This window comes from Haemaphysalis longicornis, unplaced genomic scaffold (assembly GCF_048455015.1).
Source record: "Haemaphysalis longicornis isolate Haplotype H1 unplaced genomic scaffold, Haemaphysalis longicornis Haplotype H1 scaffold_2, whole genome shotgun sequence".
In the NCBI taxonomy this organism is placed as follows: Eukaryota; Metazoa; Arthropoda; class Arachnida; order Ixodida; family Ixodidae; genus Haemaphysalis; species Haemaphysalis longicornis.
Window position 1 is genome coordinate 275,262,970 of NW_027526295.1, and position 144,179 is coordinate 275,407,148.

At 46.7% G+C, this 144,179-nt stretch overlaps 1 non-coding gene across 1 annotated transcript; it reads right to left on the reverse strand.

Moving 5' to 3' along the window:
* Window positions 1-74,199: 74,199 nt before the first annotated feature.
* Window positions 74,200-74,272, reverse strand: Trnat-ggu (transfer RNA threonine (anticodon GGU)). The gene has a single exon. It is a non-coding gene; the product is annotated as a tRNA-Thr (tRNA).
* Between the last annotated feature and the right edge of the window lie 69,907 nt (window positions 74,273-144,179).

Here is a 144,179-nt window from a genome sequence, read left to right on the forward strand (position 1 = left end):
GAAACGGCCATAATCAATAGCCTCCAAAACCATGGATGTTTGCGGCTGTGACAGCACCCCGAGGCAAAGAATACCGCGTAGGAGGTGAAAGCACCCAGAAATAAGCCCACCGGCCGGACAAAGGGTGTCGCTAACGCACAGACACACGCGCAAACGCCCTTCTTTGGGGCCGAGAAATGTTCTCGGCGCTGCGTCCTGTCCTCCCTCACCCTTTTGCCTCATCCACCCTCTTACGTTTCTCCGCTTTATTATTTTGTCGCCCTGCTCGTATTGTGTGCGTGTGTGCGCACGTGAGTAAACAAGGGATTCAAAAACGGCGATTCACCAGGAAAGACCGAAGAAAAATGAATTCCACGGCAGGTCGTAAACCTTCTAATACCAAACACCAGAACGCTCGTCGTAGGATGGGCCCCTGTTGAAGTCACTGGCCTTTTCAGGCCTTTAGATGCCGCAGATATTCTTATTTCGTTACATTGTAATGTCACTCTCATGTGCGCGAAGTAAACGTTGTCCTATACGGGATTTAAGCCCCTGGCTTTTAATCAGCTTTGAAGTGGCCTGCAACACGCCCTGAGGCATTGGTGGGAATAGCATGCCAATCCTTCCCCTTGCCTCCATCGCGGAATAACGAAAGGTCTCACTCCCATCCCCTGTATCGCTTTCTAAGTGACGGTTCTTTATTGGGCGGGCACCTTCCAGGCGAACGTCCCATTGAGCGGGTGTCTCACCAACCCAGCCATGCACACCCAACGCGTCACGCGGTTTCTGATCTACGGCCGGCAGCAGCACCCATTTCCACACTGTTCGTTTACCGCGTGGTTTTGAGCATGCCTAGGCGCACTGCTGCTTGAGTACGCAGTATGGTCACCGGAGCTCAGAGGACGAATATTTAGCTCATAGGCTGTTTAAACTGTTAGTGAGCTTCGACCATTATTCCTCTACGGATATTTGCTGCTATGCCGGTGTGTAACAGTTTGTGTGCCTAGGGACGTACGCTAAACTAAATAGGCCTGGGATAAGCGTTGGCCAACACACTTGTGCGGACATGTGCTGGGCGTCGCGGTCAATGGGAGGTCTAGGAACTATCTCACTGCTACAAATGAGGGAGATCGTCTTTTTCGTTCCATGGAACATATCATCATCGCATTAAGAATAGCAGTTGATTTTATTATTTCTGCCTTGTGAGATTCTTCTGGGTGGTTGCATGGCTGGCTTTTCTTGTGGCCAGAACGTTAGGGCCAAGTCATGAAAGCCAAAGAAGCAAGAAGACCCAGTATCCACAAAGAGTGAGTCTAGAAAGCACGCGTCTCGCCTAATCTTGCCTAAAAGTCCAGGCTCTAGGTATTTTTAAGCGGCCCGGTGCCTTAAAAGGCAGTTTAGGAGGAATCGCGAAACTGCGGGACCAGCTGTCTCGGATGCGACGATGGTGGGCTTCTCGGCAAAGTGTTGAGCTGTTCTTGCCCCGCAACATGACGTTGCAAGTTGCTCGCAGCCCTCGAGGAGCCTCGTGCCTCTTGATGCGCCGAACAGCTGTGCTGCGGTGACCCTTGCGGGAACGAGGCTATTTGAAAATTTACGAGGCTCGCGGCTCCTTAGCGAGCGGGCTTCTGTGGCTGAGAGGGGACGAACATGTCGCCTTTATGGCCCAGACAGCGACCTACGCACCATTATGGGACTTTCACCTTTATCAGAGGGGGGACCTCTACTTGCTGGCGCCCAGAAAGCAAGCCGCTGACAAAAATATAAGCAGAAATAAGGGCCATTAGAGGCTTTCGAGGCAGGTTGGGAGACTGTGGCCTGAAATAAGAGTGGATTCCGGCTGTGTATTTTTGGTTTTTCTTACGAAGAACCCCGAAGCGCTCATCTTCCAGAGTGAAGCAGCACCGAGGTGCCTGCTTTGAACGGCTGCGGAAAAACATCGCATTTTATGCAACCTTTCCTTAAGGATGTCAAACGGGCGCGGACTGGCATTCTTTTTTATTTACAACCAGGAAGACTTATGTTCGTTCGGGGTGCTGTAGACATAAAACGGGGCAATTTGTCTACAGTGTTGTCGGGCATTAGTGTAATTTCTCCGGTAGTACGGATTGATAGCGTCATGCTAGAGAATGTCGCGCCGCCTTTTCCCCAGCGTTTTCACAATGGTGTACTTATCAGCGTCTTGGGAAGTTTTCTTCTCTCTCTTTTTTAAGACCTCATTTTAAGACCTCAGCAAGAACGACAGCATTTACTGGTGATAAAACGCTATTCGAACAGAGTCCGTGGCTTGAAAAATTGAAGGAGTTCTATGAAGTTGACGGTTGTTCTGTCTTAGAGACAGCCGCTGCTGCCGGGCGTAGTCACCTAGGTCCATCTGTTGGAGTTGGCGAAGCTATTAATTATCACTGTACAGAAAGGGAATTACGTTCGTCAACACAATTTTGTTACACAACCTGAATCACGTTGGTAGCGGAGACCTCTTCATACCACCGATCAAAAAAACCTTTCCACTATCACCGTGCGTCCAGAAGCAACCATGCGCTAATGGCGCGTGGCTAAGTCTGGAGGCGGTTCTGCGTTACCCATTTTTGAACACTGTAGGTACAGTGCTGGGTGCCCTCCAGAGGTCGCGTACGAGTACCGCCAGCCATCACATACCCATCACTCTCTCACTCGGCTTTAAGAGCGCCAACCTTTAGGCGGCAACTTGACAAAAAACCATCTCGTTTCACCGAACTGTAGAGCTCCCGTTATGTTACTTATTGAAAAAAAAGAATACTTCAATGGTTAAGTGATACTAATGAATTTTCAGGGAGCAGTCATCTCAACCAAGAACATGAAACGTTGCTACGATGATCTAATTTGGCGGGTGGAAAGAAGTGTAATTCGAATTCTTCCATACAGGCATATTCTCTGGTGAAGCAAGCCCGAGCTGAGAACATTGTTGTAAAAATAGGCCGATACCAATGGTATAGGCCTATGGTATGGGCCCAAAAAGGCCCATACCAACCACCACTGCCCTATGGAGCCGGACACAAACACTGCCACAATGGCGGAGAATGGAAAATCAGACAAGCACTATCGAAGTCACGACAATATCTGTCAATCCCTCTTTTGGTGATGATGTTTGAATGTTAATGGCGCAAGGCCAGCTAGGGCAAAGAGCGCCAAGAATGTCTTTTGATGAATAGGTGACAACTAAAATTGGTTAGAGGGAACACCAATAAAATCAATTAAAGACTATGAGCACTGCTGGTGTACAGTGCCAGGATGAAGACCTAGAGTGGTTAAAAGATAAATAAGGTGGCTGGTGTATAGGACCAGGGGTAAAACTATGGGTGGTATGAGATGAGCTGTAAGAAGTGAACTTCTGACAGAAACTTAAAGGTGCGCTGAACAGAAAACATGGCATCGTCTCCTAAAAGGTATGACGGATGTAATGGAATGTGTTGCCTGTAGAGTTCTCTGAAGTGTTTGCGTCGTGTAATGTCGATAGCCTAGGATTGAATGAGGATTGTAACACGGACAGGCCCTCCTCACACCTGCTACAGAGGGGTCTTGAAGATCCAGTGAGCAGGTGCGAGTGTGTCCCATGTGTATGGCCTATCCGTAACCTAGCTAGGGTAACTTCAATGTGTCTGTTGTGTGAGTCGCTAGTGCATGATCCCAAGTGTGGTTTTATTATGTGTAGCTTGTTGTCCGTCTGTTCGTTCCAGTGTACTTGACAAGGTTGACAGAGTTGCTGTCTAATGTGTGGCTTGAGGTCTGTGTAAGATAGTGTTGTTATGTTTACTGTGTTTCGGAGTGCAGCACTGGCGGCCATTTATTCCGCCAGTTCATTTGCGCCGATGCCAGAGTGGCCTGGCACGCAACACACAGTCACCTCAAGGTTTGAAGAATAAGCTAGCATAATTATTTTAAGACAAGATTAATGACATGGTTTTTCGATTACTCTCCGGATGACAATGTATGGACGACGCTCAGCGAATCTGTATAGAGGATGGATTTAGGAATATGATGTTCAACTATGTGACTTACAACCAGAAAAAATGCCATATGCTTTTGCTGTGGAAATACTTGTCTTTACATTCATGGTGCTAGCTGCTTGAAAATTTGGTCCAGGCGCAGAACAAGACACTGCAGTGAACGTTTTAGAAGCATCACTGAAAAACTCTGCATCCCTGTATTCATGTATCCTGCAGATACATGAAATGCTGCGAAATTCCAGTTCTCGGTGTCTTGTTCTCATTGTATTGTAAGAAAGACAAGCCACATGATACAGGACGAAGATGTCATGGTGCTACAAGAACAGTGTGAGATGATTTGAATGTATCTAAGAAGGAGACATCATGAATAGTCACCTCGTCTTTCACTCTCTGCGAGAAGGGAACAGAAGTTGATGGGCGGGTTAAAAAGAGTTTAGTTGTGGATGTATCATTAAAAACCAGTTTAGAGGGATAGTTATCCATTGATGAGATTTTGGAGGCGTATAGAAGGTCAACATAAATTCGCTGGTACGCTAAGCACAATTTGTCGCACTCTGTATAAAGACTGTTGGCAGGACTAGCACGGAAGGCGCCACAAGAGAGGCGAAGCCACAAGTGAAGCACTGGGTCAAGCATTTTAAGTGCTGTTTTCGTGGCTGACGTATACACAACACTTCCGTAGTCCAACCGTGACCCTACCAACGCTGCATAAAAGCGGAGCAGCAGTTGTTTGCACCGTATGATTGGTGAGATAGGACTTTAAGAATATTCATTGTTTTTAGGCATTTTCGTTTGAGTCGTTTGATGTGAACGATGAATTTCAGTTTTCCGGCAAACACCACACCCAAAAACTTATGTTCTTTTTTTTACTGGAATTGAATCACCATTGAGTTTTATGTCAGGGTCGGGCAGGATGCCACGCTTTTTTGAGAATGCAACATAGGTGCTTTTCGCAGGATTAAGTCTGAAACCGTTTTCGTCTGCCCAGCGAGAAAGTTTGTTTACCCCAAGCTGGAACTGACGTTCACATATGGACGTGTTACATGATTTGAATAATAATTGAACGTCATCTATATAAACCAGGCAAGAAATAAAGGTGGCAGTGCCTTTCGGAGAGAGATCATTTTAACGATAAACAATGTGCAGCTCAAAACGCCACCTTGAGGCACGCCAATCTCCTGCACGTGAACATTTGATAGTGACGACCAAACTCTGACACGGAATGTTCGTGTAGACATGTAACTAGAAAGAGTGTTCAGTATGTTACCTGAAATACCAAAGGATTTTAAGTCTCTAAGAATGCCGTAGCACCATGCCATATCCCATGCCTTTTCAATATCAAAAATACCATTATGCAGTATTGCTTATGTATGTATGCAACATTAATGTAGGTCTCTAAAGAAACTAGTTGATTATCCTTGGATCACCCCACCCGCAAGCCTGCCTGGCAGCTCTCGAGGAGACCATTGTACTCTAGAAAGTACACGAGTCTCCTATTGATCATCTTCTCGAGCAGCTTGCACAGGCAGCTTGTTAGGGTGATGGGACGATAACTAGCAGGAAAAGATGAATCCTTTCCCTCCTTCAGAATAGCCACTACGATGGCCTCCCCCCAAGGTCCTTGAAGATGCCCCGAAAGCGATATTTTGTTGTAGAGGCGCAAAAGTGTTTTGAGTGTGTTTGCGTGTAAGTGTAGTATGATAGTGTACGTAATGTTCTCTGCCCCTGGAGCTGGAGGCTTCAAAGTACTGAGAGCCAGCTGCAGCTCATGAAGTGTAAAGGGGTAGTTATAGGAAGTGTTTGAAATATTATTATCCCACATGGACTTCTTTTCACTAGATGTTTTGTATTTCATGAAAGTGTTTGTGTAGTGTGCAGAGCTGGACCCGTGTTGGAAGTATTGTGTAAATGTGTTGGCCTGATCTTTGAGTATGTCCCCTGTTGTGCTCACCAGGGGTAGGCTGTGTGTCTGTTGTCCCTTGAGTTTACGTTTACGTGTCCATACTTTGCGTGTGTCTGTGTATGAGTTTATGGATGTGAGGAAGGCATGTCAACTCTTCCTTTTTGCCTCACAGCGCACTCGCTTCCCGAGTTGTTTTGCCCGTTTGAAGGAAACAAGATTATTGGATGTGGGGTACCGGCGAAGGGCACCCCATGCCTTGTTCTGGGCCTCTCGTGCTCGCCTGCAGTCCTCATTCCACCAGGACCTCATTGGGTTGCACGGGGCACCGGAGGCCTGTGGAATGGACTTTTCGGCGGCGTCGAGGATGTGCGCCTTGAACAGTTGGGTCACCTGTTCTACGTGAAGGTGTTTCATGGATGTGTAGTGTAGTTTAGATGTTTCTGTGAATGTACTCCAGTTCGCTCTTCCCTCACTGAACCTTTTATGAGAAGGGGAACTTTGTGTGCCTTTGCCAATGTATGTAAATTTGGTTGGAAAGTGGTCACTACTATATAAGTTTTTGTCCACATTCCACCCAAGAAATTGGAAAAGAACTGCACAGCCAAGATGCAATTCAAGATGCGAATAACAGTTTGGTCCTATGTTATAATATGTAGCTTGGTTTTTGTTAAAAAGCATGATCCCGATGATGTTAGGGATTTTTCAATTAGGCGACCTCGGGCATCTTTGCGGGAAGAGCCCCAGAGTGAATTATGGGCATTGAGGTCACCTAAGGCTATGTACGGTTCAGGTAGTTGATCTATCAGAGCCTCAAAATTAATGTTTCATAGTTGGTAATCAGGAGGGATTTAGAGGGAGCATACCGTTATAACCTATTATAAATTATCGTTCGAATCTGGAGAGCTTCCAGCATGATGTTTAGGTGGATGGTGTAACACGCTAAGGATTTTCGGGCCACTGTGGCCACACCTCCTGAAGAATAAGTGCCACTGTGCCTGTCTTTTCGAAATACTATGTAGCTATTCAAGAAGTTAGTATGTTTACTATTTAGGTGTGTTTCCTGAAGACACAAGAGACTTGGCTGATGTGAATCAAGTATCTCGTACACATCATCTAGATTGTTAATGAGGCCGCTACAGTTCCAGTAAATGATGTTTTCTCCTCCCATTATTTACATTTAAGAATGACTGCAGTGTGTGTGTGTGTGTGTGTGTGTGTGTGTGTGTGTGTGTGTGTGTGTGTGTGTGTGTGTGTGTGTGTGTGTGTGTGTGTGTGTGTGTGTGTGTGTGTGTGTGTGTGTGTGTGTGTGTGTGTGTGTGTGTGTGTGTGTGTGTGTGTGTGTGTGTGTGTGTGTGTGTGTGTGTGTGTGTGTGTGTGTGTGTGTGTGTGTGTGTGTGTGTGTGTGTGTGTGTGTGTGTGTGTGTGTGTGTGTGTGTGTGTGTGTGTGTGTGTGTGTGTGTGTGTGTGTGTGTGTGTGTGTGTGTGTGTGTGTGTGTGTGTGTGTGTGTGTGTGTGTGTGTGTGTGTGTGTGTGTGTGTGTGTGTGTGTGTGTGTGTGTGTGTGTGTGTGTGTGTGTGTGTGTGTGTGTGTGTGTGTGTGTGTGTGTGTGTGTGTGTGTGTGTGTGTGTGTGTGTGTGTGTGTGTGTGTGTGTGTGTGTGTGTGTGTGTGTGTGTGTGTGTGTGTGTGTGTGTGTGTGTGTGTGTGTGTGTGTGTGTGTGTGTGTGTGTGTGTGTGTGTGTGTGTGTGTGTGTGTGTGTGTGTGTGTGTGTGTGTGTGTGTGTGTGTGTGTGTGTGTGTGTGTGTGTGTGTGTGTGTGTGTGTGTGTGTGTGTGTGTGTGTGTGTGTGTGTGTGTGTGTGTGTGTGTGTGTGTGTGTGTGTGTGTGTGTGTGTGTGTGTGTGTGTGTGTGTGTGTGTGTGTGTGTGTGTGTGTGTGTGTGTGTGTGTGTGTGTGTGTGTGTGTGTGTGTGTGTGTGTGTGTGTGTGTGTGTGTGTGTGTGTGTGTGTGTGTGTGTGTGTGTGTGTGTGTGTGTGTGTGTGTGTGTGTGTGTGTGTGTGTGTGTGTGTGTGTGTGTGTGTGTGTGTGTGTGTGTGTGTGTGTGTGTGTGTGTGTGTGTGTGTGTGTGTGTGTGTGTGTGTGTGTGTGTGTGTGTGTGTGTGTGTGTGTGTGTGTGTGTGTGTGTGTGTGTGTGTGTGTGTGTGTGTGTGTGTGTGTGTGTGTGTGTGTGTGTGTGTGTGTGTGTGTGTTGTCTTTCGGGGCTTGTATTCTCGGAAGGGTCTTTTTGGGCCTTTCTGTTGGCTTGGAAATCGGAGGCCGCTCCTTGCGCTGCGTTGCAGGCAGGAACAGCCCGACATCCATCTCCTCGCAGATGTCAGAGGGGTGGGACCGGGCCCCCTGTACTTGGCCCCCCTTCGGGGGCCCTTAGTTTGACCAGCCACCACCGAAAGCGTGGGGGTACCAGAGGTTGCACGGGCGGTGCGGTGGCGGTGGGAGCCGATGCGGGGCTACCGGTGCCCATTCCCTCGGCAACCTCCAACGCACTGGAGGACGGACAGGCAGGGGCAGGAGCGGCACCGGTCCCGACGGGGGTGGTTGGCACAACAACCGCTGCTGCCTCAGCAACTGGTGTGGTGACGGGTTTGGCTGCCTGAGGCAACCCAGCGGGGAGCGGGGGAGGGACCAGGTGAGACTCGCTGAACTAGGTCCCTGTGGAAACCAGACGCCGCTCCGCCCCCCGACGAGCTTCGTCGGCGTACCTCCCCAGGAGGAAATAGGCAAACCTCTTCCGCGAAGGTGATGTTCTCAGTGACCTTCATATTGATTATCTTTTTTCTGGTTGAAGTTTTTCGCATTTCCGGGAGTATGCCGCATGCGGCCCCCGGCAGTTCACACAAGAGAGGGTGTTGGATGGACAATTGTTGCTAGGATGATGCTCTCCCGCGCATTTTGCACAGGTTGTTCGGCCACGGCAAGAGTTTGTACCGTGCCTGAACCGCTGGCACTTAAAACAGCGCCTTGGGTTCGGGATGTAGGGACGGATGGAGCATCGAATAATGCCGTCATTTATATGTTGCGAAATTGGTGAGTGGTTAAAGGTCAAGATTATGTGCTTGATGGGAATCTCCTTGTCGTCTCTGCGGATGGTGATGCGCCTCACGGCTGTGGCGCCCTGATCCTTCAAGCCCGCAAGGAGATCCGCATCCGTTTCGATATCACCTCAGGCTCAGAGCGAATTCGCTCGGGTTACCCTGATAGCGAGAGAGGTCCCGGAGCTCCCTGCCTGGTAAACAGACAGGGAGCTCGTCCGCCGGAGCTTAACCTGGGCTCCGACGGCCACCGTTTGAGGTGTGTACCCTTCACCTTAAAACTCATTACCACGATCGGCTACAGTGTGAGCACGGGGGCTCGGAGTCTGCGGTGTCGCCAATACCGTCAGCAAGATTACTCAAGGTGCCCCGGGCAGGGTACCCCTCTTTTGAATCGGTTTCATGAGAAACTCGGACAAAGTCGAGCGGGCACAAATACAGTATTATTTATTTATTTATTTATTTATTTATTTATTTATTTATTTATTTATTTATTTTACCCTCAGGGCATGCAAGTATTGTAGAGGGGAGGAGCTCACATAAAAGAGCAAAAATGATGTCAGAAGCACGCGACAAGTGTTTAACCATTGTACACACAAAAAATACAGTAAAAAATAAAGCAAATGCACTAAACACAGCCATAAACGCAATCAACCTTGGAGCAAAAGAAAAGCAAATGGTAAACGCACATCATTCGCCGTAAAGGAACACAGAAACGGCCGATCGACCCAAGCATATAATACACTAATAAAGAAACAATACACAACGAAAAAAGCACTCCTTACTAGGAAGTAGAAGACAAAAAAAGAAGAAGAAAACTTACAACAAATTTGAATTTGACAATGCTTCGCGGAATTGGTCAGGATTAGTAACGCGAGCTATTGAAGCAGGCAGGTGGTTCCACTCACGGCACGTTTTCGGTAAAAAAGAATGGGAGTAGGTGACAGTGTTTTGGTGCGGGATATAAACTTTGTGACGATGGTAAAGACCTTCAGATATGATGATTATGATGATAGTTGGGTTTTATTGGCGCAAGGCCGACTATGGGCAAAGAGCGCCAAAGAAGAAGTTACTGAATTGTGATGAGACCGTACATACTAAAACATGTGACTAAAAGTAAAAGTGATGCAAAACAAAAGACAATGGAGATGGCTGGTGTATAGGGCCAGGATGATTACAAGTGATATGACAAGAGCTGCAGAAAGTTCACCTCAGCTAAAAACTTAAAAACACGCTGACTAGAAAACATTGGTTCGTCGGCTAAAAAATATGATGGGTGCAAAGGAATGTGTCGTCTGTATGATTCAGGGAAATGTTTGTGTCGTGTTGTGTGAAGTGCCTTCCATGTGATTAGTATGTGGACCACGGATAGGACCTCCCCGCACCTGCTGCACAGAGGTCTTGGAGATGCAGTGAGAAGGTGCGAGTGCGAGCGGACCCGAATGGCTGCTGCTGCTACACTCTTGAATACAGTAGACATAACCTCATTACCCTACACAGACGTGAAACCACACATCAGACAACTACTTCGCGAAACATGGCAAACACACCGGAGTGAACAAACAGACAACAAGTTACAAGTAATAAAACCACACTTGGGACCATACACCACCGACACACGCAATAGATACACTGTAGTCGCCTTGGCCAGATTACGGATAGGGCACACTCATGCAACGCACCTTCAGATATGAAACGTGCGGGTTGTATCCAGCGTGATTTGAGTACATGGTTACTTGATACACTTTCTGAAATATGCACAAACGGGAGAGTTTTCTACGTGTAGCGAGAGGAGTTAGGTTCTATTTCATAGAAGTTACAGTGGCCGTACGGTGATATTGAGAAAGTATGAATCTCGCAGAACGGTTTTGTACAGCTTCAAGTTGGTTAGTGAGATTAGTATATCCAGGTTCTCAGGTTGACGAAGCATCATCATCATCATTATCTTCAGTTCTACGTGCGGTGGTGCACAGCGGTGGTGCACAGGATGAAACACAATATTCGATGCAAACACAAACAACTAAATATGTAGCCTGAAAAAAGGAAAAATAAATAGAAGGAGAACGAACGAAAAATACGATCAGTGCACTTCAGTTAAAGCAAGCTTAAACAAATGCAAATTGTTGTAAAAATATCAAGGTGACTTGCCTTTTCATTGTACAGTCTAAGCAAACCTTTGCATAGGAGAACAAGTAGAACTGGTGGAAATAAAAGAAATTCACGAAAATACTTACAGGGAACTCTAATCTCAATTGATGACGTAAGGTCTTCACAATCAATGATGCTGTGTAAAGGCTTAAACGAAAAAAGCAAATCCGCGTCAAGCCTCTTTTTAGACAATGTGGCCAATTGCAATTTCTCCAACATGTTTTCATACTGATAGTAAACTCGGCGTTCGAAATGCCTGTCGTATACAATTCTAATAAAACGTCTTTGTACATTTTCAAGCTTAGCGCTACTTGTTATGCCCTACCTGTTGCAAACAACAGATACAAAATGAAGTTTTGGGATCACCATAGTTAAGAATAATCGAACAAAACACAAAGGATTAGAAAAAGATCTCGTAATTCGCGACACAATTCCCAAGAGGCTGTAGGCCTTGTTCACAAGAGATTCAACATGCGAACGAAAATACAGTTCTGAATCTACAACAATGCCGAGATCACGAGTTTATTTAACCCGTTTGTTTCTTTAACCCGCTTCTTTAAGCATACTCAAGTATGGGGTGCACGTATGTAACATATAACTGTTTTTTGAGAGAAGAAGGTGCTAAGGAAAAATTTCGCTTTAAGTATCCAAGCATGCGGTTAGCCTTAGATGTTATCAAATCAATATGTCGGCACCAGGGAAGATTGTTAGTTATTTGCACACCAAGGTATTTATACTCCACTACGGACTCTAATGGGGTACTGTTAAGAAAATAACCAGGACAAATTAATTGATTACGGGATATCCTCATCACTTTACATTTAGTTATGTTAAGCTCCATATGCCAGAGTTTGTACCAAGTAAAAATATTATTAAGATAAGATTGTAGGCATTGAACGTCAGAACAACTAGTAATGTTACGATAAAGTACACAATCATCAGCAAAGAGGCAAAGAGAAGAAGAAATATGACTAGGTAAGTCGTTAATGTATATTATACAAAGTAAGGGTCCTAGAACAGAGCCCTGAGGTACGCCTGAGCGCACAGGTACCTCAGGGGAGTTAGTTTGGTTGGCAGACACAAACTTAGTTCGGTTAGAAAGAAATACTTCTATCTATTGTAAGACTTGGGGATCAATTTTCAAATTACGTAATTTCAGTAGGAGAAGTTGATGATTAACTTTATCGAACGCTTTGGAAAAATCTAGTACGACACAGTCAGTTACAAAACAGGAGTCAAGAAATGCATGCAAGTCATTGGTAAACGTAATAAGTTGAGTCTCACAAGAGAAGTTTTTTTCTGAAACCATGTTGGGAATTATGAAAAAACTGATTAGACTCGAGAAAGGTAACCAAATGAGTGAATATTATGTGTTCGAGGATTTTACAAGGGATTGAAATAATGGATATGGGACAGTAGTTTGAGGGGTTATGCGCGTCACCTGACTTGTAGAGTGGAACCACCCTGCCGGTCTTCCATTTCCTGGGCAAGTAACTCTCGTCAATAGATTTGGTGTAAATGAAGTACAATATAATTGAGCTGTACTCCTTAGCATTCTGAAGAATGAAGGAAGGAAGGAAGGATGTAGAAGAAAGGCAGGAAAGTTAACCTAGAGTTAATGTCATCAGGACCACAGGATGACGAGCTTTTTAGTTTAGATATTATGGCTGCAATACCGGCAGGATCAAGAGCTAGTGGGTCCATAGGGAAAAAATTAGATTCTTGCATGTGGGGGAAATCACTGATAAAGGGGTCGGAAAAAGAATTAGCGAAGCTATTGTCAAGTACAGAGGCACAGAAATGGTTCGGAATTGGTTCTCCCTACATGTCTACCAGACAAATGTTACAGTCCTGCTTCGGCTTCACAGTGCTCCAAAAACGCTTAGGGTTAGTTTTCAATAAGGAGGGTAAGGTACAGTAGAAAAAAAATACGTTTATCCGTTTTTAAAGCTTTCGCGTAGAATGCTGCAGCTAGCTTATAGGTAGCCCAACGCACCGGACTTGACGATTTTTTAGCAGCACGAAACAGCCTGGCTTTCTTATTAGATAACCTTTTAAGATAACGCGTATACCAGGGAGCATTAGTATTGCTGTACAAATTCCTCAAAGGTATGTATTTATTGATTAATTCTAAAACCTTACATCTGTAAGAGGACAATAAGTCTTCACTGCGTTATTCCATGCCGGTTGGCAGCAAAATATCCATAAAGGCGCAAAGTTCAGCGTTTATAGCCTCGAAGTTAGCTCTGTTATAATCTCTGATTAGTTTTAGCCACTTAGGTTTTCGATTGGAAGGAAAAGAAAAAGTAAAGTGAAGCACGGCGTGATCACTTAACCCCAGCAAGTGCGTAATGGGGGATGTTATGTCATCGGATGACGTCAGAATTAAGTCAAGCAAAGATGTTGTAGGCGTGACACGTGTTGGTTGACAGACTAGCTGTGATAAACTAAATTCGGCACAGACATTAACAAAACACGAAGCCTCGGCAGACGCAGGATAGGCAAAGGGACACACATGCGCCCATTTGATTGTTGAAAAATTAAAGTCACCGACAAGGAAAAGTGGCACACCCGGAGAACGCACGGCAATCTGGTTCAAGCAATCGTGAATATTCTTAAAATCCACCAGCACTAGAGGGGGACCGATAACAAACGCCAAATATGAATTTTTTGAAATTGTAAGTTATGCAACACCAAAGAATCTCCAGATTAGAATAAAGCATGATTAGAAGACTCCAAATGGTCCCTAACAGCAATAAAACACCACCACCGATTTTACAACCACGGTCACGTCTATACACCACGTACTTTTTGTTGCACTGAAGGAGCTCATTGGACGCTATTTTACTTGACAGCCATGTCTCGGTAAGTGCAACAATAGCCTCGGAGGCATTTATTAAAGCACTAAGGCTTTCCTTTTTAATGTACAGGCTGCGAATGTTTGTGTAGAGGACGGACGCTTCATTCTCATGTTGAGGACCACCACCCCTCGCGCACTCCTAGCTGCCGCTTGGCTGTCCATACACGCGCGCTGAACGCGTCGACCTTGGGCATGATACAGCAGGTGTTGAGGCAAAAGATGTCACCTTAAGTCCATGCACGCAGTCAGCGCTAGCGTTGTACACGTAGTTCTTACCGCCAACAGAGAGCCTATTGTGGCGCAGTTTATAAGAGGTTGCGTACGGCTGCGTACTTGGTAGCGCGCCCGTAGCCAAGCGTTAGTTAACCCAACGGCCAAGTGCCAGCAGGATAGTCGGCTCAGAAATTTGGGGATACAGTTAGAAACAGAGGCTGGAAGAAAGTGAGGGCAAAATGGGTTGAAAGCTGTGGAGGGCTGACGACAGGCTTTCCACAAAGAGGAAAAAAGAGTCGACGGCCCCACAGGAGCTTCGACGCCAACAATTTGGGACGTCTTGTTGAGCAGGACAATTAATTGCTGCCAGACACGGCTGTAACGGCACGCTCGGCGTAGGTTGCGCATGCCGATGGCGTCGCAATGTGCAACGGTAGTTGCAGCGGTCGCAGAACCGTTAATTTGTGTCTGGAATGCCGGGGCCACGACAGCCGCAACTTGGGGAAGCTGTGAGGTTGGCAGTTATTTCCTGTCAGCGGAGGCGCTCCCTCGCTATACACCGCTTCCCGCACTCACGTTACCGCCGCTTTCCTTCCTGATGCGAGCAGGGCGCTGCTTGAAGGCCGCTCACGGGATCGTCGTGGCAGTCTATGCAACAGCAGTCTCGTGCGTGACGGGTCTCTCCACATGATGTTTGACTAGAAGAGCTGCTCGCGTATCTAGTCGTTTGGGATCTACGTATCTATGGATACGTAGATCCCATAGTAATAGGATCAGGTGAGTCCCCTTTATTGCTCAACTCGAAGGTTTCCTTACATTAAGTTCATCCCACAACCAATTTTGAGGTGTAGCGTTGTCCACCGGTACCCATTGGAAAAAGTACTCCTTGTACCTCTACCTCAAGCTGGGCGTTCCTATTGACGTCATAGCACCTAAAAAACGTTACCCGAAATCTTTCGAGCAAATCAGCAGTTGCTGTTGCCATAGCAGTAAAGTTATGCCTGCCCACAGAGTTATCAACCCTTACACATTAAACTTTTTACACCAATTTTTGGCCAGAAAGGGTGTATCATAAGTGTAAAAACAGTGTTGGAAGGCCATTACACCATTTTTATTGAATCTTACCACCCTTCTTTGTAGCTCCACACCCTTTGTGTGAAAAAAAGGGTATTGAACAACTTCAGCAACCTTGATGTTTGGTAGGGTGTTGGATCGGTGTGGAAAAGGAGTTAAGCTGTTGATTAATTAAGTTCATGCATCCGTACATGATTGCACTGCGAAGTACAAGACATTCGCTTATACCCTTCTCTCCACCTCGTAAGAAATTTTCAAAAGCAAAAAAAAAAATGCTCGTCTGCAATGATCGCTCGTTCTCATTTGCGGTGCGCATCAGGCCCCAGTTTACCTTTGGCACGTGACACGTTACTTCAACTTTTAAAACTAAAAAGAAAATAGACCATTTCAACGAGGGCGCCGCCATCTTGCGTGCGCAGCGCCCTCTCGTAGCTGGCCGATTCGCTGGCTTGGGCGTTTGCTCCGCGGTGCATGGGTGCCTGCGGGAGCTTAGTGAATGTTTCGTTGTAGCGCGTTGTGCGTTCATTTCCGTAATATACTTTAATAGGAAATTTGTTGCATAGGACCAGTTTAAACGATCTGGTTTATATTTGCGGCTTTTTGGGCCGCGGGGGAGCTGAAAGTTGCCTCGAGGTAGCGTGGTCCGCGGTGGGTAAACGACGCCGTGTCGAATATATGTCTGCAATACTTCGTCACATTTTTTTTGTTTGCGTGTGTGTGTCCGGGATCGCGTATAGCGGGTATTTTGATCGCTTTACTGCAAAAACTGATGTTTGATAAGACGATCTAACCGTGATACGCTCGGCGCCCATGGGCAACAAGCAGAAGCGCGTGCCAGTGTAACAGACTTCAGGCTACATATCTCTGCAAGGGTTAATACAGGTATTTTTGGGTGAACTTCGTAAGTATTCGCCACGTTACACAGTTTGTATTAAATATTATCGATATATAAACACCTCACCCTCAGCCACCGTGCACGGCCGCCAACTATAAACAAAACTTCCTCTTTCTAGAATTTCGAGCTGCTCTGCAGCACAATTTAGCCGTGTAACTAATGCACACCATAAATAAAATAAACGACAGAGCTCCTGGAGAGCGTCCTATAAGGACATATTAAGCGTCCGCCGCTGGGCAACCAGACAAGCGTTCGCTTTTGCGTTGCTTAGTTTGATGTAGCCGACAGAGGCATCACATTTGGGTAACAGGCTGGAGTGAGTGAGTGAACAACTTTATTTTGCCCGAATCGGGGATGGGGGAAGAAGGGAGGTAGAATCCGCTTCAGTAGCCCACTTTCTCCTTCCCCTCAGATTTTCTGGGGAAAGGGACAACCTAGGGAGGTGTCACTGTGAAAATCGCCATCAAGGCCAGCCCACGCAAAACTTGGAGCTGGGTTTACCGCAATGTACTCGCAGCAACGGTGGAGATGTTACTAATACCATCTGCGGCCGAGGCAAGTTTTAGAGACATATTTTAGCTCGGAAAGAAGGAATAAGTATTTTCTGCAACTACTCCAAAGTAGGTGTACAGAAAGAGCTCAGCAGAACAAAATTGCCTAAAATCTTGCGTTTTAAAGCACACAAGCAACTCAAAAGATCCTAGTCTGGCTCATTTATTAACATTTCAATAAAATAATGCGTAAAGTAGGGGTAAACCCGCACGCGCAATGCCTACAGAGCGTAGTCAAGGCAAAGAAGCAGCCGCGCCAGGCCCGCCGTGATCGGCGCGCACAGTCCAGAGAGGGGAACGGCGGCCCGCGCACCGGGACCGCTGCGTGCGAGAGTACGTTTCCCCCTCGCCCGATGGAACGGTCTATATATTCACACTAAACTTTTTCACACACTTGTTGCCTAAAAAAGGCGCAGTATAAGTGGAATAAGGGTTTCGGGAAGTCGTCACGCCCTTTGTCTTTGGTTCCAATAGCCTAAATTGAAGCTTTACGCTCTTTTTGTGTGGTGAACGGGGTGTTAACTGACTGCAACACCCTTGATTTTCTGTACAGTGTTGAAAGCGAGTGAAATAGGTGTTCAGTGGCAAAAAAAAAAGAACTGTGGAGCTTGGGGTCGACCTCGAACTAGATTCTTCCGGTGTTGCTAGGTTTTGCTAGGCTTTGCTATGTTTTGTTAGGTTTTGTGAAGTTCTCGCAAGGCTAGGGTAAGCGCTGAGGGTTGAGGACATGGTAAGCCGGATTTTACAAGGCTCTCCCAGTGTACCCCGCACACTGACAGCAGATTCAAAGGGGAAACAAGGTAGGTCGACCTTAAGCTCCGCTGTTGATCCAGCCTTGCACCAGTAGTGCAAGCTGCGCTTTTTTTGCGTTTTTGTATCACAAAAGGACTAGTACCTTTAAAACGGTATAGTAAGAGGTGCGCATAAGCATGCGGCATTTGTGGTCACACTCGAAAGTTGGCTTGACTGTTATACTACAAAATGTGTGGTGGTGCACCCTTTACAGGTGCTGCGGTTCCTTTTCTTGGCATGTTAAGTTAATGCCAGTGAACCTAACTCAGCCTTAAATAGCTCCGCTGGTAATAAATTATGCCAATGCATATTGTTTTAAACGTCGTGACGTACAAAACACCTCCCCGCTTGTAGAAAATGTTCCGTCCACCCGTGTAAACGGGTATAGAATACCTTCAAATTTGAAGGTCTCTTACTCCTTTTTTCGTAGTTGGTGGTCTTTCACAGCCTCTTTTTCAGTTTCGAACACCCTCTCTTGTAGCTTTACACCCTTGCGGGAAAAAGTGTGTTGAAATAATGCACACCCTTCTTGGTGGGTGTTGAAATGGTGTAGAATATTTGTTTGGTATTTACTAAATTTCAATGACTTATTGAACATATTAACCACCTTATGACTAAGGTTTTTTTTTTTTTTTTGCAAATCCGCATGCTGACTTGTATATGCTCACATTAAAATGCGTAATTTCAAAATTGGAGCTAAAATATCTCATTTTTGCAACAAGCCTACCGATTCTGCCACAGAAGTTTCCTCCGGTGGTTATAAAAGCAAGAGCAGATGTATTTCTACGTAAGTATGTACTTGCTCTCCCCATGCATCGCATTGGTTTTCTTGCTCAATTCATTTGTGGTCCATGTGTGACTTGTACGTGTTGAATGCGTCCGTATGTCGTGCTGCGCGCTCAGCCCATCCACTTTGTTACGCGTACCTACACTGCCCACACCCTTTTTAGGCGATTAGGCAAGTTGACATCATTTTTTATAAAGCGTTCCCAAGATCAGCCTTTATTCATCCTTTCACCCTTTTTTCGCGAAAACACCTTTGAAGGGTGCGCCATGGGAGAAGATTTTTACACCCTTTTTGGCCAAAACTGGTGTGGAAAAGCTTTGTGTGTACGGTGGTGTAATGGACAACGTTTTATAAGCAGCAGAAACATGCTGTTGCCGCGCGCGTACCTACAGCCATTGGGCACGATCCAGGCCATAAATCTGCAGAAATTCAGAGAAATGTCTCTTAATCCATAGCATTCTCATGTCTCATGTCTTGAATGTGAGTTCTTTTCAGCCAATTTTTTTGGGTTTTTTTAAATCCTGCCCGATCAATTATCCCCACTTACGCGATTATAATAATTACTGGGGCAATCCAGTGAAATCCGCGTTATTGTGAAAATGCAGGGCGTCATACAATTCGCCATTTTCCGTCATTTTTATTATTTTCATATTGTCTAGTTTTTCAAAATTTTGTTCTCCAGTTATCTTTATTTGCGCTGTTATAATGATTACAGGTGGAACTTTCATGACATCTGCATTATGGAAATGCAGGGCGTTACACTGCTGGCCACTTCTCGCTATTTTTTTTTTGTTCTTAATTTTTGCTTCTTAAAAATTGTGTTCGACCGACAATCACTATTTGCGCCATTATAACGATTACAGGTGGAAGTCCCGCGAAATCTGAATTCGTGTGGAAATGCAGAGTGTTACACGGGTCGCCATTTTTCGCATTTTATCTATTTCTCATATTTTTTTAGTTTTTCCAAATTTTGTTCCGGTATTTATCTCCATTTATGCTATTATAGAGATTACAGGTGGTAATTTCGCGAAATCTGCATTACTGTGGAAACGCAGGCCGTTACAGTTCTTTGTTGGGGGGCGGGGGGGGGTGGACTCGGCAAATAATGCTACACATTAACATAAATCAGGGAATTCTCAAGAGCGCCAGAACTAGATGAATAGACCACAAGAAATCTGCGCGCGTACTTTAAATCCTGCGTTTGTTTGCTTTGGAGACTACCAAAGTGTTGCATACCCGTAGAATAGCCCATACTTACAATGTTAGGTTAGGTTAGGCTAGGTACGTTATGTTATGTTATGTTAGGTTAGGTTAGGCCATGTTAGGTTAAGGTTGAGGTTAGGTTAGCTTAGGTTAGGTTAGGTTAGAAAAACTCTTCATTAACAGGACTGCATGCGACTTTGACAAGATATTTCATGGTGCAGGCAAACCATCTGTGATTTTTTGTCCTGTAAAGACTGTGCACCACATCCAGAAGCCCTCAACACTAAGGCTGCGGCGTAGGATAAGTAATGTGGTGGGATGCCGTCGGTGCAAATTATGCGACAACATGAAGACAGTTTTGCACGACCTAATTACTTAACTGATGAATAAATAAGAACTTTCTCCTTTTTTTCAACAATAACTTCCTTTGTTTCCTTTTTTTCTGTTTTTTTCTTCGTGTTCTTTGCTCTTTCAGGGCAAATTTTATCGCTATGTTTCCCCTTCCATGCAAGATACGAAAACGAAACTCCCCGTTGAGATGTCTGTCTATTGTTCTTCCCCCCCCCCCCCCGCTTTCTCTTTCTAACGTTAATTCAGAAATGTGTTTTTGTTTCGACTTGAAATCAACGAGCGCATATAAGAAAGATTCTTTAACGTTGGTCTTTGGCAGCGATAACTTTCCCACGAAGCAAAAATTTTAAGTGAAATAAAATTAATCAAACATTCCGCGAAGGCTCCTTCGCTTTTCTCGATTTCAAAATATAATTCGAGCAGCCGCAAGAAGATAGGCTATTTTTTGTGGCTGTAATGGTTGGTTGTACGTACATAAATAAAAAATAACAATTTCACTAGGCGCTGTCAAGAAGGGCAGTTAAAAAATAGGCCCTTCAGTGTGTCATCTTGGTGAAAAAAATAATAAAGAGCATGGAGGTGCTTTCAGTTTCTTCCGACCTGATTTATGGTCGGGGCACTACGGAGGCCGAGTGCTTAAAGAAGAAGAATGAGGAGTCTGTTTGCCAGAAGGAGCCGTTGTTTGACTCGTTCAGATTTCCCTTGTGTTTACTCCGTAAGGTTTATTATGGGTAGCTCCTTGTTGGTGGTATACGAGTGTCACGCGTCTCACGCGGCAGAGAAATAAGGCTCGGTTTGAAGCATTGGATTTCCACGCAATATATTTACAAAACAAAACAACTCAAACGAACGGAATCATAGCGACTGAACACACATATATCACACTAAACAGAAAAATCCGGCATGACGTCACACTCCAAAAATCTAGCCTAAACGTCACTATAACACATGAACTGTCTACGCCGAAGTCAAACAAGTCCTACCCTGTAGCACGTCGAAGCCGCTGCGATGCCGATGGCGTGGCCCGGAGGGTAGGCTTCCGCGTTGCTGAACGTCGCAGCACGTCGCGATGGCCCGTGCTGGTCGTCGGTGGTACGGATTACCGTGGTGCGATGCCCCGGCTTCACTGAGCAGCGCGGCTCAGCAAGAGGCCAGCAGTGCGAAGCTGCTGGTAACAAGTGGTCCCGAGCTGCCCGCTGCCAGACGGTGCGATGCCGCTGGTGCGTTGTGGGGCACGGCTCGACGGGTCGCCGGCGGTGCGATGCCGCCGGTCAGCAGGAGGCCAGCGGAGCGAAGCCGCTGGTAATCGGTGGTTCCGAGCTGCCCGCTGCCAAACGGTGCGATGCCGCTGGTGCGTTGTGTGGCACGGCCCGAACTTGCCACCGTTCCTCCAAGACCTCGTTCCACTGTGTCCACTCTAACTTCGTCGTCCTCTTCTTCACCTCGCATTCTATCGTGTCAGGCTCCCATTTGCTGGTCAGATCACCTCCTCTTCCTCCTAATCACTCCGTGTATGTTCTTCATTGGCCCCTTCCAAATCCTTCTCGCATTTCGTACTCTGATTCTTCTTTCTCTTTGTCTTTTCTTCCATAATCTTCTTCTCGGGCCAATCCCCCTTCCGGTATGGGTTCTTACCACATGACAACGAGCCCAAGGGACAGAAAAATGTAGTGGTTGTTCAGCTACCCCCGGTACGCAATGGAAGTGCAGCACTCCAACCTGTGACGTTCCTTGAATGAATGCATGTGGCTACAGACAAGTGAAATTGTAGTGTCGCCCAGAAAGCTCCTATTCCCTTATAATGACTTCGCACAAGCTCTGAAGACTCAAGGCGCGAGGAACAATTTGGCCAAGGTGACCAGAATACAAGGTTGGCTGTTTCGCATCGGGTTTGGTTCAGAAGCACAGTAGTATAAAGAGAAACAGAACAAGATTAAGCAAACCCAAGCTTATTACAAGACCCAATGCGCAACAAGTTGCATAGCTAATCTCGTTCGAATAGATAAGTAAAACCTAATACTCCGAACGCACGTAGTGAGTGTGTAAACACATACACGGACTGGAATCACCTACCGTCTGTTTTAAAGCTTGTTAACAACATCAACAAGGGCAAAAAAAAGGTGCTAGATTAATTACTACACTTGAATGTAGTTCTTGTGACTCCATTTACCCCACCATGTTTATATTTCCTTCAATATGTTTTGTTTCCTTTTAACAATCCAACTGTCGGTGTTAGTTGTCCGCGCTGGAGGCAATGCCTGTGCATATGAGTGTTAAGCTTTTTTATAAATACCCGAAATGAGTAGATAATTAGCTACACAACCACAGAGATTGACATGAGGGCGCGCTCTCTTCGCGGGTTTTTATGACCATGAAAACAAATACCACTTACCGCTGCGCAACTATCGTCCAGACTACGAACAAGATTTAGTAGGCGGACTTATTCGACCTCCCCGATCCAGTAATGTCTCGCTTCTGTTTCGGTGACTTAAAATTTGATTGTGTGCGCACAATAGAGTTCTGACTTTTCTACTTTTTTTATTTTCTTTTGGTCCGGGTTGAGCCGGTCTTAGATGTGGCCAAGCCTGCGCCGCTGAGGGCGACCGCCGTTTTTTCGACTCAGGCGGAAATCGTCGCACGATGGTAATTACCTACGGTGTTACCGTCCGTGCTTTTCCTTTGCACGCCTTTGGGCTCCCGCATGGCGACAGCATTTCCACAGACGGGACAGAACCGCGAACCTTTCTTTCCCAGGAGGGTTCGGTGAGAGGTCTGCTTTTTAGTGTTCTCAATGCTTGCTGCGCTGTCGTACATTAACAGTGGTGCTGTTGTACAGGCTGTAAGTTCGCCATTGCAGAAAGAAATAACAAGAAAAGGCGGAGCGCTCGTGAGCGCATACCTCGCGGCGACCGCCGGGCGTTCTCGGCAGGTGCAGTGTCTTTAGCAAAAAAAAAAAGAAATCTGGCAAAAACCTCTAGAAGAGAGAAAACGGCGAGCGTTCGTGAGCGCGTGCCTCGAGGCAATCGCGGAGTTCCAGGCTGACGCAGTGGCTTTAGCAAATAAAATAAATAAAGCTCCAGCGATATTGTCAAGCGCTACCGCGTATGTGATGCTGGCATCAACGTTTTTAGATTAGGTCGCTGGCATCAAGAACACGACGATATGGATGCATATGACGATGATTGTTACTAGCACAGTGGAAAGCAACGACAGAACATGTAAATAAACAATTTCAAAGTTGTACAAATGCGCGGTGATGTGTCCTTCAGTGCTCACGTATAAAGAAATACTGCAGCTTCGCTGTGGGTGAAGCCTTGCACGACTTCCCCAGTTTAGCTGGTGGAATTCTACAATGCTGAGGATGACTTTGTATCCGCCACCCGCCGCGAAGAAGACTACGATCTCTCCGAAGCATGTGACGACGATTACTAGCCCCGCAAATATGGAAATAAACAGTGATACTGAAACTGAGCTGTGTGTCCGGCAATGCTCACCTACAACAGCTCCGCCAGTCAAGTCTCGCGCGTGAGTGAAGGCTCCCCTGAATTTTTAGGGCAAAGCCCCGCAGGGCTTGAGGCTGTTGGCGTCTCCTGTCATCGTCGTAATCGCCGTCCTAATCATCGTCTCATGTAGTCACGGTACTAAAGCACCCGAAAACACATTTACGCGTCGCGCTAGAACGTACGTGTACTAAAAAACACCAGGACACTCGTTTACGCCTCGCGCTGTAGCAATTCGCAACGAGTACTAAAAAGAACACCGGGACACTCGTTTACGCCTCGAGCTAGAGAGCTTCGTGCCTCAAAGACAAGAGACTTTTAGAGCAAAGCTATATACATCTACCCCCAAGTGTTTCATCTTCATTGACAAAAACGCCAAGGCGCCAAGATTACAATTATACGCTGCATGCTTCGTCTTTCCCAGGTTTCACATTAGTGGAGATGGCCCGGGATTTTTGTTCTTTGCGGCGGAATATTTTTTATGTTGCTTGTTTGCTTCCGGGGAAACATTCAGCCAATCTCAGCTTCAGGACCTGTCATCACCCTCTGACATCACCTTGACATTACTATTTTATGACCTTGACGGGACGTCAGTAAGGGTCGGATACTTGTCTTCTTTTGGGGGCTATGCACCGCCGGCTCGGACGAATAGCTTCTGCTAATAACACCGACCACTGGGTCGACTTTCATTAGGTTACGTACTTCGTGCCTTCGGCTCGACCGAACAGTTTGTAACTAGTAGTCCATTTTATATATATTCTGTAAATGTATCCTTGTGGCATAACTTCTGAAATAACCCCTTTTTAAGTTCTGTCTCACGTTCGGAGTTAAGCCTCTGTCTCTTTGCTGCGGGTGACCGTCAACCATCGAATCCTTGCCTCCTCGACTGCGGCTTCTGGCGACACAACAGATCATCGGCCGCAGCATCCGATCCATGGTGGAGCCTACGACCTGCGGTTCGAGCGGATAAACCTGGGGAAGAGGATAAAGAAACTCTAATGGGCAGTAATATTAGGTCGGTGTTAAGAAGTTGGAATAACGTTACTCCGCAGGCCCGACTCGTGTGATTACCGTAAATTAAGAGCGGGAGCAGTTCTTCTGTGGAATGTTTGTTGGCCGACGATATTCACATGTATACCGGCGTCAACACAGGCCAGCACAAACAAAAAAGAACAGTAAGTTGCCACAGATAAATCTTGGAATTCCCCAGGGCTTCGTGTTTGAAACAAATAGATTCGCATTATTTATCAACGACCTAGCGCACTTCGTAGAAGAAGAGCAAGCTAACATTTATGCAAAAGGCGCAGTGGTTCTACTGGAAGGATTGGAGACTCACAAATTAGAAGATAACGCCTACAGATATTGTACGAACGACTCACAATGATATACCAACAACCTAAACAAGCAAAACAAATTATGGTGCGTTTTCGTCGTCGATTACCGAACACTAAAAGACAGAAAAAACTAAGAACTAAAATAGCAAATTTTTTGAATTTGTAAGCCGTTTTGCGTCACCCTGCATGGGTCACTGCACCAAAAGGAAGAGTAAGAACGTCTGAAGCGCTTAAAAATCAAGGCAAGTAATAAAAGCTCTAAAAATGCAGCATCTATAAAACACGGTTGTGACAAAACAGACCGCCTATAGCATTCACACAATTTTGAACACGAACGTAAAACTGGCGTTTTATGCTCATAAATAAACGCACAAAAGTGAAAAATAGAGGTAGTAAAACCAAGTGATTGCGATAGTGAGTGCAGAACTTGAACTGCTGTGTTGAGGTCGTGACGAGCGCCTGTATACGTGTTATGCGGAAATTTTACGACGGTGGAATGAAATACCCTTGCAGTCACCGTAGCATTCATTTGTCCGTGTGACATGGGGTCTTCCCTACTTTGAGTGCACGCGTGGCATCTTTCACGGCGCTGTAGTTTTCCCGTGCATGCAGGGTTGTGCAGTTGGTGGAGGAAAATCACGCAGTCACCGGTCGGGCCGAACCGGTAGAAAAGCGGATGATGGCGGGCGGGAGAAAGGAAGCAGGACGAGACGGACCATCAGTGTGGCAGCTGTGGACCCATAGCTGGATACCGGAAGCACGCCGGCCAGAGGCGGGAATTTAGTCTGGCCACATCCGGTCGTTGCGCCTCGCTATAGGGCCGTCAGCCGGCAAAGTTCCCAAAAGCGGTTTTACTGCTCGTCCTGTATTTTTTTCAACGTCGTCCCAGATATGACCTGTTATATTTTTCCGCCATTTACGCGTCATTTCTTGGCCCCAATTTCAGGCGCCATTAGGTGACGCCGCCTGAAGTTAAACTCATGCAGCCATAAAAAAAATCTTGACGGTTTGATGCGCGTGAATTAGAGAGACTGTTAGCGCAGATAACCCGATCGAAACTACGGAAGTGTACTCCCCCATTTCTAATAAAGCAAGTCTGCACCTAAATGACCCTAGCATGAGCGAACATTTCAAAAAACTGATCTGAGCTGAAACCGCCCGCAAGCATGGAATTCCACACAATACAATTGTGTTTCTTCTACAGAAAATTTCAACGTATTACTTTCTGTGAGATTTCTGCATATGTTTAAGGATTTTTGCTATCGCTGGCACGGATCAGTCGCCTTACCATTTTTGGCGTAGCCTGTAGCTCATGTCACTTCCGTGTCCTTTGAATGACATAGGGCAGCGGCGTAGTCGCAGCTTCAGCACGAGCAAACTACGTGTTTGCTGCTTCTTTCACAAAGAATCATCAATTACACGTCAACTGGAGGCCAGGCGACGTACGTTCGGCACTGCGGGCTCATTTTACAGTCACAGACGACACAGAAAGAGAACATGTGCGTTAGATTTAATATAACCGTCGTGCATATCTCAAGGCAAAGAACTAAATTTAAGTGTAAAAATATGTGATACAATGAAAGGGACGACATATTTGTCCGTTCAGTTAAATGTTAGCACTTTGAATTTACAAAACAGTTCTTTGTGTTTACTTCTGTTCATGAAATTTTGAAATACAAAAGTTTTTTGGTCGCTTGAAGTTGCTTCCCTCGAGTCCGGCAAAGTGGCATAACTTTTTCCGCGGAATCTTCAACAGTCTCTTTGGGACCCCTGCCATTGTGTACGGAGGACTGTGATGCAGTAGAACCGTGGAAAAATACTAGCAATAAATGAACACGGATGCCATAAAAAAAAGGGGCGCGCATAAAAATAGTTTGTTGTTTTATTCAGGCTTCGGCTCTTTTATTGTTCAAGTAAGTGATAACGAAGTTATATTGGGGTAATTAATGTGAACCCCTCGAGCCTACAAGATTTCGTTTCTTAATATCTGAACAAAATGCCTGTGCGTGGTGTCGACACAGCATATTTGTGTTCATTGTTTTAATACGATAGCATACACCTCCACCGTGTTTCAATGTTGCTTCTTTGCAACACGGAATGCACGTATGCCGGCAGTCTTGCTTTTGTGTGTCAATTTCGACAACTCTGCCATTTTTATACGGTCCCGTGCACTGCAGACTATCATTTTTCGACGCTTGTCAGTTAGGTCCTTATTTTTCTGTGACAGCTCGGATTCATGTAACTTGGACTGTCTTTCTCCTATTGTAGTGGTGACTGAATGACCGCATTTCAGTGCCCGGATCATTCTTTTCATTGAAGAACACAGAGAATTTGTACTCAAATAACAATTTGAATTCTTCCACTTTTCTTCCCATGGAGGGCACGTTAGGCGCCTTCCGCTTTACCATCGTTACTCTTTCCCTTCCTAAATTCAGGCGGATAGTACCTCTGACCATCCTGTGATCCATTTAACCCTACCAATTACTTGCACATCGTACACCATTCTTGGTGTGCCAGTTAAAATGAAGTCGAATTTGTTTTTGTTTCACCATTTGCGCTTTCCCAATACCATTTCCTGTTCCTTTTTTATTTCAGGATAACGTTTTCTTTATTTGAAGGTCATTCCTTCCCACAAAGACAGCCAACATTTCCCTAGGGCTACTTCTAGAGCCTAGACCAAATTCACCTACCACGTGCTGCCCTAGCTGTTGTGCCAATTTTTGGATTGAAATCACCCATAATGATAGGGTACGGAGTTTTTACTTTATTTGTTGCCAATTGAATGTCTTCGTAAAATACGTCCACAACCTCATCATCGTAAGTGGATGTAGGCGCATAAGCCTGCACCACATGCACCTCGCGCTTTTTGTTCAGCCTAACAACGAGACAAGCTACACGCTCATTAATGCTGCAAAATTCTACCACATTCCCGCTATGGCCCTATGAACCAAGACGTCTACGCCTAAGTGATGTGGTTCAAAATGCCACCGATAACAGAAATTATCTTCACTAGGAAGCACCATAATCCCTCCCCAACCCATCTTACCTGGCTCAACCCTATTATGTCCCATCCAATATCAGATACCTAATTCATGTAAGAGAGCAGATAAACTAGCTTCGCTCGGAAGAGTTCGAGCATTAAATGTAGCAATAACCAAATCCCATTGGTGGTCTACCCGGACCCAGAGATCCGTAGCACCTTCTGCAATATTGCTTGCCTTTCCGCCGCCGTTTCGGGCAATGCGCCTTCTGGGCACTGAAAGCCGATAGTGTTTGCTATTCAGTTAAGAGTTTTTGGCAAATGTACTCAACCCCAGAGTGGCCACATCTTGTCCGGGGGGGGGGGGGGGGGGGGGACGCGTGGAATGCTGTTTTGTGTCCCAGGGAACCTCACCCAGTATAGTTGCACCTATCTATTGCAGCCTCCCGTGGTATCAGCCGAAGTTACGATTGGACCACGGAGAACTTTCTAGCTGGTAATGTAATGGAGAGCGATGGCTCAGCATCAAAAGCTGAGAATTTGTGACACGTTCCATTAATGCACATGTACTGAGACATCTGCAAAGCCTTGCTTTGTTGGACCTTAAGGAGGCTGGGCTGACTGGAGGTATGTCCCTCCACCAAGCACACTTCCAGGCGTAGGGCGTCACCCGTACATGCAGCGCACTAGCGGCGGAGCATGGTAGGTCTATGCACTTGACCTGACAAGCTCTTACCTCGCACTGAACGTGAGGAGGAGAGGCGCATTCGCTGAGACGCGTCCAATCGCACAAGAGGCACGGCATGGTGGGCCCCTATGTGCTTTTCGTACCGTTAAGCGTTTGTCCCTGATATACCTATGCGAAAGTGTGCATCATGTATAAAGTACGTACGAGAAATGCCGTATGATGCCGAATGTATTCGATGCTATCGAACCATCCCCATTCTCTACTGTATGTCCGCGATTCCAGAAGCGCTATAGTACGGCATGCCTCACAGCTCAGGTGTGGCTTCGGGGCGTAGAATGCCAATTTGAAATTGCGATTTTTTGTTTGTTTCCTGGTTATCACAGCAAACACGAGAACTAGACGGCTCGCCGCATGGCGAGCTGCTCCCACCTGTACCCTCTCCGCTCCGAAAACCCTCAATCCAGTATTCCAATGCTAAACAACTCGCTGAACTTCCGTAAGGGTGAATACCGTAAAACTTCACCATCATATTAGCCCCGCTCAGGCAAGACGCACAAAAAAAAAACAATTCTGGCCCTGCATGCAGTTCGTCGGTCGCTCTGGCCTTGCGGAAACATGGAGCCTTTGCGGTCGATGCATGGGCCGGAAACGTATTCGTGCATACATCTTTGGCAGATAGAGCCTTACATTCGCCCAATCCTCGTTTTCATAACACAATTAGAGGGACCTCCTAATCGGGGTTCTGATCCCCTCTCACTCTCGCTCTCTCTCTCTCTCTCTCTCTGCCTTTTTCTCTGTTCAGAAGTCATCCACGTATCTAGCAAGGTTAGCTTCGCCATCTTCAGATCTCTTCATTTGTTCACTTGCATCTGGGCTCCGAAGCCGTTGTTATGTGAATTCAGAAGAAACAAGACATTCAAGCCAGACGGCCCGTACGCCCTTTTCGCAACACAGCACATAGAAGACAAGCGTACAGGATAATGTGACCTAATTTTTGTAATGGGGCCACGACGGATAAATAGTGCTATGCTTCGAATTTCTACTACACCCGGATGGATCCCGAAAGGACATAATTTAAAAGTTTGCTAAAGCGTTTGCAAAGCGGCTAATCTGTGTTTTTAAAAAAGTACGGTAAAAACAAGCGCTTTAAAGATAGGTGAACTGGAGAAGGGATGGATTTAAGGAGCATAAATGTATAAATGTTTTTAATATTCAGTCATGGAGAGTACAAAATAACGTTTCATCGTTGAGAAAGAAGATTTCGGCACCAGTTCGCTGCCCTGATTTTTTGATGATGGAAAGTAACTGCAGGAATAAATTAATTTAATGCAACTTCAACACTTCTATTGATGCGACTAATCTTTGTTCGCTCAAATTTTTCTGTTTGGTTTCTAGGTGAACTCTGCCCCAATTTAGGAAATAATAAAAAAAACAGGGCAGACACATAATAAAGTTTTCATTTTATTGTCTTGCACTACGTGACCTGCTTATTCGCCTTGGCTCTGCCTCTCTCTAAACATCTTCAATGGAGGTGCAAGTCCAGAGAACAAACTGATGGTGAAAACTGAAAACACCCACCAAAAGTAAAAGTGGGCAGCAATAAAGGAGAGCAAAGTCTGCCACCCCCACATTCAATATCAGTGAAGGTAGCGTATATCGCGGAACTTTCCATGCCTCCTTTGTCGGACATTTCTGGAGCGGAAACAGGAGGCCATTGTCAGCTTCTTTGTAAGGGCCGCCGAGAAAGTTTCGCTGCTACGACGTGAGATGCCTTTTGTCTTAGGCGATGCTTTTCTCAGACAGAACCTCGGGCCCAAAATGTTTAGGAATATGCCTTTTGCGTACTGTGCAGGTTCTTCCGCACATGCTTGAAAGCGACCTTCCATGGTTTACGTTTAACGTATCAAATATGCTTTCCCCTTTTATATCCACTTATAATTGATAGTTCGGTAAGGAATCAAGGTTGTGCATTCAGTGACATATCTCTGAAATATGTATTAGGAAAACAAACAGCTACATTACATGTCACCAAACATGTAATGAAGGAGGGAGGAGATTTTAATTTTGGAGGGAGAAGATATTGTAGGAAAAAAGCTTGGTGTACTCTTTTCGCAATTCTTGAAGACCCAAAAAGTGCCCATGGACTCGAAAAACGCCATCATTATACAGCTCCAAAAAAGGGGGGAAAGCGCAGCGCAATTGAGCGTCTGCGGTGTCGTGGAGGGTGTTCATCCACTGCGTGCGCCTCGGCTAGTGATTGTTACGATTCCAAGCCGTGCTGGTAGGCTTATATGACGTTTTTTACACCGAAAACGTGGCAAATGAGCGGTAACTGAGATATCGAGAATGCCCATCCAAGGATATCGTCGGATGCCAAGCATGTTGTTTCACAGAACCGAAACCGAAACTTGTTTGAATTTTATTTTTGGGCATGGTCTAATCACGTAGCACCTTGTAATGACGTCACTGCTGTTGCTGCGGTCACCACAAACCGCGCATGGTGGTATTTAATACTTTGGGTTTTATAAAATAAATACCGCTTTATCGCCCGGACAAACGACGAGAAGGGTGTTTATTTAGGCCATTCTACGCGTGCAAGCAAAAACAGGAGTGACAAATTCCCTTCAGTGTTCGCTTAAGCGACTAGCAAATGTGGGGTTATCTTTCACACAATGGTAGTAATATCCAGATAATGTGAAAAATGCCCTCTTTTCAGGCGCAGTGGTTGGGCGGTGATAGTTCGTGACAGCGGCTACTTTGATTTCTGACGGTCTGCGTCAGCCGTTCCCTACCACATGCCATTGATACGTCACTCCGGCGCAACATATACGTGACACTTCGACGGGTTGGCTGTAAGCCCTGCTTTTTTAAGCCTGCTCAACACGACTTGTAAGGGCTCTACATGCTCCTCCCATGTGTTAGAAAAGGTGGCGATATCGTCGAGGTAAGGCAGCGCGTACTCGGATAGGCCGACAAGCATGTGATCCATTAGCTTCGAGAAACAATACGGCGCGTTTTTGAGTCCAAAGCTCAACATGACGGGACGGAATGTTCCGAACGGGGAAACGAACGCAGCGTATCAACTGGCACACTCAGAAAGGGGTACTTGCCAGAACCTCGCAAGAGGTCTAGCGTGGAAATGTAATTCACTTTTGATGCGGTCTCCATCCTCTTTTTGAGGTTCGGAAGCAAATACGTCTCTTCTCGGGTTATCGCGTTGCACCACTGGCAATCGACGCACCGCCTGGGATCATTTCCGGGTACTTGGACTAGTATTAAAGGCGAGGTGCAATCACTCTCACTCGGAACAATGACTCCAATGTAGCACGTGCGCCTAATCTCATTCGGCATAATGTGTTCCTGTACGGTAGAACGTCGGTACGGCTTGCTACGAATCGGCTCTTCAAGCGTTAACTGAATGGCATGCTCAATTATCGTAGTTTCTTAGGGCTGATCAGAAAACACATCTTCAAACTCATAAAAAATCCTTTCGAAGTCCTTCTTTCGCACTTCGCTTAGAAGGGGCTCTACCTTATTTGCTCCCGCAGGAGATCCGAAGTGCCTTCCTTCATGTCGGCACAGGAGGAGGACGTGGAGCTCCTTAGGGGGATGTACTATCTCCCCTCCTCTTTAACATTGCTCTCATAGGACTCCCTGCACTACTTAATTCTATTCAGGGTATAAATCATTGTCTCTACGCGGACGACATTACCATGTGGTCCACCGCGGGTTCAGTGGGAGCAATGGAGGAGCGACTACAGGCAGCAGCGGACGCAGTGAATGGCTACGCAAGGTCATGTGGGCTGAGCTGCGCCCCTCAAAAAATGCTCGTGTCTCCAACCAAACAGAAAGCTTCAGGGACACCCACCATCGCCATACACATAGATGGGCACATTATCACCCCTGCTCAAAGCATCAAGATACTGGGCGTCACCTTTCAGGCGGACAAGAAAAATATCATAACAATCAACAAGATCAAGACCATGACGAAGCAGGTCTGATACGCGAATCTGATACTCTCCGACTCGTACAGGCGTTCGTCATCTCGCGGATCACTTAGGCAATACCCTATGCTCTGCTCTCAACAACGGAACTGAAGAACCGGACACCATTATACGAAAAACCTACAAGCAGGCTCTGAGCCTACCAGTCAGCACCCCGACAGACAAACTGCTTCGTCTCGGACTCAACAATACAGCTGATGAACTCATCGAGGCACATCTATCCCACCAGAGGGCAAGACTAGGCACTACAGAAACTGGCAGATCCATCCTTTCGAGACTTGGACTATCAATTCTGCTTCAACACCCAACACCCCAAGTCACAGACATCCCGCATGATATCCGGCGCCACATTACAGTACCTGTGCTACCGCGAAACATGCACCCAGTGCATCACGCCGACCGCAGAGAAGCAAGAGCCCGTGCTATCTCAAAGTGGTATGGAAGCCATCCTGCCGTAGCGTACACGGACACCGCCCTCTATCCCGGAAGGCAGGCCGCAGTAGCAACAGTTATTATAGGCCAAGAGCACCGCACCAGCGTATCACTGGACCGAGCCAACCCTCTACTCGCCGAGGAAGCGGCCATTGCCTTGGCGCTTACCCAAACTCAAGTTGAGACAGTAATTACCGACAATCAACAGGCTTGTCGCAACTTTTCCTGCGGGAGAATACACAAAACTGCACTTAAAATACTTCAACAGAAGACCCGCCAAGATAATCTGGGCGCCTGCGCACATTGGGCTCTCAGGGAACGAGATTGCTCATCTCACAGCTCGAGAATTGACCGGCAGAGCACCTGAAGAAGAAGATCTGCGTCCGCTTCCTCTAGTCTCTTTTCATGAGATTGCCGGGCACTATCGGCTACAAATGCAAACGTATGCCCCACCGCAAAAACAACTACCCAGGGGCCACGATAGAATACTTCGTGCCCTGCAAACTTATACTTACCCCCACCCCAGCAGAAACCACTACATAGCCCCTACCCTGTATTTCCGTTTGTGCCGCTTCTGCGGGGAACTTGCAACACTGGGCTGTACACAAAGCCGACTTGACCCTCCCAATCCCTTCCACACTTATGAGCTTTGGGAGAGCGCCTTGGCCAGCTCTTCCCTCGACGTCCAGCGCAAGTTGGTGGAGAGGGCAGAAGACGCGGCCCGTGCCAATGGACTCCTGGAATGAGGAGGCCACCCTAAAGACTCTTTACTAAGAAACAATAAATATGATTAGTCTCTCTCTCTCTCTCTCAGGATATCTGCGCCTTCCTCGTCCTCAGTATTTAAAGCTGTGTCCTTTTTCTTCGCGTCCACTTTCATGCCCTCTAGCAAAGCTTTGATGGAGCCATCTTCTTGCCGTTCTTGAATGAACGTCGCTCTATGCACCTTAATAATTCAGGATAGCTGTCGGAGACAGCGGACAAAGCAGAGTACGCCTCGCGCGGCGGCGCCGGTTCGGTTTCTCGGCCGATGGGGATGACGCAACTCGCTGCAACCACTGGCGGCTCGACTAAGCTATCGCGAGTTTTCGGTCGGCTCGCAGCTCGGCCTACTTTGCTCGTCCACCTTTCGCGTCTCGCTTGCTCGTGTAGTGTGAAGTTTCTCCGAGTGCTACCGCGCTTGCGATCTCGTGAATTCCATGCACGCCAAGCTTGTAAAGAACAATTTTCCTTGTTCTTTCAGCAGCTTCTCCGAGCTATTTAAGAAGAGAAATGCTGTGCGAGCGCTGAAGAGACAGCTCCCTCGGTGTGAAGCTTACCAAAAGTTCATTCAATGACTACCCTAGCGATCGGCAACTAAACACTCTGCTCCTCCACAACCTGCCTTATACACATGCATTCTGCTGTACAGTCGTTCTGAGAAACTGGTTATGGGTGGACTACGTCCATAGTTGCTGCTAAGGCTTAGAGTGATCCGCACGTCTCGTCGTTCATGCTTATTTTCTGAATGTAGGGTGCCAGCAACCGCATGTTCTTTTCGGTATCTCGAATCGTAGCAAAAGCAACCTTCTGTTTACAATTTGCCACGATGAGCCCTTTCTTTTTGCAGTTATAGCAAATTAGCGGCTTCCGTGGCTCCAATTCACGAGCGTGCTGCTCGGTATCACTCTGATTTTCACCACTCATCTATCCCTTCCACCACAATTTCTTTCGTAGGAGGTGAGTCTTTTGGAAACCTGCGAAGCGATGGCTGTTCCCCTTCGTCCTACATAAAATACAACTTTTATGCCTTATTATGCTAATTTCGCCGGGTGTAGTACTTCTCAGCTAACTCTGCTGCTTTGCTGAGCTTTACTTCTTGGAACCTATCCTGCAGCCACAGCCTGACTATATTCTTGACGCAGTGGTAGAATTGCTACAATACGGCGCACTCTACCACATTGTCTTGGTCGTCAGAAACTTCACCCTTAAGCCCCTCAAATAAGTCAGCTTTCAAACGGAAGGCGGAGTCTATGTGCGACTCATTTCTTTTTTCCGTACGAGCAACCTTTGCCGGAAAGCCTCGGGTGACAACCTATACCTTCTCAAAAAAGCGCGTCTTTGACATCTTCATAGGTCTCAAACGCCTCCTTCGACAGGCACGTTATCCTTTCAGATGCATCCCCAGGAAGCACAGCTAACAGATTTTTTGTCCAAAGTAAGCGCTAGATGTCATTTCGTTCACAAACGTGCTGAAACTTGACGGGATACTTCGCCATGTCCTCGCCAATAACGGACGGTGGCAGTGTGTTCAGAATTCTTGGACCGTTCTCCTGAACCCTACGCTAGATGTCGGCGAGTGCTGCCGGAGCTCTGTCCTCTTCAGCTCGAGCCGCACCTGCCTTTCGGCTTCCTCTTCTACTTCCCGCCTTTCGGCTTCCTCCCTCCGCTCTTGCCTTTCCGCTTCTTTGTGGTCACGGAGATATCTTTAAAGACGACAGCCCTTCTTGAGCTACTTAAACGCAGAAATTTTGGTCTGTCGGTATGTCTGTCTATCTGTCTGTCACTCGATCCACGTGGCCAAAGTGAAACGTAGTCTGCGCAATATTCTTATATACTCAGCCAAATCTAAACGTCTAAGTCAGGTTTATATGTACATACTTGCCAACAATGTTGAATACGAACAAGGCATTACGCCAATATAAGACAGAAAATAATGTACAAGAGAAATTAACAGTGTTCCTTTATAGAAAAATTCATAGATTCTGGATTTTCGCTACTTGAAATGCTACATCCACGGCAAAAACAAAATTCCACGCTGTCGCCTACTGTCGCCGGCGCCAGTATATCTTTTGGCGGCATTTTCAGAAATCAAGCAGCAACAGTTACGAAAGGTTCCACTAGATAGGTTTCCCGTTCTGCCTGGAACGCACGTGGACTGGGGCAACACGGTTCTATAAACGTAGAAGTAGGGCGCCTCGGTTCACGCGTGTCTCCGCCGTGCGGCAACGTTGGCATCGAGACACCCGGCCTGGAGCAGTGGAACGCGGTAAATTTGAAATGATTTACGCAAATCTTTGGCGTCTTTACCTTGGGAAGAGCGCGACAAAAGAGGAACAGCATGAGAGGTGAGCGGGAAAGTGAAGGGAGACTCTTACTTGGCAAATGTCGACAAAGACTACCGTCTTCTGTCGACATTTGCAACGAAAGGAACAGATACGCGGTCATTTTTTTTAGGTCTGCCCGCGCTCCTGGCGCTTTTTATTTCAGCCCAAGCCTCACTAATTTCCTCAGCCGTCATGTTCTCCTTCCGCATGATCCCAAGAATCGCATGCTTCCGTTTCGCATGGCCTAAGGCAAGGCCTAGCTCCTCTCAAATTTCGATGCGCTCGTTCACTTTAAAGTCCTCAATCACTTACACTAACCTCTTGCTGCTCGCTCACTTTATAATTCATTTGGCGTTAGTATACTATCGAGCTATTAGTGAGGTACGCGCGAGTAATTCCCTACAGTGTTTTGTTGACACCATGGGCACTATCTCGGACTACAAAACTCTCTTTGTAGACTTGAAACAATCAACGCTTTTCACAGTGCTTCGCACAGCCCTCCTCTACACTACGATAACCTGTGCTAGAGAAGTCTGGTAAACTGAAGATATACATTGGGCGCTCACCATCGGGGGTAGCTGTCACCGGTCGATCCCGCAGCTTCCATCCACTGTTGCGACGTTGCCTTGCTCAGCCTGCTACCAACGCAGCGCAGAGGTGAGCGACGAAGATGTCGAGCCGAAGGGGAGTTAAGGCAGCATTTATATACAATATGTATAATGGTAACAAGGGCCTGGCATGGCTCGCACAAAGGCGAGAGCACGTCTCAACTCGGTGCCTCTGTCCAATGCTGTGCCCGCTCGTGCGCCCGGGCTATCTATTCCCCGAGGATCCGTTTCAAAGGCGAGCAGTTCGAATTCCCCCAGTCAGCACTCTCCGCTGGCTGCAGGTTGAGTTTGAAGAATGGAAGCGAAGAAGATGCATCAGACGATCCGCCGGAGAAGGAAGAAGACTCCGCGGCGCCGTTTCCTGGAATGTAGATTCACGTTTGTCGCCGGCCATTGGACCGCGAAACGTGCTTCTGTCCAGCCGTTTCGGCGCCTTGTCAAGCCGAGCGAAGTTTGTGTCGGGCGCTCACGCACAACAGTATGTCATCTCCGGCAGGATGCATTAATTAAATACCTTTCTTTTTAGCGATAGAGGTAGCTTACTTTTCATTCCTATTCTGCGCCGGATTTCTTTCTAGTGATTGGGATCAGCAAGTACGGCTCTTTATACACATTCTGGTCATCGCAGGTTTCCGGCTTGGCAGATTTTGTGTACTTTTAAACTGAAAGCAAACCAAAATAAAATTTAAAGTAAAGCAACTTCTCAACTTTAAAAATGCCAAGTAGCTGACTTTTTTTCAACACACAGTTGGTGCGAAAAAACAAAACTAACGAGCGCGCACTCTACGCCAATCACGTGGTTTAGGTCACCACAATTCACAATGATATTCACCTAATGTTGCCAACAAAGCAAATTTGGCAAATGAAAGCAACGTTCATAACATTTAACCCAAAAATGGGACGTGTGCCCTGGCACTGCGCTATATACAGGGTGGTCAAAATTAAGTCGACCGGTTTAAAAAAACAAATAGGCGCTAACGTTTACGTGAAGACCGCCTCGACAGTGTGGTTTTGCTCCCAGGGTGACACAGAATAAGGTGATAATTATTGATATGGGTGCCTCAAGTAACTAAAATTGAATAATTAACTCTTTAGCGGCTGCAGTAAGCAGGCATGTTTGTATTGAAATGTTAGACGCAATCGTGTTTCCATGCAGTTTCATTTAGCAGAGTTCTAGTGCATCCGTACTCCGAGAGAGCGAGCTGCAAATTTCAATTGCCCTTCGCATGAATACGCATGATAGGCACTGAAGACTGACGCAAAGGTCCTCCATCTTGTTCTATGTTTCGATAGCGGTACCGAGTGCTGCAGATTGCGATAACGCCAGCCAAGACTGGAAGGGTGCCAGTTATCACTTTTTCCTTTGCCTTCATCCCGCTGTAAAGCTAAGCACCGCACTCAGCAGGCACAGCCCAAAAGGGAGGAACTTTGCTCCGGTCTTCCCTGTCTTGCATGCGTAATCATGCGAACGGCAATTAAACTCCGTACTTCGGTATCTCGGAGTACGGATGTGCTAAAAGAATAATGTTAAATGAAACTGCATGGAAACACGATTGCGTCCAACTTTTCTATACAAAAATGCCTGCTTACTGAAGCCACTAGAAATTTAATTATTTAATTTTAGTAATTAAGCCACCGACATCAATAATTACCACCTAATTCTGTGTCCCCCTGGGGGCCAAACGTTACTGTACAGGTGGTTTTTACGTAAATCTAAGTGCCTAATTAAAAAAAACCTGTCGGCTTACCTTTGATCACCCTGTATAACGTCGCTTTTTAATTACATGATGGCTCAGCGTAGAGCAAACATCTGAGTGAAGTCATGCGCTTGACAATGTTATTCGTCAAGATTCAATCGATGGTGACACGGACTGGTCAGACAAGTCAATTGTGGTGGAGCCGGGCCACAGGATTAGCTGCCAGTGTGCCTGTTATGATGATGAAGGTATGTACATCAATGAGTTACGATGAAGCAGCTGCGGAAGCATGTCTTAATTTCTTGGAAATTTTAAGTGCAAGGCACTTCTTAAGCGACCCTGAACCTGCGTCCACCGGCGATGTCCGCGCACGTGGAGATGGGCGCGCGCAGCCTGGCCGCTGACATGGCACATACCCACGTGGGGGATTGGCCAGGAATCTCCTCGTCTTCCTTGGCAACGGGGGGAGATGGGCGCGCGCTGCCTGGCCGCTGACATGGCACATACCCACGTGGGGGATTGGCCAAGAATCGGGCGTGAGAAGGGCTAATGCACCTGCTTAAAGGAGTACTGACACGAAATTTCAAAGCTGAGATCCGGGCTAACCTCACCAGTATCATTAAAGACTATTCTCTCTCTCTCTCTCTCTCAAATAGGTATCTGTGAATAAATGCATCTTTCTTTCTTTGTAGTTGTGTGTGTGTGTGTGATCTCTCTTTCGCGAACATTACCGAACCGCGCAAATTCAACTCGTGCATTCGCACTTTCACATTCTTCCCCTCGGGGAAATGCGGGGAATTTTTTTATTACAATATTCAATGGTATTTTCGTTGATTTACGACATATATTTCTCAATTAATGAGTACAAATTATTACTGCTCATCTTTTAAAACCTATGAGAGCTTCCGATTACAGGTTCAGAAGTCAGTGCAACCACTCCCAGATTGTTTTATTTAGCTAGGGTAGTATTAGTTATTACTTACATTTACTGCCCGTAAGAAAACACGCGCTCTGAAGTTATTATTAAAAATTACTAACAACTTTGTAATATAAAAGAATCCAGAACTCGGAGCTGTTCTTACTTTACCAGATGTGCAATCAGATGCAGGCCAGCCCAACAAGAACACAGATGTGTGGCTCCAGGTGACCTTCGTGCATAAAAAATGCAGGAATAATGCACTGAAAATAGGACGGAGCAAATTTGAAGGGCCCGTGCAAACGTTTTTCTACGATAACCAGAAATGTGTTGTAGGCAACTTTTGTTTCCCTTTTTGCTGCTGTTAACCATACCTTTGCCGTTTGTTAGCCTTCACACCATGACCGAGACCCATCAAAGGCCCTTTAAAGCTTGCGTGGGGATGTGACAAGTTCACGAAATCGCTTTTTTCGCATACAACACAGTGGTTCTATGTGCCTTTATGGCATGCGAGATACGCTGCTGGGAGGATTTTGTAGAAAATATGTGGTGTTTACAAACTCCAACCTTGGCATAGCAGCAAGGATGTTAAGTTGGCACTCGAGTAATTCTGCACCACAAATGAGCAATTTTTTAAGCCAGTCTCTAAGCATTCATAAACTGTGAAGGAGAAATAATGTTGCTTTTTTACAATGTAAATCCAGTGTTACTAAATTAAAATTTATACCTATGGAGCTGCTTTAACACAGGAAGCAGCAATGTTATTCGATGGGATTTCCCCATGAAGGTCCTCCTCAAGCACACTTCACAAGCTGGCGAGATCGCCACTAAAGAGACTTCAATTATGCAGCATGCAGCACCTTATCAGTTCCTTAAGGGATCTCATCCGATTAGCCACAGCTTAACGATGGCACTAGCACCACCGGCTTCACCGGAGGCAGTATTAGAGCGCGGACTGAAAAGATGCATTAAAGTTGCCTGAATAAGTGTACTGCAAGTTCTTATATGTGCCTCATATGTGCCTTATATGTGCAAGTTCTTATATGTGCCTTCTTATATAACCCCCGTGAAATGGCGATAAGCGCTCACTGAAAGCTTTACAGCGTCTTCAATTGGGCGCTGTGCGGTGGGCGGGGGGGACACACACCTTGCCGCAAGGTTAAACAGGCAACAGCGGTAATGATCGCCAAGAACTACAATTGTTTTTTTTTAATATAGAAGGTGCATGATTTGCTGCAATTACCTTACGCTTCCAGCTTACGGGAACCAAGACACAGAAATAATGTGTGGCTGGATTTGGATTTCGTGCATGTTTTGGGGTGATTCAATGCGGGAGTGCTGAGGCTTACTGCTGGGAAATGTAGAGCAGAGATTAAGAGAAGTTTTTAGGAAACACAAATCTCGGCTCCACAAACGTCATTACTCCATGTGACCGAGTGGAGCTGTGGATCTGGTGGAGCTGGTGGTTTGGCGCAGTTCAGCACATCTGACGATCACGAAGCTCGAAGCATATACTGATACCACTGACACAATAGAGAATTTCGAAATACGATCATGGTTGCTGGCGACCAAGACATGAAAAATAATTAGGATATTGTGAGTAATACTTATAAGTGGCGTGAGACCGTTCACTTTATTGCATAATTATGTGTTACAATAATTACATTCATTACATATTACATAAAACCTCAGATGCAATGCTTATTATATGATGCATGCAGAACAATCGAAAGTATTGATAATAACGCGCTGATCTTTGGTTAAAACGTAAAACAACGCTCCTTTTTTCAGGCTATAAATAATTCAACCTTAGTCGCATTTGCTTAGAACTCGCATCTGCCTCGCCCGTAAATTAAAAAGAGAAAAATAAGCAAGCGCACTGCGATTGGCTGATTTGCTAGGCAGTATTTACGACGAGAGTGGAAGTTAAGAGACTACGAAACCACTGCGCGTTCCCAAATACGAGGATGTACTTCCCGCAAAATGCCCTGCCGACAGCTACTTTTAGCAAGTGACATCCTTAAATGTCCCCAAGGCACAGGCGTCACGGCTGCGCTCTGCGTCTCGCAGGTGCAATTAGCCGGCACAACTGATTGGTGGGTAGCAATTACGCGAAGTTTGCCGGCACGTGTCGCTGCCCAATTATTTTTTATGTTCAGGGCAATTCATTCTATTTACAACCACCCGAAAAGGAGAGAAGACATCCGTTTTGCTAGTTTAGTGCCTTGTACAGTCATTTTCCTTCGCTGCCTCATTTTACGCAACTGCAAACCGAGCAGTTGTTTCACAAGCTAGCGCCGTGTTCTTTGTGTGTGTTTGTTACCTTGAAAGAATGAATATCATTCCGTACCTGCAAACGTTTTTTTTTTACTGTAAAAGTGTGTTAACTGCTCACTTTTTCGGCAGAGGAAATTAATATTACAGGTATTCCGGCAGCAGCCCGTCCAGAGCAACATAAGGGCTAAATGGAAAGTAGAACAGCAGATCGAAGAAATGTCCAACTAGGCTTCGTCTTCACCTTTGAAATTTCTGACAGTCCCCCGTTATTTCTTGTAACCCTTCGACTAGTTCAGATTTTGAGCAACTTTTCTGCGAATTAAATTTTTAATAACGTTTCTCTTAATTTCTATTATTTAAACTTTCTACTCCTTCTCATTTTTAATAGCGCTTGTGTACAAGTTTTTACGCATGTGAACTTCTCGGTTCAAATTGGTGTCGGCGAATCGAATGCCGCGACTTCTGCTCTGCGGTCATTTATCTCTCGGCGCGAGGGCTTCTCGAACAGTCAAATTGCATTCAGAACACTGTAGATCATAGAAAATTATTCTAGGCTGGTGACGTTAGTTCGGGACACTCTCTCTATCAAAGGAGATAACACGTGCGGCATAAAGAATATAACATGCGCTTCACTTGGCCTACGGATAAAAATGATAACATACCCCGGCGCAGCCGGTCGGGAAAAACAAAACCAACAAACAAACAAACCCAAAAGATGGTTCGTGGCATTACGCACCTTCTAAAAGGGCATCGACTCGATACTACAATTAAAGACAGTCCGGACAAACAACAAAAAAAGTTTGCCATCTTGCGTAGTAATCAGGTGAACCACGTGGACGACTTCGGGCCGTGTGCGTCGTCATGATGTTCCTGAATCACCATCGGGGTTCACCTCGTAGTGAAGTTGGCCAGCACGTTGTAGAATCCAAAAGGGTCCAAATACCGTCGCAAAAGCTTCTCACTGAGTCCACGTCGTCTGATGGGAGTCCAAGCCCATACACGATCCCCTGGGCGGTACTCGGTGTCTCGGCGTCGGAGGTTGTACCACCCGGCATCCACCAGCTGCTGGTCCGTTGTGGGAACTCGAGCAAGCTGGCGGGCTTCCTCCGCAAGCTGAAGGTATGCTTGGACGTCGGGGTTGAGGTCGACGTCTTCTACATTCGGAAGCATGACGTCAAGCATCGTAGTCGCCCGTCCTCCGTAGACAAGCTCGAACGGTGTCATTTGCGTAGTTTCCTGGATAGCCGTGTTGCACGCAAACGTGACATACGGAAGGACTTCGCCCTAAGTCGTATATTCAACGTCGACGTATAAAACAGCATATCCGCGATCGTGTTGTTCAGACGTTCCGTTAGTCCGTTCGTTTGGGGGTGGTACGCCGTCGTTCTTCGGTGGTCCGTGGTGCTGTAGAGTAAGATTCCTTGCACGAGCTCCGCACTGAAGGCCGTTCCGCGGTCCGTGATTAGGACTTCAGGGACTCCATGTCGCAGCACAACTTGCTTATTGAAGAACTTGGCGACTTCTTGTGCAGTTCACCTCGGAAGAGCGGCGGTTTCTGCGTAGCGCGTCATGTAGTCGGTTGCTGCGACAATCCACTTGTTCTCGAGTGGTGACGTAGGGACGGGTCCAGAAGGTCCATTCCAATCTGTTGGAAGGGCCTCAATGGGACCGCGATCGGCTGCAGAAGTCCGGCGAGTCTCGTCGGTGGCATTTTCGTCGCTGGCAATTACGGCAGCTCCGGACGTAGTGGGTGACGTCGAATGCAAGGCGGGGCCAGTAGTACTTCGTCTTTATGTTTCCAATAGTGCGAGCTGTGCCGAGATGTCCAGAAGACGGGTCGTCGTGGCATGCTTCCAAAATTTCATCACGAAAGTTAGCGGGGATGACAAGAAGATAATTCATTCTCGTTCCAGAGCTGAAATTCCTCTTTACGAGGAAGGAGTTTTTCAGGCTGAATGCTGGTAAGTTCCGTTTGAAGGCCCTAGGCACAACGACGTTGCGTACGTCGAGGTAGTCGATCATGACGCGTAACTCGGGGTCGGCACGCTGCTGGGCGGCTAGGTCGCTTTCCGTCACGACTCCGAAGAATGCGCCGTCTTCGTCGGGATGTTGTGGTGATGGATAGACGGGGGCGCGAGAGAGGCAGTCAGCGTCGGAGTGTTTCATGCCGGATTTATAGACGTCGAATTCTTGCAGGCGCAAGCTCCACCTACACAGACGGCCAGAGGGGTACTTTAAATTGGCGAGCCAACACAGCGCATAGTTGTCTGTCACAACCTTGTACGGTCTTCCACACACGTGTGGGGAAAATTTCGAAATTGCCCATATAATCTTGAGGCACTCTTTCTTAGGGGCTGAGTAGTTTTTTTTTTTTTCTTCCTTGGAATGACCACGGCTTGCATAGGCGAATAATTTTTCACAAGCGCTTTGCGTTTGGACGAGGACGGCCCCCAAGCCTATATCACTGGCGTCCGTATGCATTTCTGTTTCGGAGTTCTCGTCGAAATGAGCGAGAACAGGCGGGCTTTGCAGGCGTTGTTGCATCTCGCAGAATGCTTCTTCTTGGGCGCTTTCCCAACTGAAAGGGGTGCTATCTTTCGTCAAGCGCGTGAGTGGCTCTGCTATGCGTGCAAAGTTTGCGACGAAGCGCCGGTAGTACGCTCATAGTCTCAGAAATCATCGCACGCCCTTCTTGTCTCTCGGTCTTGGGAACTTGGGTTGCAGGGGGTCGGGCGGGCTGCAGTGGACGGCGGTACGGCGAGACTGCTTGACGACGGGTTGGAGCAGGGTGGGGTCGAAGCTTGTGGTTCGCAGGTTACTTCGGATGGCGTAGAAGTCCCCGAAGCTAGTTGAATCTCTTAACGGATTACGTAGCTCATAGAGGCGACTTGGGGTTGCGGCGTTGTTGGGAAACGTTTCCGTAGTTCTTCCGGGACGATTGCGCGGATTGTCTCGTGTAGTGTATCGGAGCTAATAGTCCCGGCTCCGCTCGCCTCCAAAACCAGCTCATTGACTGGGCGGTCGTACTGCCTCGTTCGGATTTCGAGCGTCTTCTCCATCGTGACGGCCTCAGTCGCGAATTCCAAAATGGTCTTGGAATTGGTTCTTTCAGTCCACCGTGACGCTTTCTTTTTGTTCAACTCGGGGTCAGCAGTATAGTGCTAGTGTTTATTGTATACACTTTTTTATTGAATGAGATTAAGTGTCTAAAGTGGATGCTGCGCTATGAAAACATATGAGGCAATGATAAGTGGTCCACCCCTCGGCTAGAAAGTTTATTTAAATGGTGCTGATTTAATTATGCGTGCTCTTTTTCTGCTCCTTATCCTGCAAATGTCGCACAGGGCTTTGTCTAACCAGCAGGCGCCTGTGGGAATGCACACAAATGGTAGGGAGCAGTCCAGTGAGCAGGGCCATCCAAGGAAAGTGAGCAGCAGCTTCAGCTGACACTCTGACGCTTCAGGAACACTCCTTGTCTCGCGTGAAAGGGAAAGTGCCACTGGTCTCCGTGACAAGGCATCCGACGGCGCTTTCTGCCAAGTATGGCAGCTTTTTGCAGAATATTGTCTTTCAGCTCGAAGATTACGGGGTCCGGCGTGTGATGGCAGTGCTGGAAGCAATTTGAGAATTTACGAATGCGCGTATCTTTCTCGGGCGGCCGACCTCTTTATGAGTTCTGCTCGAACGGTGACACCACCTGGGGCGCGGGTGCACGCCGATGTGTGGGAACATTGTTATAGGAAGCACAAACATCGAAAGCAGCGCGGAAATGGACAGGAAGGGGGAGGAGGCGCCAGCTGTTCCGGTCGGAGAGTGGGGCCTGAGAAGGATTGTAATTATGTGCGTGCTTGCCTTAGGTTTTTTTTAAAGCATTCACCGGAAACAGTTGGAGAACAGAAAGGGTGCTTAGTAGCGGTGATATTTAGCTTAGTATAGCAAACAAGGCTCTACGAAGCCCTTGCCAGCCCATTTCATAAACATGTCAAGCAGCCCCGGGCCACAGTCCTGGCCCCTTTAAACCAGGAGCTTCAGGTTTATGCATCAGTGTACTTTTACACCATGCGCTATAGCTTTTCCACGAAGCTCTCTGACACCAATCTACGCTAGTTTTGTGTTGGACTAAGTGGTGTCCTCCGCACTGTATTTAAGAAGAAAACAGATTTAGGGCTAGATCAGAGACCATAGGAGATAGGAATACAGGGGCAATTCTTTTGGCAGCGCGTGTTAGCTCTCACTTAAGGTGTTAGTGTCCAGGAAAACTGTGAAAACGGTGGTTGGGGCTGAGGTATAACGATTGTCTTTGCGATGAAAGGCAGCTCGTCCACTTCGGTGAATTCAGTGGAAAACATGCGTCTCTCAAGTGGGAACTCGGGACACTGACAATGTGGGTTCTCGGCAGTCTCCTCAGCGTCACAGCTGTCGGAGAGCGCACTGTTGGCCTTCACGTATAGCTGCCCGGGAAGCCCATTTACAACCACAACCCGAGGACACTGCCTTTTTACAATACAACGGCAATGCATATAATGCCGTACGCGTGAATCAGATTAAGCGTCTATTCTCATTGAACACTTTCCATGCCAAACATATGGCGCCGCAATTCAAACTTTATTGTTAGGCCAGCATCATTAACATTCCTCTATATAATTTCTCTCTCTCTCTCTCTCTCTCTCTCTCTCTCTCTCTCTCTCTCTCTCTCTCTCTCTCTCTCTCTCTCTCTCTCTCTCTCTCTCTCTCTCTCTCTCTCTCTTTCTCTCTCTCTCTATCTCTCTCTCTCTCTCTCTCTCTCTCTCTCTCTCTCTCTCTCTCTCTCTCTCTCTTTAAAAGACCTTAGACTGGGCTCGTAGTGTACTCACCCGGATTACATCCCACTTTAACCCTTATTTTTCACTCACTCTGGCGGAAGTAACAGGCATGTGTAGTTCGGATTTTATTTTTTTCTTATTCCCAAATACAAACATTGGCTAACCGATGAAAGGAGACGCCCGTTTCTTGGTCCCATCGTTTTGATAGATACGAACGACAGCTAAATCGAGAGTGGTACTATATTGTCACGCAGCCAAAGACGACGCAGTTTCCTTCAAGGAAAACAAGTTTATTGGAGTGAACTTGCGCTCCCCTAACAACTCAAAGAATACACAGGCGGCGAATCAGCAGTCAACAAAGTGACGTAGGCAGGCGAGCGTCGGAGAGTCGAATGCCGCGGCGTCTGCTCTGCGCGCTTTTATCTTTCGGCACGGGTGTTTCTCGAACCGTTCATTTACAGCCAGAAAACTGTAGATCAAACAAGATTATAATAGGCTGTTGACGTAAGTTGGAAACGGTCTTCCTGTCAAAAGAGAAACAGATAACACGTCCGGCATACAAATAAATAATGGGACACGCGCCTCCCTTTGCACACAGATAACACAGACCTGTGCAGCCGGGCGGTAAAAGCAAAACATACATAAACAAACCCAATGCATGGTTCGCAGCAATATACCTGGCTGTGGTCTCAAGCCATCTCAGGCCCGCTCACGGTAATGCATTACGAAGACTGCTGGACGGAAGCGTTCCGGTGTGTATTCTCTCAAGTCTGGCAGCTAAACCATATACTCGATTCGTTGGGCATTGTGTTAACCGGTACGAGTAGTAAAGAGAATCGCAGAGCTTCGTATTTCCTTCATGGAGTAATGCGCTGTAGTGACGCGATAAGAAATGACCAATAAACAGCTAGGGTATACACGCCAATGCACAGATGTCTTTGTAAGATACATTCATCTGCTTCAGAAAGCATAAAACAGTGATATACGCAGTTTAAAGAGTCTCATTACTAGTATCAAAGAACTGTTCCAATTAAATTACGCGTGTCGCAGACTTTACTGACTATATTCCCTGGCTTCCAACGGCTGCCCGCCCAAGCGGTGTTCTGCTTCGCGCCGATCATGGTGTCAAAGCGTTGCGCGCTTAGTCATGCACCGAACCGGAGTGGATTGATGTTCTTGTTCATGTGGAAATGGAGGTACTTTGCAAAATCAGCGACCATGGAACAACACTCTGTGTAATGTTCCAGCGCCGCTTCATAAAAAGGAAAACAATGAAGAGATAAAAACCATAAAGGGGAGCTAAGGGAGGTGTGAAAACGAAATAAAATGCAAACATGAGACCAAAAGAAAACATCTATTCATTAGAAAACCTACTATTTATAACTTCTTCATGGGCAACGAACACTCGCGGAAGTGGGGCGGAAGAGAGTGTAAGGTGCTCGGATAGGTAATATCCACGGGCACAAAGTTGTTCCCGCAAGGCCCACTAATTAGCAGTGAGGGAGACCCCTCTGGGCAGGTAGAAAAAGGTTGTGAGACGTAGACGCCTTCTCTCGAAACGTAAAAATATTGCAGCCTGATGATGCCCTGGATCGCCCGCATATTTAACCGAAAGAATATCTACGTAGAAACCATACGAGTGTCTGTAACTAAAGACGGTACCAATATCTACAGCGCCGTAGTAAAGCAGTGCAGCTGAACAGAGCGTTTGCGTGTGAAACACGCAGGCATGTACAGCCGGTAAAAGGCTTGTCTATAACACAGCTTTCATGCTCTCAGCCGTATCCTGCCCCGCCGGAGCGGGATTTGAATAAAACTACTGTGGAATTCTGAAGTCTTAGCCCTTCGCTTTTGCCTCCGACATGTTTGGAACGAGTATGTTTCGGCAGTTTTCGGATGTAGCTGGTTGAAGTTGAAATCGCTTTTATAGACAAGCGTTTTACCGACTGTACTACCCAGGCCCCGAATTAACCGCTTCTTCTTTAGCGAAACCTAGGCAACTCCGACGGAAACCGCTCCTTGCTGCTCTTGATGCCCGAGAATGGGCTAAAATTGGCCGGCATTCCGCTATGGCGCACATAAATGTCATTGCGGTTCTTTGCCCACACAATCACAGTCGATGTGGGAACGCACCAGAGTTCTCAAACTCTCGCCTTTACTCGCTCTACCCCGAGCACGGTTGGCCCCTTAGTAATGGTGGCGGCATTGCTTAGGCTTCACCTTACATCTGCGATATTCCGGCAGATAGAGTGGAAGTGTTTTCGTCCTCTACAGGGGTGAAGCACGTGAGTACACAAAAACGTGGCCAAACTAAAGGATGCAGCAATACGCACACAGCCAACGGAAAAAAGTGTGGTTACGTTCAGCGTTCACAGAATTTTCTCCAAACCATATTTACGCACAAGAAATATCAAGACCCTCGTAGCCCGTTTAAATGTGTGGGTTACTAATTTAGTTTTATTTAAAGTAAATTACTAATTTACTTTTACTTTTAAGGTAAATTACTTTTATTTAAAGAGCATGCAGTTATTGTTTTATTGTAAATTGGGTAAATGTAAGGTAAATGTAACTGAGCCTTTACTTTCTAGCTCACAGATTGATTGATTTATTGATTCGTTACTTCCACACATTTCATGGGGTGAACAACGGCACCCGCGTGAGATGGAATAACCTCGTCTCACATACGCCTTACGGGTTCTCTGTATTCTTTCTGCAGCAGTTCTTTGCTTCGGACGATAGTTACGACTAGAACAACTGTTTAAACATATTCAGAAACGAGGCCTGCCATCGCACGACTTTCAGAAAGATCTGTTCCTCGAAAGTTCACAGCAAATTGAGCGCATGTGCGTAGTGCCTGTTCGGTTCCAGCTTCGACAGCTGGCTGGCATGCGGGGAAAAGACCAAATGCTGTCTCGTTCTTCCCTTTAAACACCGACCACAGTTTACTGTTCTTTATTCAAGAAAAGTTGCTACCCTTATCAAATTTAATGTATTGATTTAGTTTTCAAAATGGGGAAAAGTTTTTTACAAGAAAACCAGCGGCCTATATGAGCGGGTCTAAAGTCACACCTAATTTCCAGTGTAACAGAAATACGGTAACAAGAAGAGCAAACAAATTACCTGAGGGAGATGTAATATGCAAATATGACAGTGCTGCATAACGAATTTTTTGCAACAGCCAACTCCAGCTCTCATGTGCATGTAAAACTCCCGAGACACACCGAGCGTCAAGCGCGACTTCACCTGATCTGTAAAACTGCCACACGCGAACCAGGGAACGTCAGAAGGTCATGAATAATGCATATTTTATATGCAGGCTCTTCTACCCCAGGTCTACCTCCTTTCCACATATCCTGCTGCCTCCATCTTTCTTCCTCTGTGTGTGGTCGAGGTTAGAAGTTCGGTGATAGCATTTACCTCGCAACATGTTTTATTGGATGCTCTTGTCCACGAGCAAGCCTGCACCAGAATATAAAATTTTACAAAATTGAGCATCACCAACGCCAAAGCCTTACACGGCACGAAAGTGATTCTTGAGAAACTGGATAGCTCCTCAATAAATTTACGACCACACTGTTTTTCTCATGTCTGTAACTGCATCTTGTGCTTTTGTAAGCATAAATTTATACAAACAGTTACATCTTAGTTAAGAAACTGCAGCCATGATAACAGCCTCCCGTAGGTACTGCAAAAAAAAAAAAATGTTAGGAAGAAGTACGCGCTATGTTGGCACCCGTTGGCGCATGCATATGTGCGCAAATTTTAAGTAGCGAACTACCGGAACAAGAAAAAAATGACTGCATAGAAACGCACACTTGTTTTGCTTGCTTGACCTGCCGATGAATGCCTTGAAAAAGCAAAAGCGTACTCTCAACGCACGGTTCGTTAGACAAAGTCAATTTGTCTGCATTTGTTCCATCGTATATTCAAAAAGCTTGTTACACAAAACTTCTGATAGCAATTTTTTTTCCGAAAACAACTTCGATAGAACTTGTAAAGCTTCAACGTTTAAGCTTTTTACAAGTTTCGATAGTATAAAATTTGTAAAAGACAACGGAAAGCACTGTTCCAAGTTTTACATAAAGGAATCAATACAGTGGTTAGCACAGACAGTCTTTCGCGCAACTAGTTAGCTAAATACCATTTGGCAAGGATATTCTCTAAAAAAAGTACTGGCGACACTTGCACTAAGTCGCGCAATGCTTGAACTATTGCGAAGCTGCAGTATTTCTTTCTACGTGAGCACTGAAGGACACATCACCACGTGTTTCTACAAATTTAAAATTGTTTATTTACATGTTCCGTCGTCGCTTTGCACTGTGCTAGTAGTAGTCATAGTCATATCCCTTGCTTGATATCGCCGTGTCCCTTATGCCAAGCATTACATGATAGGTAGCGCGGGACGACAGCTAGGGCGCAGCAGCGGCGCTTACGTGCACGACGTGTGCGTGGCGTTCCTGGAATTGCGTCGAGGTTCCGCGGAGCAGGTCTTGCGCAAGCTGTGTCGTTGCTGGTTGCTAGGCAACGCGATGCGCTCCCCGGAATTCTCAGCAGGCTTTTTTTTCCCCTGAACCCACTGTCCGAGCCTGGGACGCTCGGCGGTCGCCGCGAGGCACGCACTCACCAGCACTCGGCATTTTATTGATTTTTTTTTGCGTGTTATGCGTTATGCGTTACTTGTTACGCGCCACAAATTAAGGCCAGCTACAACAGCTACAACAATATAATATAAATTACCATTTATACAGGCGTTAAGGCGTTGGGCTCGTCTAGCACGGCAGTATTCATAAGGCAGCAGTAGCTTCTGCAGATTAAGCAAGAATTTTGAGCTTTGAATTGAATGCCAGAGGCGCTAGCGAAATGACGCGCGCACCTGCATAGAAACAACTGTAGCGAAACGTTAAAATGGTCTTGAGGAGGCTGTCGGCAGGCCGACCCGACAGAAACCAGGAGTTACAAATCGGAGGACCAGAAATGCAAGCGCAGTCCTGAAAGATTCTGCTTGAAACCGGCAAAAGTTGCAGAAAGAGAAAAGCGGTTGGAACTTAAGCCCCCTACACTGTAGTCACTATATTTATAAATTATACATGTCCAGGCAAAAATGCGACAAGAAGAAGACCGCGTGGCACTGCCGGCTCCTGCTCCTTCCGTAATCTTTATTTTTTAGTACCTTCTTTTTCCGCGTCTCTGGAGTTTTTTTTCTCGTACTTTTTGTTCCTATCCTTTTTTTCTTCGCGCCAAAGCTTTACAAAAACCATCAGGGTCGGCAAAGTAAATTATTACGAGCAATGCAACCACATCGATATTATACACAAATATAGTACCCACTCAAAATTTGCGTCGGAGCCACAATTTACAAGAAAACGAACAGTGGCATCAACAATTTCAGAATGACTGAAGGCAACGTCCGGAATATGGATGAAGAATGTTGACTCAATAGCAAGCACAGATGCGGCGAGAGTCTCATATACGCTAGCTTTTTATTTATTTATTTATTTATTTATTTATTTATTTATTTATTTATTTATTTATTTATTTATTTATTTATTTATTTATTTATTTATTTATTTATTTATTTATTTATTTATTTATTTATTTATTTATTTATTTATTTATTTATTTATTTATTTATTCACGGCCAGAAGGCATTACAGAAGGGAGTGGTTACAATAGAAAACACAAAAGTTTTACAAAATGCAGCTGTGAGTTTTACATCGAGCAGAAGGTCCTAATTATACAATTCTAGCTAACAGGCTTTATAGCAAACAAAAGCGCGGGAAGTATTCTTGAAGACCAGGAAGCAGACGAATGTTAGATGACAGCGGTTTAATGCGACCTTCGAGGAGGTAATTCGGTCGAGGAAGATGATGATATCACGAGCCTCGCTGCCTGTGAGGTGGCTTCGACGTCTTCGTCTTCTCAACCAGATAACATTTTCCAACAAGCTCCGGCCCGCCAAATATTATGGATCTGGTTGCATTCACAAGGCTAAGTTCTAAAAATGGCAGTACAGTTACGTCTGTAGCTTTAAGGCGCTGAAAACGCTGAATGAATTGTACATCTCAAAGTCTGCGGTAAATGCAAGCACCACGCATTAGCGAACTTGTCCATCGACACTTTCATTGCCCGAATCAATCTTTTCTAAGCGCCTCCCCACCAGGGAACCTGCGCAGCTATGATGTTTAAGCTACCGGAGTTGTTTAGAAAACGACCATGCATTTTGTGCGTCCATGCGATCCGATTCCCTTCAAATATTCGTGATGCTTTGTCTAGAGATAAAGATCGCGTTTAGGCTTCGGTTTCTTGTAGCAATCAGTTAACGTCTTCTGCCAAGCGGTACATCGTGCGAGATGGATGTGTGATCTGCAAAAGTCGATTTCACCACTACCACAACAAAGGTTTGCGTTTTCTGATGTAGAGGCGCTTTCCCCGCCTGAGTTGCCAATATCTTCGTCATGCTGGAAAGCTTTGAAGTTTTCTGTACCTTCTTCGGAAAGTTCTCGCTCGGCCGTAACTCCTAGGTGGTCAAGCTCCGAAATTGTTTTCTTCTGCTCATTTGCTGGCACTTTAGTTGCCACGTGCATGCTTCTAATTTCTTTGAAGTGGACGATCGGAGAGATTGATGTCACACCCCCGTGCACCGTCCACCCGAAGACTGTTTTCATGGCGGTGAGATTTTCACTAAGGCGCCGGATGTCCCCAGTCACAAGTTTCCAGTAAAAGTCCGCTCCGATAAGTAGGCAAATGCCTGGTTCCGGCTGAGCTTCAAAAGAGAAGTCGCCGAATGGCATGGTTTGGCATCAAGTTCCTGAAGAATCACCTGTTCCGTTAACCGAGGCAGGTCCTTGCTTATCTCAGGAACTTCAAGTGCCTCGATTTCAAATTCGCGACGGTCGTACTGGCTGTAGAGGGTGATTTGTACTCTTTTGTATCGTCTGCGTTGAAAGGACGAATTTTTAAAACCGGACATCGTCATATCCTCCTCTGCAAGTACATTCGATCGTAGCTTCCTCGACAGCGTTTCGGTTATAAAACTACGTTGGCTACCTCCGTCGAATAAGAGCCTCACCAGATGTTTGCGTGAAGTGCCCGTAATCCAGGCATGTGCTGTCTGAAGCAGAACCATTCTGTCGGAGGTCTTTGATTCCGTTGATTAGCTGGATGCCGACAATCTTTCCGGCGATCGGCGTCGTTTCCACGCTTGGTCACACAAGGAAGTGATATGGCATCTATTGCAATTTTTACATGAAAGCCTTCTCGCACTCCGGCACTCCTTCGCGCGGTGAAAACGCCCAGCGCAGCGAAAGCAACATCCGTGTTGTTTCAACTTGGCTTTCTCTTCGTCTAGTGTACGTTGAGCCTGGCAGTTCTCTGTGATGTGGTCGTGCGATTCACAGAAAAGGCAACAGTTGTGGGACAACCTAACGGTTAACGTCGAAGCACAACGTTGAGTGTTGTCCTTCACTTGCAACCGTGGTGTGTCGATTGCAGATCCAGTCATAACGGAAGTAATCTCCCGACTCCTTACTTCTAGGTTCAAGAGGTCAAGTAACGTCAATACTTCATCGGGCCTTTCACATCTCGGTTCTCGTGCTGATGTTTCCGTCAACGTAAATTTGTTAAAGTTGAGCCCGAGCTCATACGGTAAACTCTGCAATAGCGCAGCCTTTAACACCACTCCGTACGAATCAATGTGACCATCGAGATGCTTTAGCGATCTGACGTGGCTCTGCACACGTTAATGGAGCGTCTGAAGGCCACTCAAGTTGTCGCAGGAGGCAGGTTTAGAAGTTTTCTCATGTGGTCGTTGATTATCAGGGTCTTGTCTCCAAATCGTTGCTGCAGCAGTTCGATGGCTATGGGGTAGCTGTCGTTAGTTGTTGGTAATGCCCTGATGACGCCTTCCGCATTCCCCTTCAGATAACTGTGCAGATACTTGAGTTTGTCAACGTTGGCTAGCAATGGGTTTTTATGGATCGTAGATTCAAACTGGTCCCAAAATGAAACCCACTGTGCAAATTCTCCGTGAAAAGGTTGTATGTCAAGTGTGGGCAATCCAACTTGAACTCGTTCTGGAGGTGAGCTGGCACCCTGTATTGCATTACCCGCCGTTAAAGGGCACGCGTCTACAAGAAGCCTTTCGGTTATAAAACTACGTTGGCTACCTCCGTCGAATAAGAGTCTCACCAGATACGTCTGCATCCTGGTCTCGGCACCAAATTGTTGAAGATCAGGAAGCAGACGTATGTTAGAGGACAGCGGTTTAATGCGACCTTCGAGGGGGTAATTCGGTCGAGGAAGAAGATGATGTCACGAGCCTCGCTGCCTGTGAGGTGGCTTCGACGTCTTCGTCTTCTCAACCAGATCACATTTTCCAACAAGTATGAAATGAAAATTACATCAAGAAAGGAAAAACGACAAGAAAATAAATACTCTACAGGAACTACACAACATCAGGCAATACAATACTTTGATGACCTGAACTACACATACTTCGCTTACGCACTTTTGTCATGAAGGTTATTTTGAATGATTGCCCCTGATGCGGGAAGGCGGTTCCAGTGCTCGGAGGTCCCCCTTCTGCTTGCATTTATTCCTGCGCAGCACAGTACATATGCGATGTATAGGAGCCAGACGCTGGAGCGGAAGAGGAGGGACTTGGAGCCCTGTCAGATTCGCCGTCCCAACAAAGGTTGTGGGTGCAGACAGCGGCAGGTCCGTGGGGCCTAGCTGGGGGAACAAAGTGTCCCGCCGTCCATCGGCTTTTCTAGCGCCGGCACTCGTCATGTAGTGGTTCCCGAATCAGCTCACGTCTTTCTTTCCTGCTGTTATACTGCCACATTTTCCTTCACCATCCTGCATTTATTCAGACAAACTTCTCTCGTTCAGCTTCTCTGACTATTTGTATTTTGCAGTTGTTATTTGCTGCACCAGGCTTGGATTCTCCCTCTCAGCTTTGAGGCCCACGTTTGAGACCTGCTCGAAAACGGACTCCTCTTATCTCGGGAATGATCGACTAAAAATCGTGTAGGTGCCGGAGGCCTGGCTCGCGTGCTGCTTACATGACTTGGGGTCCCTCCGGGGTTAGCGCTTTTGACTGCGACGGATATCAAAAGTTTATTATAGGGGTTTCCGCTTCTCGGCGTCTCCATGTCGCCGTATGTCCGCTGTCGTATTGGTCCCGTGTATTCGAGATTTCGGCGCATATTAAAAATCCCCAGGCAGTCAAATTAATCAGGAACCCTCCACTACGCCGCGCTTCATCGCCTGTATGGCGTCGGCGCGTTAAACTCCACAATCACTCTGTCGTGTATTGGTGCCACCTATTGCCCGAGAATGCGTGACCGAGTACACCGAATAAACGCATGTAAAAGAAAATGATTTTGCCATGTAAGAGGATCTTCGTATAAAAAAAATGAGCCCTACTTCTGCAGCGCCAATCATAATGGGCCACGTGCCTCCTCTGGAAATGAGTTTTAATTGCTACTGTTGTATTGTATTAGTGTTTAACAGCCTGATGTAAGGCCCAGGAGATGAACAACATGGGTTTCCCATTGCTTGTATACCATGCGGTGTTTGGAAAGAGAAGCAGCAAAAAATGCCCGCCGTTGCTGCTGCAGAACTATCTTTACTAACACATGACACATGTCCACGCCGTTGGTTCACAGATTCACGGATTCACGTAGTTAACGGATTACGCGGCGCTGATGTCGTTGAAGGCATGGTTCATGATGACGGTGCTTGGGAGCTGAGTTGTGATGGTGGTACGGCCGCTACAAGCTGTGCCAGAATGGAGTGGAACACTAATGGTTCGATAAACCTCAAATAAAGTCTCCACCCTATAGGAAGGTGTAAAGAGCGCCTGGCTTGTGGTAATTCTGGAGTGCAGTTTGCTGGCATGCCAGGCTAGTGCAATAACTATGTACAGTACAAAAACTAATGTTAATGTCTTTGCTACTAAACTTTCGTGTAATGATACAAAAAAGAAGTTAGTTTTCGAATGCATCCCACAACATTTCAACTGAGTGAAGGAAATAGCTATGCGTCATTTGAACTCTCTTTTAATTTAACTGGTGCCTCTACAATCATACGGGGCGGCAACCGTGAGCGACTAGCCACACTGGCTCAAAGGGAATGTTACATCAATTGCGACACTTTTCAGGTTTCGAATGGTTCTTTTAGCCGCGTATCTTGCGGGTGTATACAACAGACGCGCAATATGGCTCTGCATCACAGTCTTGCCAGGAAGCTTGCTGTCGATAAGACACCAAACTGCCCCTGCCAGTTGCCCTGTCGAAGTGAAGCGGAAATAGACACTGGAACCGGGTTCCCTTTTCTGAGATGATGGCTCTCCGGGAACGGCAATCGATATCGCTCCTCCCCTCGTCGGGAGGCTCTCTACGAAAGTGCGTCGGTACGAGGTGTCCTGCCAGGGCCGTTCTCGAGAAAGATGACACGGAGCAGAGTGTGGCCACTGTACACGGGGCTTCTTCTTTCCTCTTAGTTTGGATTCCGCAACGCTCGCGTGTCGCATCAACGCTCCTACTGGGAGCCGGTGTTCTGCTGGCTAAGCTACTCTGGCGACCTTTGGAGCCGCAGTTTGAGTAGTGTATTATAGGGTGTTCTCTTTCTCGGAGTGTGCCTGTCCGTCGTCGTGCGTACATCAGCGGTTTCAGGGCGTATGCGTGTCCAGCTCACATATAAGCAAGAAAATGCTTTTCTAACTACAGATATAATATCAATCAGGCCTATGGCCCTTCTCGCTCATCAACGAGTCTTCTCGAAAAGCGAGGCATAGCTACAAATTTCGTATCCAAGTTTTGTGGCCTAGATTAAGGAACACAAATAGCGGTATTACATCGTGCGCAGCGGTCAAAACAGTTGGACTTCGCTCAATTTTAACGCGAAAGTGTTTTATGCCGGGACACACCAAGATTTAACTGACGTCATATTTGTCACTGAAATGACGCCCAGACAGGAATACAGGCGAAACGTCAGAAAAAGAGTTATTGAAGCGGCTGGCGCTACGGTCTAGGAGAGGTGAAGTCAAGTAGTGCATCAAGACGCTAAAGAGCGCCGACAGCTGGCGTAAGCTGCATCCTAGCGACGCCGACGGGCGAGGGGCGCGAACGTGACTGGTTTGTGCGAAGGGAAACGCCAGTGGGAAGCGAAACACGTTGCTCGTTTATGGTTCAAGCAACGAACTATACATCTCCCGTTCCACAAGCTGAGCTCATCGCAACGCAACTGTCTGACGTACACGCCACCGATCAAGACCGCAGTGGTCGCACCTTTGCTGAAGCAACACGCAGGCAGGACGTCGCTCGCCGAGCATACCCACAAGGCACCAGCCGACCCGCAAATCATTCTCCTTTAGTTGCAGATTTCGCTGCAAATTTCATTTTCGTGTTTTACCGATTCGTACGACAGAGGAGTCAACCACAGTTTTTTTTATTTTGATTAATGCCCAATTGCAAGTTTTGTTCTTTCTTTTTATTCGACGTTTCGTTGTTGATACCCGTTCATAAACAGACTGAAGTTACAGGTATTTTAGTGCAGAGCTCCGCCAACTTTGCTTCAAATATGCCTCATTGATTATTCATAAAGGTGTGTCGAATCACGACGCAGTTCACACAATGCAAAAACACTTTTTATAGATTTAATAATCTTTTCATGTATTGTTCTACTGCTTAAAAATCATATCTTTGCTGTCTAGGCAGGTCTGTGAAGACGCATGCTGTGGAAGTTTGCCATTTGAAAATGACAGCGTCGCTTGCGTATATTGAACAAAAATACGAAAACAAGCATCAAAGAACGAAGCCAGTAAGTGATTATCTTAACTCAGAATTAAATCTGTGAAATCCGAAGTTGGAGGTTGAAAGCGCGTCCACTAATGTACTTCTTGCTGTTCCCAACCGAAACATCACAGGGGGTTCTTGGGCGTTTCCCTAAGGAGGGGAAGGCGAAAGTCTAGATGGTCCTTAATTCTACTGGCCCGCTGTTGAGCTTTGTGGCCGCTCCCGTCGCATTGTTCATTAGCTACCTTACGAAACTCGGTCTGCTCGATAGCCATCGCCTTACTCAAAACCCTTCTCCAACCTTCCTCCCGCCCAACTGTTTTCCTTTCCTGTTGCGCGATTCACGGTTCGCGCCCTGCGCGTTGATTTTTTGTGTGGTCCTGTGTACCTCACAACGATTTTGTGTACTTCAGGCGTTTCATGAGTCAGAGATATAAGGCTGCCGCGTCAAAAATAATATTATAGTTCCTTCATTTGCTTGCTAGACTTGTGTAACTTGGAGGCGCAGTATGGAATGCTTGGCAAATTCCTTCGGTTAATAAGGAGCAATTGCCGCCCTTGGCCTTTACAGAAGGCCAAAGCATTTTTCCCATATCTCAAAAGCATTTTGTCATGAAAGCTTAATTCCCCTTTTCAGTGGGCAGCGACATTCAATAGGCGCATGTAAAGTTAAGGAAAAAAGGTACAGCCACTAATGCAAAGGTATAGCCACTAATGCAAACCTGGAAGGAATCCCTCCTTTTTCCCGAAAAAAAAAGTTCCAAGTGAATTATTTTTTATTGCGCTTTATTTTGCCGATTTATCTGCTCGCACTCTGCCCTAATTACATTAGAGCGGACCCGGTAAGGATGTCGTCTGCTTCTAGGGATCATATCCTGTATTCATTAGGTGGCCAGACTTCCATATTACCATTGCTTTATGTATATAAATCGCCCCTTTTCATCCACGCTGTTCCTTTGGTGCAGTTCTTACTTCCCTCAAACTTTTATTCTTTTTTTATTTCTGTTACGAGTGAACTCCATAAAAAAGCAGTTACTGAGTCGGCCGTGAAAGCGGAAAGTAAAGGAGGTGCCGCTAGCCTCGAGAAAATTGCACGAGTCTGCGTACACACTGGTGGAGTTTTAATTAACCTTTCTCCGATCGTCGTTTGAAAATACCCGCTCCTTCTTTGTATACAAGTGAAAGGTTTTTAACGTAAATTCACCAAAAGGAATGACCACCCTATTTTGCTTCTCTGTCTTTATTTTTCAGATTTCACGCATACGTTCAACACTTCCTTTTTTTTCGGTTTTTAAACGACTACAAACTCGCCCAAATATAACGTCATCATCGTGTCCCACATCATCCCTCACGCTTTGAATATAACTTCCCGGACCGCAAAGTTTCTACCACCATCGCCCACCTCGTCTACCTGTGCCCTCAGCACCCTGTTCCTCTTCGAGCCGTGGAAATGCGTGTTGACCAGCTCGTACCTTCAGGATCAGCGCAGCCTGGCGCAGCGGGCCACGCGACCAGCAGGAGGCGCGCGGGCTCCTAGTCTGAGGAAGCCACCCACCGTTCTTTTTTTTTCGTTTTTTTTAAGCAAATCTTTACTACTTTCCTCCAGCGATTTCATAGAGGATGTGCAAATGACCTTGTGACCGGAGACCCCCTCCCGTGACACATCCCTCGAAGCACATCGCGTGATTCGCCGGGCGCACTGTTGGTGCCTGCGGGCGCCGATAGGGGTCGCCACCGCCGCTGCGGCCGAGGCAGCCAACCACCCCCGCAGTCTCCCATGCATGCGGCGCTGGGTCGTTTCGGGCAAGGTGACTTGTCTCGCGCCCGATGAAGAGGAACGGTGCGTTCACCATGAATGAACGCCATGTTCGCCCCGGCGAACGCCGCGTTCACCCGGCCCCCTCTGATCGTTGCACGGAACCGACGGCTTTGAGACGGGGTCGGCAATACAGCTAAATCAAAGGTTAACCAAGCGAAACCAAGACTAAACCAGACTAAGCCAAGCTTCTGCTTTGCATATCCAAGGTTAGCGGTGCTAAGCCGCAGCCAGTCTTTCCTACCCACCTATCCACGTCCGCACGTGAAGCTACTCTTTCTACTTATAAATTTGACTGATTATGAGGTTTAGCAAGCCGACGCTATACAGGCGATGAGGCGCACCGTAGTGAAGAGCTCCGGATTAATTTTGACCACCTCAGGTCTTTAACGTGCGCCTTCTGCTTGTAAAGCGTTGCCCAGCACCCAACCGTGGTTATGTGCTGCCCTGTTGGTATCTACCACCTTTCTAGTCTTTAGAGCAGGCACGCATGATTTAAAGTACGCGGGCAGATTTCGGTTCTTCGATCTTCCGAATGCTTTCGCTCTGTTTATTTATTTATTAAAATAAACAAATTACATCTAACTAACCCACTGGGTGACTGAATGACTGAATGACTGACTGACTGACTACCTAACGAACTATTAATAGCTTGATTTAAAATAATTTATTTAGTTAAAGAATTCGTCAATGTAACTTTTATTTATGACTGAAATGGTTGATCTGATTGGCCGTTTTATAAAGCGGGTGTCATGTTGGTTCCATGAAGCTACCATTATACGAACTTGTACCTTTTTAGTATGGAGTTCGGTCTGTAATTTGACAACGAACAAAGGCGAACAAAGCCAAGCGATGAAAAAAGCGCACACCCGATGCAGCAGCAGAGTAGTTTTTAGAAATTACTACAGGGGGAACCTTTACTTTCGCATTCAAATCCCATAAGCACACCTACTATATGTGCTCAGAGAATTTTAAGTGCAGAGCACTTTAAGGGCTGGCCTTGTCGTCGTAACTCGCTCACTGTACCCAAGTAGACCCACACGACGTTCCGTCGTCACGGCGTAAGCCAGATGCTTCGAAAGCCAAGCGGTTTATATAGTCAAAAACTTTCAAAACTCGTGAACCGCTGCCGCTTGTCATACATCTTCCCATTATTTAGGGCAAAGAAAACTGAAGGTACATTTGAGGCGAAGCATACGTAATTAGCCTGGCAGCACCCGCGCTATTCAGTTAGGAACGCTGGTTGGGTTGGTTTTTACGGTAGTAAGCGATAAAAAGCGGTGATGCAGCCCCGGCTCGAGCGGGAGAATATTCAAGCACAAAAAGAACAGAACTCCCGCTGGCGCAGTGTCAGGCAGGGATCGCGTCAGCATGGAGAAGGCGGGAAATTTGAATTGCATTGGATGGTAGCAGTGAGCGGATAACGGCGCTACAGCCCATTATGACAAATCACTGCTCTGCACTTCCGACAGCTTTCACATTGAGTGGAACGCTTTTATTTTTTTCCTGGTGGCCCGCACACCCTATTGGCTGGGATAATACACCCGAGCAAAAATATTGGGAGTGGAGATATACGCCCACTTGTAGAAAGAGAAGAAGGGCCTACGTCTCTTCGTGTCCTAGACAAGGGCTATCCTAGTGCACTATCGGATGCATTCAAGAGAACTATCGTACAAATTTTACTAATAGCTAGACGATAACTAGCCATAAATCTCCATCCTATACTCTGAATGTTCATACCTTCAAACAGGGTGTCGAATCAGAATTTTGGGGGGGTTCGGTTCCGGGTTCCGTTCCAGGTTGGGTTTTGGGTTCGGTTCCCGTGAACCATTCCTTTTCGGTTCAAAGCGGTTCGAACTGGTTCAAGTGGGTTCGGAAAAATTACACCATCTTCCCGTGAGGAACCCTGATGAGGATGCGAAGCATCATGGCGGTTCCGTGTGGTTCCATTGTGTTGCCGTTATGTTTAGCGATCTGGTTTTTACTAGCGCCAGATCTTCCGCGTCCGGGTCCACACCGGTGGCAAAGGCACGCAAGTGCTGTTGTGTTATGGTGAGTAGGCGGTGGTTCTCGAGGCGCCGAAACTCGTCCATCCTGTTCTTGTCGATGTTGTCTCTGTGGTAGAATCGGTAGTCTCCGTCAGTTTTGGTGAGGTAAAGGTTGTTGACATTGGTGCACCGGCTGAGAGCAATGTACATGCCCTCCTCTTCGCAGCTTTGTCTTCTCGTTCTTCTTCTTCTTCGGCGGTTCCCCTGCGGGAAGATGACGACGGTGGTCGAACGCGAACCTATCTCGTGATGGATTCTTTGGTTGGCCAATCCCTAGGGGCATCTTGCCACAATCAGCATCAGAGGCGCTGCGGACGGGGCTGGCTGAGCTGCAAGGCGCGTGTCGCTTCCCGCCACAGTTTTCCCACGGGAAATTCGGCATCCCCCTCGAAAGTTTTTAGTTCGTCGTTTCCGTTGACGTTCAGCTTCGCGTGCCTTCGTTGTATCAGTAGCTTCTTGACGTAGTTTGAATGAGTCAAGGACATAAGGCGCGTTCGTAGCACTTGCTCCTGTCCCGGATTTGTAGCGTAGTGGGAAGAGCACCGCGTACCTCCCGTTGCGGCGAGAGAGTCGTGGGATCGAAACCGGGCGCCGTTAACTATTTCTTTTTTTTATAGTGTAGTATCGCGGAGCTGTGGGTGTAAGGAGGAGAGTTCCGCATGCGCAGTGAGCGTGTGGACGGCGCCGCCATCAACGACGCAGGACAAGGCGAGCCTAAGAAATGCTCCGCATTTAAAAACACGTTCATAATGTAGATTATTTGTAAATGCTGACTTGGCCAACTTAATTTTTGTAATCCACAGGGAAGTGTTTTCCATGAGAGGCCAACGATTTTATATGCTGCAAAATAAAAGGTTCGCACGAACTCTTAAGGCTGCTCACGTGCGTAAGCTCGTGGCCGCAAGTTTATATGTGGCCGCAAGTTTATATTTATTTATATTTGTTCATTCCCAACTGCCTTGTCTCCATCCTGCTTCTTGCCTACTTCAGCATTGAAGTGTCTCCCATAACTACGGTATACTGTGTCTTTAGCCATTGCCGATTCCACATGTTCATTGAGGCATTCAAGTTGCTGGTCGTCATGGCTGGATGTAGACGCGTACCCCTGTACCACCGTGAATTCGTACCTCTTAGTAAGCCTATAATTACGAGACCAGTTACCCTTCCGTTAATTCTATAGTATTCGTCTATGTTGCCAGCTATGCTTTTATTGACAAGAAATCCCACTCGCAGTTCTCTTTTGGCCACTCCACCATGGTAACATCGGACGTGTCCATTTTTCAGCAATGTAAAGGCGTCGCCTCTCATTATTACATTTAAATCATACCTTAATCGCGCCTCAAAAATCCACAGTTTCTAATTCCACCGTTGTTTTCTTGAGGAATATCACAACAATGGCTCTACGTAGCTGCCGCGCTGCCGTCTTAAAATTGTGCTCCACTCCCATGGCCGACCAGTGGTGAGCCGCACCTCGTCTCCAAAAAATTCATCCTTGGGCAGCCTTTTAAGTGCGAATGCACTTCTTAAGCGACCCTGAATCACGCGTCCACCGCCGTCCGTCCGTCCGCACCACATACCCACTTAGGGCGATTAGCCAAGAAGAGTTCCTAATTTCTTTAGCACATACCCACTTAGGGCGATTGGCCAAGAAGAATTCTTTCGCATCACCCGTGCATTCCCACTTCCCCATGTACCTCTCCGCTCTGAAGGACCAGGAGCTCCGCAGGGTGTGCGAGGGCGGCCGCAGGGAGTTCACGCTCGCGCTCCTAAACGTCCGCTCTCTCTCGGCGCATGCCCTGGACGTCGCCAAGGACCCCGTGCTGGCCAGAGTGGATCTCCTCTGCTTCACCGAAACTTGGAACAACTCCGGCTCGGACGTCACCCTGTGCGGGTACGACTTCGCGGCCAGGGCCTTCGCCGAGAGGAGAGCCGGAGGAGTGGACGTCTTCCTCAAGCGCTACCTCCCCTTCAGCGAAGAGCTCAGGCGACAACAGGACCGGTCCCCGTTCCTAGTCCTCCAGCGCGCCAGCGCGCCCGCCGCGCCGCCCCGCCCCGAGTCCTCCAGCGCGCCACCGCGCCCGCCGCCCCGCCCCGAGCCTGCCCCCAGGCCACCGACGCCATCGACGACTGCTGCTTCGCCAGGAGCGGAAGTCGGGGCGAGTACTGCGGCGTCTACCTCGTCGGTCACGTCTACGCGAACCTCGTGTCGCACGCCGTGTCCACCTCGCCGGTCAGGGACGAGTCGCCGTACAGTGCCGTCTACACCGACGCGTACTCGGGCGACGGAATCGTGGTCGTCACCCTCTACCTCGCGCCAAACATCTCGCGCGACGACGTCGTCGAATAAGTAGACGTGGCGATGGAGAGTGTGGCCAGGCGCGTAAAGCCCTCGGACCCGGTCGTGGTTGTTGGGGACTTTAACGTGGACGTGGAAAGGGCGGCGAGTGGTTGATGGAATACATGCTCGCCAACCACTCCATGACGTGCCTACCGCTAGAGGCTCCCACCACCATCAACGGCAGCTACATCGACCTGGCCTTTGCGAGGAACTGTCTGATACGCGCGGTCTTGCAACAACTCTTGACCGTACATTTCAGTGACCACAAGGCGGTCACAATGACCGTCAACTACAACGACAACACCAACAAGTGCTGAATAAAGAATACTGTCGTTTCACTTTACTTGCGTGTGTGTGAGATCTCCTCGAACATACACTTTAATTCACCAAGATTTCCAGAGAACGACTAACGGGGTGTGTGAATCCCCGCTTGATCACGCGGGGGTGTTAAATGCAACTAACGGGCGAATGCCAACACAGTTCAACATAACTCCCCCTCATAGCACCACCCGTGCATTCGCACTTCCCCATGCTCCCCTTCGGGGAAATGCGGGTGAATTTTTCACGGGCACGCAACTTTTCTGGCCAGCCCAGAGACCACCCGCAATCCATCTTTTTGGGTACCATCAAATGTGGTCGCACGCACGCACGCACGCACGCACGCACGCACGCCGGCAAGCGTAGGCGCAGGCGCACGCGCACACGCACACCCATACACACGCGCACACACTCACGCACGCACAAACAGCCACGCACGCACAAACAGCGTGCGTGTGCGAAGCGCACACGCATGCACACACACACACTCGCACGCGCGCGCGCGCGCACGCACGCATACACACGCACACGCACACGCACACGCGCACGCACGCACGCACGCACGCACGCACACACACACACGCGCGCGCGCACGCGTGCACAAACGCACACACGCACACGACACACACACACGTACACGGCACGCACAAACACGCACGCGAACACGCCGTTTTACTAACCGTTCCCGGAACCGGTTCGGAACAGCTCCTTCGATATGTCCCGGTTCGGGTTCAGTTCCAAAACTGCGGAAAAAAATACGGGTTCGGTACGATTTCGGTTCCGGTTCGATGCATTGCTTTTAGACCCTCAGGTTCGCATCACGAAGGCGAAACCCAAATTTTCTAGGTAACGGTGTGGACGGTGATGGTCAATACACGCGCTGCCACGTGCACATGCGGAAGATGTGCAGAGCCACGTGGAAGGGTATAAAGTGCGGCCAATGTTCGGGTAGCTCTCCCCTCACCGATGTCTATGATCAAAGCGCGAGACACATGGACGATTGATGCATGCGAATCGCATGCGACTGATCGTTACGACTATCGCAACGACTAGTCGTACGCGTGAATTTGAGACACATGGCTCGATGTGCACGTGCGATGCGTCGTCGGCGCCGCTCCGCCCACTGTTTTCGCTCCATGGTCAACTTCGACGATCGCTGAGCTGAATTTGTAGATTCCGCGCGTCATTCGCAAGAAATGGACAAAGCAAGCGTTCGTGAAGCACACTCAGCGGCTCGAACCGGCGCAGACCATGGTAGCAACCGCTTGTCGCTGCTCTTCCGAGTCAATCTGACCGCTAAAAAGAAGTTCCACATGCGAGGAATTAGGTGTTAGTGTGGTGAAAAAAATAGCTAGGGATTGTTATCAGGGCTTATTTTAAAAGCGGCGATCAGATATCTGCCGTGATGCAAAGCCTCCGCTGATCGGCCGCGGAGATCCGGTCGCCGCGGCACGCGGTGCGCCGAGCGGCCGAGAGATGGCGCTGCCGAACATCGAAACAGGTCACGCAGATGTCTTCGTCAACGATCGCTCAAACGGCATTTATAGCTGAAATAAAGTTCGATATGCGAGAAAGGGGATGATAGTGTGGTGAAAAGTTGTGTTACGGGTTGTCATTCGCGGTTGCACAAACAGCGGCGATCAAATATCCGCCAGGATGCTAAGCCTAAAGTTCCCATCACCCGAGCCGTCCCGAGCAACGCATGCCTGTTGCGGGCTCAGCGGGCTCTCATTGCGTGTGGCCTCACGAGGATCGAAAAGATGGCACGACTGCATCTGGCTTGCCAGTCGCACATCGTGAGCCTTCTCCTACCAGCGAACGACGCCAAAACCGGTCCTAACGATCAGTCGTAACGATCAGTCGCATGCGAATCGCGACCAGTCGTACATGTGTCTCGCGCTTAAACCAGATAAATCATCTACCGCTTCGCAGATTTTTCGATAAATGGGCCATGTGATGATTTCGCGCAGAAAAGACTGCCCCATTTAAAAAACACATCGCGCTAAGACATGGCCACCAAATATTCCTATGTTTAACACGGCTTTGTTCCTTGAACGTGTACTGTTGGGGAAAGGATCAAAGTCGTGCGAAAGCTGCAGGCGAATTTCCGTCACCGTAGCTAGAAACAGCGGCCATGCGTAATAAAACCTCGCAATGGCAGCTACAGCTGACACCGTCATCCCTCACAGAGCACGAAGAGATCCCGCAAATTCCTGCAATGCCATAAGGCTAACGGAGAAATTCTTTCCGTTGCAATGATGCATCGGAGGAGAAAAGCCCTGGCGCTCAAACTTGCATATAAACGTAAATAAGCCTCATCGTACAGGAACAGGAATAATTGCTTACACGAGCTCATCCGGATGAGCACATAAACATAAAAAAAATCATGCACCGATCCGTCGACGACGATGATTGAACGGGACTCTTTCTTGTGACGGATTCCTTGTTTGTCGTATAAGTTTTGCAAGCCGCTCCGACCATGTCGAAATGGAGCAATCGAGTAGACGCCGGCTTTATAACACGATGCACCCAGGCTCGATTCCTACCACGGAAAGCGTTTTTTTCATTCATTCATTTCGGCGTATTCGCGTTACAGACGCTATCAGTGAGAACACTAAAGCGTTGCCTTAAAACACGAGGGCTGGGACGTGGTAAGGAAGTCAACTGATCGTCTCGGCAAATGACCCCAAATGGGTGTTCCCCGAGAAACGTGTCCCAAATGCGTCACCATCTCACACATCGGTTCTTTGTCGGCGTCCGTAGTTAAAAACGGTGAAGAAAATTGACCGCCGAAAAAAAATGGTCACAGATTTGTATCCGAAGAAAGAGTGAGTGAGTGAATAAACTATTTCGATTAGCTCTGTGCGCTAATGTTGGGCGTCCGCCCACTTGGGGGTCTCCTCTGGTCACAGAGGGAGAAAGAAAGCTTTTTATTAAAGAAGAAATCCGAGAGGTTTGCCAGAATCTATACACTGACATGCTGCTAGGTGGGGGAATAAGTAGGGGAGGGTAGAAAAGGCCTTGAGATAACAGGGCGGAAGAATAAGCAGAAAAGAAGTAAGAAAAAAAGCAGATATCGTGGCGTTTGCGGGAACAGTTCGATGAACATCACAATCTCCGTAGCATGTCAAATCAGTTCAGTAACACTGCTCTCGTCCAGGTATTCAAATAACACCACTAGTGCTTTGCGTTGAGCGGAAGGGGAGGGCCATGGACCGAGGAGTACCTTTAAGTTGATTGGCCCTGGGCGTAGGTGCTCGATCTCCTGCTCCAAACGGCATCTTGCGACTATGTAAGCGGGTCACTCTAACAGTAGGCGTTCCACGGTTTCCCGCGATCCGCAGTTATCGCAGTATGGATTTGAGGTTGCACCGAGTCGAAACAGGTATGTTTTTGTGAGCTCTGCATTGAGGCGTAATCGGTGGTACAAAATTTCTAGTCGGCGTGGAAGTCGCCCTGGCAGCTTAATCTTGAGCTTCGGGTCTATGTGGTGCAAGAACGCATAATGGTGCTCTCGAAGAGACCAGAGATGGTTCCGCTCCATTAAAACAAGTGCCTTTGTCATCGCTGAGGCATCATGCTTGGTGAAAAAGACCTTCCTCATATTGTGCATTTGAAGGCCCCTGCGAGTTGCTTCATCTGCCTTCTCGTTCCCTGGTACACCACAGTGGCCTGGAAGCCACTGAAATGTCACTTGGTGCCCGATGTCTTTGGCTACGTGGTGCAAGTAAGTTATTTCACGAGAGGCGTGTTCATGAATGCTGAAGCAATCGTTGCGCAGTAGACTTTGTAGGGCTGCCTTAGAATCGGTGAAGACGATCCATTGCCCCGGCGGTTGGCGGAGAATGTACCGGATGGCTTCCTTGACGGCATGAAGCTCGGCTGACATTGATGACGTTACCCGCTCAAGGCGATGAGAGAACATCTGTCCAGTGGGCGAGATAAAGATCCCAGAGGAACTACGATCAAGCGTACATGAGCCGTCTGTAAAAATTTGGTTTGTGCCTGAGTATAGCCGGCTAATATGAGGACAGCCCTGGTACACGCTGGCTGCCCAGGCCCTCTTCACAAGGTGATGATGGATTGAGAGGTCGATGCTGACCAGCTGGCCCACCCACTGTCCGTAGGGTGGGTGAGGGTTGAGGGTAAGGTATGGGATTTTCGTGCACTCCCATACCATGTGGTACAGGGTGCCAGGTTGGAGACCGCAATCACAGGCAGCGTAATAGAGGTTGGGGAACATGACATGGCGGAGAGTGCCGTAGGGATAAAGAGAGAGAGAGAGAGAGGAAAACTTTAATGAAGACCAGTGAGGTTAGCCGATCCGTCACGTGGGATTGCTACGCTAGGTGACAGAAGAAAAAGAGAAAGAAAACGAAAAAGAAAAAAAACAATTAAAATGAAAAGATGTCAATTGATTCTCCCAAAATTTTCAATCCCAAACCTCTGTCCAGTTCTGGGCTCCGAAGAAACTCCGAGAGCTTTGATTGCATGTGTAGCCTGACTGAGAGCCGATGAAAGACTCCAAAAAGCTCTCAGCTGAAGTTTCGCGCCAAGCTGCCTGCACAAAGATAATACAAGTTTCTGTCGGTGCACTGTGCACAGGCATATGATATGACCAATGTCCTCTCATGAGTCACGTAAGGAACAAAAAGGTGAAAAGCCCTGCTGTATTTTATACAGGTAATGTCCCCTGTAGACCACATTCAGCGCAGCCTACGCAGAATGGCTTCCTCGCGCTTTCTGAGACCAGGTGGCATTCTGAAGGTCCATTTTGGATCAATCGCATGAAGAGGTGCGTATTGCTGCCTTTCGTCAGTACAGATAAGCATCTGCGGTTTCCATGCGGTTTGTCGCACCTTTTCTCGTGAATGGGATCTCCAGCGCTTGAGGGCTGAGACTGTGGGCAGATGAGGTGGCTTTGTCAGCTGCGTCGTTGTCCTCAACTCCGTAGTTTGCAGGAAGCCACTGCAGATCTACGCTGTGTCCCCTTTGTATGGCTTGTAAGTGCAAAAGATTGATTTCCTGGGCCAGCTGTTCTTTTGGAAGTAATTTTAGGCTCTCGAGTGCAGACCTGGGGTCTGTAAACAGCCCATTGATTGGCCGGTTGCTTTAGAATATGCTGTCCAGTCAACTCAGTAGCTGTCGTAGAGCACTTGTGGCTAAATTAGGGAGCAGATGGTAGTGAGCGACGAAGGAATCTAGATCTCTATCGAGGACGATGTAGCAGTCACTGAACCATCAGTGTACACGTGAGTTTGGCCTCGCTATTTGTTGTGTAAGGGACAGACAACCGATTTTTGTCGCATATATGTTCTCTAGCTCATATGAAAGCCAGAGTTTTATATAGCCCGGTAACCACAAGTAATTTCTAAACAAATTAGTGGAAATAATTTTAATTTGGCAACAAACTTCCTGAAATCGGAAGGGTGGCGGTTCGTAGTGTCGAAACTTGACACTACAATATGTGTCCCTGTCACGTGACCTGCAAACCTAGAAGCTACTGTCTCTGCTGAAACGTTTATTTACGCATTGAAAACCTTTTAACGCAAGTATTTGTACAAGGTTAAATTGTATGTGTATTTCTACACATTATTTTGAAAATTTTAAAGACACGCCGCCCGCCGTCGCTACCGTCGCTGGGTTGCTCTCAGTGTGGCTAACTGAGCCTCCATGCCCAGAACCAACGACAGTGTCAGTAAACAGACCCAGTGAAGGAGCTTTGACGACCCTGCCTGAGTCAGGGGCGTTTGTTCTGCCAAAATATTTGATTTCAGTTTCCCAAATACGCCAACGGCAGCTTAAAAAAAATGTCGCGCCCGGGGAGAATCGAACTTCCCACCTCCACAACGTGAAGCCAGATTCTACCTATCGTCTATCCCAACAGATGGCGCATTCGTGCAAAATAGACCATCGCATTAAAAAAACACACACAAAGGAACAGGAAAACCTGCGATTCAAACTTTTTTATCTGGGGACAAGTTTTTAAATATCGTTTTTTATTTCGCATACAGACAAAAGTATGTTGCCGAGCTACTCTATGTCATGGTTGCCAGCACTATTTTCGGGAGGGACACATACAGCTCGTAGTTCTAAAAATTTCGGTTTAAAAAGTTCTAAGGCGTTATCAGCAAAACCGGTTCCCGTCAAGGTGCTTTAAGTGATGCCCTTTCATTTGGGATAAAGAATATATACTCGACAAAAATCGATTGTCTGTCCCTTTAATGTGTTCCAAGGCAAAGAACTTTAGAGCCGGGGCTGGTATATCTTCTTTCCGCTTACATCCAGGTACGTGGTGACAATTTTTATTGGAGAATAAAAACGTCCACCTCCCCTCGCGGGAACCCCTGTGTAGATGCGACGCATAGGCGGAGCGGCGAAGGGACCGCGTTTTATAGCGCGCATAACGTTGAGGGGACTGCGTAAGCCGGTCCATGTCGATGGCGACGTTGGCGTACTTGTAAAGCGGCGTGTACTCTAGGTGTTTGAGCCAAGCGTGGATGTTGCTTCGCTGGAGAACGGCACACCGGTTATATGCGCAGCGCGCCCGAAGGAGAAAAAAACGCGGAAGAGAGAGTACTGCACATGCGCCGGCCCCAGCGCGTCTGCCGCGGCTATGACGCAACGTGCGCGGCTATGACGCAACGCAATCCAACACAACCCACTTTAATCCAATCCAATCCAATCCAAATCCAATCCAATCCAATCCAATCCAATCCAATAAAAGCCAAGCCAAGCCAAGCCAATCCAATCCAATCCAATGCAAGCCAATCCAATCCAATGCCCCTCGCGAGAGTGTGTTCGCTATCGGAGAGGAGAGGGGGTGGGCGGCGGAGAGCGCAGCTGGCGCGGCGAGGAGAATGGGGGAGGGGTGGACAACGCCCACGACGACGACGACGACGACGCCGGAGGGACAAGGCAAGTGAATCAGATGCTCTGCATCTAAAATAGCCACGAACGCTGAGGAGAAGAGCCTGAAGGCTGATACTGGGAAGACAGAGCGTACTGTACTTCAGAGACGCAGGCGGCATCGAGATGATGCCCATGTTGCCTTGCCACCACACGCAGGCGCGTGCGAAGTTGTTCCATTGCCTGGAAATCAGTGGGAGGAAGGCGCCTGCTCTCTGGCATGGTTTCCGCTGTGGACGTAGTCTTCGGGGCACCGAGACATATCCTCAGTAGTCGGGCCTGCAACCCCTAGAGTACATTAAAATTTACTTTGGAGAGAGAAATTGGGTCTAGGGGGCTATAACGAAGTAAGCCTTCGCAGACGGCATCGCAGCGCCTTAAATAGAGGTGACGCTACATCCATCAGTGCTGTTGGAAAGCATGGCAAACATGTGCGCGAATAACATTAACTTCTATTTAAGGCTTTGTATGTCCGGCGTCTATGTCAGATGACGGTCGAAGGTAACACCCCGAAACCTGTAATAGTTAACGTAAGCTATCGGTATTGCAGCGGAAGCAGTTCGTCTGAAGCCGGCGAAAGGCGGTCGCGTCTACTCTGGTTAGATCGGGGTGTGGTGGCGCGCACTGTCGTCGCTCGTGACGGTACTTCATTAGAAATTCCGCGCTTGATGTGAGAAGTATGTCCTTCCGAAATCGAAGAGAGTGCGTGTCTTTGCCCTCTTGAGAGACGGCCCGGCGGGTATGAACGGGGCAGCTAAGTGTGCCGCCCCGTTTCCCTCGAAGGACTCGTGTCCGGGGGGGATCAAGATGATGTGCATTTTCTGCAGCTAGCGCTCACTTGGCAGAACAGAAATAATATATTTCTCGTACAAAAACTGGCAGAGCATTTAGAGAGAGGAAACGCGCATACGCTTAACACAACGCGTTTGCGTCATCACACTGCTACGCAGCACGTAGATATTATTAAATGAAATCTGTCAAAACATATAAATGTAATCTGTAAAAGTGGAAATGATAAATACGAAAGCCCGCACGCAGTAACGACGCGCCTGAAACTCGAGAGGAGATTGGGAATGGCAAAAAAATAGAAAAAAAAAACGCTCCTTCTCTTGGTACCACCAGATAATGTAAATTTGAAAGCCGATGAGGCTCCTTATCACAAGGAACTGCTGTTGGATACCGCTATTGGTGTGGACTCAAAACTTCAACTAAAGTGCTTGGATTTAATTATTACGCGAATGTGATGAAGGTGGTTTTGTAGAAATTGTTACGAGCAACGCTAAGGAAAACGGGAACTGCCGCTATAATGTAAAACCTTGTGCATAACCAGCAGGCCAAAGATCTTCGCCTTAATATTTTGTGTGGTTCTATAAACGACTCATAGCTACGCGAACACATTCCGAGCGAGCAGCTCGTTGAGAAGGAGTTTCAACAGCACGACGCCAAGTCACCAAGGCCTGCCCACACAGCCACTACGCTCGTTAAAGCATTTCTTGGCTACCACCGCCATCGTGTTCGTATCGCTCAGGAAAGCGATAAACAGCAATGGCGGTTTTTAAGGGGTTTTCAATCAGAAGACTGGCTTTCAGCATTAAAATTGGTTCTTATGTGCCGTGAACACTCAGCTCCAACCTTCGTTCCGGGTGCAGATAATATGGAGAAAAACCGAAGGACAGCTAAGAGCCGTGGGCCATGCACCGCCATTCAACTCCCAGAACAGAACAAAAACGAAGGTAGCTAGTGCACAGAATTCTCTTTTCCGCACATTATTGTTTGTAAGCGGAGTGGTGGTATGGACATACTTTGTTTTTGTGTGTTCGAGCAAGCCTTGCCATTTTCTAAACTAAAGAATATCTCAACGTCAGACTCAAAGGTTTGTGCACATGCATATTCATGGTGGCGCTTCTGGTTAAACAAAAGAAATGCGACGAAAACAATCATACAAGTGAAATTTGTTTTGTGCAAATAACAAATTTCAGCGGAAAAAAGATGAAAGACACAGGGGAAACATGTGAGTAGGCACATAATTATGAGTGCAGGGGTCAGAAAAGTAAATGTACGGTGAAAGGGATGGGTTTGTTAGTCACTCATTTGACACACAACGCACAAAAATCCATAAACAAGGAAAAAGTACTGCGCTAAGCGAAAGGATCATTTGTAAGAAGGAGAGGAAACAAAGTGCTCAGGGTCGGTGCGACGACCCCAGCTTTGGATTTTCTCTCAATATTAACACACAAGAAGCAAGAAGCCCTTACAAGAGTGAGAATGAGAACAAAGAGATAAAAAAAAACAAATTGATGAACGATATTACCTTGTGACCGAGAAAACAAATAATAAATATGCGACGACTCGCAAATGCCTAGAGTTAAGCGGCATCGTTCAGCAGAGCACCAAACAGGCCATTTTCATAATCGCCATCCTTACAACCGTCGAGATTACACTCGGCGCCGCTTCTGTACTGTGCCTCTTGCAATTTCGCCTTCTCTTGTTTCTCCGGCTGCGTGGGTTTCTTTGCCGACGTGTGGGTATATATATATATATATATGTATATATATATATATATATATATATATATATATTTATATATATATATATATATATATATATATATATATATATATATATATATATATATATATATATATATATATATATATATATATAGTGAATCAGAAAATGGGAAAAGAGGGGCTCGGTGAGATAAGACCGAAAATAAAGGTTGGCAGTCAAGAAAACCTCGCAAAGCAAAAGGGAGGTTGTGGTGGGTCATAGAAACAGATGAAGAATTTCTTGAGTCAGAAAAAAATTGGTGAAAAAATGCCCGCCGGGTGGGATCCGAACCCACGACCTCCAGAATACCGGTCTGGTGCGATAACCACTACGCTACCGGCGGGGCTGTTTTCCCCACCAGTTTCTCGAGTATTTATGTTAAGGTAGTTTTGTTTCCTGTACTTGGGGGTGGTAGCCAGCGCCACTCGGACTACATGGGGTGAAGGGGACCTTCTTTTAAACCCCCGGGCCGTGGCTCGAGTGCCTACGACATGTCGAGAGTGGTTGACCAGTGTTGAACCCTCTTAAGCTACCTTTGGCACCAAGACTGCCAGAACGGAGGCCCTCGCTAAGCATGTAGCGAATCAACGCTACATGTAGCGGTTCAACGCTGGTCGACACACACACACACACACACACATATACTATATATATATATATATATATATATATAAGTAAAGAGTCGGATACACAGCAAGAACAATAACAAACAATGTTTACTTACGTAGCGGCAACGGGACTTGCCTTCATCAGAGTAAAGTTGCATGATTTAAAGTTACATGATTTTAAAATCATGTAACTTTACTCTGATGTAGGCAAGTCCCGTTGCCGCTACGTAAGTAAACATTGTTTGTTATTGTTCTTGCTGTGTATCCGACTTTTTACTTATACTATTTCTGCGCGCTTTGTGAGTTTATCTTTCTCTAGATTTATATATATATATATATATATATATATATATATATATATATATATATATATATATATATATATATATATATATATATAAGATAAACGGTTAGGCTAGTGAAGGTTAAATAGAAAAAAAGGGCGCAATAAAAAACATAACAAGTTTACTTCGACAACATATCTTTACAACGACGTTTCGGACGTGGACCGTAGCCATTGGGAAAGTGCCCATCTTCTGGTGTTCAGGTTCTTCGCTGTTTCGACCGAATAGCACTGGCAATGACGACTGCAACCTTCATATGTAACCTTACCGAGTCACGAGTCCCGTATCTTTCTGTTCTGCTATATGCATTACCAGGACTCTGGTTCCAGCAGTTCGGATATGCCAATTGCTAACCCCGACCTCCGACCGCGTCTTACGTGGCGGCGGCTGGGGAAAAAAGACGTTCAACGTCTCCCGCGGTGGTTGAGGGGCGGCGCTAGTTTACCATCCCCAGAGCACTTGTAAATATAAACCCCTGCGGTTAAGTCGAGAGAGGAGACGCTGCGGGATAGCATAATTGGTCAGTGCACCGCACGCGTAATGCGGAGATATGGGTTCGATTCCCGCTTCCGTAAAAAACGGCAGATTTTTTCTCGACTGATATTTTCGCTTATTTATCACTGTATCAAAGAAACATGACAAACACACGTCATTCGGCACTATTAAATATTTCGGAAACAGTCTAATAGCACTGGCAATGATGACTGCAACCTTGATATGTGTCCTTACCGAGTCCCTCGTCCCGTATCTTTCTGATCTGCTATTCTGCTATATATATATATATATATATATATATATATATATATATATATATATATATACAAGAGAAGAAAAACTTCGAACAAGGTAAAAGCACGATTGTGGCCTACGTTTCAGCAAAGAGAACTTGCTTTCCTCAGGGCAATCTCTCGCCTGGCAGGCAGGGTTTATATAGGGGTAGGACCCCAGGTGAAAGGAGAGGGAAAGAGGGAAGGGAATTTGAGCAAGCTGATTGGTTTCGGAGTGTGTCGGGGGAGAGATTGAGGGGCCAAGCAGGTTGTCTAGTTTAAGCCGCGAAGTAGGTCACACGGAAGTCAGCTGGTGGTTGATATTCGTGGAATTTTTGGACAGAAAGGATGAGAGGGTGCTTATTGACCCGCCGCGGAGCATAGGAAAAGGATCTCAGAACCGCCGGAAGCAGACCGGGCGGTGAGGGTGGGGTCCTTATCAGAAACTATCTGCAAGCCTCAGGTCAAAAGAAAAGATAGAGACTGGGGAAAACTAACTAGGTCAAGAAAAAAATAAAAAAGGAGAAAACAAAACAGGGAGGGGAACCACATAAACCCACACACAAAAGAAAAAGCAATGGCCCGGCAACTGAAATGGCACGTGTCACCCACGGCAACATTCCTGGTACAGGCCTGTCCTGAAACTCAAAAACGAAAAGATAAAGTTAGAGTGACATACGGGGCACAAGACCACGCGGAGTAAAAAAAAAATAGAAATTAAAATAAATAAAATTGAATTCCAAAAGCAAAGGTTGGAGGCATGAGGGCGAGTATTAAGCTAGACACTAAGGAATGAAAAAAAAAAGAAAAAAAAATTAGGTGACCAGGTACAGAGCAGAGTGAACGGTCATAGTCTTTGGATGAGGTATATGCACGAAAATGCCTAATGCTGTATTCCCGGTGAATATCGCAAGGATTCCAAGTTGCCCTTAGACGCATTAATTCCAGCAGGTTCCATGGAGTTGAATTTGTGAATTAAGTAGGATTCTCGGTATTTCCTGTCCCTAGGGGACTTAAAATTTGACTGAAGTATATATACCTTAAGGTCATCAAAATTGTGGCCTGGTTGGTTGAAATGCTGCGCTACAGCTATGGAGGATTTGCTAAGAGTATCTGCCCGGTGACCATTAAGTCGTAGGCTCATAGGTTGGCTCGTTTCGCCTATATACTGTTTGTGGCACATTGAGCATTCCAACATATACACAATGTTGGATGAAGTGCACGTAAAACTTGAATTAATCTTGTGGACATAATTACTGGCTGTGCTTTTTACAACGCAGTCTGTTTGCAGGTGCCGATAAGTCTTGCATCTGGGGCGGGAGCAGCTGGCTATGACTGGTTGCTTTGAAGGCCCTGTTTTAGCATGCACTAAAATATCTTTTAGATTCCTGTTTCTCCGGTAGGTAACCCTTGGTGCTTCCGGGAAAGTCTTTTTAAGTCGGTCGTTACTGGCTAAAATGGGGTAGTACTTCCGCAGTATATTGTTTACGTTTGGGAGGGCGTTTGAAAATTTAGTTATTAGGGCAGGTGGCCTGGCGCTTTCGTTTTGCCGCTGTTTCTTGAGAACGTCATTCCTTTTGAGGTTAGACACACGTTGGTACGCCTGATCGAGCGAGCTTTCGGGGTGGTTCCTGTTCATAAGGGTGGCCTTTAGTTCGTCTAGGTGCTCTACGTAGTCACTGTCATCACTGCATACTCTTCTAAGCCTGGTGGCTTGTCCTACAAAGATCCCTTGTTTGCAGTGTCTGGGGTGATGGCTTTTATAATCTAGGTACTGCTGCCTGTCTGTTGGCTTTCTAAAAAGCGTGGTTTTAAGTTTACCGTTGTCTAGAATGACGGTAGTATCTAGGAAGTTCACTTCTTTTTCAGAATACTGGCAGGAGAATTTAATAGTCGGATGCGAAGAATTGAGATGGGATATAAACGTTTCTAGAGTCGCGCGACCGTGTTCCCAAATCATAAAGATGTCGTCTATGTAGCGGAGGTAAACCTGAGGTTTATGCGGAAAAGAGCCTAATAGGGTAGCTTCAAGTTGCCCCATGAAAATTTCATATTTTCATGGGGCAACTTGAAGCTACCCTATTAGCTGGAATTAATGCTGGAATTAATTCCAGCTGGAAGCTGGAATTAATGCGTCTAAGGGCAACTTGGAATCCTTGCGATATTCACCGGGAATACAGCATTAGGCATTTTCGTGCATATACCTCATCCAAAGACTATGACCGTTCACTCTGCTCTGTACCTGGTCACCTAATTTTTTTTTCTTTTTTTTTTCATTCCTTAGTGTCTAGCTTAATACTCGCCCTCATGCCTCCAACCTTTGCTTTTGGAATTCAATTTTATTTATTTTAATTTCTATTTTTTTTTTACTCCGCGTGGTCTTGTGCCCCGTATGTCACTCTAACTTTATCTTTTCGTTTTTGAGTTTCAGGACAGGCCTGTACCAGGAATGTTGCCGTGGGTGACACGTGCCATTTCAGTTGCCGGGCCATTGCTTTTTCTTTTGTGTGTGGGTTTATGTGGTTCCCCTCCCTGTTTTTTTTTTCTCCTTTTTTATTTTTTTCTTGACCTAGTTAGTTTACCCCCGTCTCTATCTTTTCTTTTGACCTGAGGCTTGCAGATAGTTTCTGATAAGGACCCCACCCTCACCGCCCGGTCTGCTTCCGGCGGTTCTGAGATCCTTTTCCTATACTCCGCGGCGGGTCAATAAGCACCCTCTCATCCTTTCTGTCCAAAAATTCCACGAATATCAACCACCAGCTGACTTCCGTGTGACCTACTTCGCGGCTTAAACTAGACAACCTGCTTGGCCCCTCAATCTCTCCCCCGACACACTCCGAAACCAATCAGCTTGCTCAAATTCCCTTCCCTCTTTCCCTCTCCTTTCACCTGGGGTCCTACCCCTATATAAACCCTGCCTGCCAGGCGAGAGATTGCCCTGAGGAAAGCAAGTTCTCTTTGCTGAAACGTAGGCCACAATCGTGCTTTTACCTTGTTCGAAGTTTTTCTTCTCTTGTGTTCTCTACCATCTTCAAAGTTCTACTACTCCCTATATATATATATATATATATATATATATATATATATATATATATATATATATATATATATATATATATATATATATATATATATATATATATATATATATATATATATATATATATATATATATATATATATATATATATATATATATATATATATATATATATATATATATATATATATATATATATATATATATATATATATATATATATATATATATATATATATATATATATATATATATATATATATATATATATATATATATATATATATATATATATATATATATATATATATGTATCTCCGAAGTTGGCTTGAAAAGTGGAGTAAACGAAGGGCGGTGCATGAGACTTGTACGCCACATGATCAAGACACTGCAAGCTTAGCATGGAGAGGCGCCAGGGCGAGGGTGGCCACAGTAGTGGTCCCACTAAAATGGCGGCTTCTTTCAGAGTGCCTTGCCAGGCCGATTAAGTTGTCTTCTAGGCCGGAGTCAGCTAATGTGTCGACTTCACTGGGTAGTCTCTGGTGCCTTGCGGGGACGTATACAGCCCGCTCGAGGGTCACTGTTCAAGCACGTGCTGCAGCAGATCGTTGCGGTATACGGAAATAGAGTACTTTAAGCCGGATGATTCGGAGAAAGGAACTAAAAAAAATGCAGCAGCGTTTTGACGAGAGCATGCGGAATTAATTAAGACAATAAATTAAGTGTTTTAGTGTATATCAATAGAACCTGTGATAAGAGTCAATGATACCAGCTTTAAACTTAATAACCTGTTCTTTTGACCTGCAATAAACCACCGCGAAACATGATTAAAAATTTACCCACGAAGGACATGACGCACGTGTTATCGTTTGTCACGTCGTTCGTCGGGAAGTTTTCTATGGCGTTCACGGTGGTTGCTTGAGACGACGCGGTTGTTTTTCTGCACATTCATTTCTTTATTGTCCTTTGTGCCGATGTTAGTCCGCAAAGTACTTGTTTTTAGATCCGCTTGCTTAATTCCCTTGTAAGAAGTTTTGTTTGTTTGTTGTTGTTTTTGCAGGAAGCGTAGCCGCCCTGCGTTGTGCTGCTGTCTGGCCCTCGCTTACCAAAGTTCCTTTTTTGCAGTCAGCGTTCCTGTGAGGACAAGCGTTTCCATTCATTTGTGAACCATCTGCAGTGTTATTTACACGCACCTTTTTTCCTCTTTTGGTCTACATCCAGAATGGGAATTTTTTTAGTTTGTAATTATATTTTTCTACTTTCTGGCTTTAAGAGAACACCGAAGTGCGGTAACATGCTGGCCTGCATTGCTAGATCACAGTTCAGCAAATGCAAATGTGCCACTCGCGGCTACAACAGTTGCTTAATAATGCAGAACACACCGAAAGCGTCAAAACAGGTATTACCGCATCATAAACTTGTGAGATCACCAGTGAGATCACGGTGTGTGAGATCACAAATCGTGAATATCGAAACGAGAGTGGCGCAGCTTGTCCAAGAAGTCTCAAACATGAAAGCAGGTACATCTAACTGTGAAATAAGCGTGTGCTCGACTCCTGTTGATCACATGTGTTCCAAAAAGCCCAAACGTAAATACTATTGAGCAGGTTTTTGTTTACAACTACTGGTGGTACGATTTTTTAGTTTCCATTTCGGTCGAATGTTTTGCATAGTTTTAAATACTGTAAAAAAATTAGGCTAGTTAGTGCGAGAGATATTGTCTTTTTTCACTGTTCGTGTTTGTTTACACGCGGTAACTACCCGCAAAAAGTTAGCATTACTAGAGAAAACGGGGAAATCACGAGAGGCGTTCCTACTTCTTCTCCTAGTCGGCAGCACTTTCCCTGCTGGAAATGCCTTGAATGGCTTCGTATGCGGCCCCTCTTCCCAAGTGTGGCGTGATCTTTTGCGTCCCGTAAAAATGCCATCAAACATAAAAGAGAATTGACAACGTTATTTTTTTTATTTAGAACAAACAAAGCATCGCTTACCATGGAACACAAGTCGTAACAGCTATGAATATAAATTTTAAATTGAAACAAGAAGTAATTCAACCGTTCGTGTCTCTTAAATAGGCAGGTATTTTTTTCTGACCGAAAGACAACAACAAAGGTCAAGAAGAGCAACAGAAAGAAAACGATGCGTGAGTACGCGCTTTGGCGGAACGAGGCCGTAAATAAGAGGCTTCGGTCGAAAGAAAATAGGGCCACGATTCTGGCCCTTTAAAGATAGGCTCTCGTCACGGAAGGGGGCGGACATCGCAGTGAGCCGGGTTTTTCGACGTTTCCTTACTAGCGTTTTCCTTTATACGTTTACAGATGAAACATCGAAGAGGGCACTAAGTCAAAGTCATATCGTTGGTTTCCGTCCTGCCTTACAAATTACGCCCCATTTTCTTCTGAACGTGGCACCGCTGAGAACACGCTTGGACAATTTGAAGTGATAATAAGAGGACCTCCTGAGCTGACACAATGTAGACAGTTTTTTTTTCGTGGCGCTTGAAATGTCGGCTTTGAATGTAGTAGGTAGCAATACCATGCTTGCCGTGATTGCGGCGAAGTGATTTCTCAGCTCTGTGCGAGGAATTCATCCGTTCCCGATATATTAAGTTGAGAGCAACCGGCTGCTGAAAGAGGCTCTGGTCACGCACTGCGCCAAGCGTAGACGTGCTGCTGTTATGGGCACGATCAATGCAGGCCTCGCTCGATGGCCAGCTCTGGACTTTGTATCTGTAATGTTAGGTAGATTTTAAATTTTTCTGTCGCATGGGGCTTCGCTAGACGAAACAAAAAAAAATAATTTAATTCGAAACAGGGAATCCAAGTAATAGGTTTCAAAACACACTTCATGAGCTACACGGGGGCTTCTCTCCCGTTAAGTAATGTTAAAATTAATTGTGGCCATGCGTCGGAAATTACGAAAACTCATTACGATAAGCGCTTTCGAAAAGTTGTAATGGGCTGCAGAATAATTTATATTAGCTGCGGTTGTTTGATGTGCAGCTGAATTTTGCGCGCATTGCGAGTTTGATTTTCTTTCAGCAGTCGGAAAGACACTAACGCTGCTCCAACAAGAGGGCATTTCGCAATTTTTGCGCGGTTGCAAATGGTTTATAAGCGTCTTGAATCATGGCAAAGTAGCTTCAGTGTTTCTACGCCACGTAAAACTCGGCCCACACAGCCGCTGTTCCCTAAGACATGCAGCGCACAGCCGCCTCGTGTACGCTCCCACGGTACGGACGCTTTCACGCACCGCTCGAGGATGGGCAGCCGGAGGTATGCAATGCGTATGGCGGTCCCCACGAACTACCTTTGCAAGCGAAGACATTTCGTGCTCTGCCCTGGAACCTCACAAATCTGGAATTTCATGCATCGAGAAGAACGTCGATACTACGACGTGCTAGTCTGCATTATGCCCCTAAATGTAGCAGCATCAAAGATGTAAAGAGTCCTCATAGACAAAAAAAGACGTGTAAATAACATTGAAGAGCATTAGTTAACGCAAATGAATTAACTTGACCACATAAAATATTGAAAGCTTTGCGAACATCAATGAATGTATGATGTTGCTTTATCAAGGTGCCTTCCCACCCCGAAGCGGTAGAACGACGATTCCCTTTCAACACTAGAGCTTTGTCTTTTACTTGTTTGCACTCCGTGCACTGGTGCAAGCAGTGCAGCATATGTTTGTTTTTTAACTAGGATATAGATCGAGTAGCACTCTGCGCTGGGCTGCATGAATGTGCTCTCATCTGCACCCGTTCAGCTAAAAGAAAATTCATTTCACACTTCAAGACAATATTCGTAATGTCGAGAGCAAGTCACTTGGCAGGGCCTTGTGTGTATGATACCGGTCGACGGCCAAGACCTTTTTACCTTATTGTGATGGGTTATATTTAGCTTTTCAGCCAATTTCGGGCACGGAGGTAGAAGACGGTGGCACTTTCGGTCGTGAACATTTAGCTTATGAAACATCTATCGCATGGAAATTATCGATTATCAATCGCGACAATTTCAGAAACTAAAATTAAGTTTTTAGTACAGTTTCCTGTGTCAGTGACACCTATGCTGTTAACAATGACGACTGTTCTACCCACACACCGCCCATGAAACGACCAAGACGACATCGCCCATTTTTGTGGTGCTCACATAGTTTCTTGGCCAATATTCTACCTTCAAAAGACGACAGCGGCAGTGCTGACAACCATGTTGACGTTGCAACCAACCACGTGATCAAGAGAGTGAGTGCGTTGCGCCATGGTCTCCCCACAATGCGGTGTAGCCAGCTGCGTTCTAAGAAAAACGGCAAGAAATCTAGTGACCGATGGCCCAAACAGTGCTGGCAGTATAATAGCTTAATCTCATATATATGATTCTCCATGCGTTTTCAGTTGTTACTAAGTTTTAATAAGGCGAGCCGAACGGCATCGTGCTGCTCCGAGCCTATGGTGTTCCTCGCCAAGGTACGCGCATGTCCGGAGAATCCGCGTTGAGCCCAATTTTTCGTGCGAATGAGCACGTGAACAAAGGATCTTCGCTGTTTGGCGAACCGTTTGGACGTGCCTCACACCATTCCGCTGTTTTCCATGCTTTAGGTGAGGCTGCTCCCACCTGCCATAGTTCAAAACCGAGCCACAACCACTGCTTCAAGCGCGGGCGCTCTTCAGGGGGCGCTCGTACTTGTATTCTGCTTCTGCTCGCAACATGATCCCATAAGCATGCCCAAATTTTCTTGTTGAGAACGGATGACTCAGCCATCGTTGCCCGAGCAGCTAGATACACGTGCCCACACAACCTCCCGCTGCTCATCGAGTCCTGCGACCGCATCCTAACGTGTCACGAACGTGCTGCAGGTCTTCCGCGCGTCCATTATTCTGAAGTGGCCCTACAGTATTATGGGAGCCATCCTCCTACCGTCCGCACCGCAACTGTTTCCCGATTTTGTGGTTTCGTTAGAGAAAGCAAGGCAAAGCGGGTTATAAAACTTTGCGACGCTTTAAAGTGAAGGTTTCTTAGAGTGTGACTATCACCCTCGCGGAACTGAGCGCCACCCGTCGTGCCTGGAGATCTGAGCTCACAATCTAAATTTGGCTTCAATTAATTGACGTCAAAAGGTCGCCGAAAAGCTGTCGTATTCGCTAAGCTACTCTTTTGTGTTAAAAGTGTAGGGAGTATGCGCTTGCGTAAGGTCAAACCATGCTTGTAGGTGAATTGACCACAAGTATGACTACACGTAAAGTTAATATATTAGAGAGACAAATGCATTTTGCTTGCGGTTAGTGATACGGATGCCTACCACTTTATTCTTACTCCGGAGTAAGAGTAGGAGGGCGATCTATAACCAGACGCTAATGCTTTCCTCAGTGCGTTCAATTTTTCTCGCGGTGTCGCAATGCCCATCACAACCATCCTTATCCCAATCTATCACGGCTCTCTGTCGTGCTTTTTTACCGTTTACTGCAGCCTAAAGAACGTATCCAGTCAAGCGATATTGCACGCCTATCTCTCAAGAAAGCCGAACAGTGTTTCATTACGAGTGCCTGCTGCATGTGACTCCAATGTTCAAAAGGTTTTTATTAAGACAAGCTCTGTCTCGAGATTTACAACGCCTTAGTTTGCATTAGACGCTCTTTGAGCCCGATGGTTGGCAGCCTAGGTTTCCCCATCCTCTTTCTTGACACAAAGTTCATTTATTTGCCGCCTAATCGTCTGCGGTCAATGCAATGCAGCTTTTGACGATAGCCGAAATCTAAATGAAAAATTTTTCCTGCAGCCGTGACTCAGCTCGTTACTGTCGACAGCCCTGATACCCATCGTCTTAAAGAAAGTTGTCTCTTCAACTCTCTCTATCTCTCGGCTGCATATCTACTGAAATGTGGCAAAGGAGGGCTGTACCTTGTAAAACTAAAAATTCCTGAAGCTCTGTGGTAATCCCCACAAGTTTCGGCAAATAAAACGTCATTCGAGCAGAGCAGCCGAATAAAACTTGCTGCTTAATGTGGCGACAAGCGTCTTCATCTTCACGTTGTATGTTCGCTTCCTTACCCGGTAAAACATTGAGCTCATGAACTTTAATTTTACTTGAATAAGGACGTAATTTTACTTGAATTAGCGGCCAATTGAAACGGCAGTCAGGAACATATCAACCTTCTATATGGCTAAGTTAGAAATGTACGCCCGCTGGTTGCTTACATAAAAGTTTTTGGCTTGTATAAATGATGACCGCTACATAGATGAAGCGCGACAGCGCTGGACAATGATGCTTACAAATACAGTCACTGGCATTCAGAGAAAATTTCGCGGAACTGAAAGTGCGTGACCATTCTGCTCCCCGAAGGGTTTTCACACAAAAATAAAAGTAGCCAAGAGAGTAATCGCCAAAGCAATCCATGACTGGGAAAGCTAGCAATAATAAAAACACAGGCTCACTAAATAAAAAGAAAAAAAGGGGGCGCTTAAGCCTCTCATTTAAGCGTGGAACGCGAGAGTGTTATAGGGGCCCGGTCGTATCAATGATGAGGAAGGCTCTATACCGCACCCGGCATATATACAGCGCGCCCCTTGCATGTGTATGAAAGTTGAGCGTGCGCTGCGTTTCATTTCACCCTTGCGCTGACGTCATCTTACCCCTTAGCGGCGCCCGCGAGCGGTGAGAACTTTCCGCTGCTTTTCGCACGCCACCTGTCGGGGCAGGGGTGTAACACCAAGAGCTCACCGCCGCGGTGGCTCAGTGGCTAAGGCGTTGCGCTGGTGAGCACGAGGTCACGGGCTCGATTCCCGGCCGCGGAGGCCTCTTTTCTGATGGAGGCGAAAAGTAAAAACGCCGGTGTGTTCGAGATTTCGGCGCACGTTAAAGATCCCTAGGGTGGTCAAAGTTAATCCGGAGCCCCCCCCCCCACGGTGCGCCTCATCGCCTGCGTTGCGTCGGCGCGTTAAACCCTACAATCAAACAACACCAAGAGCTCCATTTCTCGCTCGCGGCGTCCGGCCACCGACGGCACCAACTTTTCTTCGACCCGCCGCGGTGGCTCAGTGGCTAAGGCGTTGCGCTGCTGAGCACGAGGTCGCGGGTTCGATTCCAGGCCGCGGCGGCCGCTTTTCTGATGGAGGCGAAAAGCAAAAACGCCCGTGTGTGCGAGATTTCGGCGCACGTTAAAGATCCCCAGGTGGTCAAAATTAATCCGGAGCCCTCCACTACGGCGCGCCTCATCGCCTGCGTTGCGTCGGCGCGTTAAACCCTACAATCAATCAATCAATCAAATCAATCAACTTTTCTTCGACACGGGGCCCTTGACGCTACGCGCCAATCTCGCGTTCATTTACCTACGTTCGTCTTTGTTTAAAGGGAACCGGTCTCCCCTACAAATCTATGCGCCCTTCCTGAGTGCAATCTAGTGCAATAATCACCCAGTAATGCTTTATATTCATGTTTCCCAAAGATTTGATCTGGAGTCTTGGGGAACGTTGCGGAATCTCATCGCCATATCAATGTACTCAGTTATCGCAAATAAAAGCAATAATAACCGTTAAATGGAAGAAATATGAAAGCCGGAAATAAATAACAATTATTTTATCTTCAAAACTAAGGTCCACCGGCACTCCGTCACATGTTCTTTGTTTCAAGATAAAACGGGTAGTTAATTTTTTTCCTTATACACTCGTTCACAGTCGAAATAAGACGCTGTATTATACAAAAAAAAATGCAACCAGCTTGACAGATAGTCTAAACGTAGTTCCAGAAATGACACCGTTAACACAGACTTACTTGCAAGTCATTTACTTTCCGTTCAGGTCATTTACCTACGTTCGTGTACCTTAGTACACGCAAAAAAGTAATATTTTTATGGCGGCTTACAAGTACTTGAGCTTCAAAAATAGTAGGAGCTTTTTTGGGGGCACTAGTTGTTTTCACGCAAAAAAAAAACTGTTTACGGTTGCTGCAAACACAAATTCGACCCTCTTCCATTGCCTAAAAAACGGCGATCACATTTCTCCATTACGGGGATGCCATTTGGAGGATGCGAAGGCGAAAACAACAGCAGAACAAAAAAATATGCATCCCTCCGTCTAACGACGACGATGATTCAACGCGACGCTTTCTCTTGATGTATTTTTGGTTGGTCAATTCTACACTGCGAGTAAGTGCTACTCTCGAGGTATGCACCGCTTTTCTAGGATACCCACACCAACTCTCGGGTGCGCGCACCGTAGGCCTAACATTTCGTTTGGGGTGTACGGCGCCAATCGGTACCTGCTGCTTGGCGTTCAGTAAGCAATTTTTTCAGTGGGTGCCGGTTTAAGATGTTGAACCCCAAGATGTGACGTGAGGTCTGACGTCCTAAACCTCAAAATCGGAAGATGCCTAACATTAAGTGGCTAGCAGCCTCACGGCACGTAGAGCAACGCCATTCTTCTCGTGACGGGTTCGTTGGTTGTCGTCTAAATTTTCCAAACCGCTTCGACTATGTTGAAACAGAGCAATCGGATAGACGCCGGCTTCACGACGCAGGGGACCCATGTTCGATTGCGGCCCCAGGAGGGTTTTTTTCTTTCACTTTACCCACAATCATTCTTCACTCATCATCATCATAACATAAAGTTGGCTTTCCTGCAGGCGTATAGGTGTTTTCTAGTCAGCACCGCCAAGCGATGCATGACGTGATCTAGGGTCATGTTTGAAGCTATTACCACCCCTGGTGGTAACACGCATTTATTTTATGCACATGGGATACAAAGACGCCATGTTACGCTTTAGCGAATTTTAGCGCCAATTTAACCGCTCAGAACCGCTTGATCTCGTAGTGTAGTTGTTCCGCTCCTGCGAAGCAAACATCCTATACCGGGTTCAAATCATGTTACCGCTTTCTTTTTTCATTTTCAAGGGTTTGTCATATTTTAATATTAACATTTGTTATCACGCATATAATCCATTTATGATATCTTCATGCATTATAAATGGGCTTTCGGCTATTTTCATTGCATCTTGGTCAGTTTCAGCTACTCTTCTTGTACGCTTTTGCGGGTTTGCCCCTTTTACGTCGATTGTCGGGTATTTCTGTTGAATATTTTTCAACACCACAGTTTTTAACCATTGTAAGTCCGTTTTGGCTGTTATTTATTTCTATTCGGGTGGTTTTGCATGCTTTAGGTATGTTTATGCTGTGATATAACCCATAGCAGGCTCAGATGACGGCTGGCTGTACTGTCTAGGAAACGCATACACGCTTCCTGCCGGGCCTATCGGCGTACAACGCATCAGTGAGGACACTAAGGCTTCGTTTTAAAAACATGTATCTCGCGAAAAGCGCCCGGAGAGGCGGCAGGAATGCAGGCGCCTTGCCACGTTTCGCCACACCCCTAGATAGAAATTCAATGCTCGCCAACGCAGCCGGCGAATTTCTTTTTCGCTCTTGTCGCTGGCACAAATGCGAAGCGATAAATCTTGACTTCGTTATTCTTGCAACATGACAACGTAAATGCCGGCATTGTGCATTTTTCTTCGAAGTAGCCAGTGAAATTGTGACAGAAGAAGAAGTGGTCTGAACGATTGAGTGAATACTTTTTCTCCCTTTCTACTAGCCCGGTTCTTTTTTACATATTTTGAGCTCTTCTGCTTGAAGGAATTCCGAAACTGGCTGAATAAAACCCTTCGCATGTGTGGATGGAAGGGCAGGGAAAACTATGACAACTTACCAACATAGCGCTGTTATTTATAGAGCGTAAAAAACCGTGCTACCACAAACTGATAAAAGATCAATAAATAGTGACGATACTTCCACCATTACACCACGGGGATAAAATATGATGAAATTTTAAGGACTGAGAGAATGAAGGACAATCGCCCGAGCCGGTTTACGAAATCCATGTTGCTCGTTTAGTGATATCATAACCCAACACTGACACTTTCATAAGGCATTTTCGAAAGGGTTTAAACTGTTGAAAAAACCGCTTTTGTTCAATCTCATTTCTTCCAGGGCTGCTTTTCAGCCCCTGATAAAATGAGAAACAGGCGCAAGAGAATGCTAATGAAGCCTTGGGTATCCGACCGCGGCTGTAAATCACTGCAATGCAGGATAAATAAATTGCCTGTCGGTGTATGCCTGGACATTTTTTTATTATCGTAAACTTCATCTTGAAGTTGACAAAGGGCAAGTAGACATCTAATGTCTTAGGTCTAAGATTGCGACAGAGAAGTTATTTATCATTCAATTGTTACAGCAAAAAGAGAGCACATGAGGACCACCATCCGGTAGCAATGAGCTTTTTGTGATGTATTCTTGGGCGTAAAGTATAAAACGATCATAAAATCATGCCTGTCTCCATCATTATGAACCCAGGTTAAAGCAACCGCGAGGGAGCCCAATTTGCTTATATACGCATCAATATCAGTGAGGTTTCTGTCGGCGTTCGTTAACACTTACTCGCACGCTCCCAACAACTTCGCAAAATAATTTTTATATAAATATTTATGACCTTAAATTAAAAAATAAATAATGATGCAGTGAGGACTCGCGCAGCCGCAAGCGCGAATATTCGCCGAATGCCTTGCTTTGCCTTTCTTCGTCTGTACCGAAAAGTATTGCGAAAACACAAAATAGTTCGCTGGTTTCCCTGACGGCGCCGTCCGGTTTCGCAACAGTGGCTAGTAGGAACCGGTTGTGCGCAACGAGCAGGAGGTGTTGACTTTTCGCTAGACTGAGTTTATAGGCCTGGGTAAACTCTTATTTCGGTGTTGAAGTTGGGACGCCGTATTTACCCCCTATTTCTTGCGCTTTTTATCCTCCTCGTCCTCCTCCTTGTACACCTTCCCCTTCCTCTCCTTTTTTCTCTTCCTCTGAAAGTAGGTGCTCTCAGAGCTCCATTCCTTGCATCGTCCGCAAACATAGAAACGGACAAATCCTGGCCTTCAAATGTGCTCGTGCGCATTACGAACTGCACTCCCGCCTTCATTTCGAGAATGCGATCTCGCTGCGAATTTTTCCCGTTGACTTCTGCCCCAAAATGCCCGAAAACATAGTTGTGTGCCGGAAAAAAAAAACGAGAAGAGAGGACACCGGCAAAGCGACCTCCACAAAACTCAGGACTATTCTAAAGAAAAGTAGTTTTATAAGGAAACCAGAATGAAATAAAACCAGCAAGCCTCACAGCACAGTATAAATGAAAGCCGCATTAACAACTTTTAAAATCCCCGTCCTGGGATCGGTGGCGAAAGCAACATCGGTATTCCAAGCCGCTTTTCTTCGAGCTTTGCAGCTTTTGTATCTGCAGTGCCCCGAGGATTGCCCTTAGGGCCTTCCTCGTCGAGTTCGAAGCCGTTAAGCATGTTTAATCGTGGAATAAAAGCCTGGACAGGTAAGTAAAGAAAGGTTCAAGGCATCCGGAGCAGGGAAGGTAGTTAGCAGTCGTAACAAAAAGCAGTAACCGGGCACATAAACAGACGCAAAGATGATACTCGGTTTTATTTTAAGTGCAGAACACTTAAGGGGCCCGCCTTGTCGTCGTAGCTCACTCGCTGGTCCCAAGTAGAGCCACACGGCATTCTGTTGTCGCGTCTTCCACAGAGGCTTCGAAAGCCGAGCGGTTTATATAGTCATAAGCGTTCGAAACTTGTGGACCACTGGCGCTTGTCATACACCTCCCCGTTGTTTAGCGCAAAGAAATCTGCAGGTACATTCGAGGCAAAATATGCGTAATTAACCGCCAGCGCCCGCGATCATTTAGTTAGAAACGCTCGTTGAGTCGGTTTTGACGATAGTAAGCGAAAGAAAGTGGTAATGTAAAGCCGGCGCGTGCGGGAGGAAAAGCGAGCACAAAAAGAAAAGAACTCCCACTGGCGCAGTTTCAGGCAGGGGGCACGCGAGCACTGTGAAGGTGGGAAATTTGAATTGTAATGGGTGGTTGCAGTGAGCGGATGACGGCGCTACAGCCCATTATGGCGAATCCCTGCTCTTCCCTTCCGACAACTTTCACGTTGAGTGGAACGGCCTTAATTTTATTAAGTGCGAATGCACTTCTTAAGCGAGCCTGAAGCGTCCGCCGCCGTCCGCATAGCAAAAGCTGTGGGTACGCGCGCTCCTCGTCTTCCTTGGCAACGGGGGTAGATGGGCGCGCGCTGCCTGGCCGCTGACATGGCATATAACCACGTGGGGGATTGGCCAGGAATCTCCTCGTCTTCCTTGGCAACGGGGGGAGATGGGCGCGCGCTGCCTGGCCGCTGACATGGCACATACCCACGTGGGGGATTGGCCAAGAATCGGGCGTGAGAAGGGCTAATGCACCTGCTTAAAGGAGTACTGACACGAAATTTCAAAGCTGAGATCCGCTCTAGCAATCAAGTACAACGACAACACAAATAGGTGTCTGTGAATAAATGCATCTTTCTTTCTTTGTAGTTGTGTGTGTGTGTGTGATCTCTCTTTCGCGAACATTACCGAACCGCGCAAATTCAACTCGTGCATTCGCACTTTCACATTCTTCCCTCGGGGAAATGCGGGGCATTTTTTTAAGTTTCCTACAAACAGGCTCAGAAAATATATGAAGGGAGAGAAAATGTTACGATATCTCGGAAACGATGAATTTCGGGTTTAAAACATGCGGTAGTAAATTGTAAGTTCGCCTATCCCGCGGAATCAATACCACTTCCGAAAGAAGCACTTGCGTATTCGCGGGGAAAATGCGAGAGGCGTTGAACGCTGCATCGCCGTGGCACAGCTTTTCTCACTACGAATAGTTACATCACCAGTTCTTAATGACATAGAGGGTTGACGGAGCCCAATTTATTCCGTTCCCGAAATGAACAACATATAGAGTCCCATTAATGCAATATAACTTTGTCTCGATTTTTTTATTACTGAGCACCAGTGTTTAACAATACGAAACTATGAGCTAGTACAAATGATGAAACAAACTGTCCGCTACCGTTTGTTTCTTTCTGTATCGCTTCAAATGCTCCGCGTTGGTCGACAAGTGTGGTGAAATTTATAAGCGAGCAAATGTTAGGGCAATCATTGTATCTGACGTATAAGCTATATCTCTATGACAGCAAGCGGAAAAGGTACCCAACATGTTGCCGCAATTGACTACGGGACACAGCCAGCGCTGAAATCACTAATTACAGGTTGGAGAATTGGACGTTGTAAAGCAAGATGTTCCGGGGTGAGGAGGTAAGACCAGCCAGGCGTAGAGGAAATGAGGCATGTTCCGGCTCCCATGCGGGGTTGAGCTTCAAGGATGGCAGAGGTTGTCGGTGGTCTTTCCGTTGACGCGATCGAGGTTGGCCGATGACGTGGCGTTCCGCCTCGTAGTCTCGCTCACCCGAAGCCCACAGTGCGTTGTCGACACTACCACTTCGCTTCTAGTCTTGCAGGCGAGGATGACAATCTGGCTCGGCGTTAACGTTCCCTGGGCGTTGGCGACCATCCGAGGACTCGTCGATCGTCTGGTTTCTCCTCCCTCCGACTTTCCACCGCTCTTTGGCGTCCTCGCCCCCTCTTCTTTTTTTCGCCACTCGCTGTTCGCTGACATCGACACGAGCGGCTCTTTCTCTTCAGTTCTTCGCGCTGCGAAAAGCGCCACCTTACAGACGTGCATCTCGATTTCGCACAATTTACAATTTCGTCTATGTAGCAGTACTGCGCACAAAGTCTGTAGACGAACTAATAAGAAAAAAATTGGTAGCTGATAATGCGCCTTCTCGGGGTGGCACTGAAAATTTGTTCGCTAGTTTTAGAAAATTTTAAACATTTATTTGTAATCGACAGTGTCGCAGCACACGTAAACCCATTCCACTCTATTTATATGCCACCGCCATCTGCCCCGGACGGCTGCAGTCGTTTAGCTGGTGTTATATTCCTTAGCGCTGTGTTTTGCAAGCAGGCGAAAAAGAAAGAAAGAATAAGGAACATATTAGTGTGGCCTCATATTACGCTGCACGAGGCACGGAATAAATTGCTACTAACGATTGAATGCTCGGTTTCTTCTACTCCCATTATCGATCGGACAATTTCAAAATTGCTTCTTCTTGGGAGCGCCGCAAAAACGTGTCTTCTTGGAGAGCACCCGCAAAGGTTTCCCCCTCTTGGAAAATGAGATAACTCCGCTCCATTCTTAGCCATTACTTTTTTTGGGGGGTTAAACTTTCCCCTTAAAATTATTGCATAATATTTTCTACGTGGCTGGTCCATACGCCCTAATAGGTTTTGGATTGAGTCTCTCCAGTTTTGTATTTTTGTGTTCGAATGACTTCATACAGCATTAGGTGATGCGCTTGAAAGGTATCAAACTTGCTACAAAACACTGAAAGAGGTATGATAAAGTCAAACAGCTTTAAACAACCTTGTGAAATTTTTTTTCCAGAACACCGGCTGCTGCGCAACGAAAAGACGAGCACTTGAAAAAGACAGGCTAAACATTGTTTTTTTATTTCTGCGCTGAACTGCGGCCTAAAAAAAGAGATAGAAGAATAGACATGCATCTGCGCCTCTTGAAAACATGGAAAATTCAGCAAATGGTTTACGAACGTTGGAAGAACACCCGTGACCACTTTCTGTTTATGACGTATAAATATGATATTCTGTCTCATTCTTGGAATTTCTACCTTTGGCTCGTACTTTTTCGTACCAGAAAAATAGAGTGCTTGGCTTCCACCCAATTGTGTACGTTCGCTCTCCTTTGACATCCGTTCGGAAAACTTGTAGGCTTTTGTTGTGGGACATCTCAACTTAAATTTTCGAGTTAGAAACAAACAGAGCTTTCTTTTGGTAAGGGGGTTGGCCATTCTTGGCCCCATCATCTGTGTGGTGTCAGAGTCTTCAATACCAGGGGAGGCAACACGATTAGAGTTTTTAAGAAACGCTTACTTTCCGAACACGTACCGTGCTCATTTGGGGCAGCGTGCACTTAAATTGCCCTGATTATTTATCCTAATCTGTAAAAAACAAAAATACCCAATTGAAAAGTGCCCGGGATACTTCAACGGCCGCTGATATCGTCATATTTTATCTTGTGGCTGTTAACACGTAGGGTTGTTTGTTTTCGGGTTTTATTTTTTATTTATATCAGGGGGGAAGGGGGGTCTAAACATCCGGCTGCTATTTATCAAAATGATAGTCGGGAAGAAATCGGGTTTCTTTGTTAAATCATTACGAAATTAGGGTTTCTTTCAGGTTAAATCTTCAGATGCACTCAGTTTATTTTACCAGAAGGTAAGATGAGCTTAACTCTAACACGTTAAAATTGGTATTTTTTTTTTCAAGCTGGTTATCGGGGAGACATCAGTGTTTTCTAGCAAATACTGTCCAAAATTTGGTGTTTCTTTGGAAATAAATCAGTAATGATGACAGTAAGGAGCATTGACAACTTCTATGAAATGAAACATTTTATTCGCGAAAAGCTGGTCTTAGATTTTTTACACATCCTTATTTACATACATTATCATCTGTATGCTAAACATGTAAGTCTTGAGTGAAGACCTTTCCGATCGTTGAGCGTATCTCAGCCGGGAGAAATTTCATATAACAGCTTCCATTAACTAGGCACGGTGTCACTGCAGCACTAGGACTACTACGAGACCGGGGCGACGTCTCGTAGTAGTACCTAATTTATATATTCATAGAAAGAACGAAAAGTCATACCAAGGTTATTAAGAGCGGTAGAGTCATGACAATTCTCAAAAAGTTCGAAAGCTGTCTTTGGAGCTTGCTTCCAGCAAGTATACTGGTTGAGAATGGCGTACTGATTGTGTAGATCGCCAATTTAAAAGGTCAATTCGGGGAGAAATCTGGTTTAACCCGATTCTCCAGACACATGTTCGGTGTGTAAAAATCGGACAAAATCTCGCTTTAACCAAAGCCAAACACCCCTATTAACACGTCAACTAGTGACTGTTCAAACTTCATGGAAGTACCGAAAGAGCGTAATTCAATATTTACGGCAGAATGTGACCCTACGTGTTCGGGACTTATTTTAGTATGTCTTACAACAGGACACGCTTGCGCAGCATATGTGCATAAGGTGAATCCTGAGCAGCCGTCGCGGTTTATAGTGAAGTAGTGACATGGGAAAATTAAATATTATCTCCTGTGAGCACGTGTAGGCCTTAGTTCCTATCATATTATGCAGCGGTTTCATCATTTCCCACCCCGAAATTTTTGAGCTGGTAAGCCTGTTATTTGATATAGATGTGCGGTGGCAAAGCCATGATTGCTACTTTAAATTTCCCCTCCTTTCCTGAAACATATTTGCATCAATACCGTGCTTTACGATGCCGTACGTCGCATAAAACAATTTGCGACTCTTTTTATACTACCAACTCCAAGGTAAAGTAATATCGATAACCTCAGAGACACCACAATAGGGTTTGAAAACACCTGCAATTCTTAATGTCTCAGTAGGCAAAAATTAAACATTTAGTTTCATTCTGGCGGAACAAAATTGCATTTCCGCGTAGCTGAATAGTGATTAGTTTCTGAATGAGAAAGCAGGAGGAGGATGAGAATGAGAAAGAATAAAAAAGCTAACAAAAAGATCTATATTTTTTGAAGTAGCTCAGGAAACTAAGGGCCGTATTCCGAGTCCCTCATCCACTCTATTTGCTCCCTCCACTCGACTGAGGGGAGGATTCCGCAATGCTTATGCACGGGGAAATCGATCTCAAGGATCTTCTACAGTGGAGGCTTGAGTGGAGGAAGGATTCAGAATACCAGCGTAAGACTGTGCGCGAAACTTGTTCAATGTGCACTCACAACCAACTCAGGGCTGTAAAAAGTTCCTTACAATTCACTTCGCTCTTGAGACTATGAGAATCCGCCAAGTATAAAGATTTACGAAAATGATTAATTCTATGTGACCTGTAGTGATCAATGAGAAGCTACTTGAACGTAACCAGAAAAGTAAACGTGAGTAGAGAGTGGAGCGAAAAGAATGAAGGAGAGCACGCTTTGTCTACGTTTGTGGCGAGAGCACGGGTAATTTTGAGGTGTACCTTTAAAAACAAAACAAAAAGGTGCTGGCGCAAACTGTTGCTTACGACTAAAGCCAATCTTTCAAATTTGCTTTCATACGCCTACCAGTTATCTTCATTTTCTGAAATATTCGGCTTGCTATCGGTTTACTTTTTGTACATTGAATGTCCAGGTTCAATAACAGACAAACTATAATCCGTCCTTTCTATCCGTGATAGCGAAATGCAATTTTCTCTCTGGCTCCTTCAAAACTGACCAGCCTCGCAAAACTGCCCGGTTTTCGAAATTTAACCAAAAAATTACACCTGCAGTATTCGTGTTGCAAAAGTGTTTGACATTGAAAAGGTAGTTAAGAGCAGCGTATTTTATTTGCAATTGAGTGCAAGGTTTCCAGCCAGGACATTTGCGGTGGCAGTGCACGAATATTCTTTCGTTACACAGAGGCAATCCTCATATATTTGCGGGTGGAATTTGAGGCATGCCAGTATGCTGCAATGAATCGACTTTATAGACAAGTTAGTTGAGATGAATGGATCGAATTTTTGGCACCATTTTATCTCGAAGATATAAGTGGAAGAACGTGAGTTGCGGACTGCAATACGAAGCACTGCCTAGCATTGACAGTAAGGAAGAACTTCTAAAAGTAACTGCAGGCTTTTGAAGTGGCCGGTAGGCGCCAGCAGTGATGACTGCACGGCCGAGTCATCGACGCGAGCGGGACCGCTGTCAGCGGGGTGACGTCTTGTTGTAGTACCTAATTGATATATTCAGAGAGAGAATTGAAAGTTGTACTAAGGTTACTATTATATGACACACACCTGCATTTGGCGCGTTGGGGGAAGGGGGCACACGTGGGAGGACAATGCGAAGAGAGACCGTGCTGAACTTTCCCACCACCTTTTCCTTCCAACCACAGGCGCCAGTCCAGTAGTGGTTACCGGATTTTCAAACTTCAGAGGGCGTTTGAAGCAAACACCTCCGCTGCCGCAAAAAAAAAGGCTTACCCGCCAGCAAATGCTACTTTTGGTTGTATCATTCGGGTTTAGTCACCAGTTTCATCTAGCACGGCGCATGCACGGTCACCATACGAAAAACAGCAAAAGAAAAGTAAACAAGCTGCAGAAAACAAGATAAGATTGGAGCTATGTACTAAGAGAAGCTTCTTCTAGCAACAAAGCCGTAAAACCATTTAAGAACTTTTGAACTGGCTATCGCTCTGTAGGCAAAATGGAAAATCAAGAAAACGAAAATTAGCAGGACTTACAAAAATATTACGGCTTCCAATGCCTTGCTGAATTTTCAGAGCCACGGAATTCTATTTTCCCTAATAATTAAAATAAAGAAGAACAAGATACTTGAAATATGGCTATGTAAAACCCCCTCGTAGAAAATAATAACAAAGATATGGCTATGTAAAACGCCCTCGTAGAAAATAATACCAAAGAAGCATTGAAGCACACGTATCAGAACACAGAACACGAAGCACGGAACGCGAAACACCGTGCACAGAACCGAAACAGAATGCATACAAATGGTTACCGAGGTGGCAGCGAGAAAAGTAAGCACAAGCATAGTGTGTATCCAATGGGAATTGGAGTGCTGTGCCTCACTAAATGTCCATTTGGAGAGACATACGCGCCAACTCCGCGAGGTTCGGGGTACAGACTCATTTGAAGCGAAAAGTAATCCTAATCTCGTATACGTTTCGCAGATGTTTGCCATAATTATCGAGCTGACTACATAATCTGAAAATCAACTGCTCGATGAGCAGACGGATAAGGAGGGAAAAGTAGCCGTACCGAGAGATTCCAGGAAAAAGCAGCGAGTTAGAGCCTAGGTTTTCCTCGTTTCATGCGAAACCCACCACATTCCGTTTCCAAATCACTGCAGGTTGGGCACTTCTTGTTACCCCTACCGCTGACTAGTGGTTAGCTTTTAACACTGCCGCAATCTTCTTGGTCCACTTTTAAAACTACATTTCTGTTCAGGCCTCTATGGTCTTGCGGTTAGCGTCACGGGTAGTAACATGTTCAGTTGCAGGATTTTTGTATTGGAAAAATGCTCCTGTAAATAAATTCTACGCGCAGATTTCGTTGAGAGGGCAGGTTTGGTTTCCTTTATGTCGTTTTAAGGGCGAAGAAGAGCCTATATAATTAAAGTTCTAGATCACACCGGAACTTTCCGGCCTACGTTTGGCTTGGAAATGATTGTAGGGTTTAACGCGCCAATGCAGCGCAGGTGATGAGGGACGCCGTAGTGGAGGGCTCCGGATTAATTTTGACCACCTGGGGATCTTGAACGTGCGCCGAAATCTCGCACACATGGGCGTTTTTTGCTTTTCGCCTCCATCAGAAAAGCGGCCGCCGCGGTCGGGAATCGAACCAGCATCCTCGTGCTCAGCAACACAGCGCCTTAGCCACTGAGCCACCGCGGCGGGTATGTGGCTTGGAAACGAAATGTCTCGTCAAAACCAAATTGGTTGAAAAGCACACCGAACTTTATATACGATGGGTTGTGGCACACTCACAAAGTAAAGCAAAAAAACTGCGCAATTTGAGACGGCCACAACACGTGAGGAAACACAGGACAGGCACAGACTTGCAACTAACATTTATTACACAAAGGTAACATAGGTACACCCGAAACCACCGCCACTGCACATGCGCAAAACAATACGATAGCACTTGCATAACAATAAAAATAAACAACTTAACTCCGGTCATCAGTAAACTTCATCTTACTGTTGTGCAACCAGATCGACGTTTCACTGACGCACTCATGACCCAAATTTTTTTATGTAATATGCCTCTCGTATCTCTCTCCCCAGCTATCACGGCACCGACACAAGACCTTGACCTCCTTCAAGAGTGGCTTACACGGCTTACATGTGCATGCACGCCGAGCAGTGGGTGGGGCGATGCCCGCTTGCGCTGGTCTGTATCGATAATTCATGCTCTCGTAATCTCCCATTCACGCATCTTCCCGTTTGGCCCATGTAAACCTTGCCACATGTCAGCGGTATTTGATAAACAACCCCAATGCAGCAATCTATATTTATCAAATACCGCTGACATGTGCCAAGGTTTACGTGAAGCAGGTAGGAAACAGTCCATATAACTAGCTAAGACCGCTGCTTCCGCAACAAAAGTACGTTTGTGCATACGGGCTGAGCGACGTTGTTGGACCACTTTGTCAAGCGTGTTTAGCTGAGCCTCAGCTTAGAACGGTGGTATCGGGGTCATTTAACGGAGGCAAGTGATGGTGCGCATTGCGGCTCTGGTAATAGCCTCAAGTCGGGCCCACTCTCTCTGAGTCATGTACTAGAATTGGGCCTGATAAACCAGTCGAGGCTGCAGTACTGACCTCACCAGGAGGAGAGCTATCTTGGAGAAGGACCCACGAGACTTCCGCGAGATGATTCGAATAAGTTGAAGCATCTGTCCTGTTTTTTGTCGGGCAGATCGAAGCCACGTGGCAGCCGACCCAGACGCAGAAATTTCCAACCCTAGCACGGAAGGGATGTGGCAGTGCGGACGGGTTGGCCCGAAAGTTGCAGTATGAGGGGAGAAATCGCTAGTTTGCGACGGCCGAAAGCATTGGCCCCAGGCAGAACGGATGTTTTGTCCGCAGAAAGTGTCAGTCCAGCGTATTGACACCATGTCTGCGGGTCTGTCAGGGATTGTTGAAGGCACACGTTTTGGCGATGCAGGTCTGGGTGGACGGTCCATACCGTTATGTCGTCAGCGTAGACGAGTAAATGCAGGTCTGGTATGGGGTCCAGATGCCAGGCAAGCGGCAACATCATAATATTAAAAATGAGGGATGAAATAACTGGCCCCTGAGATATTTCGCGAACTGGTGTGAACTGGCCATAGCTTGCCCCGCCAATTCATATAGAAAAAGATATTTCCATAAGAAAGGTCTGCATGAAAGAGCACAGCTTGTCTGGGAGACAAAGTTTTCGAAGAGGTTCCGTGATAGCCCGTGGTTGACGCTATCTGACGCTTCTCAAAAGGACGCATATCAGTTGAAGCGCTCAAAATTGTCGATACATAAAGCGGAGAAAGGCTCAGAAGAGTACAACTTATATGGGCACCCGCTCACACAGCCCTGCCCGGCAACTAGGACGCTCACGACCTAGCTCGAGGACTAAGAGGCCACGTAGCAGCCCTCACCCAGGTTTGGCAGTGAACGCATGGTCACTTAAAAAGAAATCATAAATCATTACCGATTGAGGAAACCAAAATTCCCGGAAGCGCACGAAACATTACACAAAAAACAGTACCCCAACCCTGTACTGCAGAGTCACTATTATCTAGAACTGCACGACAGATGTAAAAGGTGCACAGGAAGACGTGACCTGAAACCTTTGCTCTGAGCCTGCCCTGCTATTTTCACCACAGATAAAGCAAGAAGATTGATAACTACACTGGAGCAGTGGGAGATGATACTGCTCAGTTGGGAAGCCGAAACTCAGACTTGGGCTGTCCGGATGGCCGAGGCCGCCAAGGAGAAGGAGCTCCTGGCCGATGGCTGTAGAGGGAGGGAAGGGACTTCCAGCCTACCCCACCCCTGACCCCATCTTGCGCAAACAATAGAGTATTTCTCCCTCTCTCTTGGTTTCATACGCCTTTCTTCGGGAGGGGGGCGGTGCCTGTGAAGGCCATTAGCTTTGATTCAGCTAATTAATCAGGCATCACGGAAAGCCGTTGAAAGCATAACCAAGGCACCAAGCAGGCATAAACAACGCACGGACGATGCCGTTCAGGAAATTTAGCTGCTCACTGAAGGAACGAAGCAAACCAAGGAAGGCACCCATGCAGCACCTACGGACGCACTATTCGAAAATACCAATCAAGATACTGCGAGGAAAGAGAAGCTGTGCCGATTGTGCGATACAAATTGCTCAGAGTAAGTAGATAAATGAAGCTACGAATAGCGTTTATCGTGTGTCATCTGTTTTCTTTTGTGAAATTCTACGTAGGGCCCGGGGCGACAGCTGCGCACATACTCGTTTGTCTAACCCCGCAAACAGAAGCCCCCAGAGCATGGGTTCCTTTTATCTGAATCCGGCTTTTTTTTTTCAGTGCAGAGAGAGAGCGAGAGAGAGAGAGAAAGAGAGAAAGAGATAAAACTAGTTTAACCATGTGTTAGTGCAGCTTGGCGTCGAATGCCGCTTTGACAACCGACCTACCCGCCGTACGTTGACCGTTGCCAGCTCGCGCTTATGCAGGCAGGGACTTCAGCTGCCTGACTGCTTTCAGCTGTCGTGAATAACTGCTTTCGAGGCCGTATAGCAAACTTCAAGCTGACGTGTGTCGAGACAGCTGGTGATTTATGTCCTGACATTTTGAGAAGAGGGGATCTCGTACAGCGCCTCCACCCCGCACACTATGGCATCGTTCGATGGAGAGCTTGTGGATTAGGTAAAAGTGGCGACTTTGGGACAGGCTCTACGTACACACAGAGCACGAAAAATGTGCAAGCGAACATTTTTTTCGGAGTTGGGGGTTTGCATGCGGAAGCTACGCCTGGGCTAGAAATCACACAGTTTACTGCACACCTTTAGGCCCAGGATCACTACTTTTTCCAGTACCCGGGACGTATGTTTTCTGACCTTAAAAGTAAAAAGGCTGAAAGACGCAAATTAAATGAAGTGAATCATGTAACAAGGCTGTTATGAAAATAATAGCAAGCTGCCCGTTAAAGGGGTCGTGAAGGCACACAACTTTGCGCAATTAGAAATAATTGGCCTTCGGTAATGGTGTCTGCTCCATTCCAACCGCGAAATAGATTTTTTTATCCGAACGAAAAAAACGCAGGAAATGTTTTTACAAATCTCAAATTTCGCGCTTGAAAGACGTAATATGGGCAGGAGTGACGTAATCTAGGCCAGGACTAAAACTGTAGTATTAGTGTGTTAGCTGCACGTAAGCGTTCAAAAGATACGATCAAGCGGAATTTGAGGCTCCACTACAATCGCCCAGTCGTGTTTTCTGGTGGCGGCTTTTGTCGGCGGCTGCTAATCGCACAAACAAGATTCTGTGACATCCTAGAGAAAATGGCAGGAAGTGGTTGAGGAGTCGCCACTTCGTGTCTTTTTAACACGAAAGCGTTTGCTGCCGGGATACACCAAGATTTCACTGACGTCATATCCATCACGGAAATTACGCCAGTACACCTTTGCCGAAGCGACCCGCCCGACAAGACAGCTGCCGACCTGCAAATCAGGCTCAGCTGCAAATTTCGCTGCACATTTCACTTTTGGGTTTTACCGATTCCTATGACAGAGGAAACACGCGCAGTTTCTTTATTACCTCCCTAATTTGTTTGAACACAAGGCAGTCTTTTAATGAATCAGAGTTGTATTTCGTCGCCATGGCCGCATTAATATAGAAATAGTATCATGGTGAGGTGTGTTTGGGTGTTAGAATATCAAGCTGTTAAGGCGGGTCAAGAAGCCGTGGCCGGAGGAGCCACGAGACCTCCGCAACGCACCTAAACGTGCGACGCAACCTGCTGCAGCAAAACAACGTTGACCCACCAAGTGCCAGGCAATACGAAGGGCTGAACGAGCACGGCGCGCTGCAGCGGCAACAGCGAGATGACATTCACCCCATCTCTCCCCCTCCTCGACGCGAAGAGAAGAGAGCACAGCGATGCAGCGAGCAAAGCGGCTAAGAAACCGGGAGCTAAGAGTGGGGGAAGCAGCACGAAAGTCTGCGACATTTCGCCGCGAAACTAAACGTGGCGACATAACTCAGCAACGCACTCAGCAACAATTGATTGATTGTGGGGTTTAACGCGCCGACGCAACGCAGGCGATGAGGCGCGCCGTAATGGAGGGCTCCGGATTAATTTTGACCACCTGGGGATCTTTATCGTGCGCCGAAATCTCGTACACACGGGCGTTTTTGCTTTTCGCCTCCATCAGAAAAGCGGCCGCCGCGGCCGGGAATCGAACCCGCGACCTTGTGCTCAGCAGCGCAACGCCTTAGCCACTGAGCCACCGCGGCGGGTCTCAGCAACAATTAATGGCATCACAATTACACATCATGAGAACTGCTGAGGCGACGCCAGAGTTTTTGATTCCTTGTTGTATTTTTATTCCAAAACAAGCAGGGCTTTGTTGTCATTCTCGAGCGCGCTGGTGAAGCTCCGCAAGTGGGGCGTATAGGAAAGCGGTCTCATGAAGCCGCCGTTAAGGAGAGGGAAAAGTCCGTATGAAGCTAACGGTGAGAGTTGTGACAAAAAATGAGAAGATACAATATGAAACAAGCAGAGAGAGAGAAAAAAAAAGTTCCTTGGCATGAAAAAAAGCACGAGACGACGCCTTGGCGCTTCTGAGGCCGTGCTCGTTTGAATGCCGCCGCATATTGAAATTGTCGGAGAATAAATTTTCCTCCGTGGCCGCTCGACGTAGAGCGCGCAAGGAAGGTCATCATCCTTGACTCAGCGCATTATTTTCCGGGCCTGCTGACTACTTCCACCCGTGAGAAAAGCAGAAAGAAAAGCTGTGGGGCATAATGAGGTTAATATTTTTGGAGAGTGAATTCATGTTTGGGTTGCTTGCACGAAGAGGACCCGACCTAAGAATAATTACGTATTCCCAGAATTAGAGAATGCGGTCGTTTTTTTAGGCGCAATAAATTGCTTGTCATAGCGACAATAAGCATTAATAAAAGTTTGCAAATCACTTTTTATATTCAATTCACCTTTTACTCCGGGTTTAGACGGCTTATTTTGCTCTGCTTCTTCAATTCTCGCACGTGTGTTGCGAGCAAGCTGGAAATTACGTTCGCTGTAACGTTACACACTTGGTTTCTTGATAATTTTTATTCTTTGAAAGTCGTTGTGAAGCGATAGATCCCTGTTCTAAATCTGTGGAAGATCAATTATGCAGAACAATTCTCTTGCGTGGATGTTTTACTTGGGAACCAAAGCTACACAAAGGAAACAGTTAAATCCTGTGGCCAAAACACATATTTGGTAACTGTCAGGGGCAGTTGGAAGCATTTCTCTGTACAGCTAAATTTTTCTGCAAATACCCAAGTGCAGTTTTATTCAAACCGGCAGTCTTCAACCACATGACACTTTGTGGCGGCGTCCCACACTGTTTTGAAAATGCCTCAGTCTTTTTTCGTCTTTCTGCACCACATGACGTTTTGTGCTCCCGGATGACCAGTTCCCGAACACGACTCCCTCCACTACGATTCTCTCATGCGACCCCTTCACGATTTACCGATCAGTGCTCGATCGCTACCGAATGTCTTCAGCTGGCTTCCCACCACCCTTTCCTTCCATCGCCCTCCGCCACTCTGTAGTAGGGCGCAAGTTCCAAACATCCCCTTCCTCCTCCCCTGCCCTCCTATCACTCTACTACCTTGAGCTGGCCTCAAACCAATTTGCCTTATGTCATCAATACGCAGACCTATGGCGCGTGGTTTCATCTTGCGAGGAGAAACGCCTACAAACTCTTAAAAAGCCCCTAATGGTATTACAAATTACCAACGACAAGAAGTGGGAGGCCTCGCGGCACCGCACAGTCCTCTTTCCCTGGCCTCGCTAGACCAGGTGACCGAAGACGCCCCGGGGACCTATATGAATCCCGCCGTCGCTGGTAGGACACAGTCCCACCCTGTGGCACCAATGAAGTTTTTTTCTCGTCTGATCAGGCATTTCTGTGTGATACTCCTTTTACCAGCTGCTTTTCAAGGAGTCATTTATTCTTCCGCCTCAGATCCATGTTGAGATACCAAGGTCTGTCACATATGTAGGCGTGGGATCGGAAGAATATAGCAAGTCTAACACGGTGCTAATCGATACGTGCAACAAGAAGGGACAGGACCTGCATGCAACGCCCTATAAATTCCGCAGTTGACGAATTCACTCATTAACTCCCGGAATTGTTCCCCTCAGCCTCCATCCCTCTTTTTTTCGCATCGTCATCAGTAGTACCCCCTCAACAATAAAAAGGAATTCAATATTAACATGCACTGCATATTTGGACGAGGGACAGGGACAGTGGAAAAAGACCAAACCAAGCGATGGTGCAGAAACTAGGAACTGGTTTATTGAAAGCTGTATCGTTGTTTATAAGCATGCGATGGTGAGTGTGCATTCGTTTTGAAAATAGCTTACACGTGATATCTTCGTGCACTTGCGCTAATTGAATTTTTCTTTCTTCATCATTTTATCTCCTTTTCTGGGAGCGCTATTGTGGGCACGCTGATAGATCTGTCAGGTTCCACAGACAGCATACTGAAAGCCTCAAGCACTTCCCAAAAACTTCGGTCCTTAGAGCGTGATCGCACAGTTGCTTGCTTCAACTTTGGCTTGCATCCGCATTTTTAGCAGTGGGCTGCAAGGTGGCCCACTTGTAGTTGATTGCAAGCATTGTTGTTCTCGCAATATATCATTTAAACACTGGCCCGCTTATTCGATGCAGAATGCGCCGCAGAGAAATATAATTTCCTAAGCAACTTCAACCGTGCACTCGACAAATTTGTTGACGTGTTTTACACCACAAGATCTTTGCCCTTGTGCGTTTTGTTTCGGCGAATTCATTTTTTTGTACAGCGCCTTTTTGTTTTGAAGGCGCTGAAAACACGACTTCCACACTGTGCTTGCTGGCCACTTTTTAGGGGCGAAGCTCCTTAAGTCATGGGTCTGTCCATCCCTTGTGTCTCGTGGTACGTGACCGCCGCATGCTTTCGGAGATGTCGCAAAGTGGGCCGCGTTGCACGCGCAAGAACCGGCTGCAACCGGCAGCGCAAACTCGGCACCGGCAGCGCGAGCTTGTCTGTGTTCGCCAACGGAGGCGCGAGCGCACGTGCACTGCGAGGGGGAGATCACGCAAGAGATAACGCCACGAACGCCGGCAGTCGTTCTCGGAGATCGAACGAGACGCAAGGACCTTTGCTCGTTTCCTCTCGTCTTGTTCGGGCACAAGTTCGCCCTAAATAAAAGTTCTTTCTTTACCGTTGTGTCCCATCCTACGTGACAAATTGTGGTGGAGGTGCGGGGTAGTCCTCGATGGCGCGGGGTCTTTCACCAGGTCTGGGCCTGGGAGCATTGACTCCGAAAATAAAAGTTGATTTGTACAGTGTACGCACACAGTCTTACGTCTTTCTTAATGACGTAATGGGCGAACTTTCACGGGAGAGTTACGGTTACCGATGATCTCCCCCTCTCGAGCTTCGCCCCACTTTTCATCATTCATTCCGTGGATATGGCGTGGCCACTTTTTTTCAATCTATGCGGCACTTTATGTGCGTACGGTAGCACTACGAGGTTATTTTAAGTGCATAGCCCTTTAGGGGCTCGTCTTGTCGTTGTAGCTCGCTCGCTGTAACGTTCTTCGATGTCAAGCGACTGCCGGAATCAGGCGGCGCAGCGAGATACGGACCCAAGCAGAGCCCCACGGCGTAGCCGTCGTCACGGCGTGCCACACAAGCTTCGGAAAGCAAGGGGTTTGTATAGTCATAACCGTTCGAAACTAGTGAACCGCTGGTCCTTGTCAAACATCTTCCCCTTGTTCAGAGCAAAGAAAACTGCAAGTACATTCGAGGCAAAATATATGTAATTAACCGGCAGCCCCCACGTCCATTTAGTTAGAGAAGCTCGTTGGGTTGGTTTTCACGATAGTAAGCGTAAAAAGTGACAGCGCGAGAAAAAAAAATGGCGCGTTCGATACTGCGCAGTAACGCGCTCGCACGTGCATAGAGTCTCATACTAATATATACTAGAGGGAAATCTGGCGCCACCGTCTAGGCGCGCCGCGCTTCAGCGGGCGTTCCGTCATGCACCGAGAAGGCACATTCCACTTGACTCTGGCATGGCTCAGAAACCGGCTGGAAAACGTTCGAGCCTGTTTCTGAGCCTCTGCATCCTCTGGCTGCAACAATGCAACAATATTACTGTAGCAGGTAAATCAAATTTGCTTTTTTTTTATGATAAAGTTGAAGCTAGAAAAAGAATTATCTGTCGTGGATTATTTAGAAGCTTCACGCAAGATGAACAAGAACAAGATGTTAACCTGTTTTGTTGATTTATACTTCGAGAGAAAAAAATTTCATGCAGCTAGCAAAGCCAAGTAGGCGAGGAACGTCGCTAGCTGCATTGTCGGCGCCCACGACGGCCCGCGACTGCAGCGCCAGATTTTCTCCAGTATATATTAGTATGAAACTCTATGGGCACGTGCGGGATGAAAAGCAAGCACAAAAAGAACAAAACTCCCACTCGCGCTGTTTCAGGCAGGGGGCGCGCGAGCAGTGCGAAGGCGGGAAATATGAAATGCGTTTGACAAACCTCCGTTAAATTCGTCAGGAGAGGAGTGAGAGAGGTCGGCGAAGAGCGTGATGGGTTGTAGCAGTAAGCGGATAACGACGCCACAGCCCATTATGGCGAATTAATGCTCTGCACTTCCCACAGCTATCATGTGAAGTGGAATATTTTTTTTTTGTCTTGTTCTGCTTTTTATATTGACTCCTCATTAAGTTTTCTGAGGCTCGGCCACCGAAAACAACACCGGCTTGGTGTATCCGCCAGACCTTAGGCGTTCAGCTTGAACTAACAAACTTTCCGAAGACCGGTGTGGGCACGATTTCTTCACAGCTTTCATCATGCTTGACGTAACAAAACCTCCTATTGTAATCTTTGAATGACATGAGTCAAATGGTAGCACCCCCTTCTCACTTCTCGTTTTATATGCCTAGCTTGTATGATCATCTTGAAATAGCAGTTCCACATAGGTACTGGAGGTGACTTTCCTTTTCTATTTTCGGAGAAAAACTATAGGCCTTTGTGTGCCGCTGCGAGCATTTCCAGAGCTTGTTCTTGCATCCTTATTGAATTCTTTGTACGCGGGAGACATACTAGGTAATCGTCCACGTACCCGAAGCACCGAGACGCACCTAGAGAGCTGAGCTCTGCCTTCTGTCTGCGATGCCCTTCAGCCATGTAGATGTCACTTATCACAGGGGCTATAGGCGAACCAATACATTGGCCTTCTCTCTGAAAATATATTTTCCCTTCGTAGTCTATGAAATGGACTCCAGATAGAGCTTCAATAGTTCTAAAAAATCTAGGACGCTCCTGCCGCACTCATTTTGGAACTTTAGGGTTCCGAATCTATGAATGCAGCCTTCTACGTCTTCGAGGATGGCTTTCAGTGGCAGTTCATAGGACGGATCTTTCAAGTACACCGACATGCACACGAGAGACTTGCCTTCCGCGAGGAACTTTACGACCTCTGCAGAGCTGCTCAATAAGAAGGGGTCATCTATAGGGAGGATTTCGAGGATCCCCTGTGGGTACGTAGCCAGATGATACTGCCATCTTTCTCTTCCTTCAACGATGACTCGAAATGGCTTCCTCTCTTTTTGTGTCTTAATGGCAGAAATGCCATTAAGACACAAAACCATGCCAACTACCCCCTAAACAAGCCTTTGTTGCCAATAAAAAGTTCTACTACTACTACTACTACTGGACTTTCAGGATTCGCTTTGGGCTGGTTTTTATTGATTCCGCAAAAGCACTTTTACTTGAGGCTGCGGCTTTCTAGAATTGTCTACACAGAGCAGGGATGCCCTGGTGGTGAGATGAAAACTGGTCTGAAGCCCCGGCTTTCGATGAGGAGAGCAAACGAAGTGCTCTCGGAGACAGGGGAAAAGAACGCCGAGAAAACTAATAATAAAACAAAAGACGAATCCTAATTACTGTCAATGGTGCTCAACCCACCCTTCCTTGCGGAACGTACGGTCGTTGAATAAACAAACCGCCGTGATCCTACAGATGTCACCGACCAAACTTCACGTGGCTCGCCTGCTGCTTTTGCGGCGGCTGCTAGAGCTTCTGTCGCTGTCGTTGGGCGAAGATAAAATGCCGCAAGAGCGTCGTCAGTCCGGACACCTGCAAACAGGGTACACTTGGATGGCGTCGCGCAAACGATGCGTGCCTTTGCCGCCGGTGGCGGAGCCAACAAATAGCCCTAGTGCACTTGTGTCTGCGTTTTGTCTCTTTCTGTCAGCTCGACGTTGATGGAAACTGCGGCGTTCCACGTGGTTGCTTCACACTTGGTGTGCGTACTCGGACATTTGTCTCCCTCTTCCCGGCATACTGTTCACTCGCTAGAGTGCGCGCACGGCGGCCTGCAGCATGGCCATTGCTCCTGTGCGATTTACCGAAATAGCAAATAATTACCTTGGCACTTTCTCCTTAACTGAATATAAAATCATTTTAGCGGCGCCAAATGTATTGCGCACTTAAGATTTCTTCAAGATTCACTAACCATAACATTGTCACTTTGGTCAGTGTTTACCAAATACTTACCCTGCCCAAAAAAATGAAGCATGGTTTAGCCATACTAGGCTAACTTAGACTCTGACTTTCGCCGAACTTCTTAAAAGAAGGCCGTCATTTAGGTCACCGTCACAATACACGCTCTTACAGGTTCCTCTTCATTCAATCACTATAGCCACAAAAGATATGCTCGTAGGTTTTGAGTCGTTGATCGCAGTTCTTAGGCCTAATTCTGTGCAATACTCCCTGTTATTCAGGTGCAATCACAAGCACTAATGTTCTAATTTGTTTCCACTCATCCGATAGAAGTTGCCGTCTCGCGTTCGTTCCCCTATTCCTGGCCGTCCACTGTTAACTGGTCCACACTAGCCTGCACTGCATACATGACTAGGACGTGCGTGTGACTCACCCCACGTAATTTTCTCTTGTCAAAAAGATGTAAACAAAGACAAGGTACCTTTGGGGTGATGTTATGACGGTGCAACGTGCCTTTCGTCGAAATGTGAGCCCCCGGCTTCGCCTATATAGTTTCACCGGCTCCATCGAAAGAAAGAAACTGCGTTACTGTACGGCAGATTGCAGTAGTGCGCCCGAAGTGAGGTGCCCACTTATGCATGCTCTTGGACTGCGCGTGACCACTGTGGACTAGGGAGACTTCAGCCAGCAAGCTTTGGCTGTTCTATTGGCGAAGCCCTTCAGGGGATCGGGCTGCCGGTGTCTCGTGTCGTTGTGGTACAACGTAGTCACGGTACTAAAACCCGGGACACTCGTTTTCCAACGCCTCGCGCTAGAACACTTGGTGCTTCAAAGTCGCGAGACCTGCATCCCCCAATGGATTCACCTCTGTGGGCAAAAATGCCAAGGCGCCAAGAATACCCAGATTTTACGTTAGTGGAGATGGCCCGGGATTTTTTATATGCGCGCATTCTTAAGCTGCTCTCCCCTGAATTCTGCCCGTTCGCTCGTCCAGTGGGTCCGGTTCCTGTGCGCAGACAGAGACATGACCCGCCTCATTCCCTATTGTGAAGCATGGCTTAGAGTCCAAGCGATGTTAACGACAGGCATGTTATTTTGGAGTGGATGCAGAGCTTGTTGGGTGATGAGTCCAGCTTGGTAGTTACAACAGGCAGCCTGCCAGTCGGTGATAACAGTGGAGTGGTTTGGGTTCACTGTAGCGCGAACGCGATGACACATTCTTCTGCTGTGTCAGTGTCACTGGTTAGTCAATCGCGAATGTTGGTTCTTGGCTAAACTAGCCGACTCAGCTGACGGCCGGGGCTGTGTGATGATAGTAGCTTGGGACATCAGTGTATCGACGTCCACGGGTTTTTTATACTATATTATGTGGAGAAAGTTTAGCGGGAAGTACGTTGTTCGTTATTATGTAGAGGCCACACATTTCTTTGAACTAGTGTTACGAAAATAAGCTCCCATAAGGTGAGAAGTATGCGGATCTTTGGTTGGTTGCGTCGGTGGTTCGTTGGTTGGTTCTGTTACGGATTGTCTAAATGCTGTAGTATGTGTCGACGCGTTGGGATTAGCTCTAGGCGTTCCTTATCACTGAGATTGTGTGCTTAAAAATGTTTTTGCCATGTGTTTTGGACGCCGGGTTCGAAGAGATTTTTTTTTTGTAGGCGTTTAAAGTTTCACACCGAGTGGGATATTGTATGTTGAGCACATTGGTATTCTGAGGTTTCTTTTCTTTTTTGTTGTATTTAAAGGGTAAATTGGAGGAACAACACGTCACATGAGTTCTTCAGTTTCACTTCTTGTCGACACAGAAGGCGGACGAACGACCCGGCTAGAGCACAGAAGTGGAAAGGAAGGGGGAGAGTCTGCACAAAACTACACAGTAGAAGAAGAAGTTTATTGACTCTTGAAAAAGAGGAAGGTTACATGTGAAGATATATCCAGACGAGGGTGCCATAGTTGATAGTTGATACTGCACCGGGACCCTCGATATATAATTACATAGAAAAAATACAATGAACGCAGCTAAAGACAATTTAAATAGTCACAACTCTCAGAGTTACACTTACAGAGCTAAAGTAACAACAGTACTACAAAACAAAGGACGAGAGAAATTGACGGAACAAACAGCCATCAGACGAAGCAGACAGCGCTTGTCCCACCGGTCTATGTCGTCCTTTGCTTTGGTGTGTGACTGTCTTATAATCTAATATTATGTACCAAATCGCTCAACAGCACGTTTTACTGTACGCGACTCCCCTTACCGCGGTCCCGTTTGTGACGGATATGTTTTCGCGCTGATGCAAATTGAGTGGATATCACGCACGGCTCACGTGCCATCAACAAAGCGGTCTCTGTGCCGCGAAATCACTTTCGAAGCAACAGCGTACTTTGGAGAAAAGTAATAACATAACACGGGTGAAAGGGACTCAGCGACCCTAATAAAATTACCCGCGCTCTGCCACGCCTCGCTCTCCGCGACACGGTGCCGAAGCTCTAGGCGTCGTCGAACGGCGGTTGCCCGAAGCTAAGAGGAGGCGTAAAGGGCGGTCGCGCTTTGCATTTATCCAATTCCCGGTGTAGAGGCTGCGCTAGCACCGCCGCTAGCAGACGAGCACCGACAAATACGCGGCCGCCAAAGTGGCCTGAAGTCGCCGTGGTGAATGTAAGGTGACATCGGCAACACATATGTGAACGACTCACTGACAGCAGTTTTTTTGTTGCTGTTATTCTTGCTTTTGGGCTTAGTTCAGACGCTGCTGAAAGATAAGCTCATACAATATCCCCAGGCGGCACAGAAGGTGTGCCCCAAGACCGGCCCGTCTATGGCCGCTTTCTGGCATGTCCGGCCAGCATCCAGGTTCTGGCAGCCACTGATCATGCGTTGAACGGCCAACATTCGGCAACCAGCACTTCGGTATTTTTCCGTCCGCCTGTGTACGGACGCAGAACGGCAGCTAACCGGCTGCCAGATATTCAGTTCTCTTACGGCTGCCGATGTTGAGTAAGAGAACGGCCGAAGTACGGCCTTAGGGCATCCGTTTTTTCTTCGGGAATCGGTAACAGGCCGAAGCACGGCTAGCGACCGGCCACAGAATATGCGTATTCTTGCGGAAGCTGGTGTTCGAAAGGAGACCGGCCGGAGCGCGGCTGCCGTGCATTCGTTGTTTCAACGGTGAACCGCGCGTCCGGCGGTAGAATATTCGTTTTTCATTCGGTTAGCTGTCCTCGGCCGAATTACGGCAAGCGAATGGCCACCGAATATTTGGCAACCGGTGTTCAAGAGGAGACCGGCCTACGTAAGGTATCTGGTTATACGTCATTTTTTCGGCAAACGGCATACAGCCGAACAACGGCACGCGCCTGGGCGCCGAGAATTCATGCACAGACGTGTTTGGAAGGAGACCGACCGGTTTTTTTCTGGGGGCAGAAAAAGCCGTTAGGGAGCCGAACGACGGGGACGCGTTTTTCATCCGCTCCGTGTTTCTACGTTTTAAATGAACGAACATCGTTTTTCAAACAGTAACGAGTGTTCTCGGTGAACGGGCAAGGTGCAAGGACTCACTGGACATTAGCAGGGAACCTTTTAGGCCATCGAAATGTCATTTATTGCCACAAGAAGACTGCAGTGTGCCACACCGGCGGGTGAGCTAAGCCTCGCCAGTCATCGCCGCTACCACGCCTCTGCCGCCGGCTTTGTCGACACATCAGCTCGAGGCTATTCGCCCCCTCAAGAAATGGAGAGCATTGGAGACATCGACCCGGAAGAGATGTCCGATCCGAGATGGAGATGGTTCACCAAAATAACTGGCCTTCAAGGGCGTCGAGCAAGCGGCCACCACACAGGAGCTAAACCGCGACCATGTCAAGGACTCCCCACCAAAGAAAGGCAAGTGCGAGCAAAAGCGCAAGTTATTCTGCTTACAATTAAACCTCGACAAGCAATGTTGCGCTATGTTGTTGGTGATAAACGTAGATGAGACTCGCTCGTGCATTGGTAGGATCAACTTCATGCCCTGCACTATGTTACTTCATGGGATTTTACGACTGCCTATTTAGAAAAAAAACTATTTTAAATTTGCGATAACAACAGAGCCTTGTCACTGACGAAGCCTAGCTGTTAATTTAGTTCTTATGTTTGAAGGTGAGCTTAGCTACTCTTAGGGATATGACTCATTTGGTTAAACATAATCGCCAGCATCCTAGTAAACACGGATTTTGTCAGGATTTTCTTGCTCAACGCAGATTGTTGAGTTCACGCACGATTTGGCTCTTGCAATAGATAAGCTTAAAGTGGTTGACTGTATATTCTTGGACTGCAAAAAAGCAAATGATGGTGTTCCATATCCCCTTCTGCGTAGTACATTTCATCCTATGAACTGAATGAATCGGTTTTTGCATTGTTATTACTATTGGCCCTATAGCTTTGTTCAAAAGTACTGTGTAGTTTACCGGACTATAGCGAATGAACGTGATTCCGTATACCTGCAGCTTTATTCGAATTTAATAACATCTTGGTGTGCTGATTCAGAAAAGTTTTTGGATGTTAAACAGTGTGTTAACGTGGCACCTTTACAAGAAAACCTTCATTCCAATTGAATACGTATACCGTAAATTATGCTGCTGTGACAACGGCCGAGGAATATAAATACCTAGGAGTTTATTTAGGGAGTGGTTAGAGGTTAAATAGGCAGGTTCACACCATAAAAGTTACGGCTGCATATGTTTTTGGCTTTCTGAGACGAAATTTCAGTGAACCTCCATCTAACTGAAAAGAACAACCGTATTTCACTCATGTGCGCTCAATCTTGGAGTACGCATGTGTTTTCGTGTATCCCCACACCAAAGAGCTGGTTGATACGCTCGAAAACATACAGAATATGTCAGTGCGATTCGTTTTAGGTAATTGTCACGCTCAACTTAGCATGAGAGAAAGTAAAAGTAAACTGAAATGGCAGTACGTGAAAGATCACAGACGAAACCACAGGTTGAACTTTTTTCGTAATATCTATCATTCGAAAACTGGAGTAGAAGGGGAGAAGTATGTCCAAGCGCAATTCTACATATCGCAAAGTGGGACCGCTAGCTTAAAGCAAATTATTAACTTTCCTTTAAAGGTGACGCCTTGCGCGATTCATTTTATTTTACATCAATACTGCAGTGTAATTATCTTCCACGTATGATTGCATTAACTGTTTATATTGACGATTTTCAGCGCGCTTTGTAGAAATATTTTGTTATTTTGTGTCATATTTAATGCTTAGTGTTATGTATCTCCCTTCTGTAATGCATGCAAAGGCAGGCAGGCATCAAATAAATAAATAAATAAATAAATAAATAAATAAATAAATAAATAAATAAATAAATAAATAAATAAATAAACTTCCAGAGACGCAAGTTTGCCTCCGACGGGTTGAGAACCCTACGGATTCAACCTTGACCAATAAAATATTTATTGCCCTATTCGTTGCAGTATGCAAGGTTTCCTGTATGCATGCTACCATTGCTATGTTATTGGTTTGAAACAAATTATGTAACTAATTTTACGCCTTTCCTTGCGTGAACACAGAGGGATACAACTGCAGCCACCTGACGCAGGGCGTCATTTGCAACGCGTCTAGAATTTTTTGAACGTAGTGTGACATTAGAAGAAAATTAAGTTCTTTTGGACTATTAAGTGGTGTGGACGTATACTCATGAAAACAACATTAAAATAGATTGAAAATGAAAGTACCTGTTCGCTCCTTCTTAGGATCAGCCCTGCGCAAGATCATCAGAAAAGTTGATCGAGTAGAAAATGTCTTTGCAAGAAAAATGGGCAAAAACTGGACATACTTTTTTGTGAAGGAGTTATATTAAATGCGCCTGAGTGTTTTGTTGAGAACCAAAACGCTTCGTAAAGGCATTCACGCCGGTTTTATATACAGCAAAATTGGTCAAGCAACTGGTATAAAAATAGTTTATGTAGTCATAGCATGAAAGTGTTCCGGAATATTGCCCTAAAAGAAATTGGCTAAAAGCGGCGCAATTTATCTCTCTGAAATTCAACCCACTAAAGTATGCGCCCTCCGCCGCCCCCCCCCCCCCCCCCCCCCTTCTCCTCTTTCCCCGTTTATTACAGGTAAGCTGCCCCACAGAGGATATCAGGACCTGGACAATACATCTATTCAAGCTCTACAAAGAACTGAATATTTTCTGTTTCCGGCAGTAAAAGAGGCACAGCAATTAAAGGAACGACAATTTGTGAGCACTGTTTAATAAATGAATTTTGCTGTCAACTGAGGCTGGTAATTAAGCAAGGGTGCGCTGAAAGCTTGACGGCTGGTGGTTGCGCGCGAGCTCACTTTGATGTGGCTGTATTGGACCCAAAATGCTGGGTTTGTGCTGCTTCTGCATGCACTGCGCGAATGAGTCATCTGCTTGCGCGACATGCAGTGACCGGCCTCAGTACAGTTAACGTACTGTGGCTGAACTCCAATGCCCGTAGCACGGCCGTATTTCCGGTAGCTTTAGTCCGGCTGGAGTCCGACGACCGCATCTCGGCTGTAATCCGGCGGCCGTACTTCGGCCGTACACGGGTGGCTTTGGAATGGCCGGAGCCCTACGGCTGGAATCTGGCCGTATGACCGTAAGCCGGTCGACTGGCCGACGGACACTGGCCGTTGGACAGCCATGGGAGTACGGCCGTATACGGCCAAAAGGCCCACATTTGGACATGGGCCGAACATGGCTGCCGGAAAACGGCCGGACAGAAAATCACCGGCAAAAGTACACCGGCCTGTTTTAGGCCGAACAGTCCTGTGCTGCCTGGGTCCGAAAAAAATCAATTTATTGCCACTTAATGTTTAAGTGTTTTTGAATGAAATATTTGCTAGTACCCCAAGGAATCAAAGCAGCTTGAAAACGAAGCAGGTGTGAATTATGTCAAGAATTGAAAAAAAAAACCAGCGATTGAATAACCTAAATTATATTGCGAATATAAAATAGTTTAATGGAAGCCACGGCTTTGGATTTTTTACATTACGTAGAGGTATCTACATTATTACTGCTTCGCTCACGGCTATTTAAACTATCATCGTTACTAAACGTTTATCATCAACCTTACTAAACGTGTGTCACCTCTACTATACGATCACAGGAAATAAGCGACTATAACCGCTGTAACTTTTGCGGTCATTGTTTTGGTTAGTCGTAAAACATACTTACTTTGTCTTGGAAGAAGGACGGATTAAAAAGGGGTCGCGGTCTTTTGTGTTTTAATTTACAGAAGGGGTTGGCTGAAAGCTAAGTGCAAACAAACATACCTGCCGTGACAGTTGTCATCTAAGGATGGCATGACAGTAATAGGAGGCGCACATGGCAGCATTTCACTAACGTTGACCAATATTTTTTTCTTGACTGCCAGTAATCACTCAGAAATTATGGGGCTCTTGTACCATAGCTCATCGCAGCGAGCCATTGTACTGCGATGAATAACGTAACATAATGCATCCCAACTTCGAAGAGCAGAGGACTTGTTTTTGCGCGTATAAATTCTCGATTATATATGTTTTCGGGGTAAATTTCATTGCACAAATGTTTAAACGTTTACAACTTGATCTTGATTGCTTTTTTACGTTGTAAAATACAGGGCCACTACGGTGAAAATTAAACCGAACAATGTTCAAATTTGTGATTAAGGTAACCCTTTTCCACAACCGCTGTTTTGTCATACCCCCAAACTCACCTTCAAAATAACGCAATAAATAAGTGAACTATTCGTTCCCTTAACTACAGGTAAGAGTTCCATGAAAAAAACAAAAACGTGAACTGCAGAACAGCAGGTACATTCAGCGGTAAAAAGTTGAAATGGTAAGGCAGAGGAGGGACGGAGAAAGAACAGACGGGCAAGGGGACACATGGGCACCAAAAATATTAAAAGCAACCCTAACGTTCCCTAAGAAATCAAAATTTCAATTCAAGGAACATACAGGAAGAAAGAATTATCGGTAAAATGTTTGTATCTTTGTAAAGGTTTTAGGATTGGCCCCACGAGCACGCTTTGCTCCATGTTATGTATGCCAGAATTTCGCGTTTCTCGCACACCATCTGCAAGACGCATTCACGCACCATCCAACCGTGCTTCGTATTCTTCCTGTGTCTCAGTTGTCATCGTTACTCGTTTAGCTGCGGAATCGGATGCTGGCCGCTCGTTTGGTTTTTCACCACCCCCGGTATTTCGTCCTTCGCATTACATCCTCTTTTGCCCTCTACTCGGCCTGGAGTTCGCGTCCCACTCCATTTTACGCTGCACATCAACGTGGGCCAACGGCGACGCGACGCGTCCAAATATTCCCAGAACGAAGATCGCAGTTTATCTGGTGACGTGGAGCCAAGGCGGCCGCAACGAGGCCGAGGCAGCAACGAGGTTGCTCTTACGCCGCCGCGGCCGCTGTCAGTGTTGGCCTCAGCTTTGGTGTTGGCTAGGACTGCGGCTCGACAACCTGGCGGTTCGTGTACTACGTTACTCGCCTCTGCCTAAATGGGGCTCTGCTCCATCCTCCTCTCCCCCTCGTATCGTCCCCTCTCCACCTTCAGTTCGGCGAAGGAGGCCTGTTACTTTCTACCGGCCTGACCCATTATTATTACTAGCGCAATAATAAAATGACGTCAACTCTGACAAGGGAACCCCGTCATCACATGATGCTCGTGTGTGCGTTTAAGGATTAAATCATTCGCCATCACACACACACACAAAACAAAACCATTGATACGCTCACTATGAAAGGCTGTTGCGGAGGTCTCGCAACTAAGGTAATGCACTGCAATGAATCAAAAGTGTTGCACTCAGCGAAATGAAAATGCGAAGAGTCAAACTAGTCCGAAATAAGCAGAAAAAATCTAATACAGAGCGAAAAAGGTATCTCAAACGCATGGGCCAGCAGCTGCCTCAACCCGCGAAAAGGCGCAAATGCGTGGTAGATGTAGCCACCTTGCCGTCGTGGCGACATCTGGGGATTGTTTGGTGCCCGAAAAAAAAATGGCGTGAGCTTTTCAACAGCTGACGCGGACTCTAAATTTCATTATGTCGAATAAGAATACACGACATATGATACTGAAAGGGAGGTCCGTGTTGGCACCAGCGTGAGGGAAGCCTTTGTGTGTGTGTGTGTGTGAGCCTGTCAACTAGCTGTTTCCCGTGCGTTAGCGACGAGCCGTTTCTATTGATGAGAGGTATTACGCTGCCGAAAATGAGGCTCTCAGTACCCACCTATGCAAAATAAAAGCCGCAGAGCAAAGCAGTTAAATGTACGGCACTGCGCTACTCTCAGGTAAACCTAGAAAATATGATAGCGAATCACCACCACTCGGAGGCCGTAAGATTCCTTGTTTTAAAATGGCACGGAGTGAATAGGAAGGTAACATACGCCGTGCGGCCTCCTGCCTAGGCTGTGTAGGCCCTCCGCACAGCCGCTGTAGTCACATTCAGCGCAGAAGGCATCAGAAGAGGGATAACGAATCCTGACTGACAGTATTGGCCCCGCCGTCATGAGATCAACGAACCGCAGTTCTGTACGGCTCGCGTTACTGGCATCAGAAGTGGTGTCAAGACAAAAGGCCAGCGTAGTGTTTCTGCCACTTCATTGGAGATCATAGTCAGGCTCTTAGAGCCATGGTCACTGTACGCCTCCCTTAGGCTATTTGGAAACCGTTTGTAAATGCGTGAAAGGTTGAAGAGCACTATTTTGTTTCAGCGAAGTATAGGGAAAGTCCCTGTACGCAAGAAAGAGGGCAGACAAGCAATGCTCGCAGCAGCCGGATGGCTAAGCTTGCCTGTACGTGATGTTGTAGTCAGGAAGGAGAGCTGCCGCCGAACTTAGAGCATTTCTTAACATCACATACCTTTGCTTGTCGGCCCACGAGACGGAAGACTTAGGGCCGTATTCTGAGTCCCTCCTCCCCTCCCTTTGCTCCCTCCACTCGGTTGAGGGGAGGATTCTGCAATGCTTATGCACGGGGAAATTCATTTCAAGGATCCCCTCCACTGGAGGCTAGAGTGGAGGAAGGACTCAGAATACCAAGGTTAGAGATAGAAGTCTGACCAAAATAATTTCGAGATGTCTGAGGTGGGATATTCAACGGGCTACGTAAAGGGGGCAACCAAGATGGAACGCCATTGGCACGCGACAGTCGTAGTCCGCGATAATACGTTGAACTGAAACAATACAGTTTATAAATGTAAAACGCGTATCACTAAGACAGTCTCATGGTACAGACTGAAGGAGAACATGCGCTACTAAAGAAGAGAATCTTTACAACCGAAGAAATGAGCAAGTTAAAAACGTTCACACGAAAGAAAGAAGTGGTTTTGTATAATGTCAATGCAAGCCTACCAGGCAGAAAATGAAGTGCGCAGTCAAGGAAGTGAAGAGGCAAGGGCGACCAAAGCGAAAGTTGCAAGGCGGCATCGAACACCTCATAAACCCTTCTAGAGTCAGAGGCAAAAGCCTAAAGAAAATATGGGCCCTGTTGCAACTCTTGTTCAAGCCACGACATTATTATGCACCTTCAGATCTGGAGGGTGTTCCCTGACATTTTGAAAGTGGTCGACAGTGTAGGGGCACAGTGCGTGTCTGTTTTGTAAAAGGATAGGAATTTTTAGGAGCAGCCATCGCGAGCAGGTTGGTGATTTTGAGGTGGAACCTGAACTCTCTACTCACGCTTGTTATATACTATAGTAGAGACTCAACACTGTATGCCCATACCGGCAACCAAGATCACATTTTGCAATTCTTTTACAATAAATCACTGTGTGGGATAATTTTCTGTTGCGTTTTTTAGAAAGAAGTGAATTTTTTGTTAGCACTTCTCTCGTCTTGTAACACAGCTCGTTACGCTCCTTGTTGATTGGCTCATCGTACGCCTCGCGAATTTTGTCGACACCGCGTGCTTGATCTCTTGTGACTACTTGCCGGCTTGCCGGCTACTTATAATTTCTCCTGTCAATCATGTACGCCAATACTGTTTGTTGACGTCTAAAACGCCAACTAATTTGGGATTGGTCTCTTGTTCTAATCTTGTAACAATCTCTCTTGGGATGAATCTAAAGAGTCGCGCACAATTACAGAACTCGGGTTGTCTTCGAAATTCGTCCTATGAAAATAGCAAATCACGCTGTCATCAAGTGCATAATTGTCGGTCTTCCAGTTCGAAATAGCGGCTAATGCTGTAGTGCTCTTACGACATTTTTTGCGCTCCTAGGTTGTGTTTTAAGAAAAGATTGAAAGTCGTTGTACCAAGATGAATGCGAGTGATAGCACTCGAGTTCGGGAGAGTCGCATGTCGTTATCTTCGTTATCTTCGGAGGAGTCGTTATCTTCTTTTTTTTTTTCTTTAAAATTATTTTAACCGCCAATCTATGGTCAACCGAGGCACTTTGAGCTTGGTGTCGTTTATGATGTTGTATTTCTGGACGACCATGGCGCTGGCATCGATATCGGTCGGCGTACTTATCCACTCCATTCTCCGGAACTATCGCGAGATGACAGGCGATACAAGCGACACGCTGCACGGATACGAAAACATGAAGAAACTTTGGCGGAAACCCGGCTATAAATAACGCTCATCTGCTCTGTATACTGTCGTTCTCTCTGCATCCTTTGCCGTTTTCGCGCTCTCTATTGGCACCAACAGCAGACGCTGCGCCCGAGCATGCTAGAAGTCCTCTAGTTTGAACAGCAACGCTCTTTTGTTCTTTGGCGACGACTTTTCCTTGTACGATATTAATTCACAGGCTCACATTTCCGCTGACACGGGACGAGATTTTATGATGCGGGCCAGCTACCGGTCTCGCGTTAAAGGGTAATGCCATTTCTGAAACAATTTTCAGCCTACATCGTCCCAAATGAACAAAAATAGCTGAACAAAAAACAAACTTCTGTTCGCGGTTCAATGGAACCTAAATGCCCTTGTTGCTGCGCCTTTTGTCATCGGATTTCAAGCTACGCAGCGTCGTTCCTTCAATATCTCTTGCGCTTTTCAAAGACTGACGCACATGCGGCGAAATAGAGAATGTTTTAATGCCGGCAGTGGGCAGAAATTAAAGAAAAAACTAAGAAAAAAGGCAAGTAAACCGAAGAGTGTCGGTGGGCAAAGGCATACCGGATAAGAAAAGAGCAAACGACAACACGCACCTAAAGTTATTTTAAGACCTTTAAGACCTAACGGTAATGGTTCAATGGGCAAAAATTAGAAGTGCGGCATCTCAAGACTTAAGCTCCATGGGACCAGTCTTTCTGATGTTTGAAGATGGCTAGTTTGTGATTGGTCAGCGATAAAAGAGAATCCTCCGTCTTAAATCTGAGGTTGAAGGCCGAGCTTGATGTAGAAGTGGATGATTATAGTGAGCAGCGAAATGGAGAGGTAATCCTGTTTTTCTTGCCTGGACCCGCCATACAAACGTCGCCCGAAAAATCCAACGACTCCGATGCCTTAACTTTCTGGAAGATACCACGCTGTGGTGTAAGAGTCGCCGCAAATAGCGCTAAGGACTCTAAGGTGCCTTTCCAAGCTCAGTAACAAGGCCAGGAGCTGAAAGTACGAGGCGTAGAGCTGCGCCACTGAGCGAAAAACTCTTACCCGGAAGCCTTAAAAAAACAAAACAGTTGACGAAATCTGTCTCACCAACCGATCTTAGAAATATAAACGAATCTGCGTTAGCAAACAGCGAAAAGTAATGATCTGTTTTTGAAAACGGCAACTGCACGAAAAATGGGTTGATAATTTCCTCCCCTCTAGAAATATGAATACGGAAACGAACACGCACTGCCGAAGCCCAATATCTAAGAGCTAGACGCTAGCTTCAGTCGATCTTCGGGTTCCCCACAACGGCACTCAACGCAGAAAACACACTTGAACAAAGAATACAATGACGCGTGAAGCTCCTGATTTGTGAACAGGAATGCGTGAACAGGAGCTTTCACTTTGCGGAAATAATTGCAGTGGCTTCCTCCGGACATCTGGTCGGAGATTCAGAGACAGTAATGGGTTTCCAGGGGATTCTGGCGGAGTTAGCGTCGAATTTTTATTTCTTGTATCTTGCTGCACCATCAAAATAAAATTGTCTCTTGTTTAAGTTTGATCAGCCCTGAGGGCGGTAGCTCGTGAAAATACGTTTTATTTAGGCTGCGTCTAATCTCACGGCAGCCGTGAGAATTACCTCCAGGAAATTCTCATGGCAGTTTCCATGAAAGCTGGCTAGCCTAACATTTGCTGAATAATATTAGGCCCTAACGTAACCTAACGTAACATAACCTCACCGAACATAACGTAACCTAACCCAACGCATCATAACCTACCAAAATCCAGCCAAACTCCAACAGACCTAATCTACCCCAGCGCAACAACACAGAAGACAGAGCACAACCTATATTAAACGTAATTCAAACCATTCTAGAAGTCCTGTGAGTCGATCTCTTCATATAGTAAAAACTATAGTAAAAAAAAAGCATTGACAAAATCACGATGACCGAAGAATTCCGAAAGCTAAAAAAAAAACACATCACAATGTCGGACTCGAACCTGAGCCTTCTCGTTTAAAATCAAATATACCACAGCGCTACAGGGGCAGCTGCAAACACCGCTTTTTAGGGAACATTTATCCCATAGAATCTCCGGGTAGCGTTCTTACCCAATGAGAGGCGACTGCCGTAAGAAATTTCGGATGGTAATTCTCGCGGCTGCCGTGATAATAGACAGTACCTTTTATTTAAGTACACATGTTAACTTCTCAATCAATCAATCAATCAATCAATCAATCAATCAATCAATCAATCAATCAATCAATCAATCAATCAATCAATCAATCAATCAATCAATCAATCAATCATTTTTTTTGTAAATTTGTAACTGAGATGAACACCAATTAGAAAGCATATATGTAAGCAATCCTTGAAAAACAATTTGCGCAGCCTGCACTAGTGGTGCAAGACTGGAGAAACAGCAGGCCCGCCGCGGTGGCTCAGTGGCTAAGGCGTTGCGCTGCTGAGCACGAGGTCGCGGGTTCGATTCCCGGCCGCGGCGGCCGCTTTTCTGATGGAGGCGAAAAGCAAAAACGCCCGTGTGTACGATATTTCGGCACACGTTAACTCATCCCCAGGTGGTCAAAATTAATCCGGAGTCCTCCACTACGGCGCGCCTCATCGCCTGTGTTGCGTCGGCGCGTTAAACCCTAGTTACCTACAATCAAATCAGAAACAGCAGAGCTGGCGGCTCCTCTCCCTTTGTCGGAAACGCGGCTGTTGCCCTCACGTGGATTTCCCAACTTGCCGCTGAAATTTCTTCATGACTGGAAGGCCTGGATTATTTTGCATGCAGGCTTTACGATTTCTCTCAAAGCGGACCTCATTAGCACGCGCTAGAACCCGCTGCAATCGGCTTCGCAAAGTCGGCGTCTGTAGCGCGAACTCGGCGTCTGTGCTCCCCACTTCAGGCGCGAAGGCAAGTGAACTGGCCGAGGGAAAAGCACGCGATATCACGTCAGGAACTTCCGGTGGGCAGAGTGTTCTCGAAGGTCGAGCCAGCCGACGCCGCGCGCTTCTCACGACGTGCACGCTCACGTGCTCTCGGTATTTTAAATGCAGAGCATTTCTTTAACTCACATGTAGCGTCCGCCGTCCGTCCGCAAATCCAGGGCCATTTAAATGAGGGAGAATAGTGAGCGAAGTTAACATAGGTGATAAGGAATTCAAATCAACGGAAAGTTTTATGATGAAGCTTCAACCCAACGTACAGGAAGCACTTTCTGCACTGGGTGAACTATAGCACAGCGGTCAGCAGCACGCTACATATTTTCGATCGATTCTTACCTTAGGATTGCAGTCGCTAGTGAGAAGATGTTCTGGGGGATCTGGGGGACGCTTACTGTACACGCGTTATTCCAGAAATACTCATCTACGCTTCTGAAAATGGTGGAACTAAAAAATAAACAGCCTATAGACAGAACCTTCATATTGTCTCCCCAGCTACTGTGGTGGCATGGCCAAGTGGTCTAACGTAGTGGATGTAGTGCGCCGCAACCAGTAAGTTCGAATTTAGGAAGGGACTTGGTCCTTTTTTGGATTGCATTTCTTTTCATTAGGTAATATTTTTATACTGCATACTCCGTTTTTCGCTGAAATCTTCGTTACTCCACGAGTGAGGTGGCAGACTGCGTGGGGACTGACACTGACGCGCTGGCGAGTTCTCGTTGGCATTGTGGTGCCATAAGCACCAATATCTTCCAGACACAGTGCAAATCAGGCGACTGTTGACCTCGTGCGAACACGCCTCTTACGGCAGAGAGACGAGGCTCCAAAGGTAGGGGCGAATCGCCTCGTAGTTGAGCGTCTCCGATGACACGGAGGGCGCTGAGCGTCTGCGTACGTCTCGGCAATTGAACATTACGATTCTAAGCGGTGCTGGCTGGCTTATCTGACCCATTCTACAACCGAAAATTTGCCATAAGTGCGGTATGCCGATTCCGGAGATATCTAAAGTGTCAAACCAACGATAACTTCGGATGCTAAGCCTGTTGTTGCATGCGATGCTTCACGCAGCCAGAGCCGTAACTGGCTTGAATTTCATTCTTGCACATTGTCCAATAACATTGTAAGACGAGTATGCGCCACTGCTGTAGTTGTTGCGGCCGCCACAAATATCGCATGATGTATTTTCTTCATTCAGGCTTTACAAATTGAATATTGCTCTACAGAGCAGATTACACGATGAAAGTGTATTTATTTGGGCCAGTCTATGCAATCAAACAAAAACGCATTCACTTCGGCGTCCCTTCAACGGTGTGGGGTGGCAAAACACTCATCCAGTGCATCGCTCGCTGGGAAGGGGTATACGCTGAAATGACTCCGACGGTACCATGGAAGCCTCAATGTTGCTTCGTGTGTGTCTTAAAGGGGCTCACCTGATCACATTCCTATGAGGCTTTCATGACCCACTGGCTTGAAAACCATAGTGAGATGGTTTCTAAGCCCACGATACGAATCAAATAAGAGAAGCTTTACAGGTACATTAAAAGGATCTCAACGGCCTAGTATGCCTATTTTTGAAACATGTCATTTTTGTACTGAAATAATAATCAATAATGAGCACATTTTAGTTCAGCCAGTTTGCACTAGCTGGCGATTGCTTTCCAGCTAGCACGAGTTTAGTTTTACAATTCAGTGCACAAGTGATATAGTCATAAAATAAACAAATTAGGCCATTAGGAATGATTTTTATGGATCTGTAAAAGTATTTCTAATGGTGCACAAAGGTTTTTAAGCTTGTGAATCATGATTTAGCAAGCCGCATAGTAATGTGATCAGGATAGTCCCCTGTACGCGAGACAGAAGCATCACAGAGGCGTCGTTCTGCTGAAACCTCTTCTTCACTGGCCGCTCGCTTTGTGATTGTTTTAATAAAGATGCGCCATCTTTTCCAAAAGAGCGCAGAAGAAAAACGCCCGGCTCTTTGTAGCACTGGTTATGCATTTTGTTCGGCGTTAGAATTGCCCCCGCTGTTTTATTGTTTTATTTGGGTTACTCCCACTGGTTTCTCTAGAACTATCTTTATAGGATTCACAGCTCCCTCTTGTTTGTTGATATATTGAGCCTACTGCAGTAACAATATACCATTGCCGTTCGGATAACAGGGTCCCCAAATGCTTATGCCTTTAGATGTCTTTGAGGTGGCAACATGAGAAACACCATTTTTTTCTGTAGAACCCTCCGAGTCGAGAGTTTGGGAGTCTCGGATCTGCAGCCTATTGAGATTTTGACAAAACGTTTCGTGATCGTAGGGTTTAACGCGCCGACGCAACGCAGGCGATGAGGCGCGCCGTAGTGGAGGGCTCTGGATTAATTTTGACAACCTGGGGATCTTTAACGTGCGCCGAAATCTCGTACACACGGGCGTTTTTGCTTTTCGCCTCCATCAGAAAAGCGGCCGCCGCGGCCGGGAATCGAACCCGCGGCCTCATGCTCAGCAGCGCAACGCCCTACCCGACAAAACGTTTCAGTGTGACTAAAAACTAACACGTGCTCTGCCAAGAACTTAGGTTGAATTTCACCGATCGAGTGCTTTTTTTCAGTGTCGTCTGACATGGTTGCAACAACGGACACATTCATTAGCCGAGCAAACGCGTCGATTCGCTTGGATGTGTTCGGATGGACGCGAACTCGAGAACGAAGGCAGAAACCAGTTCAAGTGCTTGCCGATATTTCCGGGAAATTCCGGGCTCGTATACTCAAGGGGATAAGCACTATTTCCAACCGGGTGAAATTTGGTTTCATCGAAAACTTTAATGCGCCACTCCTCCATGAGGTAATTAAAAAGAGTTTCATGAATCTCAACTGTTCGAAGGGTTCAACTAAAGTGGACAAAATTAAAAGCAAAGAATTTTGAAGACCGCACTAGAACTTACGTATCAACCTTGATGACAAGACTTGGGAGCTAAAAAACAACAAAAAAAGAGAGAAGACACGACAAGCGGTTGTGTTTTCCCCTTGCATACTGTCACACGGTGGGGAACATAGCAGCACACAGTTTCTAGTGGGTGCAGCCAGAGAGCGAGATGGTTCGTCCTCTTCCTCCTCGTTCTCCAACTACTTCATCACCTCCCAACTGCTGGTCACCTCCGTGTTTCCCGCACTTACGATCGCATCAGACGCCGCTTCTTCTGGCCCGGCCTTTGCCGACCTGTCCGGCAGTATGTGCGCTCCTGCGATCTCTGCAAACGACGGAAAACACCCACTACTCCTCCAGCTGGGCTTCTGCAACCATTGGACATACCAAGCGAAACATTCTTCCGCGTGTGATTGAACTTGCTCGGTCCATTTCCCCAGCCCACATCCGGCGATAAATGGATAGCCGTCGCCACCGACTATGCCACCCGTTATGCAATAACACGGGCCCTTCCTACGAGCTGCGCTACTGACGTTGCCGATTTTCTGCTTCGTGACGTCATCCTTCTTCACGGGGCCCCTCGACAGCTTTTTACAGATCGTGGGCGCCCCTTTCTATCGCAAGTTATTTCCAACATTCTTCGCTTCTGCTCCACCTATCAAAACATCACCACTGCCTACCATCTTCAAACTAATGGCCTGACGGAAAGACTAAACCGAACAATCACTGACATGCTGTCCATGTACGTTTCCGCAGACCACCACCACTGGGGCGTGGCTTCGCCCTACTTTACTTTTGCCTACAATTCGTCGCTCACCACACTGCTGGCTACTCTCCCTCCAATCTACTCTTCGGCCGCGAACCAGAATTGCCCCTGGACACAGTCTTGCCGTCTCATGTACACACGCCCGACTATGCCCGCACTGCCATAGCTCGTGCTGATCACGCCCGTCAAGTTGCCCGTACCCGCCTCTGCTCATCCCAACAGTCCCAGAAGACACATTATGACAGCCGGCACCAAGATCACCACTTTACACCGGGGTCACTTGTACTTCTTTGGTCCCCCTCACGCCGTGTAGGCCCTTGGGAAAAACTCTTGTCCCGGTATTCTGGGCCTTATCGTATACTCCGTGAAGTTACACCCGTAACATACGAAATAGCCCCTGTTCAACCTGAAGCCTCACGCCACATCTTTACGGACGTCGTGCATGTCTCCCGTCTCAAGCCCTATCGCCAAACTTCCACACCAGGCTCATGAGCACCGAGACGGTGCTTCTACCGGCGGGGGTTATGTCACGGGATGGGTATGCACCCTCTCGAAGGAATATGGACACCGAGGGATTATCCCCAGCCCGGACAGCTCGTGTGGTGGTCGGTTGAGCGACGAGGAGGAAGAGGACGAACCATCTCGCTCTCTGGCTGCACCCACTTGAGACTGTGTGCTGCTGTGTTTCCCATCGTGTGACATTTTTAATTACCTGCCATATACCATTTTCCCCGTATCAATACGTTTGTCTTTATTAGCGCTGAAATCAGGTCGTCAAGTATCCTTCAACTCGCGCAGCAACACGCTTTGCTATTTAATCGGCGTTGGCAGATGTCAGAACTTTATAAAATCTGAGAGGCCATTTTCCTGTTGGATCCACAGAAGGAGCAGTATTTCTTGTTCAACACATTCCTACATTCTTCTGAGTGCTTTTAACCACAAAAGTCAGTAGCTCAGCTTCTGTGGTAGCCAAGTCTGCTGAATGAGAACTGTGGCACACGGGATGGAAAGAAAAACACGCTTGTTCATTCATGGGAGCGAAAAGCTTCATTGAGTTCTTTGATGTGTGACCTCTAGTCAGAGAGATGAAAAACGCGCTTCAAGAACCTCTTCGTTCTAGGATGAAAAAGAAAAGAACGCGAAATAACAAGACGGAGAGCCGAATTAAAGTTTTAAGATTCCGACCACGCCGCACCCCCACTCATTAGGGGAAAATAAAACACGCCTCGCGCGTTCCTGAATTTGGCTCTCTGAATCTTTCAACTGCGATATAGGGTGCTTCAGAAAGGACGAGCAGCTGCTAAAAAATGATGTTATATTTTATTCGCTCATTAAAGCGCCTTATTCGAGTCACCGTACAAGACTCTTGAACAAACCTGGATCCTCACTACACTGTCATAAATGGTGCGAAACCTCCCGAAGCTCGCGACCGTGACACGTAATGAAGGAGAAACCTGGGGTGACGCAGATTGGCGTGAGGATAGCGAGCGGAGTTAGATTTTGAGGTCACAGTGCAGTTGGAATGGGTATATATGAACCTAGGAACAGATTTAAAGTAGTCTAATTGGGCCCCGTTGAATTCGAGGACGGGCCCAGTCAGGCGTTCTAACGAACATCCGGAACGAAGCCCTATACCCGGATTGACTCGGCCCGGTGACTTCATGTCGTCAGGACGCCGTGCACTAGAGCGGATCTAGGTCAACCTTCGTCCCAAAATAAAGGCCAAAGAGGAACGAAAGACAATTTAAATTGTGTACACCGGAGCCTGACCGCCCAGTCGACCGCATTGTCCGAGTAACTAATATGTTCGCGAAAGTTGCTATGGGAGCTGTGCAACAACTTTGAGATGACTTTTGTGGATGCCCTCAGTAATTGGCCGGCCTGTGTAAGAGCCCCCAATACCGACGGTGGAGTACACGACTTGAAAAGAAACTGAGACCGGCCCAACGGGCCGTGGAGCACCAGATGCTAGGGGTAACGTTGAAGGACAGGAAAACAGCCGCATGGATTAGAGAACAGACCAAGGTGATGGACATTTTAGTTCAAATTAACCAAAGGAAATGGGCATAGGCTGGTCGCGTAATGCGAATGAGGGACAACAAGGGGACCATTCATTTGGCACAGTGGCTGCCACAAACGCAATGACCACAAACGCAATACGGGTCGGCCGAGAACTCGTTGGCGAAATGAGCTACGAAAAGTTGGGGGAAAACATGGATTCATCCAGCTAGCAATCGATAGGCGGGAAGTGGGTATGGTTGGCTTGGCAAACATGCACATGAACGCTTTCCTGTGGTAGCAGCGGTGGCGTAGAGGTAGGGCATTCACCTCGCGTGCAGAAGTACCGGGATTCGATTCTCGGTGCCCTGCAATTTCCACCGGATTAAAAAGAATGAAGGAAGCTCACACTAACGCGCAAGACTTGAAGGTAGCGAAGCTGTGCGCAACCTTATCGACCATCACGAAGGTTTAAGTCCGCGATTGCAGCCTATTTGCTTCTTCTTCGCTGCAGAAACGACCTTTATTCTATCACTGTGGCTATAAGTGTGAGCTTTAATTTTCTGGAAGTGTTAATCCTTGGCCATCACCATGCTAGGAGGGGTACGCTATGACGTGTCTTTCTCGTTCCGAGCAAGTGTCGCCACGATTAGGATGAACGCTGCATTTTATTTAATCTTGGACTGTCTCCTTCAGTGGGTATGATTGGCTTGACAAACGTGCGCCGGGGACCCTGGGCGGTCGCCACGAAGGCGGTCGCCGCAATCTTGGCCAAACTCCCTAAGTAGTGTTGGGACTCTCTTCCCAGCGCTGTCATCGATGTTGGGAATCACCCAACCCACCGCTGCCACCACTGTTGCGACTGGGCATCCCACAGCAGCCACCAATGTTGGGACTCGCATCCCAGCTTGTCACCGATGTTGGGAATCAGCCATCTCGACGCTGTCACCACTGTTGCGACTGGCTATCCGAGCGCCGTCACCGATGTAGCGACGTTGCCTTGCTCCGTCCGCTATTGACGCGGCGCAGAGCAGAGCGATGAAGTTCTTGGGCCGACGAAGAGTTGAAGCAACATTTATATACAGTATGTACAAGGGTAACAATAACGTTACATGGCTCGCACAAAGGCGACAGCACCTCTCCACTCGGTGCCTCCGAAAAGTGCCGCCGATAAGTGCCCCGCTCGCTGTGCCTCCGAGAGGGTTTTTATACTCCCTGGGAGTCCGTTCGTCACCCCGAAAGTTTGAATCGCTCCAATCAGGACTCTCGGTGGCCGAAGTTTAAAATCCGACGAATGGAGGCGAAGCGGTTGCGTCAGCCGAGCCGCCACGATGGGGAAAGGAAAGGCGACGCCGTCGCCGTCTCAGTGAGGCTGCCCCAAGCAAGCAGCGGAATGTCGGTCAGCGGTCGTTCACCCGATGCATGATACGGCCGAGCCGCCACAACGGGAAAAGGAGAGGCGACTATGCGGCGATGCAAGTTTGGGCCTGTCGGCCGCGGGTGGTTTGGTCTGGTTTGTTCGAGGCGTGAATCGGCCCCGCTGTCGGCGCGTCGCCCCGTGCAACTAATTTCGGCTGGACGCTCGGGCACAACAGTAGGTAGGCTTGGATTGACAAACGGGCTCAGGGGACGCTGGGCGGTCGTCGTGAGGCACGTACAGACGAACGCTAGGCATTTTCTTGGTAGTTTTTACTTCGGGGCGGTCACCACAATCTTGGCCAATCTCCCTAAGTGGGTATGCTTGGCTTGACAAACGTGTTCAGAGGACGCTGGGCGGCCGTCGCGAGGCCCGCACTCACGTGTGCACGCTTCGCAATTTCTTGTTATTTTTATCTGCCGACACCAAAAATTACGATTTGTTAAGCAGCTTTGCTGTTAAAAATTCCGCGTGTTGGTGGTATTGCACAAAAATGCTAGGGGTGCGGCCTGATCCCGGTGACCATTGCCGGTAACGCACTCCCTCACGATAGCAGGATTGGCCGCCCTGGTGTAGTAGTGGCCACAACCTCCCATGACTGCGTCAGTTAACGCTCGTTCCTCAGTCGCCAGCGGCTGCGAAGCAACTGACCACGGCGGCGGTCAGACCTGTGGCGCAGCAGAGGGTGCTAAGAATAACTGGATCCTGGCAGCGAATAATTGGAATCCGACCCTGGCAGCGTTTAACGCGAGAGCTTTATCTAGTGAGCTGGGTCTAGAGGTGTTGTTCAATGCTGTTCAATTGTTTCCTGCGATTCGGGGTGTAAGCCAGTGCCACTCCGACTACTCAGTGTGAAGGGTATCTTCTTTTAAGCCCCATGTCCATGACTCGAACTACTACAACATGCCGGGAGTGGTCGACCAGCCTTGAACCATCTTCAGCAGCTATGGCACCGAGACTGCGAGAACAAAGACCCTTGCTATGCATGTAGCGAATCAGAATGGGGAATTAGGGCTCGTTCAATGAAGACCGAGATAAAGTCTTCTTGAAACAGACATAGTTTTATAACATATATACCCGCCGGTTGGGTTGTGGTTATCGCACCAGACGCGTATTCTGGAGGTCTTGGGTTCGGATCCCACCTGCCGAGCATGTTCTTCGCCACTTAAAAAAAACTGTGTTTTGAGGATACTCAAAGGACCTACCACATTTTAACCTTTGCTTTCCGAGGTTTTTTTGACTGTCAACCCTTTTTCTGTCTTAATTCAACGAGCCCCTCATTTCCGATTCTGATTCGCTACATGCGTAGTGAAGGTCTCTGTACTGGCAGTCTTGGGGCCATAGGTAGCTTAAGAGGGTTCAAAACTGGTCGACGCTCGAGTCACGGCCCGGAGTTTAAAAGAAGGCATCCCTTCACCCTGAGTAGTCGGAGTGGCGCTGGCTACCGCCCCCAAACGCAGGAAACAATTAACTTAACGCAAAATAGCCGAGAAAGTGGAGGAGAGGACAGCCCCGCCGGTAGCCTGCATCGCACCAGACGCGTATTCTGGAGGTCGTGGGTTCGGATAAAACCCGGCAGGCATGTTTTTCTCCACTTTCTTTCAAAAAATGTCTGCATCAGGGGGCGGACAACAAGCCTCTGGCAAGGCTACATGTCCGAACCTCTGGCCTTCATCAACCTCCGGATGCAGCCCTCCATGTCCGTCACTGGGCGCCTGCGACGCGGCCACGAGTTATGCAGGCTTTCGTGGACGCCGGGGCACACGACTGCCTCGTAACCACAGCCTTGGCTTGTCCTTTTCATCCAGCCTTAAACCTATGCTGCGCCTACGAGACCCTCCGCTCTCTACCAAGCCTGTTGGCAGAACTTACTGCAATTCGAAATGGTCTCCAAGCGCTTGCATGGACAGTAACTACCGGCGTGAAACGTGATCTACGCCGCGTTGCGCGTAGCACCAGCATATTGGCACGTATTCACGCTACCCTGGACACATACCCATGCCCTGTGCGTGTTTTGTGGGTTCGCCGGGACATGCTTCCTGCCCACATAGCGGCGGATCGCGCCTGTCGCCGTATAGACCTTCCACGGCCGCTACCACTTCTTCCGGTGTACACCCTAGAAGAACTGCTGGTGGAAAAGGAGAACCTCCGCCGCGCCACGCGTGCTTTACTTCCACCGCGTGGAACTGACCTCCCCAGTGGGCTCGCTCGCTGGGAGGAGGTTCTGCTGCGGAGGCTTCGAGTTGGGTTGGCCTTATCCTCAGCAGTAACCCGCGCTTGGCCTGCCCGCTATCACGCACCGTTTGCGGACACCTGTCCCTTTTGTACGGTCCCCGCGTCCGAAGCCGGCACGAGCCACCTTCTATGGACCTGCCCTGCCCTTCAAACCTCTCGCCTGCAACACCTCTGGGGTACAGGGCTCCATCCTGGAAGACCCCCTGATCTACAGCGGTGGATATGGGGCCCTCAGTACTGGTCTCTGCTGACGTTTCAGCGTGAAACAATTGTGATGTTGTATATATAACTGTTATGCCGTAAGGCAAACTCTCACAAAAAAATGTCTTTCGAGGGTATGTTTCTAAAACAAAATTTGTATTGTAAACTGCTCGTAAACCTCACCACCTGTATGGGCCGGTAGACAGATTGGAAAGTGGGCTTCTTGTCTCACGGGTCAGATTGAGCAGACCGAGCGAAACGGACTAGTGTGGAAGAACTATTTGCCAGGCGCTAGCTTTATCGGTGTTCTGCACAGCACATGGCACGGGCGTCTTTGTTCCGGGAAAACTGAACCCCACTACATAAAGTATGCGCTGTGTGCTCAGTGAAACGGCACAACATAACCTAAAGGTCGTGGAGACTAATCCATTTAAGTGCCATCAGGCGGTGTTAAAAATTTACGAAATCAAGCAGTCCGCAAGTTTCAGCTAGGCGCACTCTTATTTGAGTGTGCGATTCTATTTAATGTGGAAGCGGATACATTTCTTCAACCTTTACGATAAGACCATCCGCGCAAAAAGAAACCAAACTAACGCAGCATAACCTTTGAAGAACAGTTTAAGCTTGTGTAAAATGAAAAGAAAAGACTATACTCGCCCAGTGCAATACTTGGTCTTCACCGTCGGCAGGCCGACATACGACTCCATTGTGAATTTGGCGCTCCGCTGGTGGTGCCTGTCTGACTGTTTTCGACGCATAACAATGACCAGCGAAGTCGCTCGGAAAGGTGGCTAGCACAGAAAGGCCCACAGACCACTCGTCGTTCATTATTTTGCACTAAACTCAGAAAATAAAAGGATCGCCAAACTAAGAAATCAGCTCAGGCTCCACGCACCAAACAAACCCATGAACGCAATCCCCCAACATCGAGTCGTTTGTCCGCTTCGGTATTGTGCCGGCAGATGGGAGGAAAGCAGGAGAGAGCAGTGCCAGCATTATTATTTTTCCCAAGTAGTCAAGACATCGTCGGTCATCCAGCAGAAGCTGGGAGGGCTTTGCATCTGGATTTCTTTCGGCTACAACCTAAATTATTCCGCTTTTTGTATTTGGTTGGCCTTTCTGACCACATGGCTGAAAGTACATCGATGCGGAGACAACCCACACCATTCCAAGAAACAGGCATTGCTTCAAAACCAAATGCATTACCAGATATTGGAGGAGTGGACGACCGTGGCACCACTGCGTGGCCAGCAAGGAAACAATTAGGTGATTTCAACAAATAGCGACCTCAAGTTTGGACACAGGTACAAGACAGTTCTAGGGGAATAGTAGTATAAAATGTAGAAAAAACAGATGACGATCGAAGTTTTCTTGAAAACCTACCGAGCGAACCCTCGCGGCCGCAGGGACAACTGGTCGCGCACTCGGCGGAAATTACTAAACAATTTGCTCCCCTACACTTGCGTTACCTGCCACTGTCTGTGTATCACTCTTGCTTCCGTAGGGTACATGAGATATTGGTTAAACAATGTGAATGTGCCGTGTGCCCTTATACTTTACATAGAAAACGTCTAGCGGACAGCGCTACCGCAGCGAGAACGACGACAAGGGCGCTCTTTTTATTTGCATTCTCGTTATGGGTAGGCAGGTTTTAGTTTCTTCGATGCACTCGGCTTAACAACGTGGCGCCGTCCGTTAGTTTATCTTGCAAAAGCGTGCAACGCTAAATTTTTTCCGTCGCCTGATGGTACGGCTTTTTGGGCGATCTGCTGAATCGTTTGAGAAGCGAGTTGCCTATTAGCGCATCTACCAGATGGTAGATAGGGTAACCAGAGCCTTTACGAACGCTTAGAGTGTGCCTAGAGCTTTTACGAGCGCCCAAACTACCACACTGCCTCGGCGCCAGTATGGAATGAGACACGTGCATACCATGATACAAGTATCATTTTGCCTAAGTACGCACAGTAGAGGAAGCATAGCAGCACACAACGCCTGAATCAAATGACCCGGTTTGACGCACACATGTTATTAAACTTCGAGACAATCAAGAAATGGTTTCTGCCAAACACACCATCACGGCATGCGCGTTTTGAGGCCGATGCGCGAAATTAACAGGTGATCGATTGCCTCCTGGTAGTAGCAAGGGTTGCATTCGCTTCTTGCAATTTATGGGGTGAACAAATCACGTCACTGCGGCACAAGCCGAGAAGGTTTTAAAAAAAATCGCGCACACCCTACATACCTGGTGCGTGGCTTTTGTCGTCGCTGTTGATAATGCCAGCATAGTAAGCAAAGTCCACCAGCAGGAGCACGCCGTCGAATTTCATTGCGAAGTGAACGCGACCACAACAAACACGCACACAGCCACAGCCGCCGGCCTGGGTGCAAAACTTCGTTAAGGCGGACAGCGCAACATGAGGGAGCAATTTTTCCTTATGCTGAATAGCAAACTTCTGCAATAAAACAAACTTATTCTATCAGACGCGCATTACCGTCCACAGAAAAGAGGAACCGTGGAAGGCCGACGCTGCCGACGCGCTACTTGCCACCATGGTGTAAACAAGGAGATAACAGACATGTGACTACGCCCAACCTGCAATCACCATCGCAACCGCCACCCGCGCCACGGCTTGGCAGCTTGCGAATGTCGGCATGGCTTGAATTATAACGGTACATTTATAATCATTTATGGCTTATGAAAATGCACTTGCAAAGAAAGATTTTATGTGTTTTCGTGAGAAGGTGTGTGCGCGGTTCTCGTTCTGTGGTTGGTCACGTGAATCTTGGCACATCCGCTCAGTCGCCGTTTACGCCATCTCTGCTGGGCGACCGATAGCTTCATTTTTTATTATCAACGAGAATATTTTCAAGTTACTCCCCCTGAGACAGGTATATTCGTTTTCTGCGGATGTCAGTCTATCCATTTAGATCAACTCCGGTTTTGCTTCAGTGTCCCTTTAATAGGGCCATGAAGCAAAATACCAATTTGTCTTTTTCGAAATACTCGGTATTTTATAGTGCCCCTAGCGTTTTCCCGGCCGCAAGCGATGCTTTGTTTACTGAGAAACTGAAAATTTTACGCCAAAATTTTGATTCACCCGCTAAATCATGTGTTTTGTGACGTCGGCAACGATGTATTCAGGAAAAGTACTACATGAAACGATTGTTAGCAGGTCGACTAATCAAAACGACGAAACATACTTTTTTGGTGCCTTGTTTAGCGTCTGCCTCCCTTGATGGCGTCACGGTACCGCTTAAAGGCCCCTGTCCGCACTTACTGTGTTTTTGAGCGGTTCGGTACCTGGTTGCTTTTGTTGCGGTTTATAGTAATGGTTCGTGAAATATTGTGTATATTCGACAAACACCGTCACGTAAGCGGCGATGTCGCTTACGTCAATTGGCCAGTGTCGTGTCGTCAGACAAGTTCAACGCGCCCGACGGCTTTGCTTCTTCTGCTGGCATATCGCACGCCGGTCGCTCATCAATTTCTATGTTTCCCCAGCATTCTTACTGCTACGAAAAGAATGTGCTTTAAATTTAAACCCAAATATCTCGTATTGCAACGACATAGTCCCTGTTTAATTTGCGTTGGATTTTGTTGGCCTCAGCCAATCGCAGCGAGTTGCCCATATTGCGTCGTAAGATCACTGCAGAAACGTAGCTAGGGTGTCGCCTGGCTACTGGCTACTTTACGCATTACATACCTTTTTTATAGGAGTTTGCGTTAAAGTGGTGGCAATTTTATTCCAATGAGGCATTCTTTGGAATGAATGAAACTTACATTTTGTCTCCACTGCCCCTCTAAAAATATAGTTGGCTGTTTATTCTTTTATTAATGTACCAACTCGCCCTATCTTCCCTTTTGGTGTTTTAGTTAGCTTGAGTAAGCATGAGCCAAGCGGGCGTTTTTCAAACAAGTGCACTATTTCTGCTTTCGGAGACTACCATAGCTGACTTGGCGGTTGAGCGATGGGGTGACCGTTGTCACGTGGCGCGCTCGCCTTCTATCTTGGCAGCACTCCCATTAAGGAGTCAGTGTGAAAATGGCCACTCTGAGGCTGAGGTTGGTGCTTTGAGAAAACCATCCAAACATGCTTCCGGCTGTGGATTTCGACCACCTGAATGCACAGCCACTTTCTAGAGCGCTCTAAAGCATCCAATCAAATATAGCATTAGTGTCCGTTTAGCATATGTGATGCAGTGCAAACGCGAGAATTCCATGGCCTGTTCCAAGCCAGTGGGCAAGACTTCATAAGCTTGAGATTGATAATTGCGTGTTATAAAGGAGTCAGCTTTTAAAAGCTGCGTTATTTTGTTTTCAGGTGAAAAAAAAATGATTTAGCTGCTCAGATGTTATTTATACCTTAGCTGCCGACTCTCCCGGACTTTCCGTAAAATGTACAGATTTGTACGCGTACTACAATTTTATGAACCTGTCCTTAAATTTTACGAACTGTGTTTCGCCAAATATTTAATGCTGTAGAATCGCAGTAACATATTCACGGCTTATGCAGTTTTGGGGGAGATTATAATTTGAGGAATTCCCCCAGTGGCTTAGTTCCGGCTATAACTTAGTTCTGGCTTGACGCGTCTGTCACCACTTGTGCGCGTTCTTCTAAAATGGGGTGTGCAACCAGTGCAGAGGACAACAGGGGATCGAATAGGAATGATGCCGGTGAAATCCTTGGTGGACAGCAAAAAAAGCCACAGCCAGTCAAGGCTGCGGCTGGAGCGAGCAGACGAGACCACTGAGACAGCCTGATTGCAAAGCATGGTTGGCACATCGAGTAAATGGAGCTTTCAATAGCTCCCCGGCACCACCGTAGTATAACCGGTTATACCCAATTGCAACAATACAAAAAAGGGCCGGCAAAGAGAATTTTGTCCACCCGAAGGTGGAGAGAAATTAACGGGAAAAGCTTTCTTGCGACCCACCGCCAGGGGGACGAGCCCGGGGGGACCCCCCTTGTCCCCCCTAGGAAAACGCCGGATTGGGTGGGTTGCTGGGAACGGGAACTTGGACATCGGGATGGGTTATGGGAAGAAGGGTGGGAAGGGGGGGAGCAATTTTGCTCTAATCCTTTTGTCTGACTCTCTTCCAAGACTGATTGCTCAGCGAGGGCATCAGACAGTGCCAATTGCCAAATATGCGGTCCCTGCCACGGGTTACCGCTCGCCCATAGGGTCCGATAACTGGGCCCCAACTGTCGGAGACAGGAATTACCCTATTTAGTGGCGACGGTCGGGTCCCCCCCCGACCCCCAGCTCTGCGGCCGATGCGTACTAACGTCCTCGATCAACTGTCGCGCACAAGGTACTCACGAATCACCAGTGAAGCTTTCCACTTTACACGGGTACTTGCAACACCTGCTTTTCAAGTGCGAGAAAGATTATGTTGCAGGCTTCTAAGGCCGGAGCAACGTGTGCGCATCGGGCCGGGCTTTAAGGGGGCCATGGAGACAAAATGAGCTTTCATTGATTCGAAACAAGACAGCTGCAACTACGGTCACAAATAAAGCGAGGGCGGACAGCAGTCCTGCACAGTATGGTGGCGCCATCTAGCAGGACTAACGGTAAGCAGAGCGTTCCACAGTCCACTGCGGACAAAACTGCGTACTAACTTTCGCTTGATGACCAGTCCGGATTACGTCATCTAGGAGGACTGACGATAAACAAGGCGTTCCACAGTCCACTGCGGACTAAACAGCGTACTAACGTTCGCTTGAAGACCTCTCCGGGTTACGTCATCGCAGACGTCATGAAACACGTGATTTGGCTGGAGAACCAAAATTTTAACTTACATTCGTTAATTTCTCAGATAACAAAGCATTGTTTGCTGCCAGACAAACAGTGGGGCACTATGAAACACCCACTCTTTCGAATAAAACAAACTTGTATTTTGTTTGCATAGTCCTTTTTTTCGCAAGGGAGAAGGACAGAATGCTCCCACAATCTTAAACATCCACCAGTGGCTCTTTCGTTTTGTTTGCAAGCCTAACACTGAGCTTATGCTTTCAATGTCTGCTTTCACTGTGATGGTCAGCCATTTCGCAATGAGACCGTATGAAAACGAATTAACAAACCCGTTGCAACGCCATGACGTACTGTGGGCCCATGGCATCCCAACTTTTTAAATGGGAATATATTCGTTGTTTAAAGTTGATTTTTTATGTATTCTAAAAAAATTCCTTTCTTACTAATTTATTATTTGCCTTTTCCCCCTCCCAGAATAAAAATGCTCGTACGCTAGTGGCTGCAAATGCTGTAATCATAGGAGTAGTTTTCAATCATGGCAAAATTAAGCACAGGAGGACGAGGACACACAGATTCGACAGGGCATCGTGCTACTAACAACGTCTTATTTTCACTGACTTGGTCACTTTTATGCAGGAGCAAATGCAGCAAAGGAAAGTGAAAGCACAGGCCACATAATCTAAACAATTGAGGGCATAGGTGGGTGGCATGAAATGCGGCAGTAATGAGGGGCCCGTGCTTGGTGAAACACTATAATCAGATAAAGATGGCAGTTCTTTATGTGTTAATGAGTGGAAGTACTGCTAACGCCTTTGTCATTCGACGCTACTATTCGCTGTGCCTCGATTATCTCTCGGGTCGACTTATCTCCGTGTCAGGCTACTGCGGTGGTCTTATTGAAATGTGGCTCACACGTACAGTCCCTGCAATGAAAGCCCTGATGTGTATGAGGTGTCGTTTTCATCTAAAAATCACTCACAGTCGCTTGGGCATCCATTGCAAAAGATGGCAAATATGTATTATCTACTTTTTCCTCGTTGAAAAGGAAAAATCCCATTTTTTCACTATGTATATTGCAGGGTTTTTCTATTTGCTGCAGGTACTGTGCCTGTAAGCCACAGTTTAGTAAGACCACCACTGTACCTTGACACAGGAATCAGTTGACCAGAGAAACCGTTGAGGCCCACCATATAGTTTGTTTTGATAAATAATGCATTCACACTGCTTCCATATCATGAGCACCAAAATAACTGCAGTAGTTATCCGATCACTAATTTTCCCCAAGCACAGGCACCTTTTTACAGCCGCCTTTTCATACCACCCATCTCCGCCCTCAATTTCTTAGATTGTATATCCTTTTGGTTTCCCTATTTTCCGTTTTCTGTTTTTGTGTCTGCATGAAGTACGCCATATCGCATTAGAAATAAAGAGTTGTTAGCAGTGTTGTGTCTTGCCTACTCTATATTCCTTGTCCCTCCTGGGCTTTATTTTGCAATAATTAGACCGAAAACAGCCTTCCAAACAAAGTTAGAACACAACACAAAATAACTTGGTAGGCCATTATTCCGACCGGAAACTAAAAATGGTTGCTGGCTCGCTTTTTTAATGTTTTTGCTGGAGTGCAATGCTTGCATTTGAAGTGGAGAGCTTGCGAAATATAAAGCTCTGAAAAGATTAAGAATACAGACAAAGTCAGGCACGCACTCAAGTGCACAACGCCCAGCAGTTTTATAGGACGGGAACCATCGTGAATACCGTCCAAAGCTTGAAGCATGGCCAGTTAGCGGTACATGCATTGGCAGTCTCTTTTTCGAAGAGGACATTCGAAATAAGCTGAGGACATATTTCGCTATATGTGTGAAATGAACATAGTAAATGAACCTAGTGAAATGAACATCGTGAACATAGTAACATACTAACTGAGGGATAGAATAGGCGAGATGTTAATTCGGGCAATTTATTCATGAACGTTCTGTCAGTCGGCACTGTTTTGACTATCAGCATATCGTTTTCAGAATGACGTTTATGCTTGCTAGAAAATTTACATACTACAGCGTATATTTTTGGTAGTCAGTCGCAACTCTGGCACGTGGAATGGCTGCTTCAATTTGTTATTTCTCTTTTACGCAATCCAACGGTGATGCTGCGGGACGATCCAGCAGGTGCCGGAGAAGCAGTGCCTTTAGTGTAAAATAAAAATATTTTATTCCTCAACCAGCTGTATTCGTTATTGCAAAGCCAATAGCTACACGTTTAACTCAACATGCGGAAGATAATATGGTATAAAAGCTTGCCTTTTATTAAACCTAAAGACGCTAGTCTCTTCAGTGAGCCCAGTGTCGCTAGGGAGGCTAGTGTCTCCAGTGAGGTTCGTGCCTCTAGTGAGGCTAGTGCCTAGGGATTATAATGTTACACTGGTCGGGAAATACGATTTTATGTTTAACACTACGCCCCCGTCCCACTGTCACAGGTCAATGCCGGCCGATCTCTTAGGCCTTGGGAGAAAACAAAATCTTTTGATACGCGAGCTGTTCTGTTGGTCGATAAAACTTTCCATTGTCATGCGAGTTTCCCATGCTAAATCAAATTAGCCTTTGTTGTTACCAAAGTGGTTTTCACAACCTTTCCGTTCATTCAGCTTGTTCATTCCTTTCCGTTCGTTCAACTTATCGAGTCTACAGGGGTCTCTCTTCCTTGCACGTCTTGCGCTATGGAAAATGCGGTAGGGAGGAGTCGAAGCAGCGTTGAGTGTCCGTTAGGAATTTTAAATGTTTAGTACGGGTAAATACGACGCGTTCCTCTCAGCAACTGAATGCCGACGACGCGGCTTCTATGGAAAGAGTAATCCGTCCATCGTAACAATGAAACAATTTCACCCGCAAAATCAAAATACAAGAGACCGAAGAGGCAGCCGTCACGAAAAGAAAGATGAGATGGCCCGCTTTTTAAAATTGGTGTCCCTAGCTCATCCGTCGTTGTAAGCGAAATGCAGAGACATGCAAATCTGGATGCTCCGAATGAATTCGGCAGAGTCGGGACAATCTATTCAGTTCTTCGGTTTCTGCTCTCGTATTCCTGCAAAATTGGTCTGAAGCCTTGTGCACGCCAGCCACGAATAAATCAAATGAAGGGACCTCTTCCAAAATGCCCCCTGGGAATAAAAACAGTGGTATCGGTTGTCACGTCTATTTTAAAGAGAAGGAGCAGCTACCGATAGTAGGACAATTATTGGAGCGACTTTGGAACTGCTATTTTAATATGTGCGCAATTCATCGAGCACAACAAAATTGTTCGGATGTTTACAGAAAGAAAACCGTCTTTTAACCTTTTGTTTTTATACACGTTTCACGGCAGGGCTCCTTTTAGCCAAATTGATGAGTGCCGTTCGGATTATCTTTTTCGTCGACCCTTAACTTTTCTAACAGTGGGGTTTGAACCTTTTGGGCATATGTTTGATGCGCTTGTTTCTAGGTTGATTTTATTAGGCGTAAACAGGCTCTGAAAAGTGCCGCATGGCCTGCACCAAGCAATTTTATGCAGTTTCTTATGTCCAAGAGGGGTGAGAAACAGTTGCGGGCATTTGCATCATGCCAGGCAACGTCATGAGCAATGCGAAGCTCGTACGTCGAAGTGGGTTATTGAGTATAATTTATCTCTTAGCGGTACTGCGACAAGGAAATGTATGCTTAAGAAATGGCGGGCGAGAGCTGTCTCAGTAAGCAAAGGCAATGTTTTTGTTCCCCTCGTTTGGTTTTCATTCGCAAGAAAAGGGAAAGAGCAGCAGTGGGCGGATGTCAGGATGAAAGGAGAGTGAGAGGAAACCCGCACCGTAGCCACGCCGCCAGCGACGCCACCAGCGCTGAAGCCCGAGGGGGTGCGTGGCCGGAGGCTCAGTGGCGACTCGCTCGCGCTGAACTCTCGGACAGGGTGCAGCGGAAGGCATTTTCGTGGTTCGCATGAGGGTGAGCGCTTCTCTGGGCTCTCCACCGAGCAGCGTCTTTACTCGTCGTTGTTTGCCCGTCGTTATTCACATGTCATTCGTGTCATCGCTTTTGGCAGCCTTCTTTGTACGTACTCCTCGCTTTCATTTGTTTTGGATTTGTACCGTTGCGCTTTGGCGCCTTCACCACATTCGCCTTTTTCGGGGAGGAAATTTGTACCAGCCATCAGTTGTATTACCAAAGGATTTATCCTACACCTCCGTGCGCCTGAGGTAAGGGACCTCAGCTGTTCACCCATAGGTACGTAGATTGAGTGAACTTTGTGGGGCTGTTTGTGCTCTTGGCAAGATGTGAGCTTTGCCAGCTTTCAAATCAAACAGGTGCGCGTTTGTTTTGTACCGTGATCTGCAATTTCTGCCACTTGTTTAGCCAATCATGCTAAGCAAGCCTTCCGTCGGTGTTGAAAGGCTTTCCATACTTTTCAGCAAAAAAAAAAAAAAAAAAAAAAACAAGTTACGTGGGCAGCCTTAAAATCGGCGGCAAGTCAGTGGAGATGGATGTCACGTTTCTTTATGTGAAAAAGATCCAGACTAGCTAATCTTCTTTCTCTTTCGTCCAATGAACCTAAGCCTTCGAATTAAAAAGAAACGACAAAGCAACCCATTTATTAGGCTTCAGTTTTCGTAGACAACTGGAGATTAAGTCTTTGTATAGGAAATGTTATGTAGGAAGAACAGTGATCCGCAGCCATTGCACTAATCGCATTGTACACCAAGGAACGCGCAGTTTTTTACATACACGTTTGCACTTAAATATTAGCTGTTCTGAAACGGTCACTGATACCTTAACTCGGTGGCCACATTCCTTAGCTATGATAACACGGTGATTTAAAAGCATCTTTTCTATTTGCCACGCTTACCTGCAAAGCTTTTTGATGTTGTTGTAGATGGTGTTGTCGTAGTAATTTACGAAGTTCACACAATGATTTTGTCGTATTACAGTATTTTATAGTGTCTTCCTTTCTATCAAACCTACCATTTATTAACTTTATATTTCATCCTTTGTATTTGCTGAGAGCGCCTAAGTGTAGAAGAAATCGCTGGGACGTTTGTGATTTGCAGTCACGTGTATTTTTTGATATAGCTCAAGCTTTAAAACTACATTTTTTGTTTAACACGATCTTGGTGTGATAAAAATATTTGAATGATTTGTACAGTCTTGTTTGGTTGTATTTTCAAAGCCAAATCTAAGCTCCAACCTGGCTTTCTTTTTCGATTAAATCAAGCTGTTAGGCCCAGTATTGTGATAGTTACCAACTTCGGGAACACTTTTATGGCCCATCACTTAAAATAACTGAGAAAGGAACTCACTTTCTTTTCTGAAAATTTGGAACTATCCCAAAAGTATGTTTTCTTGAAATCTTCCCTTCGGGAGGATTGATTTTAGCAGATGTGGCCACGCTTTGTTTAGGAGCCGTGCCTAAGATGTGCGTGCTCTTTAAAAATGTTTTGTGGATATGCTTTTCAAGA